The sequence below is a fragment of the Ictalurus furcatus genome, chromosome 12, assembly GCF_023375685.1.
Source record: "Ictalurus furcatus strain D&B chromosome 12, Billie_1.0, whole genome shotgun sequence".
In the NCBI taxonomy this organism is placed as follows: Eukaryota; Metazoa; Chordata; class Actinopteri; order Siluriformes; family Ictaluridae; genus Ictalurus; species Ictalurus furcatus.
Genome location: NC_071266.1, coordinates 21,795,382 through 21,939,560, shown reverse-complemented (window position 1 = coordinate 21,939,560; position 144,179 = coordinate 21,795,382). Strand labels below are relative to the sequence as shown.

The following is a 144,179-nucleotide window of genomic DNA, read 5'->3' as shown; positions in this document are numbered from 1 at the left end:
CAAAAATGAAGCTTTGTTGAGGTCTTTTTAGTTTTGAAACACAGGTCTAGAGGCTCTGTCTGCAAATTAGCCTGGTTTTGCATAGAAAGACTATGAATGTTTTATAGACTACCTTTTGAGGAATAACCCATAAAACTGTCTGGGGAAAAATATGCACCCCAAAGCATTTGACAGGTAGCAAACAGGCCCTGAAGCCAAGAGTGGAGGGGAAAATAAAAATAAGAAAGAAACCAAAAGAGAGGCAGAGAAAATGTTCCACAATTTTTTTTTTTTTTTCAAAAAGTTGGCGAACAAATTTGTGAATTATTGTCTGTCATCACCTACTGTCGTGAATATTATGAAGAGGAGCAACAAGATGACATTATCAAAAGCGCACCAGCCAAACACGCACAGACATGGTGAGACTGGAACACAAACTTGCTATGTCATTTATTCCAAAAGTCAGTTTCCATCCATCTTTACTTTTCTCTCTCTCTCTCTCTCTCTCTTCATCCACATGTAGCTTCTTGATCTCAGCCAAGGGGGGAAAAAAACAACAACTTTGTGAGATCTGTAACCTCTTAATTCCATAAGAAGTTCAAAATTCACATGAAAACATAACCCATACGAACAGAATGTACAAAATATGATAAGCACAATATAAAACATTTTATGAATATAGGCTTTATAGAAAACTTTTTTTTATTTAAATAATCCACAGCACACCACAGTATGTGAATCACGGTGTAGATTGTAACAGACTGCTATCAGAAGTGAAGCATGTGCCTTTATAGACGAAGGAACTGAAACATTTTAGCTGCTCAAATTAAAAAATCTTCTCATACAACCTACCAGAATAGTTTCTGCTAACTGCCTTACTAATGTTAGCAGTGAAGATTTGAAACATTTATGATATATATATATATATTTTTAATCCTGTCAGAAAACCTGTCAGGTTAGCTTATGCTAATTTGCTCGCTAATGTCACCAGTGAATATTTAAAGCATTTATGAATACTTAAAGTTAAAATTCCTCTCTATAGTCCTATCGGGCTTAGGTCATGTTAGCCAGCTGAGTAGCTATCATATATCAAATCACAGAGCTGGATAAAGCTGGAAAATGCTAGTAGAAAGATTATCGTTTCTGAATTACTGCTATTAATGCTACATTGTAAACACTTTCTATTTAAGGAAATAGCACAACAGTAAGGCCATTAGAAAATCTCATCCAGATATTGATCAGTTTAGTCAAGTGGTAAGGACGCTAGAAAATAACTTTCCAGCTGGCAAAGACGGTTTAGCAGTTTGACCAGCTTATCCTGTTTTTGGCAGCTGGTAGCTAGTCAGGCCAAGCTGGGTTTTGCAGCAGGGAAGATTATAATCAATTACGAAGATGGCTCAGATAGACATAAATACCACAAATTAAAACAATGTTTACCTCAGACTCAAGAGTACAAAACTGAAAACAATTTTTTTTTAATGTGGCTTTTGAGGCAGGGGCAAGGAGGGGTGGGGTTTTTTTTTTGTTGTTTTTTTTTTTTTTTTCCTGACACGTTCTCTCCCTCTCCTCCTGTTATTTTCTCTCCTTCATGGTGTAACAGTTTGCTAAAATTTCCAAAGACTGGATTTGCTTGCCAGCGGGCACAAAAGGGTTCTTGCCAGCTCTCTAGAACCAAAACAGAGCCAATCAGATGGACTGAACAGGATCTGAGGGAGAGAAAATGAGTGAGAGATACTCGCTTAGAGAAAGGAAGTGGCACTAAGTGCCCTATGTAACAGCAGGACTGAGAGATTGAGTTTCCAGATAAGCAGACCGAAGGCTACAGGACCTGTATTTGTGTGTGTGTGTGTTTGTGTGTGTGTGTGTGTGTGTGTGTGTGTGTGTTGGAACAGTTTTTGGCACAGGCACACACACTACCAGCCCAGATGAGAGCACAGCGGTGTTCTATGATATCAGTGGATGTTGTTCACTCACCAAATCCTACAAGTGCTAAATTATTCAAATCGCACAACCAACTACCCCAAATCAGCCAACTCCCTGCTGGACAATATGAGCTCATTCCACTCTACACACACACACACACACACACACACACAAATCCAAATCCACTCCACTACCTTCCAAACCACGCACTTGATTTTCACCTCTTTAAAGCATATTTATCTAAATAAATAAAAAAAATCTCATTAAGGTTGTACCCTATACACAAACTGATTTTGTTCCCAGAGGATCATTAGTGTTGTCTATTCTGGAGCCGTGTGTGTGTGTGTGTGTGTGTAAAGAGTTTTTCCTTGGTTACCTATGACTCCTGAGTGCGTGAGGAGAGCAAGTCGAGTGCTGTGTGTAGGAGGTGTAGGTAGCTCTTAATTGCTGCCGTTATTTCTGGAGCATTTGTAAATCACATGTGATCCACTCTAATGAGTACTAGCACTCAAAACGTGCCTTCAGCCAAACCTCACAGCTTCACACTCTTAATCACTACATCTTGTTTTCCTGCTTCGAAGCAGGAAGAACGTACCTGCAATTAAACATGTCTGTGGCTGATATCTGAAACGGCTTAATATATGCCATCTCAATTATGAGTGATCTAAACAATATTTATGGATACAAATGCATAAAAAGTCTGTTCCATCTTTGAGGATCTTGATGGCAGGTGTGGGTGTAAATGAGGCATGGAGGGAATGTGATAACCACCGAAAATCCATTTAAAAAAAAAAAAAAAAAAAACAGATTTACAAACACTAGTCACTTGTATTTCACTTTGTGACAGGTTTAAAACGAGCTGGAAATCATGTCTGGAGTATACGTTGTAATATGATTTATAAAAAATAATGTTACATGTTAGTTAGATACATCAATTAAGCACAATCCATTTAAGCCATTTCCCCCCATCTTTGAGTCATGCATTGAGTTCCTTAAGGTTTCAGTATATAGTCAGTGACGCAAAGTTTAAGCGGGTTGTGAGAAGACGAAACTACACAACATTACAAGTTTGCATACTCTTTGTGGTCAGAATTGGGAATGATGGGAAACTACAAATATAAAAGTTAGATCAATTAACCCACATTAACCTAAGTATTAATTATATACAGTGCCCTCCACTAATATTGGCACACTTGGTAAATAAGAGCAAAGAAGGCTGTGGAAAATTGACTTTATTGTTTAACCTTTTGATCTCTTGTTTAAAAATTCACAAAAATTCTCTGCTCTCATGGATATCAAACAACTGCAAAAACAACACAGGTTTATCCAAAAAACAAAAAAAAAATTGTTAAATATAGGTCTGCAGCTATTATTAGCACCACCTATGAATTCATATGAGAAAAATATATTTCAAGTATATTCCCATTGATATTTAAAAAAAATTTAGTACACCTGGGTGACTAGGAACAGGAAATTGTTCAACCATGACTTCCTGTTTCACAGGGGTATAAATATGAGGTAACACATAGACCAAATTCCCTTAGTCATTCATAACAATGGGTAAGACCAAGGAATATAGCTGTGATGTGCAGCAAAAGGTTGTTGAACTTCACAAAATGGGAAGTGGCTGTAAGAAAATAGCACAAGCCTTGAAAATGCCCATTTCCACCATCAGGGCAATAATTAAGAAGTTCCAGTCAACTGGAAATGTTATGACTCAACCTGGAATTGGTGTGTCTATATTGTCTCAATGCACTATGAAGAGGATGGTTCGAGTGGCCAGAAAATCTCCAAAGATCACAGTGATCTTGGGATCAGAAAGTCTCCAGACCTACAATCCGAAGTCACCTACATCACCACAAGTTGTTTGGAAGGGTTTCAAGAAAAAAGCCTCTCCTCTCATCCAAAAACAAACTCCACCATCTTCAGTTTGTCAGACACTACTGGAACTTCAAATGGGATCGGGTTCTATGGTCAGATGAAACCAAAATAGAGCTTTTTGGTAATAAACACCAGAGGTGGTTTTGGTGCACACATATGGAAATAGTAGCCATATGGAAAAGTACCTCATGCCCACGGTTAAATATGGTGGTGGCTCTTTAATGTTTTGGGGCTGTTTTTCTGCCAGAGGACCTGGACATTTTGTTAGGATACTTGGCATCATGGACTCTATCAAATATCAACAGATATTAAATGAAAACCTGATTGCCTCTGCCAGAAAGCTTAAAATGGGCCGTTGTTGGATCTTCCAGCAGGACAATGATCCAAAATATACATCAAAATCAACACAAAAATGGTTTACTGACCACAAAATCAAGGTCCTGCCATGGCCATCTCAGTCCCCGGACTTGAAACCCATAGAAAACCTGTGGGGTGAACTGAAGAGGAGAGTCCACCAGCATGGACCTCGAAATTTGAAGGATCTGGGGAGATTCTGTATGGAGGAATGGTCTCAGATCCCTTGCCAGATATTCTCCAACCTCATCAGGCATTATAGGCCATATTTATTGGCATTATTGCCAAGATAACAGAAGGAGCTGTTATCTTGGCAAAGAGAGGTAGCACAAAGTGTTGAGTAAAAGGGTGCCAATAATTGTTGCACGCCTATATTTAACAAAGATATTTTGAATAAACCAGTGTTGTGTTTGCAATTGTTTGATATCCATGAAAGAACAAAAGATCAAAAGGTTAAACAATATAGATCATTTTTCACAGCCTTCTTTGCTCTTATTTACCAAGGGTGCAAATCTTAGTGGAGGACACTAATATATAGTCTTAATTTTCATGCATCTGGTTTAAATGTGACTCCCAGTCAAATTTCTAAATAGTGCCAGACAAAATCAATCTTCATAGTTTGATATCTATCATATTAATTTGTAAAATAAATAAATAAAACAAAACCTAATTTTTCCAATCAAGTGACCCCCACACTAGTCTGAGAATGCCTGGTGTTCCCAAACATGGCACCTAGTTAAATCATGCACGGCAACTGACAATAACCTACGTAAACATTTCTAAACGTCTGTTCCAACAGGTGTAAGCTGTCCTAAACCTTGTGACAATTTGACATTTTATGTTTTTGTTGACTGAAGGTTGTGTTTTGACATTTTCTGGACTCAGATACATTAGAACATCATGGTATATTACTTTGTTCTTTTAAATATACCAGTCACACTACATTGTCCCGATATTGTCATAAATTGCTGTGTCACCTTAGCATGAAACTGAGTAAAAAGCAGACATTATGATGGCTGACACCTCTTAAAACAAGCCTGTATTCATGTTTCATGAGCATTTAAGCGGCATCTCTCTGTATTTCAACCTCGACATAAACACACTCGGAGCGACTCACTTAAACGTTCACATATTCATAGACGTTTCCTTTAAATAAATTGTTCCTGTCTCATCTCAAGGCTTTACAAATCTCAACAAAACTCCAGTTACAGTTGTGACTGACAGGATTAAATGGAATAAAGATGGAAAACTCATTTTTAGCATTTTTTTTTTTTTCTGGGACAGGAAAGAAAGCAATCCATCGATCAGTGGTGGCATGGCATAGCCTAACACCATGAGTGGGTGGTCTAAAACAAATCATTATCAAGGGAGTCTGATATACACTCTGTACACACTCCACCCCTATACACACACACATGCACCATGTGTGCTCAAGAAATAGAGCATGTAGGAACACTTTCCTCCAGCTGGCCTACACACACACACACGCACACAGAAAAAGAGCTGCGGTTATATCAGTCTCATGTGCTGATAGCACCTACACTCTTCCTGGACTTTCCATCTGCTGACATGATTAATTGAGCCAGGGTTCATGTACTGACTAGGGTGATTTATGTGATGCTTTCTTCACACGAGAAAAAGGCTGACTTGAAAAGCCTGTGTTTCTTACCTATTGGGAAGTGCGCCATTTACCATTTACCATTTACCTATTGCTTTGAATTATAATTATTTTGAGATGGAACCTTCTGGCAAAAGTCCAGCGGCTCAGTAGGTACTGTAGAGACCAGTAGAACACCAGTGTAACACTACATACCACAGAGCCGTTGAATTCTCAATTCTGATTGGTCAGAAGATGATTAATTCCAGCTGCAAGACAAAACAGGTGTGTATGAATGTGTAGGAATATATTTTATATGGTATTTCATTTCTATCATAAAAACTTACACAAGGATTTGTATGGTTGACCCGCTTAACAAACAGACTAAAATGTATATAATAGTCGATATAGTGAAGTTTTACATGAGGAAATGTTTATTTGGGATTTCAAGTCATCAGTGTAAGAAAAAAAGAGGGGATGTTTAGGGTATGTCTGTTTATACCTGCTATAATGTAAGTGATAACAGGAACTAGCTTGTTTGTGGACGTTCCACAACATTAAACATAACTAGAAATGGCTAAACCATAAGTCATACCACTGTTTAATGAATAAATAAATACTGTTGGCAAATTGCTGTGGTATAAGAGGAACCATTCAGGACATGCTGTTATGGGAAAATAAGCAACTTCAAGTGGTCAACTTTATTGAGCCATATCACACCACCAATAATTTATTGTTGCAGTACTGGCATTTTACCCTGTATCCATGTATCTTACTGTAATAACCCAGTAAAAAATACAGTAGCATTAACTTTATTGTAAAACTCATTGGAAATGTGTCTCTCTATCTAAATTTTTTCTAAGGAATAAAGGAGCCTCATCTTGCTAATTTTTTCCATTTCTTCCATTATATTGTCATCTAAAGGTTTGTTTAAAATAATCATAGCTTTAATTATATATGTCTGTTTTCAGGTAGATTAGGTATTATTAACAACATTGGGTTATAATGTGTAGATGGGGACTTAGCACAGGATTATACTACACCAGGTTACGATCATTCCAAATGAGATAATATAGAGATAACATCAGCACAATTGTGTAAATGTAATGAATGTGACTAATTGCAGGATGGGCTGGATTTCTAAATAGCTTGTCAGTCTGTAAGTTATGAATAAAAGTTGGTATAAAAATATACATAGTTTTCATTATCACATTATCAATAAACACCAGTGACCCAGTTCCAGTGCCTAATCTGGCCTTTCTAATCCTTCAGTTGCATCGACACATATTTGGACAGCATATTGAGAGTTCCCATGAACAGCTACCAAATTCAAATTCAACACTTGGAATCAACTCCAAACCTTTAATCTCCTTAATTTGTTATGAAATAACGAGGAAACAAGCCACACCTGGCCGTTAAACTACTTATCGGTCAATTGTCCAATTACTTTTTAGCCTATGAAAATGGATGGACCCTGTAAAATTCTTAAACAATTAATGCAATATTTTTGTTAAACCCCTTGAATTAAAGCTGAAAGTCTACACTTCAATCACATCTTGATTGCTTCATTTCAAATCCAATGTGGTGGTGTACAGAGGCAAAATAATGAAAATTGTGCTGCTGTCCAAATACTTATGGACCTGACTGTATATTTACTTTATTGCATATTAAATGACATGGTTTATTAAATAGCTTGTAGACATCATTGCAGTCAGAATGTCGTCATTGCTGGTTTCTACCACAAAATGGCGGCCCGTACGCCAAGTAACGGAAATGTAATGCAGCGATATAAAGAATTATCCACGCACAGATGCAGTTACTTATATATCCACTAGAGGTCCTCTTGTCAGTGTTCTTAGGCTATGTGTGCCTACTGTTGCTAATGGTTACTTGTAATTTTGGGGTATTTCCAATGTAACGTGAAAATGTGAGTATGAGAAAAATGTCTCTTTCAGAGAAGGTGGATTCTGGATGCCGTTTATTCCAAGACAGAAAATGTTCAGACTAATCAGAGGCCAAACAGCAAAAGGTCAGACCATTAGCAAAGTGGTCGAACAAACAAACACATCATGTCTTACTTTCCTTGTGAGGACCTTCCATACTTATTAATGCCATGCTACACCTTAATCTAACCTTAACCTCATTAACTGAACGGAAACCTTTTGGCACTTTTAGTTTTTAAATAAAAGTTTCCCTTGTGTGGATCAGTCAAATCTCCTCACAAGACCAAAACTCTCAGATATTCGTATCCTTGTGGAGGCATTTGGTCCCCACCAAGATATAAAAACATGCCACACACACACACACACACACACATTTTGAGACAAAACATTCCTTTAAATAAATAAATATTCAGTAAAGTTTAGTCTCGATAGCATTTCAACTTAAAGCGAGACACCCATGTTCCTGTCAGCTCTCACTAGCAGAGGCTGACTTTTTCACCTTCATTGCTCCTCAGAACGGGGGCACACACACTCCCACACTCCATGGAGATTTGGATTAATAGGACAGAAAGCTGATTAGCATGAGGTGAAGAGAGGGTGTGAGGCTTGGCAGATGTTTTATTCACATGCAAAGTTAAAAAGGAATAAGTGTGTTTGATCTCTCTGCATACTCTTGCTCTCAGTGCCTCAGAGTGTGAATGTGATCATAAAATGACTACTAGTTATTTTCATAAATAAGTCTTATTTTTCCCCATTGGTGCAAATAAAAACATGCCTGTGAAGACATTGATGCGGATAGTATATTTTCAAACCCTTCAATTCCATCATTTTGAGATTTATTCCAACACGGTCGTCGCGGTACTTAAAGGAAAAAATCCACCCTAAATGATTTGCATATTAATATTAATGATGATCTGTAATGATGTCCAAAATGTATTTTTAATGAAATTCTGACGACTTTTTTTCAGCTTAAATGTCTTTATATTGCTATATACATGTTGCTCTATTATTTGCAGTTTTCTGCATTACCTACAACGCAGTTTGACTACCTGCGGATAGTGGTGCGGTGAGATTTATCCCTCGTTCATCAACACCTAAAGAGAGTGATGCAGCAGTGCTTTCTATCCAGCTCTCTCACAATCTGTACACTGTGCTCACACAGATATTAATGCTAAACTATCGTGCTAATACCACCACCAATGCCATTGGATTCGTTATAATTTGCTGTGTTTTTTTTTCCAGATCTCTAAATATTAATACCTGAGAGCCCATTTACAGCAGGTTGACTGACTGACTGACTGGTTAGCACATTAGCCTCGCACCTCTGAGGTTGAGGGTTCAAATCCTGCCTTCGCCCTGTGTGCATTGAGTTTGTATTTTCTCCCAGTGCTTCGAGGGTTTCCTCCGGGTACTCCAGTTTCCTCCAGCAGTCCAAAGACATGCATTGTAGGCGGATTGGCATGTCTAAATCGTCCGTGGTGTGTGAGTGTGTGTGTGCGATTGTGCCCTGCGATGGTTTGGCACCCTGTCCAGGGTGTCCTCCGCCTTGTGCCCCAGGTCCCCTGGGATAGCCTCCAGGCTGCCCACGACCCTGTGTAGGATAAGCGGTACAGAAAGTGAATGAATGAATGAAACAGTTGAGGAGATTGAATGTAAGTGCTGTACACAATATTTTTTAACAACAGACAAATGAGAATCTACATCCGTGCAAGTGTTATATTCAAATCCAGGATCTGTACAAAACTCAGAGCAAGCAAAGACATGCATGAATGCAAAACACAATATCTTACAATAGGATTTTGGCATAAATAATAACACTATAGTAACTTTAAAAAAAAATTAAAAACACACATTCTTTACAATTGTTATGAGGGTTCTGCTGTTGTAGCCCATCCAACTCAAGGTTCGTTGTGTGCTCTGAGATGCTTTTCAGTTCACCACGGTTGCAATAGTTGATGACCATCGTATACATCCTGTCAGCTCGAACCACTGTGGCCATTCTCCACTGACCTCTCTCACCAACAAGGCAGTTTTGCCTGCAGAACTGGATGTTTCTTGTTTTTCACACCACTTTCTGTAAACTATAGACTCATGCTTTCACGTGATTGGCTGATTGGACAACCGCATGAATGAGCAGGTGTACAGGTTAAAGTGGCCAGTGAGTGTATGCTGTTCAAATTTTAAACACAGAATTGTTGTAATACATGAACAAAGCAACCCCACATTAATCACTTCTTATACATGATCCTCGGGCCATGGCGCTTAAATCTCCAGCTCATTCTGATATAGTGAATACACGATTACCACTCTAAGGGAAGACTGCATGAAAGTAGAGAATAATTTTAAAATAATGAGCGTATCTATTATTTCAGTACAGTGCTTGCTTGAGAAGAGAGTAAAAAGCCATTAGCAGTTAATGATGCCTTTATAAACCCTCCTAATGTTTAAGCCTCATACCTCAAACCTTAAGCTAGTGCACTTCATACCAGCTTTCTCAAAGCCTGAGGGAATTTGACCACTTACAGTTACAAACCAAATCTTTAACCAGCTCATTCATAACATCCCATGAACATCAAATATCAAATTTTCAAAGAAAAATAAATAAATAAAAAAAAGATGAAAAATAAAAAAAATGAAAGACGTTCGATGTTTTTAATTCACAACTTTTATTTATTAGTTAAAAGCAATCTCTTCCTGTCAAAAGGTCATCTAATAAAGGCAACTGAGAGTGCCAGCCTAGTTTTATTTACATATCTCAGGTCTTGAGTGCTGCTCTAATTAGAGTGCAAACACTGTGTATTAGTTTAAGCCTTAAACAAAGGCTTTAGGGACATAAATCCAAAAAGGACCCTGATGAAATGAGAGGAAAGAGGCAGCACTCTTATCTGCTTCAGCAGCAGTAGGCAGGACAGAAATTCCACCATAGAGTTGGCAGGGTGTTTGTAGCGTTTATTAGCCACTAACCCTGGACCAGCTCATCTTCGAGCCTTTTTCAGCAGTGCTGATAAGAGCAGTGATGAACTATAAACTTCACATAGGAAGGCTTAATAGGCTGAGAATGGATGCTAGCTGCCACAGCAGGCATGGCTGTATGGGAAACACTTGAAAAGCAAAATGAACCTGACACACACACACACACACACACACACACACACACACACACACACACACACACACACACAGGTCTTGTGCATACTGAAGTTTAGAAGCATGAGATGATAAGAAAACTAAATCAGCTTCTTTGGATGGGGCAAAGGAGGAAAGGCTAACAATAATCTGAAATAGAATGGTGGTAAACAATAAATGTGTCCACAGAATATAAAAAAAAAAAAAAACTTTGTTGATCCATAAGGTTTTTCACCGTTGTAAGCGTTACTCCTTTTTTTTTTTTTTCAACCAGATGCCCTATGGAAATTTCCGGCATGCTTTCAAAAAATATTGGTATCTGTATTAGGTGTGAAAACCGTCAGGTCCCACACAATACAATACGACTTTAATTCATAAGGACACAATTGGATATTTGACGATGCCACTGAATCTGCTACGATACAGTATGATATGATTTTAATTCATAAGGCAAGAATTTGTTCACAATCTGGGGTAGGTGTACTTTTATTTGTAGAGAATTAAAAGTAGAGAATCAGTTATGATCAATAACAATTGATTTATGAGCGTTGCCTGTTTAAAATCTGTGCATTGATCCAAATCAACTGATCGTCACACCTCTAATTTGTATCCGTTTAGAACACGTTATCAATTCAATTCAATTCAATTTTATTTGTATAGCGCTTTTTACAATGGACATTGTCTCGAAGCAGCTTTACAGAAACATATAAACACAGGAAACAGATTTTAAGTGCGTGAATTTATCCCTATTGAGCGAGCCGGTGGTGACGGTGGCGAGGAAAAACTCCCTAAGATGATACGAGGAAGAAACCTTGAGAGGAACCAGACTCAGAAGGGAACCCGTCCTCATCTGGGTAACAACAGATAGTGTACAGTAAAGGAAAACTATTAATTCTGAATAATGTACTGTGTTCATATTCGGTTCCATCCCTAATCCACGTATAGCCCAATATTCTGAAAAGCATTCCGAAAAACGTGTTACTAGATAAACTATTAGACTAGTCTAGAAGGCAAGTGACAGGATGGTAAAAAGGAGTCAAACTATGTTAGTTGGCAATGCAATAGCTTTATAAAAGACCACAACATCAGTCAGCACAGTTGTGCCTTATATTGTGGATTGTTGTCTTGTTCCAGATTAATAATTCCAAATACACCATATCAGTTTTTTCCCCATTCAGAAAAAATAGGGGGTGTGAATTTTTTGCCCTCAACTGCAAAAAGCCTTAATTTTGCCTTAATCCATTATTTGCACAGAAAAATGTAATCCAACGGTCTGCAGTGAGGGGACGTTGCAAACAGAGGACCTTCCAAGAGTAATCAATCATGTTGTTCTTGTTCTTATGCAAATGATATGTTGATTGGTTCTGAAACAATTAGCACTGCTCATTAATTAAGGCCAGAACCATTCTGTCAATGTTGGAGGGTCGGAGACCAGGAGGAGAATAACCCCTGTGTGTGATTAATGAGTGTGTAGAGATCAGCTCTCCTGAGAGTATCCTGGTTGAAAAAGTGATGTAACACATGTAGTAAGTGCTTTATTTACAGCAAAGTGAGTCAGAATCATTCTCGGCACTTAATTGCAAGTACTTGAAGTTAAGTTGAGAGTTGAGTGCAAACAGGAAGAGAAAGAAAAAAAAAGGAAGAAAACAATATAAGTCCTTGAGACTCTGTTAACCTCCAGTGACGGTTTCCACACACTCGCACACGTCTGCTGCCTTTTCTCCAGTGGGTTCACACCTCACTTGTGAAAACTCAAGCTACCAACTGCTTTCCTGCCAATCCAGCAAGGCAAATCTGCATTGCCAGACACGGCGCATGAGTCACGCCGTCACATCCGCATGAGCTCCAAACTTCACAGAGAGTGAAACTACATTGTAAATGTTGAAACACGGGGAGGGAAGATTGCGCACTTTCATTTATATGTAGCAATGCACGAACAGAAATATAGCAATGATAGATGAGCAGTTGTTTGCTGTTGATAAGAAGATTGTGCTTTTTAATTCCAGGAATCCAAGAGAGGTTAAAATATTATTTGCATAGCACCTTTGAAATATACAATTAAATATTATTTGTATAGCACTTTTATCAAAAGAGACTGATACCAAGCAGGTCTGCAGAAATGCATGTTTAGTAGTGTAGTAGGGTAGTACATGATTTCGGATGCAGCCCATGTGTTTGTTATTTTCCCTGCTTGATTAGTGCTCTATTTACATTCCCTGGTTTTTCCCCCTCAGTTGCTGGCACACTACATCAAGTCAGGTTATGTTTGTGTTTCTCATTTTATTACAGTTGCTATCGTTCGGTTTATGCGCCGTCTGTTTATATGTCATATTTTCTAGTTTTTCTGAGTTCTGGTTGAGTTCCCTTGCGTTTCCTGTTCTTTGAGTCTGTTTCCCTGTGTTCTGTCCAAAATAAAGACGTTCTGCATGTGCATCCGTCTCCCTGGACTTTCCCTTGTGACACTTCCTGAGAAGAAATGAGGAAGAAACCTTGGGTGGAACAAGATTCAAAAGGGAACCATAAATCTTCTGAAACTGTATACTATAACACCCAACAGTACTAAGTGTGTTGAAAGAATGTTAAGTTTGCGCATCCATCCATTTTCTGTACTGCTTATCCTACACAGGGTTGCAGGGAGCCTGGAGCCTTTCCCAGGGGACTCAGGGCACATGGCAGGAGACACCCTGGATAGGGTGCCAACCCATTGCAGGGCACAATCACACAACTATTCATACACTGCAGACATTTTAAAGATGCCAATCAGCATTGATGTTGCCTTTCCAGATGTGCAAGCTGCATATTCCATAGGTACTAATACAAACCCATACCATCAGAGACACAGGCTTTTGACCTGAGAGCTGATAAAAAGCTGGATGGTTCTGCTCCTCTTTAGTCCTCTTTAGTTTAGAGCACGCGGCGTCCATGGTTTCCAAAAATAATTTCAAATTTCGATTCGTCTGAACACAGAACAGTTTTCCACTTTGCCTCAGTCCATTTGAAATGAGCTTTTGCACAGAGAAGACGCAGTGATCTCCATTATAGAATCAAGCCTGTTTTTAATTCAGTGCCGCCTGACGGTCAGAAGATCACAGGCATGCAATATTGATTTTCTCCAGATTCTCAGAATCTTTTGATGATATTATGTCCTGTAGATGATGAGAGATGCATAGTCTTCTTAATTTGAGGAACATTATTCTGAAATTGTTCCACAAATTGTCGATTGCAGATTGGTGAACCTCTGCCCATCTTTACTTATGAACAACTCTGCCGCTCTTAGATACTCTTTTTATACCCAATTACTGACCTGCTCCAATTAACCTCCAGCTGTTTCATTTTTGTAAAAAAATATTTTGAGACGTGTTGCAGCCATCAAATTCAAAATTACCTTTTGAATTTTTTCCTTCTTAAAACGATACATTTCCTCAGTTTAAACATTTGATATGTTTTCTATGTTCTACTGTGAATAACATATGGGTTTATGAGATTTGCAAATCATTGCATTCTGTTTTTATTTACATTTTACAGTGTCCCAACTTTTTTGGAATCAGGGTTGTATCAGGATGTACATTTACATTTTATGGCATTTGGCAGACGCCCTTATCCAGAGCGACTTACAATTATCTAATATACAACTGAGCATATGAGGGTTAAAGGCCTTACTCGAGGGCCCAGCAGTGGCAGCTTGGCAGATCTGAACTCACGACCTTCCGGTCAGTCGTCCAACCTTCATCATAACCACTGAGCTACCACTGACTGTGAGGACACTCTGTGTGTGTGTGTGTGTGTGTGTGTGTGTGTGTGTGTGTGTGTGTGTGTGTGTGTGTGTGTGTGTGTGTGTGTGTGTGTGTGTGTGTGTGTGTGTATATATATATATATATATATATATATATATATATATATATATATATATATATATATATATATATATATATATATATATATATATCTGGGGAAAACCTGCTGGATGATGCTGTGACTGAATTCTGACTCTGGTTTTGATCAAAATTGTGTCGTTATGTCTACAACATACTTTTACACTGTCGCTTAAAAGAAAAAGAAATATATTTCACCAACAAAATGTGTGAATGTTTTTATTTAGACTGCTTTTTAACCTTGCCTCAACCTTACAACTTCAAAGATCATGTTATGTAAAGTATCTGGTTTATCAAACAAGGTGGTAAAAACAGTCTGCCTAAAGATGTCTAAAACCTTACTAGCAGAGTGTGATTTCCTCACACAGTGAATGTCACGCTTTGATCAAACTTGTAATGTTTAAAATGGCCTAAATATTACATTAATACCAAAAAAAAAAAATAGCCAACAGAATATAAGTGAATGAATCATTGATCATTTCAGTCCTGATCTTAGCATGAACAGAGATCAGGTGACGAGACTGATGTAGATGATGCTGATAATCAAAGTGAGGACTCCTTTCCCATTGCAAACTTACAATTCTTTAAGTTTGTAAATGTTAGTAATGTTGATTTTCTTTAAGTAGATTAGGTTATCCCACCTCCACCCCGTATGCGTGGAGTTTGCATGTTCTCCCTGTGCTTCCGGGGTTTCCTCCCCCTGTCCAAAGACATGCATTGTAGGCTGATTGACATCTCTAAATTGTCCGTAGTGTGTGAATGGGTGTGTGAGTGTGTGTGTGTGTGTGCGATTGTGTCCTGCAATGGGTTGGCACCCCGTCCAGGGTGTCCCCTGCCTTGTGCCCCCTGGGATAGACTGCAGGCTCCCTGCGACCCTGTGTACAGAAAATGGATGGATGGATGGATTGGTTTATAAATGTAAAGGTAAGCAAAACATCTTCAGTGGAATTGGGATGAATTCTTTAAAAGTGATTTTCTCCCTTTTCACTTTTTGGGGGCTCCAGACATTAAAAAGCTAGAACATTATTTGTGATCAAATTTCCACCCTGTGAATATGCGTAGATGAAATTCTGCCTCACTATCAAACCTTAATAAAAAAAAATCAACCTTTCCTGTTTGGCCTTAGAGGAAAAGATCCGAAAGTCATCAAAATCATCCCAGTTTGTTGCACATTGCCTCCTAATTGAGCCCCAAATCATCTTTTTTGATGCAAAACCTATCTGGCAAAATTCAAGTCCCCATCTGCACCGAAATAATTAACCCCCCTTTATTGAAGTCAAATTAACACTCGCCCCCTGCAGATTTCTCTGCTGCTGCCTCTGAGCCCCGCTTATCTCCACAAGTAATAAACATTTCAGGCCCTCGAGCATCCTGTGCAGGCGAGAGACAGAGCGAGGGAGGGAGGGAGGAGAAGGGGGAGTTAATAAAATAAATATAATCCCTGCTCTAAATTTCTTTGCAACACATCAACCTGGACGTTTGCACCAAGGACATTTAAGATCTGCTTAGAAATTAGGCTTTTCAACCACAAGAAAGTGATGAAAACTGGCATGAAGAGAACGGGTGCAATCATGTATTTTTTTTAATTAAAAACACATCTCACACACACACACACACACTGTATGGAGTAAAGTGAAGAATTTCGCTTCTACACATGGCCTTGCAGATGAATGCTGTGCTGATTGTGTTTTCGGAGGAAAAGATGTGTTCCATCCATCGCTCCCCTCCTTTCCCCACTCGTACCGCTTCCAAACATCCGAAGTCTGAAAAGACCACATTATCCAGAGGATTTGTGTCAATTTGCATATTCATTAGAATTAATTAAAATGCATTGCTGCCTGTTTTTATCTTTATTTTTTTTCAATACTTGAGAGGTTGTAGAGACAAAGAGGAAAATGATCAGAATGTGCGATTAGAGTATAAAAGAGAAAGAGAAAGAGAGAGAGAGAGAGAGAGAGAGAACGACGGTATCTCCAGTCGAGTCTAACGTCGGGGAAATGCCATTTTATTCAAAATCTCTTCCTGATGAGTCCTATTCAGCCCCAGACAAACGGGGTCTTTCTATAAGATGGGTGACTCTCTAATTTGGGCGAGTTCAGGTGCCTTTTCACTGGGAAACTTGAATTTTAAAAGGCCCGAGCCACACGACTGCTCCACAAAGCCCCCTGGCTGCTTTTGTGCACAAGCTGTGGAGTGAAGCAGTCAATCTCTCTCTCACACACACACACACACACATACACATACTCACTCGTGCACACACACCGAGCTCATTCAAAAGCATTGCTACTACTCCCTAATTAAGATCACAGAGCAAACATTAATGCATTTTCAAATCCAGATGAAGGCATTCGGTCTGTTATGCAGTGACTGGAGGAGCTGAACAGGAATGAAATAACAGTGCTGTTTGGTAAAAACAAATAATGGTATTAATGTTAACAAATGAAAGACAAATATGCACAAATAAGTTGATTAGGTGTCATGAGGTCAGGGTCGTGCAGGTTAATAGCAGACCTGCATGGCATTTCTCAAGCTTTGGAAAAGGTTAGTAGCATCCTGAGCTTTCTCAACAGCGATAGGATACAAAACAATAATTTTTCCAGCATGTGCTCGGCTCCATTTCTCTAGTTAACTTGAATATCCATTATTAGAAAATTGTAATACAGAGATGAAATTCAGGTCGTCTTAATTTAATAGTGACAAGGTAAAATAACTGTTTGTTTCTTTATTCTTTTTTTGGAAATCAGTCATGCATGAACTAACAAGCTTACCATCCATTCATCTTCTGTACCACTTATCCTACATAGGGTCGCAGGGGAGACTAGAGAGGTATCCCAGGGGCACAGGGCGGGGGACACCCTGAATGGGATGCCACCCCATCATCACAGGGCACAATCACACTACGGACAATATGGAAATACCAATCCGAATACAACGCACGTCTTTGGACTGGGGGAGGAAACCGGAGTACCTGGAGGAAACCTCGGAAGCTCAGAGAGGGCGGAGGCAGGATTCGAATCCCCGACCTCAGAGGGGTTGTTGTGCCTTTCTCGTTTTCCATTTTTGAGAATTAAAATCGCAACTATTTTGATATTAACTAACTATTTTGTCATTCAACTGATGTGTTTTTTCCTCTGTTCTCTTTTTTCCTCTTTAAGTGAATAAGACAAAAAAAAAAAAGACAGCTTGTCTTGTTACCAAAAAAATGCGAAGCCTCCAATCCTTAAGATTTTACTGGAAAACCGTAACATTACAGCTTCACCCAGAGGAGCTATTAATCTCAGAAAACACCATTAATGATAGAAGAGAAGAGTCACAAGTGCAGAAAGAAGTTTAGATATTGCGGCTTTTTAAATATGATTTCGGTGTGGAATAGTATGGAGGCCTAGCTTTGCTCTCAGCATTAGAAGTCTGTCAAAGAAAATGGGTACTTTTCAGTTCTCCACTTGACACCTCCTTGAGGCTACGTCCTTCAGCCTGTGAGCTAGAAATGTCCACCATCATTAAGGACAGATCAGTTATTTGCAGGGTCTTGCAGAGACCTTAAGAAGAGCAGGTGCTCAAGATGGAACAAGATGTTAGAACACCATCTACAGTGTAATTCACAGGTTCCCAACCCTGGTCCTGGAGAAACCCCATGTCCTGCACATTTTAGTGCTTTTCCTGCTCTAACACATTACCACATTCAAGTAATCAGGAAATTAACAGCCCTTCCTGACCTAAAGAGGGTGTGTTACCTGTCAGACTAGCTTTGGGTCAAACAAATACCACAGGCAAGAGCTGTTTTGTATGATACAACATGCTTATTTGTGTTGAGCTTCTTGAAATTGTTATTTCTCTCAAATGCAAAAATATATGGTCTAAAAATGTGACAACATTATGGAATACTTTTTTTTTTTAATCACTAACCACATGCTGTCTGTCACATAATGGAGGATGAGATGGAAGCAAATCCAGGTATGACATTGTAATGATAACAAATCCAAAGGGACAAGCAATAGTCGAAGTACATAAACAGGTAAGGGTCATGCGATTAGGCAAACAACCCAAAACAAAAGAGGCAAGGCAGAGAATCAAGGTCAAGGGAATAAACACCGTCTGACAAGACACAGACACAGTATCAGGGCTTGGTAATGACAGAGATAAGACCATCTGAGCATATACTTCACAAAGCAACTGCGTGTGAACAGTCTCTATAAAGGAGTGGTGTGAGTGGAAGTGTGATTGGGAACAGGTGTGTCTGATTAGTTCTCAGGAGGAGGTCATGTGTCTGTGTGTAGCTTTGGGAGTTGTAGTCTTTGGCCATGTTTGTAGTGTGCAGTGCATTCTCGGATTTTTGCTGACATGACACTGTCCAAACAAGTAACAAGTAGCTAATAATAAAATAAAAATATAATAAAATAATAATAATAATAATAATAATAATAATGTTTACCAGAGTTACCAACACCAGAGACGCGAGGCAACAATGCTAACCACTAAGCCACAGTGCTAACCACTAAGCCACCATGCCCCCCCCCCACCATTCAATATCAATAATACTTAAATATATTGGTTCCGCGTTGCATAGATTATTCAACTAAAGAAATCAAGCTAAACATCCTTTATTACAGATTTGTTGAAGCAAATTGTACAATCATCTGACCAAGACTTTTTGTTGTTGTTGTTGTTGTTGTTGTTGTTGCTTACTGGACTATTAACACTTTGATATAGGTTTGTATGACGTATAGGGTGTTAATCCCACTCCCATCAACTCCCGAAGCAATTCCGCCTCAGATGTTTATGTTGTCCTTCAAAACTAAAAATTTTTCTTTAAGGGACAACATGAACTCCATAGTGACCAGCACTTTCAGAGCCATGGGTTGCACATCACTATCTAATCCCCCTCATCTAGTTTAGAGTCAGATCAGCAACACATGCCAGCTGAAACAAGTCAATCCATACTCGTTTTCTGGCACTACTGAGGATAGATTTAAATATTTTGAAGGAGCTGCTGTATGCATCCATAATTAAGCTATAAAGAGCGCTGCGTTGCCTCGGTTTCAAAATCAATGATTTTAGCTGAGTGGCTCATCCATACAAGTGTGTTTTAAGAATTGGTTCATCTTTAAATAGCATAATATGATACACAGATTTATGTTGGTGCAGATTTATTGCATGGATTTATTTATTTTTGTCATTGACAGTGTAGTGTAAAAAAGCACAGCATCTGGAAATGCAATTTGTAGCCTGTATACGACTGTTAATTCAAATGCAGTTTTGATTCACAAATAAAACAACTTAAAAATATTGAGGTCCGGAAACAAGGAAGACTAGTCAACAAACGTTTCTGAGTTATTGGTACAGATCCTTTATGGCCAATAATACGCCATACAGCTGTACAACAGCTCACCCACAAGTGACACGTCAATGAACAAAATCTGTGTCGCTTGGTAAATACATTTGGAGCCAACTTCTTTCTTCATATCTCAGCTTGTTTCCCTTCCTTGTATCCACAGAGCAAGGAAAGTCAATGAGAAGCACGATTGAAGAAATTAGATCCTGTTTTCCTTTGTACTTGCTCCAGCTGTGCATTACCATGTCCTCCTGATCCATGTTCACACCTCGTGCTTGTGATTAGTTACAGTGTTTCGAACTAGTCTGCCTATTGTTACTTCTTGGTTTGAAACACTTTAAACCCTGTGTTCTGTGATGTGTGGCCCATGCCTTAGCTTTCTTAGTTATTCCACTTCCTGATGCTTCCATAGAAATTGCTTTCTCTGTCTGCCTGTTCTTGGAAACGATCATGGATCTGGTTTCTGTTCTTGGTTTAAGTCTCTGCCTCACTGAGAACCATGTCATTACGGTCCTGCCGATGTTCACCATGTCTGAACGCTCTCTAGCCATGATTCTTGGATAATTCCTAATCAAAACATTCCCCGTTCACATCCAATTACCACTGGAGTGCCTTCAATATAAGATTGTTTTTAGCAACTTCCAAGTGCACAAACACACTAGCTGTGACCTGCTTCATGGAAAAGGATCTGATGCTATTTGCAAGAAGTTTCCTTAAACAATGAGCTTCATTTTGATCAGCTCTAGTAATCTAGGTGCTTGTGGCTGTTATTGTTATGGATGGTTCTACATGGATACCCTAAAGAGATTTGCACTTACCTGCCTAAGACTTACCCTTACATTTCTAAGCATCTCCCCTGGATACTGTAGATTTTTACCTTTGACCTTTCCTGTGCTTATTCTGAACACAGCAGTCTATACCCAGCAAACAGGGGACGTCCCCCGGACGTTGCGAATGTCCACTTAGGTCCGCATTTGGTCCGGTTTATAACGTTCGCTGGCGGACGTTCCGAAGAAGTCAGAGGATATCAAATCATAACATTACTGAATGTATTCATTTCAGCGAAAGTCCTCTAAGCATCCCGAATGGCCGCTGGACGTCCTGTGAACGTCCCCTTGAACATGACATCAAGAGGACCTTACATATGGACGTTCGGGGGACGTTCGTAGAGGCCATTTAAGGGACGTCCTGGGACCCTTTTTTGTCAGCTGGGTATACACACTTAGTACTGTTTGCCTTTACTCTTCTACACATATATACTGCAATGATTTATAATCCTACTATCTGGTGTCACAGTTCCCTTTTAAGTCTCCAGGTTCCTTCCATATGTCTCAAGGGAGTTTTTTCTTGCAACTGTCACCTCTGGTTTTGTGACCATATCTATTGTTAAAAGTGCTATACAAATAACATTTATATTTACTTGAATTGTATTGAATGTGGAGAGCACGGTGGCTTAGTGGTTAACACGTTTGCCTCGCACCTCCAGGGTTGGGGGTTCGATTCCAGCCTCCGCGCTGTATACATGGCGTTTGCGTGTTCTCCCCATGCTTCGGGGTTTCCTCCGGGTACTCTACTTTCCTCCAGAACTGTCAAGAGAAATGAGCTGTAGGCTGATTGGCATTTCCAAATTGTCCATAATGTGTGAATATGTGTAAGATGGGCTGGCACCTCATCCAGGGCGTACCCGGCCTTGTGCCCCGAGTCCGCTGGGATAGGCCCCAGGCTCCCCGTGAACCTCTGCAGGATAAGCGGTAAAGAAAATAGCAGTGAAGAGAAACTGAGAAGAGATGCTGTGCAAAACTGAGATGAAGCAGAAGAAGCTAAAAAAAACAAAAGTATTGGGACAAATTTTGTTTACGTCTCTGCGCTCTTATATTTAAGAACACTTTTATAGCGCTCCAAAATAAGCTGGACTGCAGGCTGGAGAATGAATATGATAAGAATGATATGCTAGTATATATCACAGACTTGTCGTCACAAACAAGGAAAAATAAACATGTTGATCCAAATCAGGTTCAAAAATGGGGCAAATAAAAAAATCTGAAACGAGCGGGAATGCTGACACTCTGTAGACTGCAAGAAGCACCAGAGTGCAAAATGCTTCTGATGTCTGATACAAGCACACGCATCCGAGCTGAAATATAGAGTCGCCTCATGCGATGTGATTCTGACAGGCTGAAAAACACACAATACTCCCATGAGCCACATTACTGGAGGGAAAACGGATTCAATTAAACGATCCTAATTAGATTTCCTTCGACTCCTTTCTCATCTCTGCTTTATCGTGGCTATATTTCCGCCTCCGTATCGACTTTGAGACACACGATGGAGCTTGGAAAAACTCCCTCCTCTTTTCCTGGACATTGAGCAGCAAGTCTCCCGAGGCAGCAAAAGAGCCGATCACGCCACAAACGACTTTAAAATGGACCGAGCAGCCTGCACGTTGTGCTCCAGCTGTGTCCTCATGTGGGTGCCAGCACTGCTGCGGTGGGAAGAGGCAACGCTGCATGTTCACAGGCTGTTTTTTGTTATCGCTTGGGCCGTACAAAGGTCAAAAAGTGTGCATGCGGGCAGAAAGAGAGACAAACCCATAGCACTAACATCGTTTTATATAAGCCACTGTGATGAGCTCAGCATAAACAGAGAGATGATTCATATCTGCGGTCCGACACGGAGGTCGGGTGGCGTTGCATGAATAATTGAGTGGTGGAGAAAATGTTTCAGTGTTATGAATTTTGCCAGTGACCGTTTTCTCACAGCAGAAGCACCGCCAGCATGCAAGCCCTCGCTACAACGAGCCCTTTGACACTGTGTTTATACTCAACACAGCACAGACGCATTCCAAGAAATCCTACATCTGTGGGGTAGGGGGAAGCCCGGAACTAAAACTGTTTAAAACATTACCACTCGTTTCATACTATCGTTTTTTTTTCTTTCTTTCTTTCTCAGTAGGTTTTTTTTTTTTTTTTTTTTTTCCTGGAAGCTTGGTTAGCAGCTCACTGTCAGGAGCCACCCACAGGACGCCCTCTGCCAAAGAGGTCACACACATGGCTGACATTACTGCATTCTGACCAGCTCATCATCTCTCACACACACGTGCCATGCATGCATGGCTATTCAGACAGAAACATGATACAGTAGGGATCACTGTCTCTCTCTCTCTCTCACTCACACACACAGAAATTATGAAGAGCCCATGCCAATGCTGCAAATCAGGTTGGCACAGTGACCGCAAAGGCAAATGGACTAGTCATGCTTTCTCTATCATTAGCACTAGCATCCCTTCATGAGATGTTCAGAATATACATCACCCATAAATGAAAGAAATATACAAATAAGGAATAAAACACTTGGGCATGCTGTCATAGGAAAATAAATCAAACTACAGGATGGTGTGATAAGACCATACATGAAGCAATTATTGTTACCACCCAAAAGTGGATTATTATTGGATTACTGGATTATTTTCCAATAACATATTGTCTCAAAGTGTTTTATTTCTCCTATGCTGCAGCAATTAGCCGATGATAACAATTGTTAACGTTTATTAATGAGACACTCCATACTTTTTATCCAAGTATAGATACATTTAACAGTAAACATTCGCCAGGCTCCATTTTTTAGTAAACAACAAAAAACCTTATACTTGCTACTATTTGTAAAATTACTTTCTTTTGAATATATTTTTTTTATTTCACACTGTAAAGAAGTGATTATTATTATTATTATTGTTATTATTGTTGTTGTTGTTGTTGTTATTATTATTATTATTATTATTATTATTATTATTATTATTATACTGGGATGTGAAAATCAATCAGCACTCTGTGCTGTACAAAATTCCTATAAAAGGTCAAAACAATCCTGTTGGGATTTCATAGAAAATCTTGTAAGAAAAGCAACACACTAATGTTATACAGTATGCATTAGGCTCAGGTCAATTCTTCTGCTGCAACATATACAGAGCCTTGCAGAAGTATTCACCCCCCCCCCCCCCCTGAACTTTTCCACATTTTGTGGTGTTATAACCAGGAACTGAATGTCATGAACCTGTACAAAATAGCTCATAATATTAAAGTGGGATGAAAAATAGTTTGCTAAATCATTCACAAATAAAGATAAATAAAAAACATAAAAGCTGTGATTGCATAAGTTCCTTCCACAATTCCTGCTGTGAAAACCCCAAATTAGTTCTGATGCAACCGTTTGCCATCAGAAGCCACATAATTCTGATTGAGAATGTGTCGCAAGACTTGGAAATTGCTGTTCACGAGTGGACTCTGTGGAATTCGATGGAGTTTGAGCAATTTTTCCAAGAAAAATGGGAAAAAGTGTCAGGATCCAGATGTGTAAAGATGTGTAAAGCTGCAGAAAAAGGTGGTTCTACCAAATATGGACCCAGGGGGTGAAAATGTATGATATTGGTATGTTAAATGCAGCAATCAAGGCTATAATGCCTGAGGTCTTGACCTCTGAGGTGTTTTATATACTGCTGTATAACCCTCTATTATACGTAGTGGATCTTGTGAATCTCTAAGGATTTTTGCTCGTGTGTTTCTTTGGTTTGTTCCAGGGCCTTCTATTTTCTAAAAAAATTTTTTTTTTTTACTTTGAACTTCAGCATGCTAAATTAGAAAATTACTAAAACCTTTATTTATCCCTCCTTTTGGATTCTATTTCTGGCGTGTACTCATTACCGCCATGTTCCTGTTGCCACACTTCAACAATGAATGTGTTGTAGTAAAAAAAAAATAATAAAAAAATACAGCTTGCAATGCCACAGAGACCACAGGGTACAGGGTCTGGCGCACGGCAAGCCTGGGAAAAACCCCTGCGAACCAGCTTACTGGCGACGGCCACTAAAAGCATGCTGTTCACACACATACACGCACAAACACATACAATGTGCGCCCTTAATAACCTTGTAGAGTCAAACCCGGACTGAGTGGTGGAATTCAAGTAGGTTTGGAACAAAAAACAAGGCGAAAAGGATGTCAGGGTGATGTGAAGCTTGCTCCTGAGAACCTGTAGCTGATTTATCCTAATGTGAGTCAGAAAAGCTTTAAAAGAAGCCAGTGTTGTGAGCCACACACAGCTGAACACAGACATAGTAACAACGCTGAGGCAAAATAGCCAGGATGTCCAGGAAAGTGCCACACATGCAAAGAACGTGGCTGAAAATGAGGAAATTAAGACTAAAATTGCCTGCGATGATGGACAAAAATAACCACAAGACACAACAGAAATGAGCGCACTAGTGTGCTTATTTTGTATCTAATTTCCATATCTGTATTCAGATTTAAACCCAGGTTTTTTTGTAAAAACAAACTATATCACTATGGTCCTGGAAACTCTGGAAAAAAAAAAACAAAAAAAAAAAAACAGAGGTAGAGATGCCAGTACTGTCAGCATGTTGTGTGAGTTCTGGCTCTGGTAGTTCCTCAACCTCATCTACATCACTCAAGTTTGTTACCGCTCACATTATATTCCAACACATTTAATCGGTTTCCTAAAACACAAACAAACTAGCAGCCTAATTTAAACCACCACAACCATGCCCAGGCATTTACTAAGGATGAACGAATGAACACTTTACATTCATGTTAAAGAACATGGGCTTTGTTTGTCCCAGAAGCTTCATGTCTAAACGCATGAAAGTAAAAACATCCCGTTCATCCTTTTTTATTGCGTCTCGTGGGATCCCAGTCCTGATGCACATCTCTAGTCTCACCGAGATGCCCTGTTAAACATTCTAGCATGCTTTCCTAATAATAAAATAAACAAGTAGTGCATCTTCTATATTGTATTTATATTATCTGAACATCATCTGTTCATTCTGAATAACATTGATATGCGGTTCCATCCCTAAGACACATAAAAGAAGCAACATACCAGGGGAGAAAGAGAAAGCCCGATATACAGTTTACATGCTGTAAGGAGGGCAGCTGTCATGTCTAACATGGTGTGTATAATCTGGCCTGGGATGACAGAGTTGGTCACACGGAGTTAATGTACACACACATCCCTGTGGGCTGTGACAGCTTGGGTAGCGCTCAAGACGAGTGTGCAGACGGCCTGGTTCCCAACACCCGAGGCTACCCAGTGCTCCACTATAACATATCACAAGGCATCAGTGCAATGAAATTAAACATATATACCATTGTGAGACCATGGCACAAAGGTAACACACTGATTCATTAGGACAAGAGCCCACAGGCTTAAAGTCTGTACTCATTTTGAGTCTCTCAGCAAGCTTCAGCGTCATTATAACTCTTATTATTGTAATCCACCCTTGTGTATATATATATATATATATATATATATATACGTTGTATATCAATCCTTATAATTAATCTGATCTTCATTGGTGTCCAATATTTATTATGCAATTATTTATTTTTTTAGTTTAAATCCTATTTCATCAACATCAGTATATTTTCACTCTGGTTATCAGCATCGTACACTAACAGCAAAGCTGTTCAACTACGTGCTGATAGCGGTACCGGTGGGATTTACCCCCTGGATTATCTCTACCTAAAGAGAGCAATGCAGCAGTGCTTTAATGTAGTCCTTTAGTCTGTCCAGCTCACTCATGTCCTCATCTGTACAATCTGCATAAACAGATCAGCTTCCAAAGCGTCAACTTTCATGCCAACAACACCATAGTGCTTGTCATTTCGTAGATTGCTAACTAGCTGAACCATGCCGCTGTCGTAATTCAAAGCATCGTATAGCCCCACTGCATTCTGTTAATTTGTGGGATTTTTGTTTAACATTAATGGAAAATAGTGAGTGAGAAAAGGAGATTTTGTTTTTAGGACCTGACAATTATCTGTTTATCCGTTATCCTATTAAAAGCCATTGTAACTGTGTTAGTATCAGTAACACAGACAACCACTAACTGGTACTACAGTGCCAACCAAGCAAATTAGCACCAGGATCACCAAACACATCAGAAATATTTCAGTATCAACATATTTAACGTGTTTCAGGGTGGAGATTTCCTTTAACTCCATGTCCTACCTCACTGCTAAGTCGTTTTGACTAAAAGACTGTTCCAAATGCATGAATTTAAATGTAAATCTAAAAAAAAATACTGCCATGTTCACTGGATCCAAGTATCTCACCATTCCATATGCAGACAGATTTCAGGAAATGACCTTGTGTATACTTAATTGATGTATGTTGGACATATGCCTCAATGAGTAGGGATGTCTTATTCATTATATTGTCTTCATCACCATATTGCATTTCTTCTAAAACTTCCTCTTACTTAAACCTAGAATCCCTATAAGCAAAGCTGGCCAAGTCCATACACCACACAGCTGCTTCCAAAGGAACATAAGAGTCTAGAATGAGCCTCCAATAAAGCCAGATTTCTTTACACTGAATAAAAGTCGAGGTTCAGTAGGCTAACCACCACCAACTTTGTTTTTTTTTTTTTTTTTTTTTAAAAATAAATATTAGTTGAGCTTTAATACTATAATTTTATGTGAATGTAAATCACAACATGTTAATTGTGATAACAAAAGAAAGAATGTTGTAATACAGTTTCACATTGCATTATAGAGAAATGATTTCATTTTTAAAATGTTAAAGGTGCATTTCAGTTAGGGCAGTTGTCCTTGTTAGGGATGTGGGCGGAGTCATCCTGGAAGAGACCACTCTCATTGGGTTAAAATTTTTCAATGTAGAATAAAAGTGATCATTAAAGTGATCATTAGTCACCTGACTTGTGTATGTGACCTCACTGTATTGTGTTTCTTTGCCAAAAGTGAATTAAAATCGCAAACCTGACAAACAAGGTGTAGTAGAAAGTTATAGTAAGTTAAATTATTACTATTTTTACCGCATTCCTAAAATACCACCACATTATAAAGTGTGTGAATTGTGAGATAGTCAAAGGCTCAGACCCTCAGCGAATGGGCCACAGAGTGTCTGGTATTGTTATTATTTTATTTAATTTTTTTTTCACTTTTCTGGCCACAACCTTCTGGTTTGCCTTCTGAGTAACTCTGGTTTACAATGGGAAAACATTGGATGCTAATTGATGTGATCACTGAAGTGAAAAAGGTTTAGGATATACTGTCAAAATGTATTAAAGACTACTGCTTGAAGCAGTTAGTGGTGCGTAAATGAGATATTCTGAAATAAAGATTTCTGTGGTTGGGCATCTGCCATGTCAATCTAATTGCCTATTTTTGTTAAAGTAGGCGGTTCTTGGCTGCATTTATCAACGAAATGTTCCAGACACTCTTGCAGCTGCTAGAGATCACTTTGCGAGAATGGAGGTCTCCTGTAGGAATAAAGAATTAGGGAAAATGCCGGTTTTGATAGTAGAGAGTGACAAATTAGACGTGGCCCGGCTCATGCACGAGAAGGATATAATGAAAATGGCATGCCTTAGTAGAAGAACCTGTTCCTCATCAACACCTTTCATCACTATGCTGGCTTTAACACATGAAGGCTTGAGATGGAAGTGTAAAAAAAAAAAAAAAAAAAAAAGTTAATATGAGATTAGTTTGTTATTCAGTGAATACATCACTCATTTCTCTAGACATCTGTTATGAAGATTAGGAAGCTGTTGGTACCAGGGCCTCAATGAGAATAAACTGAAGATGGCTTAAAACTCCATAAAATACTGTATGACCCCTTCCTTTGGTGTTTACAGGTTCAATGTATGAATAAATTGATGCATTAATTAAAACATATAGTGCTCAAAAATGAACATTTACCCAATAAGAAGCACACTTTCACTACTAAAGTCTTCTTTGACTTGCTCTCAGTGTGTTAAAGAGAAGTCTCCATATTAACTAATACCAAAATCCCACTATTCATCAAAGCACTTCTCTGATCTCGCACGTAATGCAATGAATGCGTCACTGTTTCGACTGCTGAGTGAGATTGATCACGCTGATAGGCTCAAGACCCATCAGAGCCAAGCCCAATTTTTCATACTTATGTTATGAAAAGCATGACAGGACATCCACGCTTGCAAAACGTTCCTTGATTGGGAACAGCTTGCGCATCCTGGTCCCAAACGCATGCTAATGTATTCTTCTGGTTATATTGATAATATGCTTAATGAAATTAATTGCAATCAGAGCTTGGCAAGGACGCAGGCAATTAAGGTCACCTATTGGAGCAACCTCTGCAAAACTGTTCTTATGCAAATGCAAACTAAAAAAAACTAGTTAATTTGGCCTCTTGACATTCCCAACTGGCTGAGCTTGGTAGAGAAGAGGAGGGTTGTGTAAGTGTATGCAAATCATATGCAAATAAGATAAACAGACTGTTTTTCTAATATCTGAACTACGGATGCACCAGTTCCTTTTTTTTTTTTCTTTTCATATCGAAGGTCAGAGTATCACCTGATACCCAAAACTAACAATCTCTTATTATCCGATTTGACTCTTTACACGCTTCTCTTGCAGTCTACTGCAAAGGCATTTTCAATCTTTGTGTCAAATTTGAAAATTTGTTTTCATGGTGCCAGTGGATCAAAAGGAACTGGGCTGCTGAACTACTGATCGAAAAGTTCAAAAAAGTTCAAATCCCAGCACCACCAAGCTGCCACTGTTGGGCCTTCAAGCTAGGCCCTTAGCCCTCAACTGCTCAGTTGTATTCTGTAAGTGCAAACTATCTATTTGGCAAATTAAACTTTGCCAATTTAAATCAAAACTTTCATACATTATATGGCCAAAAGTGTATAAATGTATAAACATCCCGTTCAAAAACCATGGGCGTTATGATTGAGCTGTTCACCATTTGTTGCTATAACTGCCTCCACTCTTCTGAGAAGTTTTTGGGATGTGGCTATGGGGATTTGCCCATTCAGCCACAAGAGAACAAGAGGTCGGGCAGTGATGTTGGCCTTCCAATTCATCATCAAGGTGTTCAGTGGGTTTGAGATCAGGGTTCTGTGCAGGCCACTCAAGTACCTTCACACCAACCTCGCAAACCATGTCTTTATAGACCTCATGTTGCACACAGGGGTAGTGTCATGCTAAAACACGTGTGGGTTCAGGTCCTTAGGGCCAGTCAAGGAAAATCTTAATGTTACAGCACACGAAGACATTCGAGACGACTGTCTACCTCAAACTCATTGGGTCTGATTTACAAATGATAAAAGAATGAATCTGTAGACACTTGCACGTGGGTGTAACATGGTTAAAGGACTGGCTAAAGGACTCATGCACGCAGTGCAAGCTTTGATAGACAGGTAGACAGGCAACAGTGTGAGAAAATGACATTGGATGATGGACATGTTATGAGTTATATGATTAGATACAATTAGAAGAAAGTGGTGTGGCAAATAGGTTCTCGCACATTGTTGTTCACTCCTGATTGCTAATCAATTAATTTGATTCAGTTCAGAAAGAACAAACAATTTCTGAGATTGTCCATCACTGGTGTGTAGATGACAACCAGATTGTCTGATGTAGCCATACAAAGTGAGGAACAAAACAGGATTGAACAGATAATGTGTTCTAAACAGGAAAACTGGTATATTACAAATAGAACACACAGGGCATCAGGGACTAGTGGTGAGACTGGGATTCTATGTGATGAACTGTAGCAGTTACCCTGTTACAGGGGTGAAATTTATCATCCTGGCCATTAGGGGCAATAGAGAGAGGAAATGTTTTAAGAAGGTTCCAGTGATAGAGAAGAAAGGAGAGCTTGGTGATGGAGTTTGTTTATCTTATCTAAGTGTTGCAGATGTATAAACAGTCTTGGAAATGTCCCAGCGGTCAGTGAAGCTATGAAGTCCTAAATCCTGGAAACACACCGAACTCTCATTGGTGTAATCCCAACCAGGTTGTATTGCAGTAGGTATCTGCACAAACACTCCTTCTTTTCCTTTAGAGCCCCACAACAGAGTCCTCTGTGAACTTCTAAACAATACAGATTAACATTTGTCAAAGATACATTAAATGTGCATTTGAAATAAAACTCACTTAACTTCCCACACAAGAAGTGCTGTCCGGCCTTCTTCCACCCCACCAACCTCCAAGCCGATGTACGGTTACCGGAAATGTTTAGTTGCAGTTATTGCTGCACAAGGAGGTCAGATACTGAAAGCAAAGATTCACATACTTTTGCCAGTCACAGATATGCAATATCGGATCATGTTCATCAATAAATAAAAGACCAAGTATAATAGTTTTGTCTCATTTGTTTAATTGGGTTCTCTTTATCTACTTTTAGGACTCGTATGAAAATCGGATGTTGTTATAGGTCATATTTATGCAGAAAATATATATATATATATATATATATATATATATATATATATATATATATATATATATATATAAAATATATATATATAGAAAATTCTAAAAGGGTTCACAAACTTTCAAGCAGCTTCGTACAGCCGGTGATCCTTAGTAACTACCCGCTCAGGCTCATGTAGATTACTAATTTCTATATCATTTGGGAAACCAAACCAACCAAATTTGTTTGCAAAAATCATGAGCAGTTAAACAAAATAATAATAATAATAATAATAATAATAATAACCTCGTGAACAGGATTAAAGAAAAAAAATAACTTGTGCACAGTACTGTTTGAGACCTTGAGCTAAAGCTGAGGAACTGTCAGAGCCAGAAGTCACACACTATGGTAGCATTTCCACCTCTACATTTTGTGTGTGTGTGTTTTCTAGCATTTCCATGTTTTCTTTGAAATAATAGAGAAAAAAAGATGAGGAAAAAAAAATCTAATTAAGACCACACCCACTTCAAATCTGAATAATACACACATCTCTTACTTTAGCCTCCCATTAACAGCAGGTGAGCTGAAAGAACTAGGAACCGACCAATGTTCTTTATTTTTTTGCCAACAGCCTGTGAAAAGATCATTGTTGCTCTTCATGAGGATATATACGATCAAACTAGTGATAAAGAGCAGGAAAAAGCTTCAAGCCCAAAAGGCAAATCAGCGGTGTGCCAATTTACACTGTCCTCCGAGCAGCTGCTAGTGAAGCAGGGGGCAGACGTTATCTCATCTATACAGGAACAGGTCACCTGGAGAGAGAGTGAGTATGTGTGATGGAGCAAAAGCACTCGACTGGAGAGGAAGTGTGAGACAAAACTCAGTCAGATCACAGAGTTTAAGCAGTGGACCAGAAGGACATTTGACTTCCTGCTCGAAAAGTCAAACCAGAAACTCCATACAGCGAATTAGCACATTGCCAGATTCAAGAATTTAATAAGAGCTAAATGGCAAATTCATTTGTTTGCCATTAGCATGAGCTGCGTGAGGAATGGGAATCCATTAGAGTCACGCTGTCAACATGATCAGCAAGATCTTTCTGGAAGAATCCTACCATCACTCCCGATAGACATGTTCAATCAAATGGAAATGCAAAAAGACCCATTTAGAAAAGTTGGTTAGTCAGGAACTATTATTATTCAGATTTGATACCAGTAAATATTTGATAAGTTGCCTCTGACAATATGAAGGCAGAAAACTGGCTTACGTGAAGCATTTTCTCCAAAGGTCTTGATGTACTGTAGATCATATTTTCTTTCAGAAACGACTCAATCAATCAAATCCATTTCACAGAGAGATGGGGATGATGCATCAGTCAGACAGATGGCCACCATGTCTGTGCTTTTCAGCAGTTTAATGAGCAAAACAGAGCGGTAAAATAGAAACTATAACACCCGGTAACACTTCACTTAATGTCAGTATTCATAGGGCTACATGACACCTACATAAGCCCTTCATGACAGTTGACATAACACTAAACAAATATTTCCAACGGCTTAATTCAGCTCCTTCTGTCATATTTAATCACAGGATTGTATAACCGCAACACTGATGATCATTAACACATTAATTTGTAATTGTCTCTGGCACATAAAGCGAGTTCCATATTTCTGCTTATAAGATTTATATAAATACTCATGCCACTGTAATGACAGTGTTACGTACAGAAGAGTTCCCCTGACTTTAATTTCGAGGACATTTTGCTTGATCGCGCAAATCGAACATACCAGAAAAGCATCATAAGGCCATCAAATCTATGTCACTTGACTCAGGTGTTATGTCTAATATGTTCTATGCGATTCATAATTATAATGAATTTTCTACATTCGATATGTTCATAAGGCATCATTCATGTTATAATGATTCATGAAAATACATTATACACTGTTATGATATACAGCATCATATCACAGTGTGCTTCCTAGATAATATCTCTGGTATAATTCATTTGTTCATGAAAAAAAAAAATTCAAGACATATCTTGCGATAGACTACATAAAAAGGTCCTCAGATTCGTCGGTATTGGCGTTATAATGAGTTATGAACACTAGTTCTAATACATCATGTTACAATGCATTCATACACATGGTTACAATTATTAACGAGAATGCATTACACTTTATAGCGATGTTTATTATGCATTTATTATTAAACTGTTAGATAAATTATACAGTACGTAGTGCTCATAATGCATTATGACACCGATACCAAAGAAACCAAGTACTTCTCTGTAGAGAAATCTTCGGAAAGAGCTTTCCAGTGTGTCTACGTCTAAACATAATGCACTACATAAACCAGGACTATTCTTCTTTTTTTTTTTTTTCCCCCATAAATAATTATAACAATGTGTATAATACCATACGGATGCATTATAACATGTTATGACGATATTCGTAGGTCATTATACACATTGCCATCATAGAAAGTGTTAACGCAGTTCTTCACTAAGCCATTATAACTATTTATGTAGATTTAGATGTTGATCATGAAGGGCTTATGTACAATGACCTGTAAATATATTCATCACATGTTATAATGCATTCACAAGGCATTATAATGTGTTTTGAATATATTCATTAGGTCACTGTACATATCGCCTTCGTTGAAAGTGTTAACAGTTTTTATGACTTCTGTGACTTGTTGGAATAAGCCCTTACTACCCTTTATGTAGATTTAGATGTCAGTCATCATGAAGGGCTTACGTAGCCTTATGAACACTGAAGTTAAATATCACTTTAATTTCATTTTTATTTATATCTCCTGTAGCCCTTACGTTCATTACTGACTTTGAAAAGCAGATGGGCGCCTTAATAAAAATCTAAAATATAGCCAAGATGGCTTTTAGGAACGACTCCAGCTCCCAACAGTGAAATTAATCTGGCTTAACACGGGCAATGACATAAATAATGTGCTGCCTTGATGCCTGAATTCCCAACACGAATTGAAACGTCTTTAATTGATAGTAAACAGAATCGCACATGCATTCTCCCTAAAGACGTTCATCACTTACACAGGTTTAACACACACGCTTTCACATCTCCTTTGGGTTCGAATCGGGTCAAAGGAAACGCACAGCGGCTTAACATAGATCACGCCTGTTGTCCAGAACATTCCGCTCACCTACACATATATAGTTGTCCATATAAGGCAGGATTTGCGTATGCTACACTCTATTATAGAGCAGGAAGTCAGCAAACTGCTTCCACATCTACTCGACGCAGTCCCCAGAACAGCATTTTGTTCCACATCATCCTCCGTGCTTACATATACACCGCTCACCGCTGCTCAGTATGAACGAGAAGCTTTCCGGACCCCTCTCACTCCCGCAGCCTAAACATACCGAAAGGAGCTCCGGTTTGATTGGCCACGTCTTGCAGCGTAGCTGATCCCTCAGCAAATCAGCTTCCACCAAAATACGGCGAGTGAGTTTTATGAATGGGGGACTAGAGTACGGCAGGCGTGTTCGCGTGCGCTCGGGTTTTACAGCACACGTGCGCATCGCAGCTTTCCTAAACAGTGCTGGTGCAGAACAGTGATCGAGCAATGATTGTGATTTTGAAAAATTTAAACAGGGGGAGGGAAAAAGAAAAAAAAAAGAGCTGCATTAAAAAAATACAAATAAAATATATATATTTTTTAAAAAAGGCAGGACAAAATGGAACGCTTATGATGTATTATAACCGAAATAACCTATAATACAGTGTACAGAATATACATTGTGACTGACGTGCTCGCTCTTATGAAGACAATTTGATTAAGCAATATGATCTACATCAACTTTCCATGGAGCAAAAGTGGGGAACTGGGTTAAGTGTGTTTCCCAGCCTTTCAGTGTATACACAGTGCCACCTATGTGCAGACAGACAGAGTGGTCCAGACACTAAAAGAATTACATCACAGCTTCCACGTCCATTCACTGCTGTGCTCGACCAGACAAAGAGCCGAGGAACATCATTCAGCTACGAGGGGAGATAAGGGGAGGCTGCACCCTACGCCAGTCATCCGGCTCCGTTCTAATTACGCCGTCTGCTCCCGTGCCCTGATTCACAATGAGAAGCCTGGCGCTCAGTGGCCTGTGTTTGAGACGCTGCCCCATGACACGCTCCAGCTGCTAGGAGATGTGGACATGAGAAAATGAATACAGAACATGCACGGGATTAAGGATGAATGATTTAAAAATGGAGAACAATTCACACTTGTTTAAATAGAAACAAAAAGAAAAATCGACAGCATGCAACACCAATTTATTTCCTCGACGTTTAATAGAAGAAAAAGAAATAAGGCAATAGAAACATGCTGCTTTTAAAAGATGTGTTTTTAAAACACATCACAGCATGGGTTCAGGACATTCAATTACGAGTTTCACTCAAGTTAGTTTCATTTGGAGACGCTGCCATCTAGTGTCAGAAAATAGAAGAAGAGGAAAAAGAAGGTCATATATATTTTTTTTTTCTGGATATTATCTCTCAATTTCAAAATGCTGTCATAATGATGAGACAGTCATATTTATAAGTTAGAATCGAGAAATTATACATCCTAATTATGAAAATCACATTTTCAAGATACAGTGCTGTGAAAAAGTATTTGCCCCATCCTGATTTCTTCTGTTTTTGATCTTCAAACGGAATACAACATAAAACAAGGGCAACCTGAGTAAACACACAATACAGTTTCTTCTTATTATTATTTTTATTATTTTAGTATCACCAATGTGAAAAATTAATTGCCCCCTTAAACTTAAAATCTGGTCGTGCCACCTTTAGCAACAATAACCGCAACCAAACGCTTCTGATAACTGGAGATCAGTCTCACTTACTTCTAGGACTAGGATTTACTCCTGTGCTTTGGATCATTGTCTTGCGGCATAATCCAGTTGCGCTTGAGTTTCAGCTTATGGACTGAAGACCGGACATTCTCCTTTAGGATTTTCTGGTAGAGAGCAGAATTCATGTTTCCCTCAATAACTGCAAGTTGCCCAGGCCCTGAAGCAGCAAAGCATCCTCACACCATCACATTTCCACCACCATGCTCGACCTTAAGCATTCTGTGTTTGGTTTACGCCAGAAGTAACAGGACCCCTGTCTTCCAAACAATTCCACTTTCGACTCATCAGTCCACAGAACATTCTCCCAAAAGGTTTGAGGATCATCAAGGTGTGTTTTGGCAAAATTCAGACGAGCCTTAATGTTCTTCTGGTTTAGCAGTGGTTTTCACCTCGCCTCTCTTCCATGATGCCATTTTTGCCCAGTGTCTTTCTGATGGTGGAGTCATGAACAGTGACCTTTATTGATGCAAGAGAGGCCTGTAGGTCCTTTGATGTTGTCCTTGGCTCTCTTGTGACTTCCTGGATGAGTCGTTGCTGTGCTCTTGGAGGAATTTTGGAATTTTGGAAGGAACCTTCCCAGCCACTACTGGGAAGGTTCACTACTGTGCTGAGTTTTTCCATTTGGAGATAATGGGTCTCACTGTGGTCCTTTGGAGTCCCAGGGCCTTTGAAATTGCTTTGTAACCTTCCCAGAATTATGTATTTCAGTCACCTTCTTCCTCATCATTTCTGGAATTTCTTTGGCATAGTGTGTTACTGGGTAAGACCTTTTAACCAACTTATACTGTTAATCAACTCATACTGTTGAAAAAGTTCTATTTAAGTGTTGATTTGATTGAACAGGGTTTGCCGTAATCAGCCCTGGTTGTGTCTAGTCCAGCTGAACCCCATTATGAATGCAGTTTCATAGAATTTGGGAATGAGTAACTACAGGGGCAAATATATTTTCACACAGGCCCAGTTTTTATTGGATAACTTTTTTGCTTTAATAAAGAACATCATTTAAAAACTGTATTTAGTGTTTGCTCAGATTGCCTTTGTTTCATCTTAGATTTTGTTTTAATTTCTGAAACAATTTGGTATGAGATACTCACAAAACTTTTTCACAGCACTGTACTAAATCACAATTATGAGAGAAGTCATAATTTTGAGAAACTGTTGGTCTACCACATAAGACAGCATCACAAAATCAACACACAAGGATGAATTACCGTAATAAATTATGACTTTATATGTAATCATTATGACTTAGTATCTCAGATCTCAGTTACGACTTATGTATCTCAAAAAACTGATTTGATATCTCAGAATAATGACTTGGTATATCATGATTATGACTTAGTATCAAGTTTACTTGATTTTGCGATTATTTCTGCGATCGCAAAATCCCGGAGGGACTGACCGATGGAGAAGAAACCATTATTCCATCACCTACATGGTGCACTCACATAGAAACGTCAAACTGTTAGTATAAGTTTCTCTAATTAGTAAAATTAGACCTACCATCAAACCCATAGGTGCCTCTCAAACGTCAATACAGCACAGCTCATCTCTAGATATCTATAGTGGATTTTCTGCAGTGTAATACGGTATATGACTGAGAATCTGTTCCTTAAAAACAGCCTTGAAAACAAAACTTTTTTTTTTTTTTTTTTTTTTTTTAAATCACCCAGACAAACTCCAGGACTTCATTCCAGTTTACGAAGAGGAACAATGTGGACTATAAACTTTGCATTCAAAATTTTATTAAAAACAGTTTGCAACAATGTACACACATACACATACATACAGCCATGCCACAAATATAAAACTACATTTGAAAAATGGCAGGGGGGGAAGGGAAAAAAAAAAAAAACCCCCGGAGCAGCGGTGGAGCTGGAGAGAATTTGAATCTGACCCTGAATCATCTGGATGTTGCCCTTGAGTTATAAAAGCTTATTGAAAACACTCCAGACTTTAAGGAGGAGAGCGGGGGACGACCCAACCAGACACATTATAGCATTTGTACGCATTTTCAGACCCACAGAAACACTTCCACAGTCATTTATTTTATTATTTATTTTACATCATATTTTGGATTGTAAAGTGCAGGGAAATCATCTGCCAGTGCCAGTCAAATGCAAGACATCCAGAATATTTTCCCCTCTTTTTATGATGGTGGATGTGGTTACTACATGTGATCCACCACAGCACGAGTGACCGCGTGCTCACACACACACACACACACACACACACACACACACACACACACACACGCGCGCACACAAACACATACATACATCAAAACTGAACCGTGAACAATCATCGTTTTAGTCATTTAAACGTGGTGAAAAGGTGTCAAACGTTTCCTTCATATTTAATCAGTAATGAAACTGGCACAAAGATCTCAACTAAGGGAAAGAAAAAAAAAAAAGATGAGCTCAGTTTCAGAAATTCAGGAAGAGGAACTTCACTTTGGTCAGTGTTACATTTTGGTAATGGGATATTTTACATTAAGCACCTGAAAAATCCATAAGTAACCTTAAAATACGTTCATTTGGAAGGGAAAAACCTTTTATTTCTAGACAGAACACGTGAAGTGTAAATCGAAGACTCTTGGTTTGTGCTTCTGAGTGAGCCATTAGCGCTTCTACACTTTCTACAGAGAACCCAAAATCATCCGGAGAACCCTGAAGGAACTCTATCTATTTATTTATTTATTTATTTATTTATTTAAAAACAAGATATAACCAGATCGTCAAATAGTCAAAGCTACGTTCTTAACCTTAAGAAGCACTTGAAGGAAAACTGAACTGAAGTGGACCTGAAACAACGAATTACACAAAATCCACACAAAAATGTAATACAGACGTCGTGGAAACGTAAAGAACGGTATTTTCTATTGAGGTCTTCGTGTAAAGAATGACAAGGAGCGAAACGTCCCTGTAAATAAGGCTCCTCGCATTTCCTAATGCTCTCCAGAACTCTCGAGAACGTTAAAATCATCAATTTACGCTCATTACAAGCTGTACATTTGGTTGGGGGGTGGGGCGGGCGGGGTCTAAGGGGTTACAGGTTGTTGTTAGAACTAGGACGAGTTCAGCTTGAGCGTAAGCAACCTTTCTAATCCTGATGACTGTGCAAAGCTCAGCACCAACATGTGAAGCTCAGGCATCTATTCAGGGAAAGGACCTGTGTATATATACTATATGTGGCTCGATTAAGAACCACGTACTGGAGTACAGGTGTAGGAACTTACCCCAACACCTTAAAATAAAGTGACTAGTAATTTTCCAGAGTGGCGAACGAGTCACGTGTTAACATGAATTTTTCGTACTATTTGGGAGTTACGCAATAAGTGCAGCGTACAATATGTAACGTGTACCTTGTTACTATGCAACAGATTTCGTATCTATGCTATTTAGTTTGGGGGTTTTTTTCCCCCCATTCGTAGATAAATTTTTTTTATTTATTTAAAAAAAAATAAAAAAAATAAAAAAAGACACTTCTCCGTGTTAACTTTGACAAAACAAATTTTCGTTTCGTGTGTATCCTTCAACACAGTCCAGAGTCTGATTTATGATAGGTAGGATTTTACTAGGCAGATTAATCTATGTGTACAAATCACACGCAGCTCACAGCTACCCTTTTTTTTTTTTAAGCAGAGGGCGCAAACATGCTAACATATTACGATGTTTATCAGGAGAGAATAAAGATATGGCTGCACAATCGTCCCTTCGCCAGGAATTCGTACACTTTTTTTTTTCCATTTCCTTTAGTCTGTATTAATGCACTTAACTAGCTAGCTTGCAGTATGTTATAATTTTGCATTAGCTACTACCTTTTAGCCTAGTTAGTTAGGGTTTACGGGTGACGAAAACGGTCATACTGGAACTTCCACTTTCTAAGTGGGCTAGAGAATAAATTTATGATTTCTCCACACCTTACTTATCTCATGGTTTGAAATGTTAACGTGAAAAGACTGGTCAATTTGTTCACTAATTTAAAAAAAAAAAAAAGGTCTTTTGGACAGTTAATGGTTTTATAAAGATACATGATTTCCCTGAACGAAGCTCATCTATTCCTCAATGCCCTTTACCTCACACCATTACTGAAACTTCAGTACAACATTTATTGTAAATGTATCACGTCGTGGATTTGCATAATCCATAATAATATGAGGTACAGGGTCTATAGCTGAGTAATAACTCGAACTGACATCATCGTGTGATGGCCAATTTAAAGATTTAAAGATCCTAAAGGGCTATAATTCATAAATGTATGCCATTTAGCACTAATAGGAATATGAGAAAACCGATAACTGCCCTGAGAGAATCAGTGCTGTGGTAGTCGATGTGATCTGCACGGCATATTGACGTCTGCATAGCGATTCTGCTAGGCGAAATGACCGGAAGACGTTAGCAATTTGTCCGTGATACTCAAATTGAGTATATAAATCCGTGCAGGAAGATCAGCCTCTTCCGACAAGGCACAATTCATGTCCAGAATAAGGACCATGAACTAAAGCAACGTACAAGAGCAAGCAGGTGCACTTCATGAAAAATAACAATAGTTCATAGGCTTTTTAAAAAGTGATTAGCTTTTAAACAAGGAAAAAAAGAAAAAAGAAAGCTCAGCAAGCTGCCAAACTCGAGTAAAGAGCTTACATGTCTGTTCTGGTTTGCAAGGTGATTTACAATACGTTAATTAAAAGGAAGAGTTTGTAAGTAAAATAAAACTGATGCGTTCACACTAGCAAGTGACAATTCGCTCGTATTTTGTCGTTTGTGTTTTTAGTTCTGATGAGAAACGAGAGTAGCTATATATAGCTAGTATTTAGCCCAAAATAATGCACTACTCAGTATGCAAAGTGGTTGATTTACACCGATCAGCCAGAACATTAAAACCACAGACAGGTGAAGGGAATAACATTGATTATTTCATTATGGCACCTGTCAAGGGGTGGGATATATTAGGCAGCAAGTAAGGATCTGAGCGACTCTGACAAGGGCCATATTGTGATGGCTAGACCTGTAAACGCAAACAGTAGGTCTTGTGTGGTGTTCCCAGTATGCAGTGGTTAGTACCTGACAATCGGGGTCCTAGGAAGGGTGATGGGCGGACAAGACACATTTATACATTTAGGGAGTGAAGGCTAGCCCGTCTGGTCCGATCCCACAGAAGAGCTACTTTAAGCACGAATTGCTGTAAAAGTTAATGCTGGCTATGATAAAAAGGTGTCGGAATACACCGCTTGCTGCAGTTGGGGCTGCGGAGTCACAGACCGGTCAAAGTGCCCATGCTGAACCCTGTCCACCGCTGAAAGCACCTACAATGGGCATTGAGCATCAGAATTGGACTATGGAGCGATGGAAGAAGGTGGCCTGGTCTGATGAATCACGTTTTCTTTTACATAGTGTGGATGGCCGTGTGCATGGCTTACCTGGAGAAGACATGGCACCAGGACGCACTATGAGAAGACGATAAGCTGGTGGAGGCAGTGTGATGCTCTGGGCAATGTTCTGCTGGGAAACCTTGGGCCCTAGCACTTATGAGGATGTTACTTTGACACGTACTACCTGACTAAATAATTTATTGCAGACCAAGTACACGCCTTCATGGCAACGGTATTCCCTAATGGCAGTGGGGTCTTTCAGCAGGATAATGCGCCCTGCTACACTGCAAAAATTGTTCAGGAATGGTTTGAGAAACATGACAAGGTTCAAGGTGTTGACTCGGCCTCCAAATTCCCCAGATCTCAATCTGATCAAGCATTTGTGGGATGTGCTGGACAAAAAATTCCCATCTATGGAGGCCCAACATCGCAACTTACAGTACAGGATTTAAAGGATCTGCTGCTAATGTCTTGGTGCCAGATTCCACTGCACACCTTCAGAGGTTTTGTGTAGTCCATGCCTCAATCAGTCAGCTGTTCAGAGCTACACAATATTAGGCAGGTGGTTTTAATGTTACGGCTGATCGATGTATATGTGCGCTAGTTTAGTATTAGCTACGTACACTCACCAAAGACAACAATGATCGCGGCTACTTTCTTCCAAGCTTTGTTTTCAGGATAAGGAGAAACTGTGGTTATATGTGTGTAACATTTTACCTCTGAAGAAATCAAGATCTGAGATAAAAGAAGTTCTTCGCTGTGCAGTTTTGATCTAGTATAGTTATGCGGAATCCGTTTTGTCTGTAAGCGCCAGACAAATCTGCCGAAGCAAACCGAGTCTGCGACGCGAAATAAAACTACCTGGTTACCAGGTTTTAGCTTTTGTGGCTCAACTGCAGACATCGAATCCAAGAAGCTTTCAACATCCACTACGCAATGCAAACATTCCCTCTGGGTTTAAAAAGACAAACCTTCCCACTGGGTTTAAAAAGACAAACATTCCCACTGGGTTTACAGAATGAAAAGCAAAATCAAAAACAAAAAGGTATCAAAACTACCAATCGCGATGGTCGATCCAAAAGTCCAACTGATCCAGACTCGACCAGCGCATCTCATCACGCAAGTCCATTACCCCCCATTTAAAAAAAAAAGAAAGAAAAAAAAGAGAGACATGTAAACCATCTGGTGTTCACCTGCAGGCTCACACCATGAGCAGCTCGTCCAGAGGCAGCATGTCCAGGTCGCAGGAGTCAAACAGGTCGCTGATGCCCTGCTCCTCGTCCATGCCCAGGGGGTATTCGTCTCCCAGCAGTGTAGGCGTGAGCGTCACAAACGGCCCCAGGATGGAGGACAGAGTTGAGCTGAATGGAGACAAGGGTGCCGTGCCCGTCTGCGTCACGCTGCTGTTTGACTGGTGAGATTCGGCCATTTCTGTGTCTTTGGTGTCTTCTGCAAAAGAGAAGGTTCAAGGTTAATTTTTTTTAAAGAATATACACCTCTGAATAGACTAAAGTATGTACAAAATCTACATCTTTTACAACCTCACGATTCGATTTGATCGATTACGATTGAGAGGGTTGTGATGCGATGATTAAATGATTATCGATGCAGACTCCAGATGCATCGACCGTGTGTCTCTGTTACGTGTGTCACGTAATGAAGACTGAGACGGATGCAAGTGCAGATAAGAGCTTTACTGAAGAGAGGTAGAACGTGAAACACGGGTGTGGTCAAAAACAGGCATCGGCACACGGGCATAAACGAGACTAAGTCGAGAATCAAATAACGAGGACGTGAATAGGATCAAAACTGTGGCACGTAAACGAGGAACGAAGGCTTGGGACGGTGCTAACACTCACGCAATACTTCGCACCGCATATAGACACACGAGGGGTTTAAATAACAAACAATCAAGGGTGAACACAAAACAGCTGATACTAATGATGACATGACTGAACAACCAATGCCAATACAGGGGCGGAGACAGGACAGAAATCATAACAAACGCACATGTCAAAAGCAAACAAACGCAGTGTCACTGAAACCCGGAAGCGTGCTTGCGTTTCGAGCTTCAGAGTGCGCTGCGTGCTACAGCGCCAGGGGAAAATCATGCCACAGACTGTCCGGGCGCTGAACTTCTGTGTTCCGCGGAACAAACAAACAAACAAACAAACAAAAAACCACATAGGCAATTCTTCTGATACACGTAGTCAGGTTTATACGCATTCGGACAGTGACAATTTTGGTCATTTTGCTTCTTTTGAGATTTGAAATGAAGCAAACCAGATGTGATTCTGTACTTGAGTGTTCCCAGTGGTTCGCATCTTGTGGTAAACCGTCTGCATTTACATTCAATGATACGCCTACCTCCTCCACAGTAGTCTTGACTTGGCTAGATGTTGTGAAGGGGGTTTTTCCTTCAACAAGGAAAGAATTCTGCATTCGTCCACACTTTAGTTGTCTTCCAGGCGTTTTGGTGTTGTTGAGCTCGCCAAGGCATTCCTTCATGTTCCTTGTTGATGTGGCAACTCCTAAAGTTTCTACCATCTCTCTGATAGGTCTGTTTTGGGTTTTTTTTTTCTTCAGCCTAATAATGGCCTCCTTCACTTCACTTGCATCGACACGTTTGGACCGCATATTGAGAATTCCCATTCCCAAATTCAATGCCTGAAATCAACTCTAAGCCATTTATCTCCTTAATGTTACATGAAATTACGAGTAAACAGGCCACACCTGGGCATGAAACTGCTCATCAGTCAACTGTCTGATTACTTTTCAATCTGTGAAAATGGAGGGACTCTGCAAAAAAAAAAAATGGCTGTAGTTCCTAAACGGTTAATGCAATATTTATGTAAAACCCCTTGCGTTAAAAGCTGAAAGTGCTTCATTTCAAATCCAATCCAATCCAGAGGCAAAAGCACGAAAATTGTGTCACTGTCCAAATACTTATGGACCCGACTGTGTTTAGCAGCATTTGACCAGATGTGGCTCACCTCTGGACATTCGGAGGAAGGCAGTGTCATTTCCATTCACGTCCACACCGTTCCGAAGGGGACTGCTGGACTCGCTGGTGTCCGTGCACAGGAACACATCGATGGGGCCTTTAGAGCTACTCAGATGCACCTGTAAACTCTACACAAGACAAACATAATTGTGTATACATACGCACTCTGTGTATACAGTACTACAGTAGTAGGTGTGCAGAGGGTTTTTAAAAAAAATTTTTTTACCTCCTTTGGGTCAGGAACCTCCAGTTTAGTTTCTGATGGTGCTTTAACGGCAATTACAGTTTGATCCTGCAGGCTTTTGATTCTCCGGATGTCCTGGTACGTGACGTAGGCATATGTGGGAGTAGATAAGGAAAATATGCAGATGGATTCTGCTGGGTTTAAAGTTAGACGGACAAAATTTTAATTTTATGATCAGTAAATTCATCGAAAACAAGCCCCAGTGACCCTTATCATCTTTTCAGAAGTCTCTGCTCTGGCCCAAGACTGATCATTGTGTGCAAGTGCTGATATGGTGAACACGGTCAGTGATTATTTTCCAATAACGGCACGACAACCCAGTTGTATTTTATTCCTGTACAGTTGTAAACATGAATGAGACAGTGCTGCGTTAGAAGCAGTAAAGGATATTTCTGGTTGTGCATCTCCTCAGTCATCTGCTGCACGTTGTTAGTGCAGGCCTGAATGAGCTCGTCCAGTCGTCTCTCCTCGTCTCGCAGGGCCAGCATCTCTCTGCTCAGAGTCTGCAGAGGGCCAAGTGGACACAGAGGCCCTGATTCTGAGGGTAGAGTCGAGCCCCTGGAGCACACAGCAAACATAAGCTGTAAATATCATCCATGTTCTTTTACATCATTATACCCTACTACTAAACATTTCCAGTGACATGGATGACTAAATTCTCCACACACACACACATACACACACTTACAGCCACTGAATGTTGTTCTTCGATTTCTTCTTGATGAGCCGCACGCCCTCCAGCACGTTGGTGATGTCATACAGGCGTCTCTTCTGGACGTTGAGCGCGTCGGCGGCCTGGTTCAGATCCAACACGCCATCTGAAGACTGGGCCAGAAGCTGGCAGAACTTCTTGGTCAGAAGCCCGAGGGACGTGTCATAACGTGACTTCTCGGGTGGGGTTTTAGGAGCTGACGCATAGATAGAAACAAAATGGGAATTAACCTTTAAACAGTCAAACGATAATTAAATGTCTGTAAATCCATCACGCTCACGGATTATTGCCACATCCAAACCTAGGAAGAAATAGTGGTGGTCCTTAATATAATGCAAGTCTCGGGCAATTACAATCACCTCCGAAACTATTAGAACAGCAAGGCCAATTCATTTGTTTGTGCTGTACACCAAAGACATTTGAGTTTGAGATCAAAAGATGGGCGTGAGACGAGAGTTCAGGATTCCAGCTTTTATTTCCTGTGTGTTAAACAAGATAAAACGAAGAACTTTTTGTATCAGCCCACTCAATTTTTAGGCGAGCAAACGTATAGGAAAGGAAAAGCCTTGGAGTAAATGAAAGTAAATATCACTTAATATTGGGTTGCATATCCAAGATGAACCTCTACCCAAGTGATGTAAAGGCCAAAGTGTGGAGAAAGAAAGGATCTGCTCATGATCCAAAATCATACAAGATCCTCTGTGAAACATGGTGGAGGTAGCGTCATGGCTTGGGCTTGCATGGTTGCTTCTGGAACAGGCTCGCTAATCTTTACGGACAAACGTTTTCACGTGGTATACATGTTTAAATGTAACGTACCAGAGCAATGCGTGATGATATAACTATAGAATACGACACTCATTCAAAATACAGTACTAAACTACACACATCATACGAGGTGTGATGTGTCTGAAAGTAGAAGCGAATTAATTAGCGCTCTCCCCTCTCTCACTGGGTCTACACTCGACTCATGACTCGAGTTGAATTTTGAGACTTAGGGGCCAGAAATAAGAGAGACTGACTGGTCACTCTCAACCAATCCTCTTTCTTCTAGCAACAGACCTTTTTCAAGGGTAATATTCCCAAAGAGGGAGAGTAAAGCTCACATGCCTGAGTACTCAGTGCTCGCACATGGAAGCTGCTCTGCTTGCGCGATTCACTGCTTTATAACGTCGAGGGCAAAAACATGTGGTACTACATTAGAACCTTCGTTAGAAAAGGATAATGATAATATATGAAACTGTTTTTCTTAGTCGGAATTAATCCACTTGATTAGCTATCTAGATTGTTGTTATATTAAGTTAGCTACCAGTATTTAGCCTAGTTAATAAGGCTAAAATAGGACTGCCTGAATTTAGGATTTGTTCTCCCCTTACTTTAAACGCTGTATGACTGTACAACCAGAGTGGACCTTTTGTACATTAAGCACACTAGAATGACATACCTTTAGGGCTCTTCATCCGGAGAGCTGCTCTGCGACCCCTTGGCATTCGGGCCGGTTCACTGTACTGGTGGTCTGCGATGTCCAACTCCAAACGCCTTTTGGCCTGAACAGTCAAAAAAGTTGATGGTTAATTAAAACAAATGAAAAAAACGCAGCAAAGCAGCTAGCTGAAGCATGTTATATTCGTCCTGGCACTCGTACTAAAACTGGTTTATGACTCATTTAGCACGGTCAACACTTCAGTGATGAAGTTAGGCGTGAAAAATCAATAGACCGCTAAACAAAACAAAGCTTAGAATACACCGAGTTGATTTAAAGTGGAATACAATGCGACACATGAGGAGGACCACGCTGATAAGACCCCTCGCACCTTCATTAGTCAAGACGTTTCATATGGTATGAGACAATACCAATGGACGAATTCTATGACAAACTATCCGATAACGTGTTCTCCAGGTCAGATTATAATGACGATGATCTCCCCAGGCCTAAACCTGCGATTCTATCTTTACGTCAATCAATGAGATTCTGGCTCGGGCAGAAATAAACAAACATCCGGTGAAGTTTAAAATGGCACAATTATGTAGCGCTTTACGCTGTGTCTCATTCACCCATTCACACACCAATGGTAGCAAAGCTGCCATGCAAGGCGCTAACTTGCCATCGGGAGCAACTTGGGGTTCAGTGTCTCGCCCAAGGACACTTCGGTATGTGGAGTCACGCGGGCTGGGTATCGAACCGCCAACCCTACGATTAGTGGACAACCCGCTCTACCAAATGAGCCACAGCCGCCCCACAACTTACTCTCTCTCTCTTTTTTGTCGAAGAAGAAATCTCAGGCAGTCTTTACCTTGACGGCTATCGATGGTTACATCGGCGTGCTGTTCGTAGATGGTGCGTAGATGAACGACAATCAAAACGAACAGTCCGATGGAGGGGATGTCCAGTGTGCTCCGAGTCCCCAATGCGTCATGTCATACGGACTTGTACGATACACTCAAGCTTAACGGCGACACCATGCGCCATAACACACTGAGGACTCGACTGGTGTACCGAGAGCAACGCAGTTAGAGATGTTACATTGCAGATGTGACCATCGATAGCGACCTCCATGTGGATCTTCCTTTTAAATAAACCCAATTTCTTGCACAGTCTTTTCAACATTCTACTACTACTATTATTATTAATAATAATAATAATAATAATAATAATAATAATAATAAGGTGCTGCTGTGTCAGAAGATTAAGCACGTCTATATTCGTAAAGCGACGCATTTCTTTACTCTCGCCAGGCACAGTGTATGACTTTATTCCTGAAATATTGCGACTTGTCTCGTAATATTGCGACTTTTTCCACGTATTATCACGCATTACTTCGTATCTAAAAAAACCAAACAAAATAAATACGACAATATTATCGAAATACTACGACTTTATTCTCGGACTCTTGCATTTTTATTTCATTTACACAGTGGCCCTAAAACACTGTGATACTTATGACAGTCAGAATTACGAATGTAAAAACGGTAAAAGTGTACAGCAAAACAATAATACTAAAACATCTCAAGACTTTCTTCAAACTGGAAGGCAACAAGCCCCATCCCCCATCTACACAAACCAAGGCCTAGACTGAATCCCCAAATGGCTTCCCTTTTGAGACACTACAGAGACAGAAGCCATAATATATATATAAAGATCTGACAGGGAATAATCTCGAGTCTTTATCAGTCCTTAACATGAACATAAGTTTAGTATTAACAGTTATTGTGTGTATTTGCTTCTTCTTGTCTGGACACAGATGCAAAGCTCAGGGCTTTCACATTTCTCCTCACACACACACACACACACATGCTCTATATAAGCCATGAAATAAAGCTCTCCCTAGTCTATAGAGTGCACTTATATGTAGTAGAGATGAATTTGTTATTAAGACCAAGTCTCTAAAGATGAAGCTTGGGCCTTGTGTATGTGTGTGTTTGTGTGTGTGTGAGAGAGAGAGAGAGAGAGAGAGGAAGAGAGACATGGAGAGAGTGTCTTGTAGCTACATGAAGTAGCACCATAACTTAGCTTTAAAGAGACTCTGAAAACACCTAGCTAGCTATCAAGCTATAAACTATCTTGCACAAAAGTTGCACCTTTACGCCATTAAAAAGAAAAAAAAAAAGATGTGGATAAAATGTCATTCTGGTGTTTTATTTATAGTGCTGCACGGGCTGAGTGTTTACACACCATTAGCGATGAAGCTAGCCATAGTTTGCTAACTTTTCTTTCGGTTTGAAGCTAAACAACATTCAGCCTCGCGCTTTTGAGGCTAAAAGTGGTTTCCAGGACAACGATATCTTGCTGTATGACAAGATTTATTTATTTATTTATTATTATTTTACACCTTTAGAGGGTTAAGTAGCATGACACTTTGGAATTTGAGTAAAGTTAAAAAAAAAAAAAGAAGAAAAGTTTTAGGTCGTGAAATTGGCAGCATCGAGTAACTTCGTGTTTAATAACAATAGTAATAATACTAATAAGTTCACATGGGTCAATAACTAAAGCAGAGTAGTGGCTTTTTTGTGTTTGTTTGTTTGTTTTTTTACACATCATTTATTTCTGTGTAAACGGTCATATCATTAAAGTAAAAACAAGCTCCAGAGCTGTGTGATGGGATCATGGTTAAGGAGACAGAGACAGGCCCATGGTAGTGTAGTTAGGACACCATTTTAAGGCCACCGCCAAAATAAAAACTGGTTTACGATTCAGTTTAAAAACATTGTGCACTTTTATAACCCAAGACGTTATCATCAGAACCAGATCTGGATCGCAGCTCACCACCACATCTCTTACTCATCAACGTCCTACGTGAATATTTAGGAAGTACCCATACAGGCTGCTAATGCATTTAGCTATGGAACCCCAACATCAGAGTTGTTAGTATCTTAAAAGCGTCCAGTAAGTGTTTTCAAAACAAAACAAAAAACAAAACGCCCTAAAATGAAAGAGATGAGTTACCGGAGGTCGTCCTAAAGCAGGTCGTAAGCCGGTGCCGTTTGCAGATCCTTGGAGAGGAGTTGTATACAAGCTGCCAGATGAAGAAGACACCCGGACATGATTGGGTTGTGAAGGCGGTGTGATCATTTGGATGTGTGTGGGATAAACTGCAGAGCGGCGATCCGAGCCCGAAATCAAGCCCATATTCGGCTCAATGAGAGAGGCTGATATGATCGCTCTGTCTGAGACCGAGGAGACCCCCTTTCTCATCTTCAGAGATCTCTCTTTGTACCTCCTCTACTTCCACGAGCTTTTTTCTGAAAATCGCACCAACACACGCACAAAATAATCATAGATATCGAGAAAGGAGAGCCTTATGTGTTCACTTCGATCGGTATGTGCAAAGATCGGTGGCGAAAAAGCAGCAGATGGACGCGAGAAAAGCGAGCGAGCGAGCGAACTTCCCTCGGAGCCGCTTCGGAAAAAATGGCTCCAGGAAGCGGACAATGAATGAAGGGGGATGAGGTTTACGCGCGAAAAGGCGGCTCGCGCGAAACTCGGATTTCCCGGGAAAAATTTGAAATGAATTTGCATGTCGAGCCCCATTGGTCAAGTTTGCGACGGTGTCCGTCGTGATTGGCCGAGTCTTTGCTCCGGCTGAGCCAATGGAAACGAAGAAGGTGGCGACTTCGGTAAAGGGTTTCCACGGCGATGGCGCGCAGGACGATATGAAATACTATGATGCAAACTATTCAGGGGGAAAAAAGCTTAAACCGTGAATATCCTTTAAATTAAACATGAGGACGATCGACTCAAATTTAAATTATAAACAGCTTTGACAAGTGTTTTCAGGGGAAATTCGTCAACGCAAGCCGCCGGATAACGTCATAGACTAATTTGCATATTCAAAGTCTCGTGTTGATTTTTTGCATGAAGAAAGGAGATTTTCTGAAGACACACACAGTTTTATCAGAATAGAAAGTAACATATAGTTTCTTTCATATAGAAAGTCTTTCTATTTATTATATCAAACTATTTAAGAATTTATTTATTTATTTATTTATTTATTTTACAAAATACTATAATTTCTATCAAGATCACAGAAAAAATGGAGCAGTGGTAGTGAGTAGTCAGGAAATAGACATAAAGTAAATAGATGGAATAACTCACTTTTTATACGTATACATTTCCACAGAGAGTTTAAAATAAAGAACAAAAAACTGCAGACAAGAAACAACTGTGATCAGTGATTGGTTGTTGGGGAAAATGCTGTTCAGTGATTGGTTGTTGGGAATAATGCTGTTCATGGATTGGTTGCTGGGAAAAATGCTGTTCAGGGATTGGTTGTCTGGAAAAATGCTGTTCAATGAATGGTGGTCGGGAATAATGCTGTTCAGGGATTGGTTGTGGGTAATAATGCTGTTCAGTTATTGGTTATTGGGAATAATGTGGTTGTTGGTGCCACTTTTGAGCAAACATTAGTGACTGTATAAATTGCAGGACTGTCACTAATGTTTGCTCAAAAGGCTCCATTTGTCACTTGGCTCTTTTTTTCTATTAAAGTCACTAAAGTAAAAATTATAAATCATTTAAAATAGATCATTTTACCAAGCTGTAACTAATTCTTGTTATTTATTCTTTCTAATGGTTAGCAGTTTGTGCTAGAAAGTGTGGCTTGATCATGTATGTTCTCCTTATGGTCATAAAGAGGACTCATAATCCACATATTACACTTTCTTTCTGATTTATTTCTGAAAGGGTTCTTCATCCAGCCATTACTGTCTCTTTCTTATACGCCACCCGGATGTATTGCAAAACTCACCAGGTATACTCTAACATCGTCCTAACTGAGTAGTTCATTTTGTTCTGATGTTTTGACTGTTTTAGCATCATGATATCCTGCTTAACTCTCATTTTCTCATCTTCGTGTTGCGAGACGACAGCATCAAGCAGTCCCTCCAGGATTCTCCCATTTTCTTCGATGACAGAAATTAAGTTAACTCAAAATTAATAATATTTAAAATATTAAAAATTACCACAGTACAGCTAAAAGGTCTCATTTACCAGCACACATCGCTGTGAAAGACCGTGCAATTGCAATTTAGCCAATTCAAGTGGGTTTCTGCAAAATGCACCAAAAAACAGCAGCAAAATCAAGCGTTTTCAGTCACAACAATCACAAAAAAAACAAAAAAAAACTGATCAAGCAAAAATACCACATCTACAATCAGCTCTAGACCTTTAGTTCAAGCTCATGTGCATGAGCCAGTGTCTTATGGAACAGCTGAACAGCATCTTTTCCAGCTCTGTTGCTCACCTGATATGGACATCCATATACACTGTGTTTGTGGTCGGCACATTTGCAAATAAACTCATATGCCAGTGTATTAGGTACACATACCTTGTGTCAACCCTCATCAGCTGTTATATAAAGTACATTAGGTATAGAATTACCCCATCCAGCACTGAGCAAATATTATTTGGATGGTGGCCCGACAATGGACAGTCTAGTGTGTATTGTGATGGTCCGAGTGTATGACACAGAAGAGGTAGTGTGGCTACCATGTCACACACACGCACACTACCATGTCAGTGTGACTGCTGTGTGGAGAATAATCCACCATAGGGCACCTTTAGACTGCAAATTTGCAGAAAATAATCCTTTTTAATGTTGAATTCCTTTCCAAACTGCACAATTCAGCTCTGTTAAAATCTCAAATCTGATGGATCAAGTGTTGACTAATTTCCTATAAGAGCAGCTTTGACAGTTGTTCTGGTTGTAATTGAAATAACACGTTTATATGTTTCTGTAGTAACAGCTCTTAATTTGGCATAAGCTCAACATAATCTAAGGTTAGTTATAACTGGATTAAAATGTGTCGTTATATAAAAAAAAAAATTAAAATAAACAACAATGTCTAATAGTTGATATGGTGAAGTTTTCTGCAAGGACATATTTATTTAACATTTGTGGAAGGAGTTTCCAATGTCAGCATTTTCTAACAGTTTTCCACCATTATCAGGACAAAGGACATTTAAAATCGTTATTCCAAGGCATAAAATTCAAGAGAGAGGCTTATAAGGGAATGACTGTCTGATAACAGGAACTAACTCGTCTCATGGACATTATAAATGGCTATAAAGCATGAGGTGTTGTTCATTAAAAAAACAAAAATTGAAATCATGGGCAAATTGCTGTAGTATAAAAGGAATAAAACACTTCAGGCCATACTGTTCAGTGTAAGAAAAAGAACTCCAATAACAATCTCATCATTGATTATTTTCCTATAATGACATGCCCTGAAGTGTTTTATTCCTTAATAGGTTCCAGTAATAAAATGATCATGAGAGAGAAATGTTAAAGTCATACTAATTTTCAATTACCTTCATCAAGAAAAGTTCTAGGATGAAAACACATATTTACATTTTATTCAGGATTTACACATACTGCTATAAAAAGTTCTTAAACCATGCCAACATGTCAACATGAATGAATGAACTTTGATTTAAAACAAATATGACATATCTTATGACACTGAATGTAAATGTCAGTGTAAATGTCTTAACGCATAAAGAATGATCCTGAAATATGTTAATCATCATCATCATCAAATCTGATCTTTTTCCCCTGGAAGGCTGTGATCTGAGCCTGCTGCTCCTTCCTCTTCTTGCTGGCTTCCCATGACGGATGCAGGGCCTGCTGGGAATGCGTCCCTGCTTTATTAAACGGAGTGTTTTTCCGCTCGAATGCAGGTTTACCAGTTTGATCTCCTCCTGGACCTTTCTGCTTTGAACTCTCTCTGGATCCAGGCATCTGATTTTTAAATCCCGGAGGCCTTTTTTCCCTTCCAGAACCTTGGCTTTTAACCCACGATGGTTTTTTGTCACCTTGTGAACGTTTCTGGTTCTGGAAACGCGGTGGCTTTGGACCACCCTTCTGAGAGGAACTGCTGGATTTGGACAGGGTGGAGCAGAAGACTGACTGCATTTGGAACTGAGGTGTCTGGCTAGCTTTGTTAGGGTCGTTTGTTTTTTCTTTTCTGGGCGCAGTGTCGCTTTTCTTCTTCTTCAGCTTGCTCACTTTGCCGAGGAAGAAGTCATCGTCATCGCTCTGCTCTGAATAGGAAGACTGCTTGTGGAAACGTTCTTCAGTGCTGTCGTCAAAATACTCTTTCTCTTCATCAGACTCAGACATGTCCGACTCTTCTTTGTCCTTTCTGTTTTCTGGTTTCTTGGTGTCAGGTTTGGAGACTTGTCCCAGTGGTGGTGCTGCTTCTTTGGTCTTGGATGGCAGACTCTGGACTGCTTTGACTGGTGGTTTGGAACTAGATTTTGGATTTGCAGGGCTTCTCACAGCTTTTTTCAGCTCTGCTCCTTTTGATTTCTCTTTTGCAGAAGCCAACTTGGTGTCCTCTGGTGGCTTTTCAACGTTAGACTTTGGAATTACTGTCAAGGTCGGATGCATCTCCTTTACTTTCTCCTTCTCCTCCTCCTCCTCCTCCTCCTCCTTATCATCATCATCATCATCATCATCTTCATCACTAGCCACCTCCTCCTCCTCCTCCTCTTCTTCTTCTTCAACTTCACCATCACTATCTTCAGCATTCATCATTTCACTAACACCCTTATTCTCCCCTCCAACCTTATTCTCCTCTCCAGCCTTGTTCTCCTCTCCAACCTTATTCTCCTCTCCAGCCTTGTTCTCCTCTCCAGCCTTATTCTCCTCTCCAGCCTTATTCTCCTCTCCAGCCTTGTTCTCCTCTCCAGCCTTGTTCTCCTCTCCAGCCTTTGCAGCCTTCGTCTTCTCTTCTTCAATGGCTTTTCTTACATCTTGAAGCTTCTTCACGAAGCATGGGTGTGTTGCGATCCGTGCTGTCGCTCTCTCTGTCGCACTAGACTCTGGATCCTGGAACACTTTCTCCATATCAATGCTCCCCTCGAGGGCTCTGGAGGTAACGTGGTCAGGTAGAAGCGTCCTCAAGACCTGTACTTCTTCTTGCAGCCGTGCCACACATTCCACGTTCCCTTTTAGCTCGGTCTCTTCAGGCTTTGCCTTCTTGAGACCGGTGAGCTGCTGGGTGAGGTTCCGGATAATCAGCACCCGGAGTTTCTTCACCTCCTTCCTCATCCTCACCACCTCAACTGGAGTGCTAACTGTTCCTGAGGAACTCTGGGAAGAAGGAAAAAAAACAACAACAACATAAATTCCTAGTTATGACAGACAGGATATAATCCACTAACATGAAACAATCTAGTAAGTGTGGATGTGTTACACCACAGCGCTGCTGAATTCTGTAATCTGATTGGTCAGATGGTGTTAATTAACCGAAAGATTAATCGTAAAATAGGAATAAATGAATGTTTTTATATGTGGAAGGAGTCTCCAGTGAGGGGTTTTTAACAGTCAGAAGTATAGCTCTTCCTTTAAGTTTTCTGACATGAGAAACCTCCTGCAACATTAAATGCAACTATAAACGGATAAAAACAATGACATTGTATTATTCTATTATTAACAAATATAATGACTGCTGAGGTATAAGGGGAATAAAACACTTCAGGAATTGCTTTTATTGGAAAATAATCTACTTTAGGGTGGTAATGGCATCACACACACCATCACACCCTGTCGTTGATCATTTTCCTATAACAACACATCTTCAATATAATCATTAGAGAATTGATATGATATATTTGAATTTCTTGTTCATGTATTCTAATGCACAACTCTAGAAACCTGTGATACACTGTGGCCTGCATTTGAGTAGTCATACGAGCCAGAGAGTATCAGACTCGCTAAAGAGTCTGATACTTTTCATCAATAAACACAGCCAAGATTCGCCTACATTCACAGCAAACAGCTGTTTGACTAAAACTGTGAAACATTATGGTGCTTTTGACTTAACCGCGAAGTGGGAATTACGTCACTTCCAAGCTACAAAGTGGGGAAAAACACATGGACGACTCTACGTTCGTCTTTTGTTAGCAGAAATCTAGCCAGCTAACTTTGATGAGTGATGTCTGTATTTTCCTTCTCAACACAGTCAGCGTGTTATAGATGTGATGACTGAATATGTCTATTTGCTTTGATCTGATGCAAATACTGGTATACAGCCACGTCCATAAGAGAATTGATACAATTTTCGTAATTTTGCCTCTGTACACCACCACAATACTGTAGATTTGAAATGCAGCAATCAAGATGTGATTAAAGTGTAGACTTTCAGCTTTAATTCAAGGGGTTTAATAAAAATATTACATTAACTGTTTAGGAATTACAGCCATTTTTTTTTTTTTTTTTTTTACAGATTCCCGCCATTTTCACAGGCTCAAAAGTAAATGGACAATTCACTGATAAGTAGTTTCAAGGCCAGGTGTGGCCTGTTTGCTCGTATTTCATGACAAATTAAAATGATCAAATGTCTGGAGTTGATTTAAAGCATTGAATTTGCATTTGGTAGCTGTTCATGGGAACTCTCAATATGCGGTCCAGATATGTTTTACTGCAAGTGAAGGAGTCCATCATTAGGTTGAAGAAACAAAACAGACATGAAAGTGGATGACTGCAGAATTCCTTCCTTGTTGACGAAAAACCCCTTCACACCATCTAGCCAAGTCAAGTACACTCTGGAGGAGGTAGGTGTATCATTGTCAAAGCCTATAATCAAGAGATGTCTTCATGAATGTAAATACAAACAGTTTACCACAAGATGCAAACTACTGGGAACACTCAAGAACAGAAAGCCCAGATTAGACTTTGCTTTTAAAAAAAAAAAAAAAAACCCTGATCAGTTGTGATGCAAGATTAAATTGTACCAGAATGATGGGAAGAGAAGAGTATGAAGAAGGAAAGGAAGGGCTCATGATCCGAAGCATACCCCCAAACCACGATACCATCATCTGCCAAACATGGTGGAGGGAGTGTTATGGCATGGGCATGTATGCCACTGGAACTGGGTTGCTGGTGTTTATTGATGATGTGACTGCTAATAGAAGTAGCAGGATGAATTCTGAAGTGTATAGAGGTTTACTTGCTGCTCAGATTCAGTCAAATGTTGTAAAACTGACAGGACGGCACTTCACAGTACAGATGGATAATGACCCAAAACATACCACGAAAGCAACCCAAGAGCTCCATAAGGCAAATAAATTAAATGTTCTTAAATGTCTAATGATCTCAACCCTATTGACAGTGTTTCTCACTTACTGAAGACAAAACTCAAGTAAAGGCCTGGAAAACCATCTCAAGGGAGGAAACTCAGCATTTGGTGATGGTCCATGGGTCCATGGGTTTTTAGACCTCAGGCAGTTATTGACTGCAAAGGATTTGCATTCAAGTATTAAAAATAGTCCTAATATTTATGATTATGCTAGTTTGTCCAATTACTTTTGAGCCTGTGAAAATGGAGGTACTCTGTAAAAAAATGGCTGTAATTCCTAAACAGTTAATGCAATATTTTTGTTAAACCCCTTGAATTAAAGCTGAAAGTCTACACTTCAATCATACCGTGATTGTTCATTTCAAATCCATTGTGGTGGTGTACAGAGGCAAAATTACAAAAATGTTGCCATTGTCCAAATACTTATGGACCTGACTGTATACAGCATAACTCATTTACTGTTGATGCTGTGAACAGCCATGTTGATTTGACATGACCTTTCAGACTTTTCAAGAAGGAATTCTGAGTTCTTTGGTTTTTCCTAGTCGGAGAGGTTGGGTTTTTTTTTTGTTTGTTTTTTCCGAGTTTTAATCGAGCACAGCATAACTTACTAATTCAAACAAAACTTTCTAATACTTTTTAAAAGATGTTATGCTGAGGATATTTTTTTAAGAATCCATTTATTATGTTGCTCCAAAAAGCCAGAAATGTGTATGCACAGAAATGCACAAAGCCAATCAAATTGCAATCTTCAAGATTTTGATACGTATGCCTAGTTAAGAGTACAAAAGGTATGAATGATTCATGATGGGTAAATTTAGCACATCTAATAGTAAATTACCAATTTTCCACCATAGTAATCAAGGTAGGTTTGAGAAATAGCTAGATTAGCCAGCAAACCTCTTTTGCTGTGACTGGATCCTTATTCTGCTTCATTGGTTCCTGTACATTCTCTTCATCTGCTTTCTGGACCTTTTGAGAGGAACCATCATCATCGCCGTCATCATCGTCTTCGACAACATCATCGTCATCCTCTGAGCCCTCTTCGTCATCACTATCTAGTTTTGGTTCTCTCTCTTGTTGGTCGACGTCTTTAGATTTTTTTTCTTTCTTCTTTTCAGCTCTCTCAGCACTTGTCCTCTCTGCTTTAAAGGCTTCTATGGCATTTTTGATGCTCTGGATTCTCTTGCTGAACTCGGGGTGTGTGGCAATGCGGGCTGTGGCGCGTTCTGAAAGGGTGGAGTCTTTATTCTGGCAGACTTTCTCAAAGCTGATGTCACTCTGCAGGGCAGCCTTGGTGACACTGTCTGGTGCGAGTGCCTTCAGTTCGTGGATCTCCTCCAGCAACCTTGCCGCTCTCCTCTGGTTCCTCTCCAGGTCGGCTTCGGTCCCTTTCTTCTTCTTCAGAGCGAAGATCTGGCGGGTGAGCTTGCGAATGATGAGGACCTTCACCCGCTTCACCTCGGCTCTCATTTTCACCACCTCATTGCCGAGGTTTAGTGCTGCTGGCATCTTTCTCCTGTCTTTATGTAGATCACTGGAGAAAGAACAGCAGAATGTTACAGCCATGCAGATTTAAGATGACAGATGACGGGACACAAATGCTCAATGTGTCCAGTAATAATACAGTTTCAAACTAGAATATCAACCACAAGACAAACACCAACATCTTCCAGTTGTTAACAGTGGTAACGGATATATGTAAAGTGTTTATAGTCCGTTAATGCCTGAATCCCAGTAGCGATTATCTTACATTACAATGGGGCGGCTGTGGCTCAGGTGGTAGAGCGGGTTATCCACTAATCGTAGGGTTGGCGGTTCGATTCCCGGCCCACGTGACTCCACATGCCAAAGTGTCCTTGGGCAAGACACTGAACCCCAAGTTGCTCCCAATGGCAAGTTAGCGCCTTGCATGGCAGCTCTGCTACCATTGGTGAGTGAGTGTGTGTGTGAATGGGTGAATGAGACACAGTGTAAAGCGCTTTGGATAAAAGCGCTATATAAGTGCACACCATTTACAATGACTCCTGGAGATGCATTTAAGTGTTTAGAGCACATAGTGAGCATTTAATTCTGAAATTGCCCAAGGGCCCAGTAGTGGTAGCTTGGCAGTGCTGGGGTTTGAACTCCTGACCTTCTGATCAGAAACCCAGAGCCTTTAACCACAGAGCCACCACTGCCCATGCTGAAGGAGGACAGCATCAGAAGTACACGTTGAAGAAGGCAGCATCTTAACATGAGACACGGGATAAAGTTATGAACGCTTAACGTGAGCTGTAAGCATAGCAGAGGAGTGCTCGGTCAGCTTATTCTTCAATCCACATGTGTGTTCTCTTTACAGGAAAGTGCATGGAATCAGCAAGATCATTGGTAGTGGTTTATAAATTTGACATCTCAAAACCCTAACCCTAGCTCTACTTAAGAAATATCTCACAGGTATGAACTACACGCAGGTAATCTTATAAAGCTGAATGGGCCGCATTTAAAAAAACTGGTGCGTAACCAGACTCTGATTACAAGCAACCTTCCTGTGTAAATATCGACATTACTTTTGGACTTACGTCAACGACTTTTAATGCGGCCCGATCTGAACCTGTGTTAACGAGATTCTCAAGCAGAACACATTCATTTCGCATACCCAAATCCCATAAGATTTATTTTGCTCCGATTGTTTCATCGGTATCCTCCTGCCAGATTAAAGCAGGATAGCTCAATGAGCTGATCACATGATCATGATGTGCGCTCAGATTCTTCCTGTTAAATGATTACTTTTGTAAAGTTTGAATGAATAGATAGGTAGATGGATGGAAGGATGGAAGGATGGATGGATGGAACCTATAAAACAGATATTGTGATACCTGCCGAGGTTCCTCGCCAAAGCCATAGCTGGGCTAATCAAAAGACTCATGAATAAATTAATTCCTAGTCATTTTTCTAATTTTGGCCTTTTCTCTACTCTCTTATTATAACCTCATTTTCTATTCGTTAATCGTGATTAGCTCTAGGAAAAGTGGAGCACCAGTTTCTGACAGATAATTACGGCAGATTTCTGATGACCTTCACGCACCTGAAAAATAATCATCACATTTATCATTCCAATTGCACAAATGCTGCAATCTAACAAACCGAAAGAAACCTGCGAGGAATATTTCCAGTGTACATTGTTTACCAGCATGGCTGATGGGAAAGGCATGGCAGTCTAGACTTCATCAGCTCAGTTAACATTTACTGCTAGACATCCACGGAACAGTTCATAAATATAACCGCTATTTATATATCATTTACATATCACTACTTAATCAGTACTGTTATTCACATACCTTTAAAACTACAAGCACTTCATTTACGCATGGAAGTTTCTCGCTTAGGGCGCCGCCATGATCGTTGACGTAGAGAAGGCGTGGCCAATATGACGCCATCACGTCCGCGGACACGTTGCACTAAAGAGGCGGGGCTTAGCTCTTTATTTCTCTCTCTTTCTCTTGCTGGAGTTGTTTTTATTTATTGCTTTGTGGCTCTTTGAGTTTAAATGCTGACCAGCTTGTGCTCATGGCGTGACTCTACTTGATTCTACTCAACATAACGGTTGAGGGGGGAAATCAATAGTACACGTATATATTAAATATACATATATAAATATATATATACATATACATTATATATACAATATATATATATATTCCAGTCGGAACGGGAGGGGAGAATGAAGCGGCGCAATGCGGACTGCAGCAAACTCCGTCGCCCGTTAAAGCGGAGCCGTATCGCCGAGGGAATTCACGGCAGGTACGCGGGAGGAGGCGCACCTCAGCCCGGCTACTCTGGCACACCGCGCCGGCTCTTTTCGCAAAATAAAGCTGTACACTTCCAAACCGCTCAGTCAGCTCCAGCTGGGAGGAGAAACCAGGCTAAGTTAACCGAGCCACTGTGATAACGGCCTAGCTTTAGCTAAAACAGTCTGTTATTGAACGTTTTATTTATATATATTTATATAGACTTTTTTATGTGTATATATATATATATGGACATGTGTATATATATTTGCGCTCGTGCTCCTTGCACAGTGCATATAACTGTAATAAAGCAGTGGCGCATGTGTGGTAGGACATCTTTAGCTCAGAGGCTGGTTTGTAACCTGGACCAACAGTGTAGAAACGTCTCCAGATCTACTTTCTTCTTTAACTGAAACTGTAACTTAATTGCAAAAGGAAATTAGACCTTTCAGGTGTCGGATATGAATGAATGAATTAGTTAGTTAATTAATTGATGAGCTCCTATCTCACCTGTAATACAAGGATTACAACATGTCTTGACTTCCACCTGAAGATCTCACTGAGAACAATTAGTTGTGATGAACTTTTTTTTTTTTGTCGTGTAGTCATGTAGTGAATAAAAAGTTTGTAATAATCAAAATAAATAAATAAATAAATACATAATCGTCAAGTTCAAGCTCAAAGTTCATGTGCCAGTTAATGAGCTGGCTACATGTTTACTTCTGGTCTTATCTCATCATGATAACAGCGACAGTTTGTTCCTGGCCTGCTGAAAATGTATAAACTTCTGCCAAGTGAATACCAGAAATAATATCGCGGTATGCGTTTCTGTGAAAGATCTTCTAACGTGGTTTGTGTGTGTGTGTGTGTGTGTGTGTGTGTTTACGTTCACTCGTGCATTGTTTGTCTGGGAGACGAGCTGATCTGTAACGTAAAGCGGTAGTTGGTTATTGTTATGAATACCTGCTTCTGATCTGTGTCCTATATCTCGTGTCTCGCAGCACCTTCCTGTACCTGAAGTTCCTGCTCGTGTGGGCCCTGGTGCTGCTGGCAGACTTTGTCCTGGAGTTTCGCTTCGAGTACTTGTGGCCTTTCTGGCTCTTTATCAGGAGTGTGTATGACTCCTTTAGGTACCAGGGTCTGGTGAGTGGCATCTTCTTGTCAAAGGATTTCACCATCTGTAGCTACGCCATATTTACAGACGTAGGAATAAAACACCCCTGTCGTTATATGATGTAATAGAGAAATAATCAGCGACAATGTGGCGTGTTGCCTTTACCATCCAGAAGATGAGTGTTTTCCAATAACAGCACGGCTTGCAGCATTTTATTTGTCTTATACCACAGCAATTTTCCATTAAAAATGGCGAGTCACATATATATGTATATATATGTATATGTGTGTGTGTGTGTATGTATATTGTATATTTTTAAATCTGTTTATAGTTACGTTTAACAATGTAGAACGTCTATGAAACAAGTTAGTTTATGTTATCACTTCTCTCAAAACAGCTATAAACAGGAGTTCCCTCACCAGCCTCTTGTTTGTTTGTTTGTTTGTTTGTGGGGGTTTTTTGGGGTCTCTTTAGTTATTAAAGTCCCCATGAAATTAAAACTGAAGTTTTGTGACTTTTAGCATGAATATGTTCGCCTAAAGTTTTTCTATAAGAAGACTCCTTATATATAAGGAGACTCCTTCTCCAAATACTAAATAAACACCTCCTCTCAGAAGGCTTCACCGTATCAACGTTTTTAATTTGCTTTCATGGAGAGTCCTTGTGTAAGTCGTTTTAGAAATGATGACGTATTAGAACGAGCACATTAATATCAAACTGAATTGAATTACAGCAGGAACTACTGTCAGAGCAGTTTTTTTAGGAAATTAATCAACACCCTTTGACCAGTTGCTGCTGTGGTAAAATGGTTAATAATGCACTGCCGTGTTTTGTTGCCCTAAACGGCTTTATACTCTCAGTATGATGAATGTATTAACGGTGTACTGGCTCCAGACCACTTGAGTGATAAAATTAAGTGGCATATTTATGAATAAATGATCGTAGGAACTAAAATGAATTGTAGTTCATGGAGAACTACATCACCCCTAAACTGATGTGACAATTAGAAATGAGCCCTAAATATTCTGCTTGAACCTCCCTGTGGTTATTCAGGAACGCCATGTATTTATAGCGAACACTGAGAAATGGAAAACAGCTATATCAAGTAAGCAACTCTGCTTTTTTTTTTTGTGCGTGTTTGTTTGTGTTTTTTTTCCCCCTCCATTATATCTGCATAATTCTCCCAGTGTGGGAAGTTAATTACGTTTCCGATGGGAATTCTATCTCTCAGAGACTGCAGAACAGAGTTTGTTTACAATCACCAAAATTGCTTCTTATTATGCTGCTGAAAGGATCTGATCTCAATGTCCATGAACTTTTCCTCCGTTCCCTTTTTGTCTTCTAGGCGTTCTCGGTGTTTTTCGTTTGCGTTACATTCACGTCAGACATCATCTGCCTGCTGTTCATCCCTATGCAATGGCTCTTTTTCGCCGCCAGCACTTACGTTTGGGTACAATACGTATGGCACACGGGTACGTATCAGAATATATATATATATATATTAAATCTATAATAATTGTCAGGCTTTATTATATAGTTGATTTATTACAGGAGGATAAGTTGCAAAAATATATATATATTTACATCACTGTAAATGTTCTCACTTCATTTTTATTGTTTGTGTGTGATGTTTAAAAATAATCAAAAATATGCAATTTCTGCCTCCCAAAATTAATTAATGAATCCATGAATTAATTCATTCATTGTTATTTATTTGATTGATTAATTTGCCTCACTTCTTTTCCAAGTATATTTGATCACCTCTGCTTGAAACAGAAGCTATTTCACTGCTTTTATTTCTGTTCTGCCTCCACCCCCGTCATTAAACATTTAGCACACATGCATATTTAACCTCACATTAAAAGAATTACAAGAATTCCTCTCCTAATTCTCTAACAGCCAGTAATGGAATGGTGAGGGGTATTTAAAAAAAAAAAAAAAAAAAAATCTCAATCCTTTTAAAATCCTCAAGAATAAATGTTTAAAGTGGCTCTCAGAGGGTCGAGGAATTCAAAGAAACAAGAAAGCTTAATTAAAGAAATGAAAAGCCATATAGTTTGATATTTCTTGAAGTGTTATCAAGGATTTTGCCAACTGTGTGTGTGTGTGTGTGTGTGTGTGTGTGTGTGTGTGTGTGTGTGTTGCTGGTTGTTGCTTGCCTGAAATGGAAAGCTGGAAAATGGAAATCTTTCCATTGTGGTTCAGGAGATTGAGTTTGTCTGATGGCCTCGTGTGTGTGTGTGTGTGTGTGTGTGTGTGTGTGGTTGTGTGTCCTCAGAGCGAGGTGTATGTCTACCCACGGTCTCTCTCTGGATTCTCTTCGTCTATATCGAAGCAGCCATCCGATTCAAAGACCTGAAAAATTTCCACGTGGGCCTGTGCCGTCCTTTCGCCGCTCACTGGTAAGGCCGTCCAATGCGGCTCTGTTTAAACCGACGTAGACATTTCATGTGAACGTGAATCCTACAACGTGCAGTCAAGTGCCAGTATTCATTGTATGTTTTATTTCCCCATATAGACCTTCTTATATACTTAAACCTACCTAGGGTTGGGTGAGATATCGATTATAATATCGATATCGTGATAAATGATTACACGATACACTTTTCTGAGAGATTGTTGGTATGGTCATGTATTTTTTAATAATTACAGGAGAAATTAAATGGTACTGAATGGATTTTAATCTTCTTTATCCGTGTAGGCATTAAAGGGAAGTATCATCAAATTCAGTTTAACGGTTTTTGTTTATTTTATTACTGTTTCTGAAGTATCGTGGTAGTGGTTGGGGTGTTATAGTATCATGATTCGTCATGGTGTATGATCAGATTGTTACCTCAGTGCTGATTATTTATTTATTTATTTATTTATTTATTTATTTTCAAAATATCAATTCGAATACATTCGTCTATTACCGTCTGCCCGCTTTTTTTTTCCTTCTTCGATCAAGTTCCTTATACTAGTGCGCTCACACCATCTGCACTTCCCAAAAGCCTGATTGTCCTGTCTACTGTGCTTTACGATCGACAGTAGCCTGTTGAGAATTGGGCGTAGAAAAATGCTGTTTGTTCTTTGACGTCTGACCGTGAGGGGGAAAAAAAAGATAACGACGAGTCAGGAGGGGATGATGAAGTGTGCGGCATTTACTAACAGCCATTTGCTTCCAACAAACAAAACAAGGGGGGAAAAAACCCCCAAAGATGATGTGAAGTGGAGCGGCATCACGATCTTTGTGTACTGCATACAAAACAAACAATACCCATAATGCAGTGCACCTAAACTGAGAGCCATTATCTTTCCGCGCAGCCAGTCTCTTGCGCTTTCATCTCAGACAAATATTGGCATTGTAAGAGATCTGATGGATGAGTTGTTTCCCTTTCAATATGAAAGCGGATTTGATTAGAGGAGCATTAGAGGATTTGATATTTTTGTTTCTGCTTGTTTTTATTTATTTATTTATTTATTTATATGCGCACAAAGATGCGCAAAAATACTTTTGTACAAAGTTTTCATAACAAATATTTCCATTCATCATTATTATTATTATTATTATTATTTTTTACCATCAGCTTGTTCGCTTTTAAATGCTTGATTCATGCAGTGATACCGATGAAGCCATAATACTAGGACTAGGTTATCACACTGAAAATCTCCGACGGACACACCTCAACGTCTAGAGGCTGCTATTTTGAAACACCTTGGTGTCAGCGCTTCATTCAGAGCTGTAAGCCAGCTAAAAATACCCAACCCACAGCCAATCAGAAACAGTCACAGCTAAAGGGCTAGAGGTTGATTAACACACACAAACACACACACACACACACACACACAGTGCATGGGGGAAATGAGCTCTAACTGTAGCTAGAAGGTGCAAGGTAGGTGTGTGTAAAACGGCTGGTAAGAATACAGTGTTTAAAAATGCTGCCATCACTTCTAAGCCTCATGCACTAATGTCAAAAGTGCGAGAGAAAGAGAGAAGTGTTGGGGAAGGAACAGTGGTTTATAGCTGCTGTAATGTAAGTGATAACAGGAACGAACTTCTTTTTGGAACGCTCCACAACATTAACTATAAATGTATCAGTAAACTGATACAAATTGTGATGCAACAGAATAATATGTTTTATTCCTCTTATGGTACAGAAATTTGTAATAATCACGGGAGTTAGGCCTGTCACGATAACTACATTTGGTGGACGATGTATTGTCCCAGAAATAATTATTATTGTCATTTTAAGACATTTTATGCCAGGGATATAATGATAATATAAATAGCATGATAATACAAGTACAAACTTTCAAAGAGCAACGGACTTCTAATTCTTTTTGTTCATCCACTGTTCAGCTTCAGCTCACGCAGCTTAAGCGGGTCAGTCCCCGACATTATTGAGTACGACCGGGTTAGATCTTCAAAAAAAAAACAACACAATCTTTAGTGCATTGTTAATATCTTGCGTGTCGTTTTTTTTTTTTTGTCAACGGGCGATGTCGAGGTCTGCAAAAACGATCCGTATATCGTACGCTAAGTCGGTAACGTAATTATCGCGACCTGCCTAATGGGAGTAGTTCTACTATTGCTTCGTCTCGCTTTGCTTTCTTGACAGCATCGGCTACCCGGTGGTGACGCTGGGCTTCGGCTTTAAGAGCTACGTGAGCTATAAGATGCGCCTGCGGAAGCAGAAGGAGGTGCAGAAGGAGAACGAGTTCTACATGCAGCTCCTGCAGCAAGCTCTGCCTCTAGAACAGCAGATGCTCCAGAGGCAGGAGAGGGAGGCTGAGGAAGGTAAGCAACACGTGATTCGACGAGTGAACCTTGTGACGTTTTTTAACCTCGGAAACATGTCCGTGTCGCTGGCATTGGATAAAGATGTTTGGATTACACAAGTAAATTGTACAGACTTTCTTGGAAACTGGAGGATGAAATGCAGAAGGTCTGCTGTTAGTTTCAACAAGCACTTTCCCCCATAGTCCTCCATGCATGGGGAAAATCATGTAGTTGGTTCCTCAGTGTGCATAAAATATTGACTGCAGTCAGTAAAACCATCACTGATGCACCGTGTAATGTTTTCCTTTCTCCTTCGTGTAATGTTTTCCTTTCTCCTTGTAAGCATTTTCCACTCTATAATGCACATCTACATTCTTATTTTGGTCACCAAATGCTGCCATGTTTACTGCTGCTGGGCATTTTAATGATGTCTCTATAGACCTGTTTATGGCAAATTGTTATGCAAATGAGTATGGCGGACACGCTGCGTTTAATATTCTGCTTCCCTTCAGCTTGGAAGTGGAAATGTAGCAGCATCAGGCTGCCTCAACTTTGCTTCTGATCTTATGATGTGGTTGCCAAAATCTCCACATTATTCCTCTGTAATTGTCCCCCCCCCCCATCTAGGCGCGTCTAAATCAATGATGGAAGCAGAGCCGACGCTTTTGGCTCAGAACGGCACCAAGAAGCTGCCCATCTCTTTCCCCGAGCTGGAGCAGCGGGCCAAGAAACAGCACCAGCACAGCATAGGAATAAACAACAACATCCTACACACTGTGGAGTCGAAGCTGCAGGACATTGAGTACATGGAGAACTATCCGAGCAGCAAGAGACTGAACAACGAGCTGAACGGCTGCGCGGAGGACGCGGGTGGCACAGACGCGAGCTCCGCCTCCTCCTCCAGACATTACAAAAATTCCTCCCCACGCAGCCACAGCTCCACCAATGGCAGTGTGCCATCCTCGTCCAATAGAAGCGAGAGGAAGCAGAAGGGCATAGGAAAGAACGCCCATCGAGAGCTGATGGAGAACTGTATACCCAACAACCAGCTCAGTAAACCGGACGCTTTAGTGCGGTAAGAAGCTTCCTGATGGTTGGCCATTAATAAGTCATCTATTTAGTATGTTTATGTTTTATATCACACAGCTGGTGGGTCCTTGATTCTGATTGGTCGATGAATTTCCTATAACAGCGAATTGCAAATACTCCTTATAGTGTATCTATTTACCTTTGCATTTATTTATTTAGCAGACGCTTTTATCCAAAGCGACTTACAAATGAGGAAATACAAGCAAAGCGATATATCAAGCGGAGAACAATACAAGTAGTGCTACTATACGAGATTTCTAATTGAGTTCTAGAAGAAGCAACGTGCACAGAGTAGGGTTTTTTCATGTTTTTAGGATACTGTGTGATTGGCGTTTTAGGGGTTAGTTAGGTGTTCACGGAAGAGGTGGGTCTTTAGCTGTTTTTGAAGGTGGTGACAGATTCTGCGGACCGGATTGAGGTTGGAAGTTCATTCCACCACTGAGGAACAGATAGTGTGAAGGTTCTGGAAAGGGACCGTGAGCCACACAGTAGGCACTGCTAAGCGTCGGTCGTTAATCGATCGCAGATTGCGTGAAGGAACTTAGGCCTTCAGGAGAGTGTTGAGGTAGTGCGGTGCTGTTCCAGACAAGGTGATTGTTGTCGGTGGAGACGTTCAAATGACCACGTATTGGATCCGGTGGCATATTGTATATAACAAATTACTGGTGCATGCCACTGATTTACCAAAACAAAGCTGCACCTGATGGTGTGTTTTTCAGTTTGTGAGCGAAACGTGTTGTGATCGTGTGTGCAGTCTGGAACAGGACGTAAAGAAGCTGAAGGCGGATCTGCAGGCGAGCCGCCAGCTGGAGCAGGAGCTGCGCTCTCAGATCAGCTCTCTGAACAGCGCCGAGAGGACCACTCGCTCAGAGCTCAGCCAGCTCCGCCACGAAAACGAGCTGCTCCAGAACAAGTGAGAATTCAATATGCACCGAAAACCCCCCTTTCTTTTTTTCTTCACTTTTCCGATTTATTGTGGAGAAAAAAAAAAAGAAGCAACTCTGTGTATTCAAAATGTGAATTGGAGCCATAGCAGTTCCATCTCAATAGAAATTCAAACATGTATTAATATTGCAAAAAAATGTTTTTATACTGGGCTGCAGGAGATGCTCCAGTCTCTCCATGGCTATCTAACAACTCCGCAGTCTGGTGTACTAAAAGCTAAAGTGACGTTGTACACAATCTATGGTAATATATGAAGGTAAACCATTTAGACTTTTCGTGCTTATTCACCGAACAGTACAGCTCGGAGGAGTAGGAGTTAATGATTTTAAAACAAAACCAGGCATGCCTCCTTTCGATATTAAAATCCGCGCGGAGCTTTTTTCTTTCGTAGATTGAAAGGAACCACAGCGCTGCACGTTAGTTTGGCGACGCGAACACCCAAACACGAGCGTGACAATAGTTTAACTATTCGAAATTTCACTTAATGGCCGCCCGCACTCCCAAACACAGCCCAGTGTGCCAAAAATGTCATTTTTAGGAGCACAAAGACAATGTTAAGAAAACACACCCGGTAGGGCGGTTAAGCGCCATTATGTTACATCCTATCCAGGGTGCAAGCAAAATGAATAGGAAGCAATTTGGGATTTGCCCCAATTACAAGATGGCGGATCACAGGGAAGAAATGGAAATAGCAATAGGAAAACATTACTGTGGGTAATTAAATGAAAGTAAATCTGGAACATAAAATTGTTGTTGAAATTGCTGACAAGTTAAAACCACCAGATTAACTTTAGCAGACACTTGATCTGGTACTAAATTTTTTTTCCCCCTGCTAGAGAGCAACTCCAGCCAGAATCTTTAATCAGAACAATTATGTGATGTCAGTGGTTTGATGGTCTGCACTATTATGGGCTCACTTGCTGGTGGAAATACTGGTGACAAGTACTGGTCAAATACTAATTGGTTAAATAATGTCATCGCCTGGTTGCTATTCTTTAAAGTTTTGGCCATTGGTATCAAAACATCAGCATTTGCTTTCATTAATGGTGCTTTGTGTCTCTGCATCAGGCTTCATAACGCAGTGCAGTCCAAGCAGAAGGAAAAGCAGACCATCACTCAGCTGGAGAAGCGGCTGAAGTCCGAGCAAGACGCACGGTCCGTGGCTGAGAAACAGCTAAACGAGGAGAAAAAGAGGAAAAAGGTGGAGGAGGCGATGGCTGCACGGGCTGTCGCTCTCACTGCTGCGTCCAGGTAAAGCCTGAAGAGTCGGCCGCTGTACAGCATCTCGAATAGCAACAACATACCTGTTATTCTTTACGTATGTGCAGATCTACGAAGAATTGAATGTAGCAGAGAAGGAATAGGGACAAGCATGGGTCTTTTTATATGCATGTACGTAACTAGTGAAGATAGTTCACGTTTGTATGTCCTAATATAAGGGTTCTTTCCTCTTTCTCCAAATCATTCAACCCATAATTCTTAGTATTATGTAACCAGTTAAAGACTGCTCTTATTTATCAAAAGCGTGCGTAATTTTTATTCTACAGCTTTTATTCTTAAGCAATCATATTAGATTGTAACTTGAGTAAATTTATCACATTCAATTTGGTTACAAAGTGGTTATGGTGCACGGAGTTGAACCTACATTTTCATTGTCCCTGACTTTGATATGATATCAGTGACTGTTTGATGGTCTCCCCTCCGCCTCCTCCCTCACTTTCTCTTGATGCTGTAGAGGCGAGTGCACAGACTCCCTGAGGAGTCGAATTCGAGAGCTGGAATCCGAATGTAAGAAGCTCTCCCACGACCTGACGTTTAAAGAGGAGCAGATCCAAGAGCTGGAGGGCAAAGTGCAGGTGAGCCACAAGCTTTTCACCAATAAAAACCTAAAACAATAAATACAAGTGGGATTTGCATAACCTGAGGTTTATGCAGAGTCACAGTGCCACACTGTTTTTTTTTGCTGACTGCACCATCTTTAAGAATTCAAGGCTTCTTATGAAGCAAAATGCTTTAGACTAAAAAACTCCTGTTTAGACGAGCGAGGATAAGTTTATGAGCCTCCAGAGAGTTGCCAGCCACGGTGTTAATGCAGACCAGCTTTCACCTAAGGGCATACAGGCTCTTCTGTTTAAGTGCTTGCCAGACTGCTAGATTGCAGCCTTCAGTTCATGATTCATTCCAAGGGGACAAGCACACAGGCACAGGTCACATGGTTGAGAGTAGCAAATCTCTCTGCTGAGTCGAGATAGCAGATCTGCTCAGGGATGAACCCAGCAGCTTTTGACCACCAGGAAGAGCAGCAGTGAAAACTAAGTTCTTGCTTGCCATCTTGGGGCCACAGTGTAACTCTGTGTCTTAGTTGCTGAATTCTGTGCAACATGGAGTATCGGCACATCTTCTGTGGCTCTGCCAGGGAGAACCACAATTGATGATATCCCAGAATCCTCACCAGAAACCATAGCGATCTGCACATAGTAACCTGGCTATATTAATAATATACGGTATTTCACAACATACAGCCATTAATGTCTAAACCGCTGGCAACAAAAGTGAGTACACCCCGAAGTGAAAATGTCAAAATTGGGCCCAAAGTGTCAATATTTTGTGTGGCCACCATTATTTTCCAGCACTGCCTTAATCCTCTTGGGCATGGAGTTCACCAGAGCTTCACAGGTTGCCACTGGAGTCCTCTTCCACTCCTCCATGACGACATCACAGAGCTGGTGGATGTTAGAGACCTTGTGCTCCTCCACCTTCCATTTGAGGATGCCCCACAGATGCTCAATAGGGTTTAGGTCTGGAGACATGCTTGGCCAGTCCGTCACCTTCACCCTCAGCTTCTTTAGCAAGGTAGTGGTCGTCTTGGAGGTGTATTTGGGGTCATTATCATGCTGGAATACTGCCCTGCAGCCCAGTCTCCAAAGGGAGGGGATCATGCTCTGCTTCAGTATGTCACAGTACATGTTGGCATTCATGGTTCCCTCGATGAACTGTAGCTCCCCGGTGCCGGCAGCACTCATGCAGCCCCAGACCATGACACTCCCACTACCATGCTTGACTGTAGGCAAGACACACTTGTCTTTGTACTCCTCACCTGGTTGCCGCCACACACACTTGACACCATCTGAACCAAATAAGTTTATCTTGGTCTCATCAGACCACAGGACATGGTTCCAGTAATCCATGTCCTTAGTCTGCTTGTCTTCAGCAAACTGTTTACGGGCTTTCTTGTGCATCATCTTTAGAAGAGGCTTCCTTCTGGGACGACAGCCATGCAGACCAATTTGATGCAGTGTGCGGCGTATGGTCTGAGCACTGACAGGCTGACCCCCCACCCTTTCAACCTCTGCAGCAATGCTGGCAGCACTCATACGTCTATTTCCCAAAGACAGCCTCTGGATATGACGCTGAGCACGTGCACTCAACTTCTTTGGTCGACCATGGCGAGGCCTGTTCTGAGTGGAACCTGTCCTGTTAAACCGCTGTATGGTCTTGGCCACCGTGCTGCAGCTCAGTGTCAGGGTCTTGACAATCTTCTTATAGCCTAGGCCATATTTATGTAGAGCAACAATTCTTTTTTTCAGATCCTCAGAGTTCTTTGCCATGAGGTGCCATGTTGAACTTCGAGTGACCAGTATGAGGGAGTGTGAGAGCGATGACACCAAATTTAACACATCTGCTCCCCATTCACACCTGAGACCTTGTAACACTAACAAGTCACATGACACCGGGGAGGGGAAAATGGCTAATTGGGCCCAATTTGGACATTTTCACTGAGGGGTGTACTCACTTTTGTTGCCAGTGGTTTAGACATTAATGGCTGTGTGTTGAGTTATTTTGAGGGGACAGCAAATTCACACTGTTACACAAGCTGTACACTCACTACTTTACATTGTAGCAAAGTGTAATTTCTTCAGTGTTGTCACATGAAAAGATATAATCAAATATTTACAAAACTGTGAGGGGTGTACTCACTTTTGTGAGATACTGTATGTCACACATTGGAAGAAAGTTGATGTGTCCCAAATGACATGCTCCTTGGTAGGGGGGCATTTGAGCCAGTCATCTCAAAACAGCAGTCTCTGGCCAGCATGGGAGACAGGGTCACTCTCATATATCTTGAAGGGGTCCTGACATGATTTTTAATGCTTTCCTTCTGTTTGGGAATGTATTACGTATGCAGAGTTGATTCCGCTTGATCATCCACATTTTCCAAATCTGACTCGGGCTCAAACTGATACGGTAAAACTGCTTAGAATTGCTTTAGAAGCCTTAAAGGCTGAAACTAAGCCAAGTGGTGTTACATTTCTGACACACGCTTGAGGTTTTTGGGGCAATCACAATGCAACGGGTCAACTGGCCAATCAGAGCACTCTAGGCTTTTCAGAAGGAGGGGTTTTGGAGAAATCGGGCGTTTCTGGCAGCCTGGAATAGCGGTACTGCAATAATGTACAGTATGTGACAAATAATGTGTTTGTTTGTTTTGTTTTTTTTTTAATATTAAAGCATGGTAACATATTTTTATTACACCCAATAAACAAAATAATGAAGTTTAAAAATCATGATATGACTTCTTTAAATGATATGAATTCTAATAAGAATATAGAAAGGGAGGATCTTTAGAAACCAGTTCAGTCCCCTCAAATCTAAAATCCAGTGGAAACCACCAACCTTCTTCTGAACAATAAACCAGGGTTACTATTTCAATGATTCCTCTGTCCAAGAGGGAATGAACTGGGTCAGAGCAACAATCTTGTTGGGGTTTGATATCAACAAGCCCCTGGGAACGTCGGGGGCCGACAGCGAAACTCGAGTTTGTATTCCAGGTGCTGTTGGGATGGATGGAGAAGTCCATTTGGTCACGCCAGTTCTTCAATTTGGAACACTTTCCAGGGCCTTTTTGTAGACGGGCCCAATGAGCGATCCTCTTCTGGGCAAATAAACACAGCAAGTTTGCGCACTGAGTGAGGGAATACCAACTCAAACCTAGCAGGTGTCAGAGTTCCATAGTGTTGCACCAAAGATGGCCCAAAATGTATTTAAACAATAAAAAATGAAAATACATTCACTGTGGCAGAAGAGATGGGACAAGGTTATTGGCAGTTTTGGAAGACTCCAACCATGGGCTTATACAAGGTGAGGAGAAGAAAGGAAAAGATGACTGACTGCGATATTTATCGCATGCGCTACTTCGTGACTTTGCTGAAAACGTGTTTTTTGTACACGTGTTTTTTGAATTGTGCGTGACTTAGCTTTTGGTTGAACACCGTACAGAGTATTAAAAGGTTATGCAATTGTTGGGATAAAATTATCTACTGGGTCATGCCTCTCCAGCATTCACAGCAGGTATTGTATAGTTATTAGGACGCTTCATGAAGGATTGGTGGTGTTAATAACAGAGAATAGGTGGAAGAAGTGAATACACAAATTTACAGTATAATATGGCAACACTCATGGCTCCACTTTCTGCTCTGTTTTGTCAGGAACTGCACAAGTACAAAGAGAACGAGAAGGACACGGAGGTCCTCATGTTGGCACTGTCGGCCATGCAGGATAAAACGCAGCACCTGGAGAACAGCTTGAGTGCCGAGACCAGGATCAAGCTGGATCTCTTCTCAGCATTAGGAGATGCCAAAAGGCAGCTCGAGATTGCACAAGGTGATTTATTATTTTTTTTTTTCCCTCCTCGTCAGTTTAGTCAGTTTTTGCTCTCATCATTTGTCACACCCACACCGATGCTTATATTTGACCGGATCTATGCGCAGGTCAAATCTTACAGAAGGAGCAGGAGATCAAGGAGCTGAAGCAAAAGATAGCCGAGGTCATGGCTGTCATGCCCAGCATCGCGTATTCGTCCGACTCCAACAGCATGCCTCCTATTTCACCTCACTACTCGTCGAAGTTTATGGACACGAGTCCATCCAGCCTGGACCCCAATGCATCCGTCTACCAGCCGCTTAAAAAATGACCCCCGGTTTTGTTTATTATTATTTTTTTCGTTTTTCTGAATTGACCAGGATCAGTATGCATACCTCCTTAAGAGTGTTGTTGTTTTTTGTTGATTTAAAAATCCCCATGTCCTTTCAGTAATTTGTAATGTGGTGTTGATTAAACTACAGGAGAGAAAGGAAAGGTTCTAGATTAAGAGCACTTGGTTTGGATTTTATGATTGTTCAGTTAAGGTACTATGGCCTACTTTTAATGCAGTTTTGTCTTGCTGCGTTTTTGTGTTAAATATAAATGCCAGCACGAATGGCACGGTTTTGTGTTAGAAAACAATGAATACTTCACATTGAATCATTTGACCATAAAAGAAGAGTTAGTATTCATGAGGCGTTGCCTGAAACATGTTTCCATTTAATGATAACCATGGTGTTACCATTTCTCTTGGAACCAAGGTGCTGTAATTGGTCGTTTCTGGTTTTCCTTGGGGAAAATTTCAATACTTTTATTCTTTCCCGAAGCATCCTGAATGTTTTCATTCGCCCCTGTTGAGGACGAGGTTCAGAGGAGACTGATTTTTGATGGATTTGTTAATTATATGCTGCATAAACATTTTGCGAATACATATTGTATTTTGCCATCAAAGCAACTCCTCTTTGTAACTGGACCAAAACTGAAATTTAGCTTGTATGCAGAAACATATACAAGGTAGGGATAGCTGATCAATTTCCAGTCATTGTTTTAATGCAGTGCCTTGAATTATTATTATTATTATTATTATTATTATTTTTTAATATTTTTTTTTCAGTTTGAAGTAATTACGTTTAATTCATGACCTGGACTGGTTCTTCCTCGCTCAACCTGATGATCCTATATCACATGATCATCCAGCCCCCCCCCCCCCCCCCACACACACACACACACAGCAACGGTACTTCTATTCAGTCATCTTCATGTTGCTTTGGATTTTATTTGTCCAACAGTTCCAGATGTCACAGAGTTATCACTGAAAACAAGCAACCCCGTTTTGTCAGTTACAAAACGCCCTCTCGTTTTAGATTCCCTTCCCCTAGGAAGCGGTACTGACTTGTTTTTACGACATTGGAATGGTGTAAACTTTGTGCTGAATGTTTCCATTTTAAACATAAGTGCCAAGTATTTTCCCCATATAGAGTTTACCATAACAAATGTGCACAGTATGTGTATTCTCTCAGCAGCCCTAATTTCTTATGTGACTGTTCTGAAGTTTTCCTCCTGCAACAGACTTGTTTTGAGGGTTTGATCTCATTTTGCAACAGGGATGATTTATAAAATGATATCTTGGTTATATATATATAATATATATATAATCAGGCATCTTCACCCACATAAGAACATTATAAAACTAGGGTCACAAAATATTCAAATTTAATTGTTCCCTTGTCCATTTTATTTACTTTTTTTTAAAGTATTTCTGTGGATTGTAATGGAATTGTACCTTCTGTTTTTTTGTGTTTTTTTTTTTGTGTGTCTTTTTTTTTGTTTTTTGTTTTTTGGGGGGCGTGTAGGGGACTTTGTGTTGAGTAAAGACTATAGCACTTGTATCTCTTTTGCTCTCTGTTTCTTTGGTAAGTCATAATTTAAATGCAAGAACAAAACAAAAAAAATGAATGAATCATTCATTTGAGCAAGTTGTTGTGGATGCTTCAGCTATAGATCAATATAAACTCCAAATACATATATGTAGAAATATGTAGAATTTTCCCCAATAGCCACATGAGGGCGCTTTGGACGACGTGTAAAAAAAAAAAAAAAAAAAAAAAAAAAAAAAGGAGGACAGACAATGCAAGCATATTTTCACATCTTTAAGTATGACTTGAAGTTAACATCTCTTGTGGTTTATTTGGAAAGCACTGCAATTCAATAATGTATGTGTATATGTATAAGTATGTGGCTGCACATACTTATTCAATAAGTATGTGTGTGTGTATATATATATATATATATATATATATATATATATATATATATATATATATACACACACACATACATACATACATACATACACACACATACATACATACACACACAAGCATAAGTACAAAGAATTTCAGATGTAGGCAAACAGTTAAGGAGGAAAAATTGTTGTTTGGGAAAAACTGAAATATTTTAATTAAAACTGTATACAGTGCTTATAGACAATGTAGCGTTGCTAAGGCACGTGCGGGGTTTTTTTATGATTGACACTCATAACTCCGCCCACTCGGACCCTGAGCTGAAAATGAGTGCAGCTGGATAACAGCATCAAAACAGAGAGGAGAAAGTCCACGGATCGGATGAGGCGCTTATAGACAGCGAATGTTTGGGTTTGTTTAGGGATTTTGAATATAAATATATTACCTGAGGTTCAGTATGGACGTGCTGAAATCAGCCAGAAGGGTTATGCAGAGTCCGAGTGTCTCCAAGCAACCGTGGCACGCCGCTAAACATAAAAGTGAGTAAAGATTTTATGGACATTTCTGTTAACTCTCAGACTCAATTAACACCATTTCACTCATTTTTGGTCTATATTAGTTCTCTCTCTCTCTCTCTCTCTCTGTGTGTGAGTGAGTGTAACGTTCTCCATCCACAGGTGACTTGCACTATTTGGGCATACTATTTAGTGCAGTAGTGCGTGGTTTGGGACGCAGCCACGAATTGGCTGCCTGGTAACAGGGAAGACGAGCTAATAGTTTCCCATTGTTTATGGAAGACATTGTTTAAGATTCTTTCAGCTTTAAAATGTCTTATGTTCTTATGTCCTTTCTTAATTCACAATAACCACTTTTTATATACTTTTTTCTTTCTTTCTTTCTTTCTTTCTTTTAATATACGTATACACGGATCAGCCATAACATTAAAACCTAATAGTAGTGTAGGTCCCCCTTGTTCTGCCAGAACAGCTCTGACCCATTGAGGCATGGACTCCACAAGACCTCTGAAGGTGTGCTGTGGAATCTGGCACTAAGAGGTTAGCAGCAGATCCTTTAAATCCTGTAAATTGCGAGATTGGCCCTCCATGGATCGGACTTGTTTGTCCAGCACATCCCACAGCTGCTTGATCGGATTGAGATCTGGGGAATTTGGAGGCCAAGTCAACACCTTGAATGCTTTGTCATGTTCCTCAAACCGTTCCTGAACAATATTTATAGTGTGGCAGGGCGCATTATCCTGCTGAATGAGGCCACTGCCACTGGGGAATACTGTTGGGTGTACTTGGTCTGAAACAGTGTTTACGTAGGTGGTACGTATCAAAGTAACATCCACATGAATGCCAGGACCCAAAGTTTCCCAGCAGAATCTATCTATCTATCTATCTTTCTCTCTCAGAGCACATGAAGCAAGCTGCTATGCACTGTGTGTTCTAACAACTTTCTATCATAACCAGCATGAACTTTTTTAGCAATTTGTGATACAGTCGCTCTTCTGTGAGATTGGACCAGATGGGCTAGCCTTCACTCCCCACGTGTATCAATGAGCCTTGGGCACCCATGACCCTGTTGCCTGTGTACTGGTTGTCCTTCCTTGAACCAGTTTTGGTAGGACCACTGCACACCAGGAACAACCCTCAAGACCTGCCATTTTGGAGATGCTCTGACCCAGTCACAAAATCACAATATGGCCCTTGTCAAAGTTGCTCAAATCTTTATGATTGCCTATTTTCCTGCTTCCAACACATCAACTTTGAGAACTGACTGTTCACGTGCTTCCTACGATAATCAATGTTATTCACATCACTTGTCAGAGGCTTTCATGTTATAGCTGATCAGTTTTATATAATATATAATATATGAAGTCAGGATTGAGCTGGGAATGCTGGAGCTGTGAGGCTTCACACTGTGCAACCAGGGGCAGTACGCAGTTTAGCACATACACAGGCCCTGTATTGTGTGCTACTGAATAGAAGCAGCTTGATTTATAGCTCCTTCATTATATTTTGCTCACTTGAGGTCAAGGAACTTTGCAGTCTCTACAGAACAGCTACTTCCACTGGGAAAGGGCTTACAGAGCTGCTGAGGTGACCTGTAGTCCACCTATTAATATGTGGTGCAACATCATCCTTAAGTCGTGGGCTCAAATGTACACAATTTGTGGCCATGACTTTGGCAACTCGTGGCCACAATGTAATATTTTCTGGGTATGAGACCATCATGTCACCTCATCAGCTCCAAAGCTTTCTATGGTTAGTCGTAATCATTTTTTTTAAAGACATTTCAACGATACAATCTTGGAAAAGCATACAATGTTCTATTTTCTTATGACAATAACCAGTCCATACAGGTTTTTTTTTTTTTTGTAGTTGTTGCGGGCAGAAATGCTTGATTGTGCTGTGGCTTTTTTATTTATTTATTTATTTATTTATTTATTTATTTATTTATTTAATTTTTTTGTGGAAAACTACTTAAATTAGCGAAATTGCAAGTGCACGAAATTCTTTTGCACGGCCTTTTTTCAGTGATGTTTGTTAGCTGTAAATGAGCCCTTTTAGCTTTACTCATGTTTGACGCACTTGAATCAAAGGGGGCTTTGGCTGACTGCGCGTTGTGATGATGTCACATGACGCGTCTTGGCCCAAATTTGAAAACTTGCAAGCTCCTGCAAATATTGTGGAGCTTCCTTGATTTTGTGTTCATTTCTTCCAGCTCAAAATCCTAACATCTTTACAGCTTGCAAACCCCATGACCCTACCTGTTTCTAAAATGGAAACTTCAGCAGTGTCTTGACCCCATAGGAGCTACTTAGTGCTTAAGGACTACTTAATACCATGAGCGCAGGCTTAAAATTCCTAGAATTCAAGCACGTTGCACGAGGGAAAATAATCATATTACTTAGTAAAATGCTCTTTAAAAGCTGTTTACTTGGCATTCTAACCACTGCAGAGGTTTGTGTGTGTGTGTGTGTGTGTGTGTGTGTGTGTGTGTGTGTGTGTGTTTGCCTACAGTAAAAATGCTCCATATCTCTCAAAAAAAACACCAAATGACAATAAATGATTCAAGAATATGGACCACAAATATAAGATTCATAATCTTATTTCACTAATCAGTGGGTACGAATAAAATCGTTGCATAAAAGAGGGAAAAGTGAGGTGACATGCTATAATGTTTTAATTAAGAATAATTTAGTGTATAATCACTGTTCTGTAGGTCGATGGAAACGTCATCCATAAATAAACTGACTAAAGTCTGCACTTTAAAGTGATGCGTCAGGGAGCAAGGACGATTTATTTGGAAAACGATTCCTCCTGTCTCGATGGCTTCCTCCATTGCACCTTTTTCTGAACGTCCTTGAGTTAAGAAGAGAGGAAGGGAAGCAAAGGAAATGAGGCACAATTAAAGAAATGAGAAACATCCAATATAAGTGTTACTATGATAAAGCTTTGCCTCAGAGAAGTACCAAATTAAATTCTTTTACCAACGGCAGTGATCTTTTAACGAACAAGCCTGTTCCATCACTCTCACTTGCACTTGAAGTCAAACCCCCAATCTAAATCCGTGATATGAAAAACAAGTCCAAATAATGCTTCTTGCTTCGTTGATGCCGATTTCAATTTTCAATAATAAAAAAATCTCCCTCCATTTTATGTGCCGTGTTACAGAAATCATTTCTTGTTAAAGCAGTGGTGGCCTTGGTGCCCTTCCAAAGCTCCAAAGTCACACACTTCCAATGAGAAATTGCACCACTTGGCGCAAAACGGCTGCTTTGTAATGAAGAGTGTTTCAAATGGCCTTTTACGGAGCTACGATTTATAGCCAGGTGTTTTGCGTGTCCATGTCCTGCTCATACTAGGGAGGTAGACTAACTGGGGGAATGAAGTATGACTAAATGGAATGAAGGGAATGACGGTAGATTAAATGTAAAACATTTAATTGAACCCTTTATTACTATGCAAATTTTCGAAGAACTCTAGAATGTTAACAGGTTAACCACTGAGCTGCCACTGGCCTGCCCAAGTTTATAAAATGCCATCCAGTTCAACAGTTGGAAGCAGTGCGTGTTATGAAGGGAATTGTTAGGTTTTTTCAAAAGCTCAGCCTGCAGTATAGGACTGGAGTATAGCAACAACTGGGCTTTAAAAGGAAGCGTCCATGGTAGATGGAAATTAGGGTCTGTTCAGCAAAATGTCCTGCAGCGACAAAAAAAAAAATTGAACGGATTGGCAGTTCACCGCTTCAACACAGTGCGCCGTTTTTATTTTAAAAACATGACCAAGGCCAGAGGCACTTCATGCCTGTCAGTTGAGTAGGCGAACTGGGTTGAGATCTCTCCTAAAATCACTCCTTGACTGACTTGATCACTGTTTACTATATAGACTGCATGATAAAAGTTTGTGCACACTTGACCATCACACTCCTAAGTGGTTCTGCCCCAAACTGTTCCCACAAAGCTGTCTTGGATGTCTCTTTATACTGTAACATTAAGATTGTCCTAAACCTGTTCCAGCATGATAATGCTCCAATGAAGACATGGTGTGTTAAGGTAGGAGTGAAAGAACTCGAGTGTCCTGCACAGAGCCCTGATGGCAACCCCACTGAACACCTTTGGGATGAACTGGAACACTCTCACCCTCTTGCTCTCTCTCTCTCTCTCTTGCATGCTCTCTCTCTCTCTCTCTCTCTCTTGCTCTCTCTCCCTCTGTTTCTCTCTCTCTCTCACTCTCTCTTGCACTCTCTCTCTCTCTCGCACTCTCTCTCTCTCTCTCTTGCACTCTCTCTCTTGCGCTCTCTCTCTCTGTCTCTCTCTCTCTCTCTCTCTTGCTCTCTCCTTCTCTCTTGCACTCTCTCGCTCTCTCTCTCTTGCTCTCTCTCTCCTGCTCTCTCGCTCTCTCTTTTGCTCTCGTTCTCCCTCTCTCTATCTTGCTGTCTCTGTCTCTTGCTCATGTTTTCTTTTTCTCTCTCTCTTGCTCTCTCTCTCGTGCGAAAGAAATATAATCTTATCACACTACTTAATCTCTGTGTATGATTTAGAAATCTAATGACCTATATATAAAATAAATAATGCAAATTAAACATTATTTTTTATCCTTTCAGCCAAATGACAGCTTTAACGTGTTCTTTAAGGCGGTTCTTTGCCTTCAAGTCATGCGTTAAAATCATGTAACACACACCTAGCCATGGAATGTCTTTTACTTAAACAACAGTTTTATTGACATTTATTTAGTAAAGTTTGGCAGCACCAGAAGCCAACCTGACATTCATTTTGAGCTGAAAGAAACTGCCATGCCTTGTGGTACTTGGTATGAAAGTAGTGTATGTGAGAGGCTTCTGAGGTAACGATTGTTTATAGCTGCTATAACATAGGTGATAGACCTTGTTTCATGGAAGTTTCATTGTTGATAGACCTACCTTGTTTCGTGGAAGATCCACAACATTAAATGTAACTACAAGCATAAAAATCATGACACGTTATTCTCTGATTGATTAAAAATTGTAATCCAATGAAACACTTTGGGAATGGCTGTTTTGGAAAATAATAAATGTTCATGTGGTAACAATAACTTAATGCTGGGCTGCATCACACCACCGTGTTGTTGATTATTTTCCTATAACAACACAGTACCAAGTGATTTATTCTTTACATGACCCCGGGTTCTTGTCACAAACATTGTAAATCTGTCTATCTTCTGTTTAACTAAGATATCTCTCCCGATGATATCATACTTCTTTTCCTTTCTTTGCTTATTTTATAATATTTAGGGAGTTTTATTAACTGGAGTAATTTCCTGTTTATTTCAAAGGGGTCATTGTATGCACAGCACTGTTAGTTTCCATTAAAAAATAAGATTTGTTCTGATGTCCTTGATGAACTTTTCGTTTCTGGACAAAAGTGTTTGGTGTACTCTTGCTTTCTTCTCAGTGAGCATTATTCAGATAAAATAAAGGTTTCCACAGTAAGTAAGGCCTCCTGGGTGTCCTGCACATTCTTAGAGATCACTTTGGCTGTGTTATTGATCTCCTCTAAGAGTGCCTGAGGATAATCATCAGTAATGTGCACTAGATGTCTTGGTTCCAGAAATGTAGGTTAGAAGCTTTTACAGCAGAGTCTCCTTTAGATTGCATTAAATCACTATAAGAAGTTTAATTACAGGACCACCAGTTAAGCCTGAAAGGGTTTTTTTTCTCCCATACCAACAAGACTAAACAAGTCACAGAAGCCATATGTTTAAAGCATAGTCAATATTATCCTAAAGATGAAATCCATTGAGTGCTTTTTAAAGATCATGTTTATAATGACACTACTCAACAGCATTCCATGTACCTACTTTTTTTCTCTTCTTGCTCTACTGACTAAGGCGTAAAGCTCTGGTTTGCTACCCCGGCAGAAGTTAAGTTTCCTTTCAGAAAAGCTCTTCTCCTGAACTCATGCACGTGCTCTAACTAAAGACCGAACAAGCAGCAAGTGCAAACATTATAACTAGGGCTGCAAATAACGATAGTTTTCATAATCTCGGGGGTGGGGGGGGGGGGTGGGGGGGGTTGGGGATGTTACAAATATAAACTTAAGACTAAAACTCTTTGTCCAATTATATAAGACTGAAAAGAACCCAATACACACACCAGAATATATATTACTAATTTAGGACTGTAGTTTAATTCCGTACTTTTTTTTAATTTTGTATCTATAAAAAGTAAATTTAAAATAAATCCATTAATGAACGACTGTCAGCTCAGCCAACGTGACATTTGTGAATGTACGCGAATAACCAAATTGATTAATTTTAAAACATCTCGTTTGAAGATATTTTGATACATTTAACAATATATATATATATATATATATATATATATATATATATATATATATATATAAAATATTATTTAAACATTTTTAAAACTTTCCTATGGACCCCCTGCAATTACACCACTGACCACTAGAGTTCCGCAGAAACACTGCACTAGACAGTAGAGTACATAGTGCATAGTGTAAGTGTATAGTACTTCATTTGGGACACAACTTTAGTATTTACTCTCTGAAGCGTGTTTTCGGAACAGAAGTAAGGTAATGAGTAAATGTGCCGCGCGCAGACCAATTAATCGATAATGAGATTCGTTGACAACGATTTAATCGATTAGTTGTTGCAGCTCTAATTATAACCAAACATTTGTAACACAAATGAAAGGCTGTGAGATGTGTTGGAAAACTGTTAAAAATGCAGTACGAACAATTAATACTAGTATATATTTTGACCTCGGAGGTGTGAATGTGTGGAGAATATCTGAAATTAAATCGACTTTGCTGCTGTAATGTTAAGTCATCATTTTAAGAAACATTCTGATGATTTTGAGGAACTGAATTATCATCTAATAAAGGATTTTTTTTTCTCATTCTTTTTTTCTCAAATGGCCTTTCATAATGGCTTTTCGGCCGTATTCGTTTGAGCACGCAATCTCTGTTCCTAAAGTCGCTTTCAGATATACAGTCCCCTCTGAAATGATTGGAACAGCAAGGCTAATTCATTTGTTTGTGCTGTACACCAGAGACAGAGCAAAAGATGGATTTTTATTTCCTGGTATTTACATCTAGATGTGTTAAACAACATAAAACACATACCCTTTTGTATCAAACCGCCCAATTTTTATATGAGCGAAAGTATAGGAACAGATACGTCTTGAAGTAAATTAAAGTTAATAACACTTATAATAATAATAATAATAATAATAATAATAATAATAATAATAATAATAATTGGTGGCATATCCCTTGTTTGCAATAATTGCATCAAGCCTGTGACTCACTGACATCACCAAATAGTTGTGATGCTTTTCCAGGGTTTTACTGCAGCCTCTTTCAGTTGTTTGTTTCGGGAGGTTTCTCCCTTCAGTCTTCTCTTCCAGAGGTGAAATGTTGCTCAATTGGGTAAAGGTCTGGTGATTGACTTGGCCAGTCTAAAACCTTCCACTTTTTTCCCCCCTGATAAAGACCTTTGTTGAATTGGCAGTGTGTTTTGTATCACTGTCTTACTGCATGATAGGCAAAAGTCTCTTTAAAAGTTTCTTAGTGAAACCACTCCACGTCCTGTTGTCTAATTATTTGTGTCAAGTTAATGAAACTTAAACTTGAGTCTCCTGAACCAGTTCACTTTCATTGAGTTAGTTACTGTGTGTTTACTGTCAAACATATCATGTCTAGAGTCTAGTGTAGAGGAAATGAAGTGCAGGTCCATCTGCATGTTCCATAGATCATAAACACAGTGACTCAGATTTGCCATAGACGTCCTTCTTTGGAGATCTGATCTTTGGAGATGTTTGTCTTTATCACGCTGTATTTTAAGCCTCTGCTTTGCAAGAAGAGATCACCATATTTTCTGGGAGTCTTAGTTACCTAGCATTCTTCACATATTGACCTTTTATTCTGCAGCATTTTCCCACTGCACCATATGTATACCTAAACCCCATATACGTTGTATAGCGTTCCATTGCTTTTGTGGACTCCTTTGCAAAATTATTGTTCTGTTTGACCTTAAAGCTTTTACCTCATTCCTTTTCCCCAGAGCTTCCAGAGAACTGGACAGACACAAGGGATACCCTTGTGGATGGCATGACCTTTAACCTCAGGCACATGGGAATGACTCTTGTTGACCAGCCCAAAGGTGAAGATGTGTCAGCCGCTGCCATCAAAAGGATCGTTTCAACGGTGATCATCTTCACATCTGCACTTCCTGCTATTTGCTAACCTGTCATTAGAGGATCTGACATGGAGAACAAGTTCTGACACAGACTGGTAGACAGTAGAATTTGACCAAAACTTTATTGGGATAATCTTGTGTAATGTAATCATAAAGGACCGCTGAAATCAAACAGTATCATCAAAACACCATGTGAGGAATATCGTTTTGAAGAACGGTGTTCGTCGCTTTTCCTGCCGAGTCCATGGCAAGGAAAATTGAAGTTGTTATGGGGGCGTTTTCCCCATTAATTTGTAAACAGTAACATACTCGAAAAGCCACAGATTTACAGAACTGTTTCACTTTGGTACTCTCAGATGAGCTGATCAATCTCTATATACATTTAATGTTGAAAAATAGTTACTCATATTCAAATAGTAACAACTTGAAATGTTTCTTTCATGCTTCTTTGTACTAATTCTCCTTTCCATATGTAAATCTGTTCATTTCTAGACTAAAGCTAGTGGCAAGAAGCTCCTTAAGGTGACGCTTACAGTCTTTCCTCAGGAAATGCTTATTTACGACCGTGTCTCCAATCAGCTTATAGAGCGCATCTCTATATACAGGTGAATGTCTCTGATTCTCCATCCACAGCACAATCAGTAGACTTACTATGGAATTCAGAAATCAAAAAGATTTATGGGTGAGCTTGGAATTCTTTGTTAATGAATTTTTTTTAATATACAATTGAAGTTTTTGGGGTTAAATATGCACAAATTCATGCTCCAAGTAATTCAGATACATTTGGTTAAAAGCGACCCATTTAGACATCATCATTATGAGACAGACTCCAAAACACACCAATCATCATGAGATAAGTCTCACAGCTGCTATTCCTGCTCTCATGCATAATGCACAAAGAAATGGTAGGAATAGTAATTGCTCTAATACTATACAGTCTACACTTGCGCTGCAAAATACATCTCTTTAGGGTTGATCTAACACTTGAAAAGCTCAGTCGTGACCTTTTTATCACTTTGTTCCATCCAGAATATCGTATTGCACAGCCGACAAAACGCATGACAAAGTGTTTGCCTACATCGCTCAGAACCAGCGAAACGAGACGCTGGAGTGCCACGCATTCCTCTGTGCCAAGAAGAAACTGGTGAAATTTTTTTTTTTTTTTTTTTTTTTTTATTAAACCAATACATCATTTCAGGCTCAGTGAGAGCCAAGATCATAATGCAGAGACTGAAGATGGGAAAGATGCAGTACTTTCTTTTAACAAGTAATAGTAGCAGCTGTATTGGCCTTGTGGGGATTTATTTTTATTTAGTCCATTGCATGAGCTAGCCTGCGAACAAAGACAAACAATGTCTGTCAGGTACAATCTTAGTGCAAATCACACATGAATAGATAACAAAACAAGAAAAGTGAGTGATCCTAAAACCATAACCCACAGGTCACAGGATCTAAGACGCACAAAGCAATAATTCTAGTGTTACCCAGTACACAAGTACAAGTCAGAGACTCCTTAACCCATTCAGAGCAAGGTGATGTGTGTAATGTCACAATAAAACCTGATTGTGTATTCACAGTGGGCATGGAAAGTGCCCTGTTGGTGGTGTCACACTAAACTATGTTGTATCCATTGGAATGGACAGATAATTTAATAATTTAATATCTTATCGTTTTCTATTTTTGTAAAGGTTTTATAAACAGTTTCAGTATTGCAGTATTATATGTATATATTTTAAATGCATGTTTTCTCATAAAGAACTCTCATCCCTAACCCCCCCCCCCCCACCTATCCCCCCCCACCTATCCCCCCCCCAGGCTCAGGCTGTGACACTCACCGTAGCTCAAGCCTTCAACGTGGCCTTCGAGTCCTGGCAGCTCGACAGAGAAGGTTCATCACTAAGAGATAAACTGTCCACACCAGCTTGTTTTTTTTTTTTTTTTTTTTAAAGTTCTGAGAGCATCTTAGATCAACCCATGTATACCACATAATTTCTCTTTTGTAATTTTATGATGAATGATTATTGATTAATCTCTCTCTTCTCTCATATTTCCAGAGAAAGAGCAAAAGTCTGGCTTGGTTTTAGAGACAGGTAATAACACACAACCTGATATATCTGTCTCTCTTCTCAGCCCGACAGGACCTGGTACTGAACACATTGTCATATATATACACACACACACACACACAACTTATTTTAACTCACATTTTGTAATGTGTTCTGTTGTCGAAATATCATAGTCTTCCATAGACATCATCACATACCAGTTTTAAGGAACAAAAAAAAAGCATTGAGATTAGAGTTCCTAGCAAACATTTCTCTCAAGACCTCCAAATATTGTTCGTCACATTATTTCTACAATGAGCTGAAGTTCACGGGAGATTCTGTGATTCTTTATTATATTGCCCTAACATTTTATGAGAGAATGTCTCATCTTCAAGGTTACGAAGTGCACTAAAAAGTTATTAAATTCAGGACAAAGAATTTATGCAAATTTTTTTGCTACTTTAAGATGTACTTCCTATAGATGCAGTTAAAGAGAACATTTTGGACTTTGAGGATTGCCCCAAAGTTCACATGGAAGAAACGGAGAACCTGGAGAACCATCTGGAGAAGTTCAAGAAGACTGAAAACAACATCAACAACATCAGCTTGGTAAGAACATCATTTGCCCACTGTGCACTCACTGATCACATTGCACCTGACTATCGACCTTATACACAAAGGACAACATGGTTGCATCTAAATTTAATTCACTTTCTTCACAGGAGGTAAATGATGGTCTGGATGAAGAGTTTTCAAGGTGAGACACTTATCCTGCCTCATAAACCCTCACTTCAGTTTCCTTTATAGTGTCCCTTCCCTAATGCGGGCTAAAAGGACACATCCTGGAGATAGTAGAATAGAATGAAAAAAGAACATGCTTATATACTCTGACATACTGGATCCCATTGACTTCTATCTTTACTATTTCAGTCATGCACTTTATAGGGTGAGATAAAGCTTAGGTAAAGCTTACTGGAGTAAAAGAAAACGCTGGAAGAAAACAAAAGAACAAGGAGAAAACAGAATGTTTCTTAGCTGAATTAAATGGAAACCAAAACGAAATGGAACCATTAGGAGGAAACTGAGTACAAGCCTTAATCAGAAATAACAAATGGTTTCCCAATCTTTTATCTCAGCTATTTGACGTCCCCGCTTCTTACAATTGGGGGGGGGGGGGGGGGATAAGAGAATATGTTAATGGGCAGATTTAAGAGAACATAGTACGTATAGTTTACATAAAAATGTTTAGTTTATCACTAAAACGTGATTCAATCACTTTTACTAAATTTAATTTAAGCATGTTTCTAATGACTTTTTTTTTGGTATTATGTAAAGTGAGCGTGATCAATTCACGTTGTACTGACAGGATAAATGTTGTTAGACGTTATAAAATCTCACGAGGGTGTCGGCGTTGCTGGGATGAAATAAATGTAGTATTAAATTAACGTGATTAAATCATATGTGGCATGATAGTGATGCAGGTGTCATTCCACCTCACAAGGCAACCCAGGTTCAATCCTGATGATGATGAGTTAAATAATTGTGAATAGTCATAAGGCAAGCTATCATATATCTGATCATATAACCGACCATATATCTGAAAACCCGTCCAAATAGGACTTTAGACTGGTGGAATTTATTTTCATGCAGTAAGAATGTTTTATAAGCTTGCTGACATATGGGGTTTTACAGCATCAGAAATACTGGAAATGTACTCTAATGGGACAATCAGAGAATTCCCTTAATTCTTTAGTCTGTCATTTGTTTTGTTTTTGTTTTTTTTAATAATGTTGGGAGCTGGAATTGGGAATACAGGCAGTAAACGCTGCATTTCTACAGGCCTTGATTATTTTCTCTCTCTGTCCGTAGCTACAGTTTGGATAGCTTTGAGTATTCTGCAGGTAATAAATGGTGGTTTAGTCTAAACATAATCTAATTTCATTATCTTCCCCCATGACATAACCTTCCCTGTTGTATTGATCATGTTCATCAATCTGTATGTCTTTCTCCATCCCAGCTTTTCTCGCATTCCATAAGCACTGTGCAGAGATACTGTAAAACCTTGCAGCTTCCTTTAGTTTCTACAACAGCTCATTTAGATCTTTATCTATCCATATCTTTATTCATCAGGTCACACGCATGCTCACTCTCTCATCAGTCAACCAGGGAACTAATGTCTGACTTGCGCTTCTTTTTCATCTCTCAGATGTTTTATTTACCCATTTTTGTGTTAAGCTTTGACTGTAAAGTAAAATGCTATCAGGCTGCAGCTACTATTGCAGTCAAAATGATTCAAGCCCCATTGCATATCAGGTTTATTGTCAAAATTTACAGACTTTCAGCTGTTTGCAATGAACAGCTCACACAAAAGCATTTGAAATAGTTCAACCCAGTGAATGCTTCAAGTGGTTTCCCCAAATTCAACTGAAAATGCAACTTATAATGACTTCTCCAGTCTCAAAATTGTTCAACCCCCTGAACAGAAACAGCATAAATATGCAAAACAGGTGTTGTCTCAAGCACACCTGGTGTAACTAATGAAGCCCTTGATTAGTTGCATCAGGTGTGCTTGAGCTAGAACACATGAAATACCTGAACTGGCTAGGGGTTTGTTGAGTGTACACTACCTGGATGGGGCAGAAAAAGGAAGCTATGAACGACTGCAAGCAGATTTCTGAGAAGGCAGGTTGTGAAAAACCCTCGAGTGACTGCAGAAGACCTGCAGCAAGACTTGGTGGTAACAGGTACGGAGGTTTCAGTGAGCGCAGTAAGACATGTACTAAACGCAGAAGGTTTCCATGTCAGAACTCCAAGACGTACACCACTACTGACCCAAAAGCACAAGAAAAGTCGCCTCGAAATCATATAAATAAGCCACAGAAGTTTTGGGATTCTGTTCTGTGAAGCGATGAAACAAAATTGGAACTTTTCAGCATGATGGATCAGCGGTATGTCTGGAGGAAGAAGAATGAAGAAAGTACACTCTGTCCACAGTCAAGCGTGTTGGTGGCTCGGTGATGCTCTGGGGCTGCTTTGCATCCTCTGGCACTTGAAACCTGCAGCGTGTGGAAGGCAAGATGGATTCATTGAAGTATCAGGAAATCCTAGTAAACAATATCATGCCATCTGGAAGGAAGCTGAAGCTTGGGTGTCACTGGACCTTCCAACAGGACAATAATCCCAAGCATACCTCAAATTCCACCAAAGGCTTAGTTGCAGAAGATGTTCTGGAAGATTCTACAGGTCCATCACAGTCACCTGACTTGAACCTCAGAAAATCTCTGGTGGGATTTGAAGACAACAGTTGCAGCACACAAACCCAAGAATATTACTGAACTGGAGGCCATTGCTCATGAGGAATGGGTTACGATTCCTCATAAACGCTGCCAAAAGCGATGCATCTCATTTGCAGCAGGTCATTACAGCAAAAGCATGCTCTACTAAGTACTAAAGATGCTTGCTATGAAGGGGTTGAATAATTTAGAGACTGGAGAAATCATTATAAGTTGTATTTTCAGTTGAATTTGGGGAAACCACTTGAAGCATCCACTGTGTTGAACTATTTCAATCGCTTTCGTTTGATTTCTTCATTAGGACGTTTTTCAGTACTTTTATGAAAAAGTTATGAAAACTTCATTCTATTTTACTTTATGGCAAAGAATTAGGATATTACAGTCATTATATTCATTACATACACCGCATACATTTATACCACAGCGCCTTGAATTCTTGAATCTTATTGGTCAGATGGTGTCGATAAATTTTCCATAACAGCATAGCTCTGAAGGCTTTATGTTAATTAATGTATCCTTCTAATAATGTTTCTATAGTAACTGTTATTCCATGGAGACTTGAATCATTCTTGGATTATGCAATGGTTTACAAAAATATGTAGTTTCTGTGAGGATGGGACTTATTTAACACGCAAAGAGTCTCCAGTGTCATAAAGCTGTTCCTTTATTATTATTTTTTTTATCACTGTAAACTCTTTGTGGTTTTTTGGTAACATGACAATTTTTGAGAGAGAGAGAGAGAGAGAGAGAGAGAGAGAGAGAGAGAGAGAATAGTTTATAGTTGCTATAATGTAAGGGATAACTTGTTTCATGGACTTCCAAAACATTAAATGGAACAATACATGGGTAAAAAGTGTGATTTTCTTTAATTTATGTAAAAAAATATAAGAGCAGTTAAAGACTTTGGAACATGATGTTAGGAAAATGTCCACCAGTCTTCTGTATGTCTCCTTTACTCACAAAGATATCTCGCCTTTCATGAAAGGCCTCAGTCACAAATAAGTCTGTTTCTTTTTGCTCATTCCTTCCACGTAACTTCATCTCACATAATCATCAGTGCACTCAAGGGTGTGTATTAATAGTGATGTGGTCATGTGACATAACATAGCAGTTAATATGATTTACATATAGACATACAGTTTGGTCCAGAAGTCTGAGCTACGTGGTTTGTGGAAAAACAAACTTCGTTTTGTCAGGTTATATTACTCATATTATTCATTATTCATATTTAATATGAATCAACGCAGTTGGGTAAATATTGCACGCTGATCAGAGGACTGTATTTAAGGTGATGACAACAGTTAACTCCATATTGCATCACAGTTTTAGAAAATGAAGCAAATAATGTGTGAATAACATGGTCACATACAGTATATTTCCCATTCTCATAAGAGTTTCACACAGCTACAGTGGTTTCAAGGATAAGCAGTTGATAAATAATTCGTAAACAGTTCTTTTGGGCCCTACTGTAGCAATTGCAATAACGATCTAGCTGTAGCCCTTAACCTTTCTCTTGATAATACTTCTCCCTTTAACACTCCAATTCAACCTCCTCAGTAAAAGGTGACTTTTTATTTATTTATTTTAACGTTTCTGTCTGTCTCGCTCCCTCTAGACTTGCCAAGTCCTGTACTAACTCCCAGATCCTGGACACTGGGCTAAATGAGCCACACAGCAGTGACAACCTTTTTTGCCTTTGAGACCAGATTGTAGAGATTTGGAGTTGGTGCTGTTTTCCTCCAGGTACTGCAAAAAGATTGAAGATTACAGTGAGCAGAGTGATCCAATGCAGTCATCCAGACCGAGACAATCTCCGTCACACCAAAGCAATATAGTCTGTTTTTTCAGTACTGAATCTATGATGTGCTACACTACCATATCTTTTTAAATTCAGATTTCCTCTTGTAAAGCTTTCAGAATCAGTATTAGAATAGTTCCTTGTTAACCAAGAACAGTATTTTTTTTATTTTTATTTGAAGCTTAGAAATAGATCGCATTGCCAGTTTATTAGATACACCCACTTTGTACCTACCGTCATACAGTAGGCTATGTTATTAAATACCATACACTGGAGTGACCCAGAGAATCTCTCTCCTGCCAAAGCAATATAGTTGAATTTCAGTATCCACTACCGCCTTTTTATTTAGTTTCCTCTGGTATGTATTTCATTTAGAGCCTTTCAAATAACATCAGGTCAGCAGTAGTATTATTCTGGATCCTTCCCATTGACCTCATTAATGACCTCATTAAATGGCAACTCAGTACATTGTAGTTAGTTTGTTATTATGCATAGAACGAACTGATGTGAATATATAAATTAAGCTCTTGACTCTGTATAAAGGAAAATGATCTGTTTAGGTAGATGCAGATGCAGTGTAGGTGCTGTTAAGCACCTAAGAAGGAATCACACAAAGTTTTCAACTGAATCTCGGTACATGTGCAAATGCAATCAAGAATCATGACGCGTTTCCCTGTACTGAGAAAAGACCCAAAAACCTGTTTACTCTACACTTGCATATAATGCACGTCTATAGGCAGTTGCTGAAGCAGTCAGTAAACATCGTGACCAAAAGCTTGATTTTTTTAATTATTTTTTTTGTTAAAAAATGATTCACAAATCTAATTGGTCAGAAGGTGTTGATGAAGTTTCTATAACAGCAGTTCCAGTAGAAGTTCCAGCTGTAAGGCAAATCACAGGTTTATATTAATGTGCTCATTCTAAAATGTTATCGTTTCTATAGTAACAGATCGTTCACAGGGACTTGCATGGCAGACACTCCACATAATGTATGCCTAAGAATAAACATCATAGCTATCTTTCTGCAAGAAACTATGGAAGCAGTCTCCAGTGTCAATGTACTGAATTAACAGCAGAAAGTTACTGTAAGTTTTTCCACCATGTCTAAGAACTGAAGATATCATGCTTTGTGGTTTCCCGGTAGCAGATTTTCCTCAAGAGGAAGTGAGGAAATGTGCTGTTATAGGAAAATTATTTACTTCGCTTTGCACTGAGCTGCATCATACCACAACGGTGCTGATTAGTTTCCTCTAACCTTATTCTTTAAACCTTATTCTGGTTTAAAAATCACTGCAGCATATCTTTAGCTCAGTTCTGAAATGCTCTTTCTATCTGGTATACACTGCAGATTTTATATTTTAACATGATCAGTAAATGTATTTTCACCTCCAGAGTAATATTTGTATATAAAACTGAATAAATAGAGTAAGTATGCACAGTCATGATCTGGGATGCTGTTTTTTTTTAGACCAGGAGAGGGCAGTAGCTCAGTAGATTCATTTTCATGTCATCTGTTTCTCACACACACACACACACACACACACACACACACACACACACACACACACACACACACACACACACACAGTGCTACAGTGCCCTCCACTAATATTGGCACCCTTGGTAAATATGAGCAAAGAAGGCTGTGAAAATTTGTCTTTATTGTTTAACCATTTGATCTTTTGTTAAAATAAATTCACTAAAATACTCTGCTCTCATGGATATTAAACAATTGCAAACAAAAAACAGGTTTATCCAAAAAAAAAAAATCTTTGTTAAATATAGGTGTGCAACAATTATTGGCAGCCATTTAGTCAATACTTTGTGCTACCTCTCTTTGCCAAGATAACAGCTCTGAGTCTTCTATAATGCCTGATGAGATTGGAGAATACACGGCAAGGGATCTGAGACCATTCCTCCATACAGAATCTCTCCAGATCCTTCACATTTCGAGGTCCATGCTGGTAGACTCTCCTCTTCAGTTCACCCCACAGGTTTTATATGGGTTTCAAGTCAGGGCACTGGGATGGCCATGGCAGGACCTTGATTTTGTGGTCAGTAAACCATTTTTTGTGTTGATTTTGATGTATATTTTGGATCATTGTCCTGCTGGAAGATCCAACCATGGCCCATTTTAAGCTTTCTGGCAGAGTCAGTCAGATACATGCCATGTATCCTAACAAAATGTCCAGGTCGTCTGGCAGAAAATAACAGCCACAAAAACATTAAACTTTAAAGGAGATTTTTTGGCCACTCGCACCATCCTCTTCACAATTGTTGAAACGATATAGACACACGTCCAATTCCAGGTTGATTCATAACATTTCCAATTGACTGGAACTTCTTAATTATTGCCCTGATGGCGGAAATGGGCATTTTCAATGCTTGTGCTATTTTCTTATAGCCACTTCCCATTTTGTGAAGTTCAACAACCTTTTGCCGCACATCACAGCTATATTCCTTGGTTTTACCCATTGTTATGAATGACTAAGGGAATTTGGCCTATGTGTTACCTCATATTTATACCCCTGTGAAACAAGAAGTCATGGTTGAACAATTTCCTGTTCCTAGTCACCCAGGTGTACTAAAATTTTTTAAAATATCACTGGGAATATACTTCAAATATATTTTTCTCACATGAATTCATAACGGTGCCAATCATTATTGCACACATATATTTAACAAATATATATATATATATATATATATATATGTATATATATATATATATATATATATATATATATATATATATATATATATATATGTATGATAAACCTGTGTTGTGTTTGCAATTGTTTGCTATCCATGAGCGCAGAGTATTTTTGTGAATTTTTTGAACAAAAGATTAAAAAGTTCAACAAAAAAAGACCATGTTTCACAGCCTTCTTTGCTCATATTTACCAAGGAAGCTAATATTTATGGAGGGAACTGTGGTATGTTTGCATGCGTAGGTTCATGCATGTGGATGCCTGTGTGACCATGAACACAAGTGTGTGCATATGTATTACTATGCTATCCAAAGGTAAGACTATGACCCATGGACCTGTGTGTTACTCTGTTTGTCTTACATGTGTATTGTGTTTATCTGCCTCTCCGTGCTTCTTTATGGGAATGAAGAGATCTCTGCATGTCCTCTCCGTCTCCTGAATTGCAGCCTTCCTCTGTGCAGCAGACACATTAAATAATGCAGGCAGTCTAAGCTGTTGAGGTGAAGCTCAAAGCTCACCAGTCAACAAACTGTGTGTGTTTGTGTGTGTGTATGTGTGTATGTGTGTGAGTGAGTGCAGGTGTGTGTGGGTTGAACCAAGTGATGCACGGTCCTCTAGAGGACTCACACAATCAAACATCTGAAAATGTGTGGGAGGCAGAGAAGCTTGGCACGTTTATCGTCTCCCTGCCATGCACAAGCACATACACACACTTGCCATGCCTCCAGCATTCTCATCATAGCTGTCAATAGAAACTTTCGCTCATTGGTCATAAAAATTTTGCCTCACACCCAATAGAATTTACTCAGTTCCTCTCGTAAATGCAAAAATGATAGTTTTATTGTTGTGCCTTCATACACAGTGTTGGTTAAACAGACAGGTCCCAGTCAATGGGTGTATAAAGCAGAAAACATAATCACACCTGGTGAGAAAACTGTGTATGTGTGTGTGTGTGTGTGTAGACTTACCATGGTCTGCTTTTATAACATGCATCTATTCAGAATTAAGGCATACGTGCAGGCACAAGCGGGGTGAAAGTACCTCTGGTAAAAGTCAAATTCTTCACTCAAGTTAAAGCAGAAAAAGAATAATCTCAAGTTTACATAAAGTATGAAAGTAAAAGTAGAAAGTTCCATAATAGGAAAAGACGTACACCTCATATCACACTCTGATTTCTGTTACTAATGGTCAATCTGTGCCTCTTTCACCAAGCAACCAAGGAGCAGAGGAATATTTTAGCTAAGACTGAGCGAGCCATTATTCCTATTACTATATCAGCTTTATTCCTATTATCTCAAATGATATCTAGCATGATAATAACTCAGATGTTACAGAGTTGTTCGTTAGCTGAAATATAAACACAAGTACAAATACTTGTAAAAAAAAAAAAAAAAATACAGTAGGCTTATTCCATCTCAAGAAGTCCAATGCAGGTTGCTTTTTAATGACATTTTTTATGTTTCCTAATTTTTTTTTGTTGTTGTTATTAAGTGATTACCTGTATGTATTGGCATTGCAAAACCACCAATATTTATTTATTTATTTATTACTTGGTTTAACTACGGTGGCCATCTTTGTGTCATGACACGCAACAAATTTTGGTTATACAGCTGTTTACAGAAACCTCAGTATCTCGGCTCAGGATGATCCGAGCTCCTTGGTACTAAAACTGATCTGTAGAGCACATTTACAAGGTACATGATCAGATCATATATAAACATTTTGCACATTCATGTTCTTTAGACTTAGAACACAATTCCAAATGTAATGCTCGAGATTGCTCACAGTTCCACTTTTAGGGTAAATTTATAATGGGAAGGGCTTGAGTTTCAGTCTTAGTTTTTTTTAGGGGGTACCTGGGTAAGAATCATGTGCAAGCAGAACATTTCAGGTTTGAGACTTTTTTTTGATGGGGCGAGAAAGTGCCGTTTTTAAAATTTCCTTCACTTTCAGGTTGATTATCTCTGGTGGGGGACCAGATACAAACCCGATTTTTTTATTTTTTTTTGACAGATTAAGTCCTCTATAGAAGCATTCTGCTGTTAAAAAAACAACAACAACAACAAAAAAAGGGTGAGTTTGAGATTGGAGGTAAACTCTCCAGGACAGTAGAACTTGAGGGTCTGATTTGTTGATAAATCAGGCTGGTTCTTCAAATCTGGCATGCCACCATGAACAACATAACAGATTCAAAACATCTGACTGTCTCTTAGAGAGGAACTGGAGATTCGTCAACTGATTTGTTTCTAGCCATTTTATTGCAAAAACCATGACTATTGTTAAAGGATATTGACCCCACAGTGCTGCTGAATTCTTGAATCTGGTTGGTCAGAAGGATTTCTGTAACAGCAGCTCTGACAGTAGTCCTGGCTGTAATTCAAATCGCAGGTGCTAATATCTTATTGTTTCTATAGTAACTACTATTTTCCAACAAACTATGGGCTGAAAAATGATACGTCTTACATGCAGTAATATCACTCGCACTGCAGAGCATTACATTTCCAAATATAGCAGCGGAAAATACTACAATAATGACAAGCCACTTGTAAAAGTAGCCTACCGAATAAACTCCCCCCCCCCCCGCCCCACTTTACCTCGTGCAGTAGTATCTCATTGTCTGTAAGTAACTTCACTGTCATCTCCTTAGACCTTTTGACATTCTCTACGCCATCCGCAGCAAAGCATTGCCATGAGCTACTGGGCTTTTTAAAGGAAAAGTGTTTGCTATAAATAGCAATTTCATTATGCAAATGAGAGTAGCTGTGCACGAGCACATCATTTTACAATGTTTTGAATTCATCAACATAAATTTGCGTACAGCTGAACATATGTACAAGTGATAAATGCCAATTTTGTCTGTGTGTGTGTGTGTGTGTGTGTGTGTTCTGAGGGATCTTATGCACAAATTTAGACTTGTTCTGTTCCTGCTTTGAAAAATGAGATGTCTGGTCTTTGTCATCTTCAACTGTCCAGTCTCGTTGCCTCTGTGCCCACTGTAGGATCTTGGTTGATTGGAACCAATGTGGTGTCCTGCTGATGTACAGTAGCCCATCCACCTTAAGGTTGGGCATGTTATGCTTTCTGAGATACTTTTCTGCTCATCATAGTTGTAAAGAGTGGTAATTTGAGTTCCTGTAACCTTCCTATCGACTCAAACCAGCCTGGCCATTCTCCTCTGAACTCTTTCACCAACAAGGCATTTCCACCCACAAAGCTGCTGCTCACTGGATGTTTTTTGTACCATTCCGTGTAAACTCTAGAGACTGTTGTGTGTGAGATCAGCAGTTTCTGGAATTCTCAAACCAGTCCATCTGGCACCAACAACCATGCCATGCTTAAAGTCATTGAGCATTTTGATGTTTGATGTGAACAATAACTGAAGCGCTTGACCTGTATCTGCATGATTTTATTCATTGCATTGCTGCCACATGATTGGCTGATTGCATATGTGCATGAACGTGGAGGTGTTCCTAATAAAGTGGCCACTGAGGGTATATCTCCCTATATTTCTGCTTATTCCTGTGTGACCCATCATTTTAAATGTCGTGCTTAAAGGGCACTCTCCACACTCGTTTGCTTCACAGAGAGTCCTATTTTTCATTGTGACAGTAAAACTCATAATAGTCAGAGGCTACAAATCTAATAGAACCGCGTGCCTTTTGTGTGTGTCCCACTCAGATGGATGGCTTTGATCCTGAAGCTGCTACAGCTGAAGGGCAGATTTTATTGACGCTTCAAGGATGATGATGTAAGCACATGCGCATGCAAGGACTATGTGGTGTAACATCTAATATGTTTGCGAATCTCTTATTGGTGGCATTTGAGAGATGAATGAATGTGACGGTGCAGCACTCCAAAGCCTCGTGTTCCACTATAGCAGCATGTGAAAAGATTCCTAACCCTTTGTGTATTGATAATTAATCATTATAAGTGTGTTATTATAGGCTGAAGTATCAAGCTATGTTTTCAATTCACAGTTTAATAGTGCATTCGTCAAGATTAAAGCGGTTAAGTAGGAGAATTACAACGATGATTTGTTTTTTAATCCCATTCCTGCCCATGTATCAATAGATAGATCAATCCATCCATCCATCCATTTTCTGTACCGCTTATCCTACACAGGGTCGCAGGGGAGCCTGGAGCCTATCCCAGGTCGCACCCTGGACTGGGTCCCAACACATCGCAGGGCACAATCACACACCACGGCCAATTTGGAAATGCCAATCAGCCTACAATGCATGTCTTTGGACTGGGGGAGGAAACCGGAGTACCCGGAGGAAAAAGCATGGTGAGAACATGCGAGCTACACACAGAGGGCAGAGGTGGGAATCAAACCCCCCCAACCACAGAGGTTCAAGGCAGACATGCCTACCACTATGCCACCATGTACACAAATTACCCCCCCCCAAAATGTCAGAATTAACATCATTCATTCTGGGTCCAACTTAACCACTAATAAATCGATCCATCTTGGAAAAAAGCTACCAACACATATTTATTTTTTTTACTTTTAATACATTTCCTATCTTACTAAATTTTTCTGAATTTTTTTTTTATGTTTTTTTTTTTGCTCACAGTAAAAGTATTGGCTGTGCCAGGTGCTTACCAGATTCCTTCATGTTTTCCTTTCCAAACAGACTGAGACGGGGGCGGAGTGAAAGGCCGTGTCTATGAGAAGTCAACAGGAGGCCCATATAAACACAGACAAGCACCCTGGCACTGGCTACAGTTTTCTAAACAGGGTTTTTCATCCACGTAATATGCGTGTGCAGATATCATTGCTTAAACATGTGTGTCAAGTTTCTCAAAACTGGACTGGACAAACATGGCCTGGTCATTTTTTTCAATCTTCAGCTCTTCAGGTGAGCCTGTGCCTGCTGTAGTTTCAAATTCTTGTTCTTGGCTGACAGGACAGAAGTGGACCCTGATGTGGTCTCCTGCTGTTGTAGCCAATCTGCCTCATGGTTTGACATATTATGCTTTCTGAGATGCTTTTCAGCTCACTACTGTTGTAAAGAGTGGTTATTTTAGTTACCCTAAACTTCCTGTCAGCTCAAACCAATCTGGCCATTCTTCTCTGACCTTTCACCTCAACAAGATGTTTCCACCTGAAGAACCGATGCCCATTGGGCAATTTTTTTTTTAATTTTTTTTTTTTTTTTTGCACCATTTAAGTGACTGTTGTGTGTGAAAATACAAAATTTTGCTCAATCAGTACTAATTTTAGGTCCATTCTGTACCATAGCAGAGGTTGTACATGGGTGCATTTCTAAACTGTGAACATTATTTACTAGATATTTATAGTGCATGTTTGTATAGTATATTAAATAAATAAATAAATAAATAAATAAAACCTAGCCCGTATGAAAATATTTAATACTTTATTATTTTTGTGGCAGTACATAAGTAGACATGTAATTTTTAATCCATATAAATTGTATAATTTTGTATAGAACAGCAGAAACATGCTAGCCCTCATGAAGCATTGTTTTATGAACATCAAGTAACACAGACTCTTGTGGTTTACACTGGACGTTCATCCTCTTTTGAAGCCCATGCGTCAGAGTAAATATGTTGGACAATGATATCAATGACCATCTCGGTTCTGCTTAATTACAACACAATATAATGTCAATTCCACCTTTATGTTATTAGCATCTCTCTCTCTCTTTTAAGTGCTTTAAGGCTTGGGCTCTGATCTCACAGTTGGGAATGCTATAGAAGTAGCCACAACACGAATATATGTACAAGAACTGTAGCTTTAAATCATTAACATCTTAAAGGCATGATCAGGGATTTCAACAAATGTACTGTAGTCTACATTCAGCTTACATAAGATAACACCTATTAGACCTTTTTACCAACAACTTTACCATAGTTTTCCGTTCACTCAGATCTATTAGTTACAAACAGCTTACAATCCAAGCACAGGGATGAGCAGATGAGGGTTAATGACCTTGCTCAAGTGTCCATCAGTGTCTCACTGGGAGTCAGGGGATGTGATCTCATAACCTTCTTGTTACTAGTAATAAAAAACAAACCAAAAAACACATGCACGATGAACACTAGTATAACAACGATAATTTTTTTTTTTTTTTTCCAAATTTAAGCGCAATATGTATTTTATACTAAACATAAAACCTTTCTCACATATATGGGTGTAGTAAATTGTTACAGGCCTATGGCATCTTTACATTTGGCCGTGCTGCTTTATAGGCACTGCTGTAACTACAGTTTGGTTGTACGAGCAAAAAATAAAACACAATGTGGCATGCTGGTATATGAAAATAATCAGGCGATGAGGGTGTGTGATCTGTTACCTTTACAGAGATGATTTCTTTCAAATAAAAGCATATGCCGAAGTGTTTTATTTCTCTTATAACACAGCAAAGAACTTATTAAAGGATGGTACTTTTTAACCATTTCTAGTAACAGTTAATGTTGTGGAATACAAAACAGGTTAGCTCCTGTTATTATGTACATTATAGAAGCAACTATAAATAGTAATATAAATAGTAAAATAAGACAGACAAAACAATGCAGCTTTTCTTGTTTCTGAGAAATTCCCAAATAGTAACAAATAGTCCTCTGTCCTGAAGACTCGCTCATGTGAGATGATTGAAAATGCAGCAGCATGCCTCGTCTTCAACCAGCCCAACAGAACCCATATCACACCCCTTTTCATCCCCCTCCGCTGGCTTCCTGTAGCCGCCCGCATCAAATTCAATGCCTCGATGCTCACGTACAAGACCTTGTCTGGAAGAGCACCCTCCTACCTCAACACTCTCCTTGAGGTTTATGTTCCCTCACACAACCTGAGATCAGTTAACGACCGATGCTTAGTAGTGTCTACTCAGCGTGGCACGAGGTCCGTTTCCAGAACCTTCAAACTGACTGTTACTCAGTGGTGGAATGAACTTCCAACCTCAATCCGGACCACAGAATCTCTCACTTCTTCAAAAAAAAAGGCTAAAGACCCACCTCTTCTGTGAAGCCCCTATTATTAAAAAATAAATAAATAAATACTTACTCTTACTCCTCTACTCTGTGTACTTTGCTCCTCTAGAACTCAATTAAAAATTTTGCAGGGTAGCACTATTTGTATTGTTCTCTGCTTCAAAAAAAGGTTAGTTGGGACATTGTGTAAAATGTAAATATAAACAGAATGCCATGATTTGCAAATCTCATAAACTCGTATGTTATTCACAGTAGAACATAGAAAACATATCAAATGTTTAAACTGAGGAAATGTACAGTTTTAAGGAAAAAATAGGGTAATTTTGAATTTCATGGCCGCAACACGTCTCAAAAAAATTGAGACAGGGGCAACAAAAGGCTGGAAAAGTAAGTGTTACTAAAAAGAACCAACTGGAGGAACATTTCGCAACTAATTAGGTTAATTGGCAACAGGTCAGTAACATGACTGGGTATAAAAAGTGTATCTTAGAGAGGCAGAGTCTGTCAGAAGTAAAGATGGGATGGAATCTAGATGGAAGCATGTGTTGCTCTAAAACCTTTATATACCTTACAGCATTGATGCTGCCTTTCCAGATGTGCAAGCTGCCCATTCTATATATTTATGAGATTTGTATTCTGTTTTTATTGACATTTTACACAGTGTCCCACCTTTTTTGGAATTGGACTTGTATGTATATATCTATACTTGGCAAAAAAAGAAACGTTTTTCAGGAGATTATATTTTAAAGATGATTTTGTAAAATCCAAATAATAATACAGATATTTATTGGAAAGGGTTTAAATGATGTTTTTCATGCTTGTTCAATGAACCATAAACAATTATTGCACATAAACCTGTGGAACAGTCCTTAAGACACGGACAGTTTAAAGGCGGTAGTTGATTAAGGTCACAGATACAATAAGTTAGGACACTAAAGAGACCTTTCTACTGACTCTGAAAAACACCAGAAGAAAGATGCCTAGGGTTCCTGCTCACCTGCGTGAACATGCTATAGTCCTGCTGCAGGGAGGCATGAGGACTGCAGATGTGTCCAGAGCAATAAACTGTAATGTCAGTACTGTAAGACATCTAAGACAGTGCTACAGGGAGACAGGAAGGACAGCTGATGGTCCTTGCAGTGTAACCATGTGTCCCACCCAGACGTGATCGAGAACTTGTAAATGCCTTGGTGGAAGAGTGGAGTAACATCTCACAGCAAGAACTGACAAATCTGGAGCAGTCCATGAGGATGAGATGCACTGTAGTACTTAAAACAGCTGGAGGCCACCACATACTGACTGTTACTTTTAATATTGACCCCCCCCTTTGTTCAGGGATTCATTATTCCATTTCTGTTCATCAAACGTCTGTGAAACTTGTTCAGTTTATGTCTCAGTTGTTGAATTTTTTATGTTAATAAAAATATTTACACATGTTAAGAAATTTGCTGGAACTAAAAGCAGTTGAATGTGAGATGTGAGAGGACGTTTCTTTTTTTGCTGAGTATATATATACTTCAAAAAGTGTTTGAGATCAAAAGATGAATATTAGATGATAAATCAGAATTTCAATTTTCAGTTCTCATTTCCTGATATTTACAGTGAGATGTGTTAAACAACTTAAAACACGCAACCGTTTGTTTGAACCCACCTATTTTGTCATAAAAAAAAAAAAAATAGTGGAACACATGACTAATAGGTGTTCCTTACTACCCAGGTGTGCCCTGTTAAATTGATTGTTTAAAGAATTAATAGCTCTGAATATCTACTCTTGGTCTGGCCCTAGGTTTCACCTGTGAAGACTGCATTTGTTGTTAAAAAGGATAAACCAACATGAAGTCCAGAGAGCTGTCTATGGTAGAACAGCAAGCCATTTGGCTCTTAGGAGTGGCAAAAAAAACAAACAAACAAAAAAAAAAAACAACCAAATAATAAAATTGACCTTACTGTTCCAATACTTTTGGATACTTTCCAAAACGTAATAATCTTATATTTGTTTTATTGTACTTTTATAATAGGAAATACGAGATCCATTTGCCTATATTTCCCTTCATAAGATGTACATTTTTTGTTGTTGTGTGTGATTAGAACAGCCAAAAATGTTTCCTCTCTTTTCTCATAATTAAATTGTAACGTTTCATTAATCAGCCTAAATGAAAAACACTTGCTTGTTGTATTTTTATTACATTTTGTCACTGCATATAGGTCGGTTCAATTGCAGTACCAATCAAAAGCACACATGATTGAATTGTAGTTGGTCATCGTCTTCATCTAAAGACCTGTTACTCCCAAGGTCTATCAGACTTGTATGACTCTTGTATGACAGCATTAGAGATAATAATATTTTGGAACAACCATCTTCACTCATTTATTCATCTTATGTAATTGCGTTATCCTGGTCAGGGTCATACTGGATTGTTTTTTTCTGCATGTTTTTGGAAGGTGGGAGGAAACTGGTGAACGCAGAGGAAACGAATACAGGGACAACATGTGAAACTACACAAAGGCGGTAACCCAAGCTCAGGATCGAACCAGGGACCCTGGAGCTGTGAGTTAGTGTGTTCAAACTTCTGACTTGTACTGTACATAAATCTTTCAATAAGGTTATTCTGGTAACTCTTTCTGTGAAGTCCATGTGAATAATGACCCATGGATACATTCATAACATGTTCTAATGTTAACTACATTGCAAACAGTGTTATAATTATTTATATAAAAAAAAAAGGCATTACAGTTCATAGCAATGTCTATAAAGAATTTATAAATTCAGTAGAATGCATTATAAGCAGGGTTTACGACACATTATACAACCAATACCAAGGAAACTCAGCTGCAGTGTGCTTAATGCATTATGGTCACACTGAATTTATAGACATTTGATTTGTGAGTGTAGACTTTAGACTGGCATGTGATATTATAACTTAATTATAATACCTTATAACTTGTACTTGTGAGCTCTAAGTAAAATGAGGTCTATTTAACACAAAACCATTTATTAAATCAATGTCGCAGAGCCCAACAACTACACTGCACATACAGTATTCTTTCAGAAGTTGTAAAGTTTTGTAATATGGTTTGCTGATAAATTCATGTATTATAGAGAAAAAAAAAAAAAAATCAAGACAGGTCTCCAAAGCACTTGGCAAGACAGTTTGTATTATGTTATGAACACTGCTTATAATGCATCATGTTAACAATTCTTAATGCATATATAGATAAGTATACAAATCTGTATAATGCCTTATGAATGTATAACATGATATGAAGGTGATCATATCGTTAATTATAGATATGACCTTCATAGAAAGTTTTTCTTTTTATGCCTAGAGTAAAACAGGATTTTGGGGGGAAAAAAAAAAAATGAAAATTTGAGAATTTACAAAAGAATTACTAAGAGTCAGAGATTTCACATTCTTACTTGCAGACTCTTATTATGGAAGTGATTTAAATCCAAACCGTTTTCAAGGCTAGAAGTGTTAATGCCTATACAAAAAAAAAAAAAAAAAAAAAAAAAAAAAAAAAAAGGCCATTACTGATTGTGGGAGTGAGAAGAACATTTGCCTCTCTGATTATTTTGTGGGTTACGAGTGGGACATCGTCTCTGGTCAATACAGCAGAACATTGGTTAGGAACACCGTGGTCTCGTTCTCATTCGGTGTCTCTCACTGTATCTTCTTGAGCAGGAACGAGCAGGAGGAAAGTGATGATCTGTGGAGGGGAAAATATAATCCTCTGTGCCTTATGTAAGCTGCCCAGTCAGTATATTGATGTCTGCCATTTTTCACCCGGCGGCCCTCCTGCTTTCTCCCTGTGGCCAAGGTTAATTAGCAGTCATTAGATGAGAAGTATTGAGTTTCTTCCGCTGGCAGTGGGAGGGATGGCATGAAAAATGAAGGAACAGACGAGAGGCCGGTCTGTTAGGCTGCCGCCATGACAATGTAATGGCCGTATGTCTGGACGGGGGTGGGGGGGAGTGTTTAAATGCAGTGAGACTCCTTCAAGTACCCTTCAACCCACATGATTAACACTGCCATCAATCAGTTACGGCGCTGAATACCAATCGTTGCCGAGAAAAGCTGCATGACATGCTGTTTCCTTAAACGCTATCTCGATATTGGAAATTGTAATACTGATATCTCTGACAGCTGAAATATGTAATAAATACATAGATGAGCCCTTAAGTATGTCACCAAGTGGCTTATCATGTGCTGTTATCCTGATTAATACAAATTCAAAGTAAAGTCTTTAACCAGGGTTCAACACTGGGTGTTAAAATATCACAGGGAATATCACAGTCGCAGTATGGTGCAATATTATTATTGCTAATATGCACATCATGCAGCCAAATTATAGTAATTATAATGATTAGGGATGCTACCTGATACTGGTATACCATGCTCATTTATTCCTAATCATAATCTATCATAAATTACTCTAATACCAACATCCGATTATACGCGATATTATGCGCGAATGAACAAGCAAGGCGAAATGACTATCTGGATGTACATCACGATTAACAACAGCAATCAAAGCAGACGGCAAACTGTGCTCTGTGAAAATATCAAGAGGAGGAACTACAGCATATTCCTATAATAACCTGATCAAAAAAATCTGGTTACTTGAACAGAAAAGCCAGCCTGAGGAGTTCAGTGCTAGCAGCAAACATTGGGTAGGTGAGAAAAGATGTCTCCAGACAATGCTAGGTGAGTGAAAATAACTTACCCAGCATGTTGTTCTTGAGGATCAGCCATTATCGGTTATTTTCAACAAATTATTCGTACTTTAATTACAGCTCTACCTAATGTAGCTAGCTAATGCACTTCATTTAAAATCAGCTCGCTAGCGAATGTTAACTTATGTTTAACCAATGTTAAAGAACAAGCCTAGTGGTGAAAGTGCATGAACACGCATCTGTGTGCTTTTCAGGGCCGCGATATGAACAGGAAACATAAACAGAGCTAAATACAATATTCCCTGACATCCCTGATTGATGAATACTAAGTAGGTTATGTATTTCGTTATCGGTATTGACGTGTAAAAAAACAAAACACAAATACGTACTCAAACTGAGTCTGAAAAATAGTATCGACCAGCTGGCATCCCTAATAATTATAGACTCCCAGTTAGTCAACATGAATTTATAAGTAGCACACATTGCGAAAAAGCATCTTATTTAAGTAATAATTTGGTCCTTATTCTAGAGCATACAAACTAACTCATGGGTCTAAATGTTAAAGAAATCACCATTAATGTTAGTGTGATGCTACAGATGCATTATTATGTTTGTATAGCAAAACTGGACTCCATCTGCTCTTTTGGACATACAGTATTCTCCATATTTGCACGTCCTGTCAGGGTACAAATCAATTCTTTCTAGACATCTGACCTGCATTAAGCATGTTCTTATTGCGTCCAGCAAACTGATGACTTGTTGAGTTTGTCCCAGGAGGACGACGTCCATGTCAGCGACTGCGCTGTAAGTGACAAGTCCATCTGTCCTGACACTCCAGTAGCGCGCTGTCAAGCCGTTCCCTCATCTCACATACTTCACTTAAACTGTCAAACGGAAAATTTATTACACAAGAATGAGACAAGAGGGCGTTGAAGGTCTTGAAGGAGACGGGACACTGGCAAGGAAATGTTTTGGAGGAAAGGCACCAGAATCTCTAATGGAGCCATACGTCACTGCAGAAGCATAATTATAGCAGTACTCATAAAACATGACCATTACCAGGTAATGAGGAGCAAAATAACTTACTCTACATTTATATACTCATCATCAACGGCAAGCTGTTGAGTTACTCAAGACACACGAGTGGTTAAATATATTCTCCATCACTGTATTAATATAATGTACGAATATATCGTCTATATATTGCGATGGGACTGGCATGGATGGTGTGATGGATGAAGTTCAGCATGAGCCACTGTATTATTCATCCTCTGGATTTTAACTCGGATGCCCTGAGAGCGAGAGAGTGCTTATGGAGAGAGAGATCGCACTGCACCAATATACATTATCACATTTACAGCGGTGACTCCTTTTCAGGGTGAAAAAGAAAACCTCAAGCAAGGAAAAAATGAATGGAAAGAAAAGGAAAAGTATGATGAAAATTGCAACCAAATGGCATAGAACGAGATTAAAAAAAAAAATCTATAAGAGAGAATATGCAGCGAGAAAGACGGAGAGATATGTGAAATAGCTTCAGTTTATCCCCTTCCTCGTATGATCCTGTTTCAGCATTGATAAGAAGAGAAAGCTTGGGGGGAAAGAATTGTTCCCCTTCATTCATAGCACGATTCTGGTTTATTATCATCTTCCCTCAAAGGTGATGACACATTTTGCTTATCTGTGCGAGGTGGCGCTGGAGGCAGAGTGTCCTGGGATTTCTAGCTCTTCTCAGAGCTTAGGGAACGTCTCTGTTCGGAGCCTGACCCGAGGGAACACCCGGTCATGCAGTTTTCAATTCTCAGGTCTTCACTTCAGTTTTCAGATGTGCTCAAGTATTCTTGTCAAATGTGCTCGAGTGTATCATTGTCTTTGTGCACTTCATAGACAAGCACCAAGGGGTCCGTATCTGTTTATAGGATGTGATATTAAAGAGTCCTTTCAAATGAAGATGGGCACTCTTGTTTCACAATAATGTCACATGATGGCTTTCCGGTATGTCTCGACTCTGTGGGAGGGACACATTGACAATAAGGAGCCAAGAGATAACCAATGTATCTCAGAGCATTGTAGACAGAATTTGAATCAGAACTGATCTGGATCGGTTAAAGCCCCTGGCAACAACAACAACAAAAAAACAACAACTGAGGATCAATACAATAACTGGATGTGACCTGTCCTGTGTTCACTCAATGTTCAGCAAGTATATGAGGAAAAGAGCTATAAAAACCACCTGCACCCCCTACCATTCTTCATACATCACTTTCCAACCGCATCCCTCTGGCAACGGAGTTCGTCCGTCGATTTCGACGAAGACCGAAAGTTTCCATTTCTGCCTCCATTATGGATAACACAAACTGGGAATCGACTTGTGCCTGAATTGGATTATAGTGAGGAAGACTTGCGCAGCATCGGCCTCACTCTCACTTCCCGGTGACCACCATGATCCAGCGGTAAGACTAAGTCAAGACGACTGATGATGGCCCAGTGGCGCAGTGGGCAGTGATTCATGCACCCATTCATACACTTCGGACACTTTGGAAATGTCAATCAGCCTATCATGCATGTCTTTGGACTGGGGGAGGAAACCGGAGTACCCGGAGGAAACCCCCGCAGCACGGGGAGAACATGCAAACTCCGCACACACAGGGTCACGGTGGGAATCGAACCCCCAACCCTGGAGGTGTGAGGCGAACGTGCTAATCCACCGTGTGCCCCTCTGGCAACGATTCACACTCCCATTCACCAAGCCAACGTACTTCAGCAACTGATTCTTTCCCTGAAAGAACTCAAAACTGTTTTCCAGTCACTCATGTGTTCTGTCATTAACAGTTTATGCCCAAATCTTACCCTTTCTTCAGTAGATAATCACACCTGGATACTGTAAATTGGTACCTAAGAGCTGCTGCTGTAATCATAAAGACCTGTGCTCATCCCAGGATTCATTCACACCATATTCATACTGAACATCCTTTCAACACACTTAGTACTGTTTGTCTGTCTTTACTCTTCTACACCTGTATACTGTAATAATTTATAATCCCACTATCCGGTGTCACCTGGAAGTCTGGTTCCGTCCTCATGTCATCTCAGCGAGTTTTTTCCTTGCCATTGTTGCCTTTGGTTTGCTCGATAGAGATCTAAATCTACACCCAGATTTCTGGGTAAAGTTGCTTCATGACAATGTCCATTGTTGAAAGCGCTACACAATTAAAACTGAAATTAATTGAATCGCATCGCAGTCATGCAGAAGAGGTGTACTTATCATGTCTGGTTTAAAATGGTTTAAAATATGCTTTAATATGCTGTCATTTAGCTTCTTACAATCATATGTTACTAGGGATATTTATGAGTTGCAAGCTAATCAAAATCAGATTAGGGCGGTCATATGTTTTTTGTTTGTAATGTCATGACATTTTACCATGCCCATGCCTAAATAATTTGACTAAAGCAATACCACATTTATTAGACAAAAAATAAAGCGTGCCTACCTGAATTGTTGTGTAGCCATTCTAGTAATTCTTAAAAAAAAACCAAACAAATACAAAAACAGGGAGGTACTGTAGATCTGCTTGCCTGTCAGGAAAACGCCAGAATCGAAAAACAGACTATAATTCCCATAATGCACCACTGCCAACAAACATGGCTGCCACAGACTCCAATTCCCATCACACACAGTCTATCCCTGCATCCCATTTGGCATATTTATACTATGTACTAAAAGTATGTACTCCTTTGTAAAGAAAAAGTACTATACCTTTGAGTGTGTGGCAGAAGTACTGGGTCATACTAACACATCGTGTAACGAAAGAGAACGTTGTTACCTGGAAGAGAACGCTGTCACCATAAATAAACTCCTCATTGCACTTCAGCTTATCTTCATTCATTATTCCTTAATATTATAATTTATACTATAGAATACAATTCCCTTGATTTATTAATTTTTCCACATTTCATTTACACCTCTCTGAAATGTGCCCTTGAATTTGGCGAAGCAAACCATCGCAAGGCAATATTGTAGGCAGTATTACCTGAAGTGTGATCCATGGATCCACAATTCAAAAATCTACCAGAAATAGTAGACCATCCGGGTACTTTAGGGATACTCATTTCAACATACTACGATTTGAGACATACGAATTCTCCTCTCGGATACTATTTAGTTTGGATAGTATGTCAAGTGGGACGCAGGGACAGACACTGTCACGCTCACAGTCACCAAACTTCTGATTAGAGACACCTGGACTTAATCACCACACAACCCTATGTATACTCACTCCAAACATACACACGATACGAAGTATCGTTCAGTTACCTGTTTCCTGACATATCAAGTCTTTGTTAATTCTTGTTGCTTTACCGGTATTTTGACCTCACTATCGTTCCTAGTTTTGTGATTTTTGGATATCCCTTGTTACACTGTTTGCTGATCGCCAGACCTTTTTCTGTCTCCATCTCATGTTCTTGGAACTGTCTGCCACTCTGCCTTCTAATAAACTTCTATTGGAAATGTCTGCCACTCTGACTTCTAATAAACTTCTGCCGCATGACATCGCCAAATTCACACATAAACTGTTACGTTATGATTCTGTATATAAAATGCAGTTTCACTTAGACAGTAAACAGATGGTATACAGATGGATTCTAATTGATTTAGTCCCACTTAACTCAAATTGGCTGGATAAAAGCACCAGAAAAAAAAAGAAACTCAGAAAACTCTCAACTGAAAAAAAACCCAACATTTTTTTTTTCTTTTGCATTCAATGTTACATTCACTATATCTAATAATAAAAAGCTAATTATAAAAATATGTTGACAGGGGCTTTAAACATTTCTTGAAAAGCTCTTGGGCTACATAAATGTATGGAATATACCATATGAGTATAAATAGACATACGTGTCCTGAGGCTGAAGCCTGTTATTGCCTGTGGTTGGTTAGACCTTGCTGCGCAATAGGCCCCCTGTAGGGTGCTCGGGGGTGCTGCACTCCGATGAGTTCTTGGCTTTATCCTTGTTGTTGTTGGGCTCGTTGTCTTTAATGATATCATACTGACGGCAGAAGAGAGCTATTACGCCTGTAAAGAGAAAGTTCAAATTTAAAGCAGTCCCAAATCCAGTCATGGCCTCAGTGACTTCAATTCAGCATGTCTATTGTTGTCTATAGCAGTTGTTCTTAGGGTTTCCATATCCTTGTTTGTTTGATAACACCATGAGGCACATCCTACTCCTTGGGCACTGTTCTGAACAATTTTTTTATTTTTATGTATTTGTCATTGTCATTTAAAGTCAATGTTTCTTTTTTTAAAGAGCATTACTTCTAGTCTGCCCTTATTTTAATGTGACACACTAATATCATTTTGGGTATTTTACATGCAGCGGTTTCCTTCAAGGTCATATTGTGCTAACTAGCTAGTCTGCTAACTAGCCAACGTTAACCAAGCTTAACCAACTAAACCTACTAAGATGTACAGATGGCATCATAAAACCAAAGTTCAATATAGAAAAAAAACCCAAATGTTGTCCATATATTTTTAAATATTAAATTTATGACTATGATTACAATAAGAGAGAATATTAAGAGGTGTTTTGCAAAGAAAATTGCATAAGACTACACTGGTTTCTGGGTAAGTTCTGCTAACACTCATCTAGCAAAATTCATTCACGCTAATCACGATGGCGATTAGAAGTTTCCTCAAGAGGAAATGGCTAGAGCGTGTTATTGGAAAGCTGGGCTTCAGAGAAAGGCTGAAGTGGAGAGAGGTAGTCAGGGATAGTGATGGATGGGGGATGTCTAGAGGGGAAAGGAGATAATAGAAAAGCTGAAGATGGATCTCTGTACACTTGGGCAAACATTACAAACCAGTTATAAATGAGCTCTAGAAGTGTGGAGTGTGATGTGTGGCTTTTGATTTTCTTAGTTGTACCACAAATGTCAATTTTGAGTATTCATTTAGCAAAATTTCATGCTTTCTCTGTGTTAACACACAAATTTCAACCTAACAAAGGGCTTGTTAATTAGCCATAGTTGAGTCAGGTGGTAGAGCAGGGAAAACACTAACACACCAACACGCTGCACAACAGGGGCTTATTCCCTTTCCGTGCCGGGGAAACTCTAATCCGGTTCTGTTTTCCTGTCTGATATGGACTAAACAGAGAATGGAAAACCCCAGTGGTCTAATTAGACCAAAGAAATTCAGAAACTCCTTTCTCTCTCTCTGTCTCTTTCTATCTATCACTTTTTTCTCTCTCTTGTACACCGTTCAGCCTGGACACATTTGGGTAAGTGGGCCTATTTATTAATTGCATCCTTATGAAAGCTCAGCAATACAAATGGCAATATTGCGATAATGATTTATAAATAATATATTGCACAGCCTTAAAGAAGACTATCTAATCAATCTCAGAATACACATCAGGAGTCTTACCACATTGGTAGGTTTTCTTCCCAATTGATCTTTGTAAATCACATTTGGATTGAAAAACAAAATGCCCTTGGGATGTTGGATAGAAATTATGAGTCACAATCGAAAGCAGGGTATAAACTGTGATTAGGCTTGAAACAATCAGGCCAATATAATGTCTAACCTCACATAAAATATTATCTAATAACAGTTATGCCTCAGACAGCGGGTTAAAAAAAAAAAGCTTGGTTTTGTTTTGATATATTTGAGACACTATAGTTTGGAAAGGAGTTGTTTCTGCATTAAGTTGAATAAATGCAGGGTAAATTTTGTTTTTACTTTTAAAAGCAGTTGATACCAGTGCAACATCAACCACAACAACAACAATTACTACTACTACTACTACTACTAATAATAATAATAATATAATAACAATACTACTACTACTACTACTACTACTACTACTACTAATAATAATATAATAACAATACTACTACTACTACTAATAATAATAATAATAATACACAAGTAATAGTAGTATAAGTAATAATAATAATAATAATAATAATAATAATAATAATAGTAACAACAACAACAACAACAACTATCACTAATGCTAATACTAATACAACTACTATTAAACGTATAACTACTACTACTACTACTACTACTACTACTACTACTACAACAAGAATAACTGCAACTACTTGGGAAGAGCTGGCACATTTCTAACATGTTTGTTTTCTTTAAATTGACTCATGTAACTGTGACTTCATTACAGCCATATACAGAACATTACTTCTCCGTGTCACTTTGAGAAAACAGTGGAGAAAAAAGTGGCACTGATCCACTCTTACTTGAGATATCTGGGAAAACCCCATTTTAAAACCATGTATATATATATATATATATATATATATATATATATATATATATATATATATTCATTTTTTTTTATCTGTGTGGTTGTGTAGACTTAGGAATACAGTAATGACTAGCATAGTTTTCATAGTTTGTGCATGCTTCTGTTTGCAAGAAGGTGAGAAAGCATGGGTGTGACCTGCTGTAGTATTATGACACTTATATAAATATACAAAATCTTGCCTCAAAGAGTCTCAGACTGCTAAGAGTAGTGAAAGGTGGCAGCACTGAGACTACTATTACTTACTACTACTAGTACTACTACTACTACTACTACTAATAATAATAATAAATATGAATGTTAATTAGAACTCTTGGTGTAAATCTGTTACCTGCCCACATGATTAGGACCACTACTATGATGATCAGCTCTCCGGCCCTCAGCTGGGCAGCCTGGCCAACCTCCTTCATAGTCACCTCATCTGACAAGATACACAAACACATACACATGCTTACGAAGACAAAGCGAAAGAAAACACCATTGGTACTGACACATAATAAGTTCTGGATGTTACCTAAGAATAGATTTTGGCTTGTACAGTAAGTTTTAAAAGGGAGTTTTGATGTGAAGTGAGTGGTAGCTATACTGCGTTGACTAATGAGAAGCTGAAGACTTTGATCAGGAGCTATGATCAGCCACTGGAAATTGAAGGTGTCTCTCAGGACATGCTTCTCCCCTTCCTGTCTTTAAAGTCCTGTCTCATATCAGGAGATCATCCTTCTTGGCAGCAGTTGTAAAGCGGCTGGTGGTAATTAAGATCATTTGTGAATTCCCTATTTGTGTTAGCCTCTGATGAGCCCTGGTGGACAGGCCAGCTGGATTGATAGAACAGCTCGCAATGAAGGAACTCGCTTATCTCTTTCTGCTAAAGCTGAAAAGCTATCATTTTCTCCATGCTTCTGAAGCTGTGCATTTTTTTTTTCTGCTTGTCAATGCGGATGCATGTCATAAGCCCAGAACAAAAAAAAAAGCAACATGATGCCACTTCACCTTGAAACAGGAGGCGTATGGTGAAAAAGATTAACTGTCCGCGCTCATTAGCCACCCTCAAGCTATTTGGAATGAAGTGAAGCAGAAGACTGCTTGCTCGATTAACTGGAGAGCAACTCAAGTGCTAATGGCTGATTATGGAACAGTGTTTTTAGTAAATGCCTGCATGTCACCATTGACATATTGCATCAAAAGTGTGTAAACTCGCTGTAAATGATCTCAGTTTGCTATCGTTCCTGTCTAATTTTATGCACATTTCCGCTTCAGTCAAGAAAAGCAACAGTTTTCGGCAACTTTAAAATCGTTTCCATCAACTATCACATATGCAAATGCTAACGACTTAACTCATTACGATCAACAAAACACAGCTGCTTATGTACACAGTCAATGTTGTAATTAATTTTGAAAGGAGCAATCAACATGTCACTTGTTCATCTATTATGCTGCCTAAAGAAAGTGTTCTATAATCATTTTTTTTTTTTGCCTGTTCACTTTGACTTGAGAAGTTTTCCTGAAGCCTTTACCCCTTTTGCATGACTCATAGTAAATGGCTGTAAGAAAATAACATCGGATCATTCTCAGAAATGGATGCGAGAGTCGTTGAAACGTCGCACATTCTCAGACATTTCATGGTAAAAAAAAAGGTGCTGGCAACATATCATAATTTGAGCATGTCTACCTTACTATAATGGTTTTGCACTGTTCTCCGGCACAGTGTGAATCGTACTTCACCTCTACCTGAAACATCAGCACCAATGAATAATTAAATGGTCGCCACAAGTTTATATGAATACGTGGGTCACTAAATGGATTTTAAAACATAAACCTGGAAATGTTATGGGTTGTGTAGATATGGCAGTCTGTCCTGCAATAAAGGCTGACATTTTCACTTTGAATTAGAGTGTATTTTTAGATTAGCCGTATAATGGCCACCCTGCTGTGTTTATGCATGAATCAATGTTAATGATCTGGTTGCAAACCATTTTCAAGCCCGCTTTTCATCATATGCTGACCTGAACCTCAGTTTTTAATGCATCTGGTCAATATCTTATGTCTGTGCATCTATGGAGAGTAATGGAGTAGGAGTACTTAAGTATCTGTTTGGAGTATTTGTACTTGACTTGATTATTTTTAGTCTTCAGCTTTAAAGGACATCACTAACTGTGTATATGTATATGTAAGTCAACTGCAAGAAAAAGCATCAATCATTTACTTTTAGATTTTATATGTAAGCAAATTTAAGTGTAAATATATATCGCTGGAATTTAGTGCCGTGCTAGCTCAGTCGGTAGAGCACGAGACTTTGATGCTGCATCCCAATTCACCTACTTATACCATGCACTAAATGTATTTACTCTTTTTGTGAAGAAAAAGTGCATACATTTGAGTGTGTAGCAAAAGAGTATGGAAGCATTGGGACAAACTTACACATCATGTAATGGGAGAGACTTCTCGTTGCATTTCAGCTTTCCTTCGTTCATTATTCCTTATATAATCTATACTATTGTTCCACATTTCATTTACACCTCTCTAAAATGGTTAAGCCATTGTTGAACTCACACAGTCGCTGTATCGGCCAATCAGGAGGAAACGTTACCTGCGTCACAAAACTCCTCCTACATCGTGCAAGGAGTTGTGGGCAATCTTATCTGAAAAAGTATCCACAGATCGACACTTTTGAAAATCTACTGGAAATAGTAGATCACCTTTGGGATACTCATTTCGATATACGATGATTTGGGTAACACTAATTCTAATCTCAGATACTGTTTAGAATGGATAGTAGGCGAATTGGGACACAGCATTAATCTCAGCGTGGTGGGTTTGAGCACCAAACCCGGCCACAGGGGTTGCACAAGCTAGTGCACTCTCAATGTCTGTCCCAACCTGGGTAAAATGGGAGGGTTGCATCAGGAAGGGCATCCAGCGTAAAATCTGTGCCAAATCAAATAGGCGAATTGTAAACTGGATTTCCAAATGGAGATGGGGGATCTGCTGTGGTGACCCTTAACGGGAGCAGCTGAAAGTAGAAGAAGGAGGATGTGGCAGAAGTTTGGGATATTACATTTACTTATCCCAATTTATACAGTATGTCTGCCACATATAAACCTGCTGCTTTAAGAAATATACCTCCTCACATGGGGCACCAGAAATGCAGGTGCTAGATGAATGATATGGATTTTGCACTGTAAATCTACTGCATGTTTTTGGGAGATGGGAGCAAACCATAGACTCTGAAGAAAACCCATATTATACATATAACATTTATATTTACTTTTAAACCTTAAACATAAAATAGTGCCAGTCCTTAAGTTCAAGAAGATGTGTAGTTTTTGGACACCCAGCGGAACAGTGTAATAACTGACCAATATATTTATCTTGTCTATGTAATATATATTTCCTCTTTGACCTCAAGTGAAGGGTTTGTGCTTCCTCCAGTACTTTTTCTTTGCCAATAAAGAATTTCTGAAAGTGGAAGGGGTTAAGACATTCTATATGATAAGACTGAGACACTTTATCTTCAACTTACCAGGACTTTTGGATGCCATTTTCTCAGACTCTTTTGGTGTGCGGAAGAGGACAGGGTCACTGGGAGGGCTTGTGCCACTCATGCTGATGGATTGTACATGGACAATATACTCTGTATCAGCCTCCAAATCCCATAATGCACAGGACCGAGTGGTAGTGTTCACTTCCTGGATGAAGCGCATCATGCGCACATCCTTCTTCTAAAATAAACAAAACAGGCAGAGAGAAATGTGAGGGGTCCAGGCACTGCAAAAAATACGTCGCAAGATTGTGACAAAACGATGTTTATCAGTACCAAATTATAGTTTTAAATAGTGGTCTTACTCAAATATTCCTTTTGAAAATCACTATAGGTCTGCACAGGTCATGTGTTAATTTCAAACGGTACAGTAAATTATAGGTACTTTGTTATGATATTTGGACATAACCTACTGCAGTGCATTGTGGAGTTTCATGAATGTGCTGTATATTTTCCACTATGCTCAGACACAGACCCAAAATAGTGCACTATACAGTGGAGTGGAATCAATTACACATTGGGATAACTCTTCAGATCACTCGCTGCATAGATAACATATAATCTACTAACATTTTTGACATGGGATACCCTTCACAACTAGGAAAAGTGTATAACCTTTAACAAAAAGTGGCCATATGAAGGAAAACAGGAACAGAGTTTTCAAAAGCCCTTGGTAATTAGTATTGCAGTGCATTGCATAAGTCAGTCCTTCCAGGATTTCACTATCACAGAAATGAACATAAAATAAAGCAAACCCTGATATTCGGAAGAGCTTGGAAATTTTCAAAATTACCGGAGACTTTCCGCAGATTTGGGCCAGGATGCGTCATGTGACATCATCGCAACGTGCATTCAGCCAAAGCCGTCTTCGATTCACATGCATCGACCATAAGTACAGCTAAAAGGTCTCACTTACCAACAAACATCACTGTGAAAGGCCGCACAAAACAATTTTGTGCAATTACAATTTTGCCAATTTCGCCATTACCCCCCCCCCCCCAAACACACACACACACACAAAATCCTGTAAGGACTGATAAATATTCACCCTCTTAAACTTTTCCACATCTTGTAGTGTTACAACCTGCAACTGAATTGTACTTAATTGGGATTATATATCATGAATCTACACATCAAGTAGTTTTGGTGCAGTCAAAACAAGTCCAGTATAAGGTCCTGGAAAAGTATTAATCAGCATATATATATATATATATATATATATATATATATATATATATATATATATATTTAACATCCTGCCAAGCACCACAAAATCCATTATTAAGAAATGAAATTGAATTTAACCATAACAATAGGATTACAGCTTTATACTCAGCCATTTCATTCCACGTCCTCAACCAAATTGAGAATGGGAAAGAGGACGAGTGTGACATAGAAAAGGCCTTTAATAGGCTGCATACATGTGGTCATGGTCACAAGGTGATGACTTTGCTGTTAGTACTCAGCAAAGTAATGAGCAAAGAGGGAAAACTCCACTACTTCATAAGGAAACCGCCCTGGCAATCCAGGATGAAAGGAAGTAGAACAGGCCATTGTTGGCTTGTTATTGAAACTCAGGGATAGTGTTTGGTCTGGGACTTTGGTGACAAGCTGTAATGACTTTGTGCTCCAACAGATGGTGATTCTGCTCTTCATTACTTACTGGAGCACACTGCGTACTGGCACATCTCCCCAGTCCACACACACACACACACACACATGCGCACACAAGCCCGCTAAATTCTCAGCATAAATTTTCAGTATGTATATATATATATATATATATATATATATATATATATATATATATATATATACTGTACATGTTCATACTGTATCTACATAATATACTTAAATAAACACAGGGACAAAAAAAAAATGAATGGCCTATGATACTTTTGAACACATTTGACACTGTACATCGGTACCTGCTGTGTGATGGCAAACCCGATGACCGGATCTCCCTCGAAGATTTCCCATGTGACCACAGCCGCATTGCCATCTAAGGTCTTGATGGTTACATTCAGTGGGGCGGATAGGCTGTCTGAAGACAAAAGTCACAAAAGCAGAGACAGAAAAGTGTTGAGAGAGAGCATCCTATTGCACTTTTCCACTGCTTTGACTGACAACACACAGAAAAATCTCAAAAGTAAAAGCTGGAAATATCCTAGACTGTTTTTTGTTGTTTTTTTTTTTGCACTACTTTTTCTTTCCTCATTTCTAACACCAAATAGGATGGTGTGTACACTTCAGATTGTGGAAACACTCCACTGCTCAACCTGGTCTAAGGTCAGACTCAATCGATAATAGCATTACACTCCATTTTTATTTACTCATGTGGGTGCTCTTAGATTCGTATCTCAACGCGCCTTAGCGTGTTAAATACTCTGCAAATCAAAAAGCATGCAGCCATCTTTTCTTTGGCGGTAGTTTTTTGTCATAAAATAGGCATCATGCAGAGAAAAGGCTTTGCGATGTTATGACTGGGTATGTCATTTATCTATAATAATAGTGTCACGTTATCCACTTAATGGAGGTTAGGACAGATGCAAGTGCAGATAAGAGCTTTTAATAAAGAGAGGCAGGCAGACAAATCCAAATCATGAGACGACAGCGTGGTCAAAAACAGGCAATGGGTCAGGCGATCTGCAAACAGGCAGAAACGAGGCAAGGCGAGAATCGAGAACGAGAAACAAGAAACAAGATCAAAGAACATGAAACGAAACGAGGAACGGAATACAAACGCTTGGTACGGTGATAACACTCAATACTTCTCAAAGTCATTGTGTTCAAACAATCTCTTTATACTGTTGTTGTGAGTGCTGTGAATTGGATGCAGGTGTGCGTGATTAGAATGAATGTGAGTGTTCTGGGAATTGCGGTCCATGGCGGCCATGTTTGTAGGCCGCAGTGCAGGATGGGAAATGTAGTCACTGGTTTGCTGTGATGTGACAAATAGTCAGCACTGCATTATTTGTAAAAACATCCCAAATTTACAGCCATTAAAAATACGGACAATATTGAAAGAAAAAAACAACAACAAAAAAAAAACCAGGTCGGTCAAAAAAAAATTGGTCCTCCAAATTCTGCACACACACACACACACACACACACACACACACACACACACTTTACTGACATTATGATATCATACTGGGGAGAATGCATATGCTATTTCCGTAACAGAATCAGAATCTTTCATTTGCCAAGTGCAAGATTGTACAAATATTTTTCTTGGTGCAAATCTCAATAGTCCAGTAATATAATGGCTAAAAGCTAAATTGAGTAATACAGTATTATTAGGTGGATTTATGCACCTGGAAACACTGGTGTTTGAGTTCTGGCTCTGACTGTTCCTCAACCTCAGCTACATCACTCGAGTTCATAACTGTTCTCAACTATAGATCTGCACAAGTCTTTTCAAATTTACATTTTATTCATTGATCAGACGCTTTTATCCAAAGAGACTAACAAATGAGGAAATACAAGCAAAGCGAGAACCATACAAGTAGTGCTACCACATATTGAGTGCTAGAGGAGCAAAGTGCACCGAGTAGAGGTGTAAGAGCAGGGAGAAAGTGATTATTTTTCTGAGTGGAGACAAGTAATGGGTTAGTTAAGTGTTCACAGGAGAGGCTGAACTTTAGCCATTTTTTGAAGATGGTGACTGATTCTCTTGTCCAGATTGAGGTTAGAAGTTCATTCCACCTCTGAGGGACAGCCAGTTTGAAGGTTCAGGAAAGGGACCTCATGCCTCACTGAGAAGACACTATCAGGCATCGGTCAATAACTCATCACAGGTTTCTGGAGGGAACATAAACCTTAATGTTGAGTGTTTGTTTTTTTTTTGCTGTTGTTGTTGTTATTGTTTTTTTTACTTAACTCATGCAGTTATTAGTTTTGTTTGTACCTGCTTGCATATTTTCTAACAAATTTAGTTGGTTTTATTTCACAAAATATAAACAAACTAGTAGTTTAATTTAAACCACAATATAAACAAATCTAAACAACCAGACAAACAATATACAACACACACCGGTCAGCCATAACATTAAATCCACAGACAGGTGAAGAGGTTAACATTGATTATCTCATTACAATAACACCTGTCAAGGGGTGCGATATATTAGGCAGCAAGTGAAGAGTCAGTTCTCGAAATTGATGTGTTGGAAGCAGGAAAAATGGGCAAGTGTAAGGATTTGAGTGACTTTGACAAGGGCCAAATTGTGATGGCTAGAGGACTGGGTCAGAGCATCTCCAAAACAGCAGGTCTTGTGGGGTGTTCCTGGTGTGCAATGGTTAGTGCCTACCAAAAGTGGTCCAAGGAAGGACAACCAATGAACTGGCGACAGGGTCCTGGGCACCCAAGGCTCATCGGTGCACATGTGGAGTGAAGGCTAACCACAATGGACACGTGAGCATCAGAACTGGACCATGGAGTCATGGAAGAAGGTGGCCTGGTCTGATGAATTACATTTTCTTTTACATCATGTGGCTGGCCAGGTGCGTGTACATCACTTACCTGGGGAAGAGATGGCACCAGGACGCACTATGGTCAAGCCGGCGGAGGAAGCGTGATGCTCTGGGCAATCTTCTTCTGGGAAACCTTGGCTCCTGGTATCCATGTTGATGTTTCTTTGACACGTACCACCTAAATAAACACTGTTTCAGACCAAGTACACCCCTTCATGGCAATGGTATTCCCTAATTGTAGTGGCCTGCCACACTGCAAAAACTGTTCAGGGATGATTCGAGGAGCATGACAAAAAATTAAAGTTCTCCAGATCTCAATCCATCATCTGTGGGATGTGCTGGCAAACCAGTCTGCTGATCCATGGAGGCCCCACGTCGCAACTTACAGGACTTAAAGGATCCGCTGCTAATGTCTGCTAAACACCACAGCACACCTTCAGAGGTCTTGTGGAGTCCATGCCTTTACGTGTCAGAGCTGTATTGGTGGCACAAGGGTGACCTACACAATATTAGGTTTTAATTTTATGGCTGATCGGTGTGTGTGTGTAAAAGCCAGTGTTATATAGTGTGGAAAAGCTCGAAAAATAAACATACAAGTATGTAGTATTGAAGGTGTTGAGTATATTAACAGCATACGTCTTAGTTGTGTGTACAATAAAATGCTATTTAATAACACGTCTCAGAGGTGGGTTATTGAAAGGGTCCTTATTTGTGAGACTTACAGCCTGAGGACAGAAGCTGTGCAGATGACAATGAATCCCAGTCTTTATGGCTGTAACTCTTGACCTTTAATTGTGGGCTGTTGCCTGCTTTGTATCTTGTACCAGCTCTTCAGGACAACGGGAGATACAGAGATCTAAATGTGTTCATCAAAGAGTTTTTAAGATTACAACAATGATGCACAGTACAGTTTCACTGTGAAACCTAAAACTGTGCAAAGCAATTAATCCTAGTTCCTTACGACTATATGATTGGTTGATTTACTAGAAATAAAGGCTGCCCCGTATGTGAAACATAGCCATTTCTACAAAAGAGATTACTGCTTGGCAATCAAAGTTTATGATACAGTAATAAAGTTGTGCGATGACATTTCCCATGCAGTGCTTTGTTAAGACTAGAATAATGTCCAAGTGCATTCAATTAGTTTAACACATTTCATTGCCTCACTGGATGTTCACGGGTGATCTGTATTCACCCTGAACACATTGTACTTAAACAAACTGTAACCCAAGACTAATGTGTTTTGAATGTATTGATTGACTGCTAGTCTACCAATAATTGTACCCCATACTTTTAATCTTCTCCTATTCTTAAAATGGTATTACTGAGTCTTTGTTGGTAGGAAGTCAAATACACAGATGGATAATGAAGAAATTAACATCTCTTGTCTATCTCTTGCATGTTCCTCTGCTCAATGTGGTTTTTGTACATTTGAGTCATGTATCCTTATGATGATAGGGAACAATGGCAGCTTCATGGTTAGAATTAGCGACCAGAAGGTTGTAAATACTAGTCCTTAAACTACCTGAAAGCCATATTATCATTTTGTAGTGTGGATACATATACAAAATAATCTGATAGCGGCAAACAAACAAACAAACAAACAAATAAATAAATAAATTTGTATTTTGGGAATAATTTGATGACTGCATTTAGATATTCGGACAATCCTCAGTCTTACATCTCCATACATTTCCTATTGGTTTCTAAATGTTGGATACTGAATATTTCCTAGTAGTTTCCTGAATAATGTGCATTAAAATAGTCAATTATAATGCGATATATCAGGATAAATAAAGACATCGTGTTTTTCCTTTTTAAATTAAAGTGACTTGTACGTAGCAATTATTTTAGTGAGTGAGCAGTGGAGAGGCACTGATAAACCCTACAACATTTAATTTCCTTAACATACACAATATGTACGGAATAATAACCCTTGGGCGCATGATGTTGCAGTCAAATAATCAGTGACATGGTGGTGTGATGTGGACGAATGTGGATGCAAACCCCCTTTTTATACCACAAAATACAACGTACTTTTTAAAAAAAAAAAAATCCATTTATACTGTAGTTACATTTACTATTCTGCAGTCTTCGCAAAACGGGACTTACCAGTCTCTCATTTGAACTCCCTCCTGATCTTGATTTAAAAAATGGAGCTTGTCACGTTACTGAGAAACCATAAAGCTGAAAAAAATAATACAATAACTCCTGAAGACCTTTCTGTGAAATATAACTGGTGTGTTAATATAAACCTGTCAGAGCTGTGCTGTTAAAGAAAATCAATCACCTTCTGACCAATCAGAATCAAGAACTCAGAACTGCTGTGGTATAAATAGCTTTAATCCATCATGTTCTTTGTTTTTCTTGGTTGCTTAGAAGCACAGTTAGTTTCACATTACTGGGTTCTAATAAGTTCTCTCTTGATTTACTTTGAGTTATTCTGGTTGCCAATCTCTCATAATGCTTTCTCTTCAAGCTGTCCTGTACATGAGAGACCAGATTTTTCTTCTCTGGGTATTGTTACATAGAAAATAACTACAATTAGTATATATATATCTATGTATATGGATATGGACTGAGTAATCTGATTAATGGGTGTATGGTGTGGGTTTTTAGGTCACGCAGGTGCTCGTTATTTCGCAGCACCACAAGTGTACAATGTCCTCAGGATTTAGATGACTGCACCAATGCCAAAAAACAAATCTATGCTCTAAATATTTACCATGCAACTATATAAGAGCAGAAGCACCATCACGAGTATCCAGCACAAACATTAAAATGCTGTAAATATTATAAATATTCACACTAATTTAATTTCTGGCATTAATTATGCACTCATATAGTGACCTCCTGGAATTTTTACAGGGTACGCATTGTCCATTTTCACACTAGAAGCCACACACATGGTCAGTTCTAAACCACGCCAAGACCTTTCATCCACAGTTTCACACAGTTTCATCTCCTTCTGTTTCCTTTTGCCAGTTTCTCAGTGGTGGTGTGTGTGATTGGGTGATGATACATGGCCAGGTCACCACTTCACCACCTGAGCCTGCTGCAGTGATTTATTCTGCCAGGACTGAAAGCTCAGCTTCCTGGCATGGATCGACTTCCTCCTGAGCCCTTGGCCAATGCCAGGTCTCGTAAATATGTATGCGCCCAACATCTATCTCTGGCCTGGGCAGCCTAAAGGAAGTATTTACTGTTGCAGTCCAAAACCTACAAAACATACAACATGTCGAGCTGTTATGGCTATTTTGCAAGGCTCTTGAATAGCATAAACGTAGCACGTCAAAGTTTTATGAAGCTCACAGACGCAGCGTGTCAGCATAGACATTCATAACTGCACAATGTCGCATTGTTCGTGTGTCAAAAATCTGATTGCAGACTGCTTTTCAGGATGCTTCTGAAAAATCAGCCACAAGAGGGTGAAGAAAGATGGACCGGACCTGTCTGATTACAGGGTTGCCAACTTTGGCTTCCTGGCTAGAGTGAGATTTATGAATCAAATGACCTTTTTTGCTGTGTGGAAATGAGAATTACTGGGTAAAATGTGTGTAATGTCATACATCACTTTTTTCTGTTTGATTGTTTCTATTTCTACGTCACCATGCCCTTGTCTTTGCAGGCTTTTAGTATGAATATGTTTGCCTTAAGTTTACCTATAAACAAGTGTGTACTTAGAAGATACATGCATTTAAAATTTACAGTCTCTCTCTACCACCAATACGGACCAACGATTTTGATGGCATCATTCTAATCAGATTTTCTGTGCAATTAAATGCTCTCTAGAATCTGAAGTGTCCCGCCCCCAACATTATGAAAATCCATGGTATTGACTGTCAAGTACGGCTTAGCATGGCTATCACAAACAACATTACTGTACTGGTCAGGTCTGTACATGCACAATTTCTCTCCCAGTAGATGTTTTATCTGGAACAATGATAATTGTAAATGAGCCTATTGTACAAGAATGAATTATACATTTGTACACAAGAATTATACATTTGTACATGAAAAAGAATTTTTTATATATATATATATATATATATATATATATATATATATATATATATATATATTTTAAGTGTATCCCCAGTGGCATACCAATTTTAACCAAATCTTCAGCTGTAGATATTAATGATTCAACCTTACAAAGTCCTCAACTTTTATTAAATTGTCTTTCCATTGTTGATAAACATTTTAATAATAATTTTATAAGAATCTTCATTATTATTGGATCCAATCCTCCATGCAAATCAAGATGGCTTAAACCTTACCATTTATAATCTGGACAGTACCTTTTAAATATAAATCTGTTACCTCTACCTCATTTAGGGTTGACTTTAAAATGGACATGACAACAAAATTTAACAAAACCTTACATTTAAAACCATATGATATGTAAACCACTTTGTCTACAAAACCCATATTTTCTCTGGAGCACAAAATTACGTTATTAATCTTTTAATGATTTTAGTTTTACATTCACAAGATGAAAGGAACTAAAAAAAGCAGAATATGATTGGAGAGATGGAAAAGGAAATTACATTAGAACCATAACTACTATTTGTATATGAGTATGTTAGGCTTTTTTGTTTGTTGTTTGTTATAACCTGTAATAATTGTGGGAGAGCAAAATACGCTACAGCATCGATATTATTGTGAGGCTTTGAGTAGACAGTATCAGTGCATTGGGGAAAATAGCGACCATAAATAAAAAATAAAAAATTATAAAAAAATGAAGTCACTTTTCCTAACAAGCAACATATTTTTTTGAAAGAAGCCAAAAAAAAACCCCCGCAACCCGTGATTTTTATTTCAAGCGACTTCAGAAAAAAAAGTCACGTATTATAAGTGGACTTGGCAACTCTCCGGCGTGGGAGGAATGTGATTGGTACAGGACCCATCCACTTCAGACTGGTCCAATCAAGAAGTTGCAGTGCTTCGTTAAACCCCACACTTCATTGATACTGACAGAAAACTATCATATGAGCAGATTTGTGACTATGTTGTATATTTTTTTTAACGTTGGCTTGATATTTAATTTGGCGTGAGACTTATTTAGGCAGTGTGAGAGTTGGCAACCCTGGATATGCAGCTGTAGCAGTAGTTATCTGCAGCCCAATCACAGCTGGTAAACTCAACCTCACTGTGATTTGCTTACACAATGCTGCACTCGTGTAAATGTGAAACATGTAAATTTAGATGTTATAAGTGGGTGCATCAGTCAAGTATTACATGGATCATACTGATAAAAACTAATTCACTCATTCACTAATATCATCTGCTCTACACATCAAATCTATATATAGTGTAGAATTTAAAGGGCGAAAAAATATGTGCATGAAATCTGGTAATAATTGCTGCCAGTTATGTTTCACAAAAGATCAGCCATTACATATTACAGAGTAATAACAAAGGTCAGATCCATAAAAGTTGTGCAGTGAAAGTGAATTATCTTCACAGAGACGGACATTGTCCCAAGTTTCTTGAGAATATTCGAACACCAATTACTTTTACACAGCGAATGTGCCCAAAATGGAGTCTCTGAGAGTGAAATGTAATTATGGACCTTTTCAAAGTGTCTGTATCTGCCCTGATATATCTCAGCTATTGTGGAGCGAGCGCTCAGAATAGGCAAATATCCAACTTTGACAATTTCAGCGACTGTACGAGATTTTGCTGAGCATGTGACATGCTGAGAATAACCTGGTTCCTGATTCAGACTCAGAAAGACATTTAGGTATTTTTAAGGAAAAACAAGGTTCTTTCCATGTTGCTGGGGCGGTACCATCAAGGGTGTATGATTTGTACCTTTAGTATGTATCTTTTCTCAATAAAAAAATGTATATGGTGTACCTTTAATTGGCTTTTAGAGTGGCTTTTATGGTGTACCTTTAATCGGCTTTCATTCATTCGTTCATTTTCTGCACCGCTTATCCAACACAGGGACAAGGCGGGGGACACCATGGATGGGGTGCCAACCCATCGCAGGGCATAATTGCACACACATTCAATTTAGAGGTGCCAATCAGCTTGCAACGCATGTCTTTGGACTTGGAGAGGAAACCGGAGTACCCAGAGGAAACCCCTGAAGCACGGGGGAGAACATGCAAACTCCACACACACAGGGAGGAGGCTGAAATCAAACCCCCAACCCCCAAATGTGTAATTATGTACCTTAAATCATTTTAAAGGTTCCCTTGATTCTCCCACCGCAGTGACTCCCAGTAACCCTAGTTTGATACCTTTATTTACACAGTATGTACACTGAAGCAATGATTTACTTCATAACACCAACCAAAATGTAGAAACAGATGTCCTATCAGGATCTACAGAGGAATGCGTCTTTCAAATATGCAACAGCTAGTCCATTTGGCGTGTTGGCCTTAATAAATATCCAATGAATATTTGCACATTTCTTCCTATAAGAGCAAATGCATGGTGTCTATGCAACAATATTAATTTAACACATGCAGTGTGATGTACTGCAGCCTAAATGTCACTTGGATGAGCAAATCAATACCACCAACGGGCAGATATTAAATCTGCACAAAGCCGTTTTGCCATTATAAGACAAAATAAAACCATTATTTATTTACTATTTCCAAAAACATTTTCTTAGTATCTGAATATAATGAGAAAACATCTTGAAATAATTACTACCAGGAACACAGTGAAGTTCGATTAAATATTTGACATGTTTACACCTCCGTTGCCACAGGCACAACTCATGTCTACTCTCTCTTTTGCGGACAGTTTTTTACACGTTTAATCAGCAGTTGTACTTGACAGCTAATTACATACATGTGACAGGTTTCTGGGGGAATCTCTAAGAGCCGAACTCTATCGTGCAAGAACCTCATTTAAATATTGTTTCCTTCTCTCCTATTTTGCATATGAAATCAGTCACGCAATTGTAAATCTCATGCAAAACATCCACTAACAAGCAATTTATAAGACTGCACATGCAAATTAGCTCATCATGGCATCTTAGTAAATCAGGGCCTCTATATCTAGTTGAAACCCCGTTCCAAATTTAAACTCCATTATCTAGGTAAGGAATAAAATACCAATGAGCTGTGCCATTATAGGAAAGTAATTGTTGACGAGGTGGTGTGATGCACCCCGATTTGAAGTAGAGTTACTGTTACTACTTCAAAGTTGATTATTTTCCTAACAGCATGTTTCCAATCATTTTATTCCACTTATACTGCAGCAATATTTATTAAAGTTTGGTATACTTTATATCCATTTATAGTTATATTTAGTGTTTCAGAACTTTCACAAAACAAAACAAAAGTAAACGTTTGAGCTTTACCTCTGGCTGTAACAAAGCACTGACACTGGAGACTCCTTCCAAAAATGCTACATAATTATTTTTAATAATGACACGTTTTTAACCTGTTTACGTCAAGCATCCAAAAAGTCCCTGTGTAAGCTGTTACTATAGAAACAATAATGTATTAGAACGAGCCCTTTGATATAAACCTGTGATTTGTATATCAGATTTGTATTAATCAACAAACTTCTGACCAAACGGAATCGAGCATGCAGTAACAGTACTGTGTTATTACATGAAATAATACCTACAGTGCTGTGAAAAAGTATTTGCCCCATCCTGAGTTCTTCTGTTTTTGTGTATATCTCATACTAAATTGTTTCAGAAATTAAAACAAACTCTAAGATACAACAAAGGCAATCTGAGTGAACACAACATACAGTTTGAAAAGGATAATGTTATTTATTGAAGCAAAAAAGTTATTCAATACCAACTGGGCGTGTGTGAAAATGTATTTGCCGTCAAAGTTACTAATTCCCCAAATCTATGAAACTACATTCAAAACGAGGTTCAGCTGGAGTAGATGCAACCAGGCCTGATTACTGCAAACCCTGCTCAATCAAATCAACACTTAAATAGAACTTTTTCAACAGCATGAAATTGGCTAAAAGGTCTTATACTAATACACTATGCCAAAGTTGAAAGAAAGGTGATTGAAATATGTCAGTCTGGGAAGGGCTACAAAACTATTTCAAAGGCTCTGGGACTCCAAAGAACCACAGTGAGAGCCATTATCTCCAAATGGAAAAACTCGGCACAGTAGTAAACCTTCCCAGAAGTGTCTGACCTTCCAAAATTCCTCCAAGAGCACTGTTTGGAAGACAGGTGTCCCGTTACGTCTGGTCTAGACCAAACACAGAATTTCACAAAAAGAACATCATACCTACGGTCAAGCATGGTGGTGGAAGTGTGATGGTGTGGGGCTGCTTCAGGACCTGGGCAACTTGCAGTAATTGAGGGAAACATGAACTATACTCTCTACCAGAAAATCCTAAAGGAGAATGTCCGGTCTTCAGTCTGTAAGTTGAAACTCAAGCGCAACTGGATTATGCAGCAAGACAATGATCCAAAGCATAGGAGTAAATCCTAGTCCTAGAAGTAAGTGAAAGACTTACTCGTGAAAGACTGATCTCCAGTTATCGGAAGTGTTTGGTTGCAGTTATTGCTGCTCAAGGTGGCACAACCAGATTTTAAGTTTATGTGGACACTTAGTTTTTCACATTGGTGACAGGTGTTGGATAACTTTTTTTGCTTCAATAAAAAAAAAAGACTGTATCATGTGTTTACTCAGGCTGCCTTTGTTTTATGTTGTATTTCGTTTGAACATCTAAAACTATTTAGTATGAGATATACATAAAAACAGAAGAAATCACATGGTCCCGCAATGTGCTATTAAATATTTTACCACCTGTCTGCCTCACCACTGTGAAGTGTCTGAAACATTATTACTGAAGGAGACTAGAATGACAACTGAGCAATTTCACTCATATTGTCATGCTTCTGTGAAAACAAAGTAGAAGAAAAAGTGCTTACCGTGGATTTCTAAATGCCTTTCAGTGCATTTCCAATGCCATTTTTCCCCCCTCGTATCGTGCTGTATATATTCTGAGTGTCGGCTGCACTTCAGACTGACTGCGAGTGTTGAGGCTGAGCGGATTAAGTCTCTGATCTCCGAACTTAAAATCTCAGCCAAATGCGTCACTTTCTCTTCAAGACTGACACGATGACTCCGTCAGCAAAGACATTCTGGAGTTTAACCCCGTAAAATCCAAGGCCCTGTCACCAGGTCTACATGAAATACCTCACCCTACACACATTTCCAATTAGTTTCACTGTAGTTACCGAAGAAAACCTGGGTGGTGATGATGTCTGTGTAATTTGTGTTCTTGGTTATGGTATGGCTTACTGTACAACTAGATATTGATTACAAAAAAAAAAAAAACAACAACAACAACAAAAGAGCAATGCATCCTAAATGACAATAAATAAATCAAATAAAGTATAACTAACCTAGATTACTTTTCATAAAATCAATGACCCTCTCCAAAATAAGCACACCCCAAAATAGTATAAAAAGACCGATTTTTAAATATGTGGAAAGAAGCTTTATTGTTGTATATATTGTACATTTGTTCTTGAAATTTCAAACTGTCTTGAATCGTCTCCACGTCACAATAAATCCAGAGACAGAAGTATGTCTATACATTTTAACAACACGTTAAATAGCGATTCTGCTTCAGTTCTCCAAACATTTCCACTAATTTCCTGTTTGACATACATACATAAATTCTTCTGTGATTGGAAGGAATGAAACCATACAAATGATCTCATAGCCATATCAATATCGCTTAAAATCCACAGTGTCCTCTTAGTGTCATTTGGTGTTTCAAAGCAACAACCTGAGCGCTTCATGCCTCTGTTTTTCATCATCACATAACATCTCAATGGGTGAGCAGCTAAAGTCTAACACCTCCGGAGTTAATCAGCCTTCAAGTACATTTGCTGCCTGTTGGCGTCACCCGCTGCGTTTGTTGTGGCTCTTTGTTATGCAGGTTGCCTGTAAACTGGATGGTTTTTTTTGTTTGTTTGTTTTTTTTTTTCCCTCCCCACGGTGGATAAAGTGAAGGCGTGAAAGTGATGGAGTGAATGTACGAGAGAACGGGCCTTCTTTTGTTCCCTTCCTGTACATGTACATCAGCTCCGTTCTCTGCTGCATCACCTGATGAAAGCGATGATGTGGGCTGATGGAGTCTCTCCACTTCACATGAAAGAGAAATGCAGACTGTTTGTGTTTGCTGTCACGACCCAAGAGGTTCAAAAGGTTACTTTGAAAACATATTCTGTTTTTTGGCATTTTTTATTTATTTTTTTTTTTAAATGTCTTTCTCAGTGCACTTCTCGTTCACCCCCCTCCCCTTCCCCAGTTAATCTAGGTTTAAAAACGTGTGTATTTCTTTTCCACATAAATACATCTCCATCAACTGACATGGAAATTCCAAAGATTTATGCATTTGTACATTTATTACATATGTTGGTTGGCATTTTAATCATATAATCTGGATTCTACTGGTGACTGTTCCACAGAAATATACATGCCTCTTGCAATTTGTACTAATACTAATGAGCTGTAAGGTTGGAATAAGTAACACAGTATAAGATTAAATCATTAGCTATTTTTTTGTTGTTGTTGTTGTTGTTGTTGTTTTTTAAGTGCATGATAATATAGTAAACAGTAATGATGCTGGTTCTCTTGTAGGTTGTAAAGGGTACGGGGTTTTGTATTGTTGTTGTTGCTCACAGATTATAGGAAGGATGTCATGTTATCATCCATCCTCACCATCAGGGCATCTTTCACACAGGAATCGAGAGCAGTCAACACAACTGCACATTCATTTTGCTAATGTGAATAACTCACAGGTGATTGTCTACTGATCTGAGGAACGTTGTGTTCTTAAGACACAGTTTTAGAGCGTAATGGTTGTGCATGCAGCAGTGTGCTTGAGGCTACACAGCTCTTTACAGGGTACATTTAATCAGTCAGATCAGCTGAATAAAACTAAGCTCGATTTCATCCTGATTTAAGACTTGCTCCCTGCAAACTTCCTTCCTTTGCATTTGCCACCTAGTGACTCTAGCCTTAGTCAATCACTAGATGGAAAGATGAATCAATGCAAACACACACAGGCTGCAGGACTGAGGTTCAAATGGCATTTCCCCCGTCTCATGTTTAGGATTAAACACCGTTACTGTCCTTTATGCACGGATGTGATGAACAGGTTGTAGTGCAGCATTTACTCTGCCCGCATCCTCAACATGTCCGGTTGCATTTAATGCAACAGCCACGCATTAGTTTCGGAGCCAAACGCATGCACTGCAGCAGACGTGGTAGCCGGTTAAAACACGCCAGACTTACCGGCGCGGACCGGAGACGCGAACATGCAGGCGAGCAGCAGCAGCAGCAGCGGCGGCAGCGGTGGCGGCGGCAGGAACGCAGCAGCAGAAGAGGAGCTTTTTCCTCCCATCCTTCACGGGATCCTTTACATTCCGCCCGGTCAACCTCCAAGCCCATTTACTCACGCGGGAATGTCCGCAGCTCACAGGTTCACTTAACGCGCGCGATACCGCGGTCCCCGCTCAGCGCCTTCGGTCTGCTCATGGCGGCGAACGGAGAGAGGATGAGAAACTCTCCACTGCGCGGGGAGAGAGAGACAGAGAGAGAGAGAGAGAGAGACAGAGAGAGAGAGAGAGAGAGAGAGATGCTACGCGTCTGATATGCGCGCGGGCCGTTTTTACGCACCACAGGGTTTTAGAGTGACGTGGAGTCTCACATAACAGAAAAGCCCTATCTATCTATCTATCTATCTATCTATCTATCTATCTATCTATCTATCTGTCTGTCTGTCTGTCCGTTCATCTATCTATCTATGTATCTATCTATCTATCTATCTGTCTGTCCGTTCATCTATCTATCTATCTATCTATCTATCTATCTATCTATCTATCTATCTATCTGTCTGTCTGTCTGTCTGTCTGTCCGTTCATCTATCTATCTATCTATCTATCTATCTATCTATCTATCTATCTATCTATCTATCTCTCTGTCTGTCTGTCTGTCTACTTTGTAATCCTTCTATCCTTCCATTAATCTCTCTAAGTATCTGCCTGTCTATCTGTCTGTTTGTCCATCCATCTATTCACCAATTAATCTATCTATCTATCGAGCTATGATCTATCTATCTATCTATCTATCTATCTATCTATCTATCTATCTAAGTATCTGTCTGTCTGTCCGTTCATCTGTCCACCCATCAATCAGTCTATCTATCTATCTATCTATCTATCTATCTATCTTCCCCTCTATGACTGTCTATTGTCCATCCATCTGTCTGTCAGTCAGTCTGTCCATCCATCCATCAAACCTGTCTATCTTTTTTCCTTCTATCTATCTATCTATCTATCTACTTGTCTGTCTGTCTGTTCATCTATCTATCTATCTATCTATCTATCTATCTATCTATCTATCTGTCTGTCTGTCTGTCTGTCTGTCTGTCTGTCCATTCATCTATCTATCTATCTATCTATCTATCTAAGTATCTGTCTGTCCGTCCATTCATCTGTCCACCCATCAATCAGTCTATCTATCTATCTATCTATCTATCTATCTATCTATCTATCTATCTACATTTACCCAGAGTGACAAATATCTATAAAAATAAAAAAAAAAATTAAAAAAAATAATAATAAAAAAAAGTATACAAATGAGCAGTTAAGGGTTGAGGGCCTTGCTCAAGGGCCCAGCAGTGGCAGCTTGGCGGTGTTGGGATTTGAACTCACAGCCGACCAGAAGTCCAATGTGCTGACCACTGAGCTATCACTTCTATCTATGTATATGCCCATCTGTCGACTGTCTATTGTCCACAGATCTGTCTGTCAGTCAGCCTGTCCATCTGTCCATCCAACCATCCATCCATCTATCTATCTATCTATCTATCTATCTACTTTGGCATCCATCTATCCTTCCATTAATCTCTAAGTATCTGTATGTCTATCTGTCTGCTTGTCCATTCACCTGTTCGCCTATCTATCTATCTATGTATCTATCTATCTATCTATCTATCTCTTTGTGCAACACTATAGCTTCAAACTGACCCTTCTCTCTCCTTCATTATCCTTCTCTGTTTCTCTTCATCTCTTTGTTTCTGTCTAGGACTGCATATATTTAGCCTTTTGTCTTGTTCGCTCTCGTTCTTTCTCTCTGCTTTATGACTAATGGGGAGTGTTGAGGACGAACACCACACTGCAGTTCCACACGCTGCACAAATTTACTCTCATATAACACTCACTTCACAGCTTAATGGATTTGAATGGTTTTTGTGGCGACTGAGGTGAGTGACAAAAATATCTTGACTCTTGAATGCTAGTCTAACAGCACATGTGACATCTTCCTGGCTGAATGGTTGAAAAAAGTAATCTAGGTGACACCAGAGAGTGGAATCATAAATCATTAAAGACAAACAGCACTAAGTGTGTCCAGGATGTTCAGCCTGAGCAGATTTTGAATAAGAGTCCTGTGATCAGCATTGGGCAAGTCCAAATCTTTTGGGGGATCCATGTGGGGCTTTTCACAGGAGCAGAAAATGAGCAACAGCAATGCTAATATTGTGGAAGAAGTTCATTATCAACTACTTTAAGAACTTTGCTGATAATTCTCAATGTGCTTTTGATGCATACAGGAAACCATAATGAGAAAATCGAAGTGCTTGTGGTTATGATAAATTGGTTTGGCCGAAGATGCCAGCTAAGGATTGTATAATTTAAAGTTTCAACCCCGTCCACACATTGTTAATAAGAGGAAATTAAATGGCATTCCACCAAAAGACATCAAGTGTGTTTAGTGCTGGAGTTTGAAATAATGCATCTCAGAACTAAAGATCTTAAAGGGTCATGATCCCAGAGTTAAACTGCATGAGTTAAGCACTTTAGATAATGAAGACTTACAATGATAAATTTTTATAGCATGGACTGTTTCCCAAATATTAACTTTTCTCATTACTGTCCTCAAAGGTTTTCAGCCATCCAGGTCAACAGATAAGTCTCTGGGTTGCTTGATCAGAAGGTTTCCATGCTAGCACTATCAAAATTCTTGACCAAGGTTCTAAACTAGGTGTGATGTAATGTGGAGGAAGGTTGGGAAGTTTCTAAGAACCATGAGTAAGGGGTCCAAGCACAACTATCTAGAGCAGTGTGCGCCGTATGATGGCTGTATTACACCCTGACCCCAACTTCCCTACATGCTGAAATATGTAAAGAAAAACATTTCATGACTGACAATAAGGCCATCCATTTCATTCCATTCTGTCATCAGATAGTGATTTTATTACATCAAGGTGTGAGCTGGTGTAACACTGCAGGGTGAAGGTGCTATAACACAATTGTAAGTTGCTGATGTGTGCCAAAAAGCTGCTTAGAGGTCTGTCATATCATCTTTTCCCTGATGAGTGGTGAAATATCTTTGACACATCCAGTAGACTGTTGAACTACTACTACTACTAAACAGTCATTATTAGTGTTAGGTTTGGCACCAAATGTTCTCCTCTCATTTCTGAGAAAATTCACATATGCATAGTACAGTATGTAAGGCTTTGAGAGGGGTGGGTTAAACTGCTGATCTTGTCATTCCAGCATTTTCACATATTGTGATGTGTAGCACAGATTGTTGTGCGTATTTAAAAAGATACTGTTTACTCACGCAGTACAGATTTCACAACTTATTACAATTTTTTTTTTTAATTGTTACCCCAATGTTCTGTCAATTTAGTAATTTGCCAATTCCCACGACACGACAGCTAAGAACCAAGGAGGGTGAATGCTAACACGTGTAGCTCCGAGACACGTGAAGTCAGCCAACCACATCTTTTCAAACTGCAATTTTGTCATTTTTATCAGCAATTACTGAATTTAAAAATGTCGACACAAGGTAAAGTACTTGCTTTAGCCCTTGCTTTGGATGAAGGGACGGCTGAAGCATGTAGAAAGAAAGGACGGTCCCACCGCTCTATGTGGGTTCATGAGATATTGTGGTCGGTGTGGTATTTGTCCCTCCTCCACTGTGATTGGACAACTGGGTAAAAAGTGACAGTGACGAGCGCAGCGTTTTACTCAAAGTTGAACATTTTTCAACTATTGCCGACCAGAAAAAAATGGCAAGCACAAAGCCCTCAGTGTGGAATAGAAACTCAGCATCTTGTTACGCTTCTGGATTTTTTAAGTATGCAGGGCTCCCATTGCAAACAATTGAAAAAAATATATATATATGCTGGCCTTAGTGCTGGAATCGGTACAGAACTACAATACCCATCAGCACCAGCACATCACATGACTTTGTCACATGCACCACTAATCATGTGCACCTGTTCTCTATTGCACCTAACAAGCACCACTATTTAAGTTCTGGTTTTACCCCTGTGTGGTTCGGCCAGTGTTTACTGAGTGTTACCTGTTGTTACTATGTGCTCATTTTATGTTCCTTTTGTTTATTTTGCAATTCTTAAAAAAATGGCTTGCACTTGCATCCACCTTTGCCTCAAATAACTGACAAATTATTGCATTCAACCAAAACAGACAGTGTTTTTCTGCCTATAAAACTTTGATACATCCAATTTAAAAAACAAAACAAAAAAACACACACACATATATTTCATGAAAGCAGCAAAAGTGGAAATGTTTTTATTCCCTTTTTAAACTTTCTTCCTGCAAACTATTTATTTCCAGAACTATATCTAATAGAATCTTAAAAGCTTTCCCTGGTTCAGTTCTCTTTATTTGGCCACCTAGCTATTGTAGCTTTGCTAGTGTTTTGTTTTCATTCCTGGCTATATGAATGGAAAGGTTTGCAATTGCAAGGGAGTGGTTTAAATATTACACAAATCAGCTCAGTGATGGACACTTTCACCGTTATTACACGTTAGTCTGGTTAAAATCCCAAAACACCCACTAACCAAGCATTAATCTGTTACACTACTTGAAAGTGAAGGTAAATCTACGACACAGCTCTTCTTGCAGTTGAGGAATTTTTGCATAATTGATGTGGGACTTCAAGTCTCGTGGCAAAGACAACCTGCAGCTGATCATCTGCTTTTTATGGCACGCATGTCCAGTCAATATCGTACCTCTCCAACAATGCTGAAAACTTTCTAATATATAATTTACTATAAGCCATGCATCAGTCTTGTGTTTTTTGGTTTTTTTTGTTTTTTTTTTTGTCAGTCTGGTTTTCATTCTCAGTACAAACAAATGGATTGTGGTAGAATAAATTGAAAACAAGTGCATGTGTAATGAGTTATCCAGAGGGGAACAAGTCCTTATGAATAATCAGATCAATGTGCAATTAGTGTTAATATATCTTTTTTTATTGTAAAACAAATAAACGAACAAATGCATGACATTTGCAGGGTGGGCACTTTGAAGGTGAAGAGCAAAGTCTCCTCTGGGGATTGGAAGTATTGCTGCTTGTAGTGCAGTTGAGCTTTAGCAAATAGATCAGTGTGTCTGTGGGGGGTGGATTAGAAATTGGTGTGAAGTTTAATTTGTCTCTTCCTGATGCTCAGGCAGGTCCAGAGAGAATTCCTGGTTCTTTTGTTCCCCCCCAAAGCACCACCTCAATGCACACAAACTCTAACTACAATATGGTCAGTTATTTTGCAACAGAAAATGAGAAGGCAATTTTTTCCAGCGCCTCTTAAGATGCTTGAAGGAAAAGTCCACCTTAAAACACTTTAAACAGTTTGTATTGAAATATCTGTGACGTGATTAATGATTCTGATTAGAATTTTTCCGAATCTGCATTTTGGTGAAACATTATTTCATGTGGTGCACTGATGTCACAGAAGGACATTGCCAGCTCAGTTACAATGGCATTTAATGAGTCCCTCCAGGATTTCGTGATTTCGCGATCGCAGAAATGAACGCAAAATCAAGCAAACTCTGAAATAGTCATAGGAGCTTACCATTTTTCAAAATTATCGCAGATTTTCCGTAGATTTGGACCAAGACTTGTCATGTGGCATCGTCACGATGCACCATGTGACGCCATCACAACGCTCATTCAGTCAAAGCCTTCTCAGATTCATGTGCTTCGAACACGAGTACAGCTAAAAGGTCTCATCTACCAACAAACGTCACTGCGAAAGACTGTGCAAAACAATTTCATGCAATCGCAATTTGCCAGTTCAAGTTGTTTTCTACAAAAAAGCACAAAAAACTCCAAGTTGCATAGCAAATTTTGAAAAACGCCGCAGCAAAATCACGCATTTTTGGCCACAACAAACACGAAATATCCAGCAAAATCCCGTACAGACTGTTTAATAGTAGAAAAAAATGAAACAATCTCAGACATAAATTTGACAGGTTTCACTGTTAGCTTCTAAAAAAGAAAAACAAGTCTTTTCTCATTCACCATTTTCCAGCAACATTTTATGTCATATTAATGAGAAATCCAAAGCAGATGTAGTAGAGACAGCAAACACTACACTCAAAGTCCCAGAATGCAATGCAGCTATATAACTCAGTTGTGTTTACAGCAATTCTGAGTTACAGCAAAGGCTCTGCTTGGCTAATTAAGGATATACAAGATGATGAGCGTGATGGTTTTGATGGCAGTATTATCATGAAAATTGAAGTTTTGGAAGGAGAGTGTTCAGGCATATTCACACCGGGACGTTTTTTCACCGCCCTTTGTCTAAATCACTGGCTGTCAACGGGAGTGTTCACACCCACACGTAATCTCTGGGTTTGTTCGGGGTTTTTTTTACGCGCCGCATTAAAAACTGGCCGTCCAATGAGATTCGAGCTTTTTTTCACATGCCCGGAGCCGCTCAATTGACATAAAAACCACGACTCGGTGGCACTCGAGCAGAAATCCGTCTTGCCGAACACATGTCGATACCTGAAGAAGAAGAAGAAGAAGAAGAAGAAGAAGATGCAAACAAGAAGCAAGATGAACATGGAGCTGCTGGTGTCTTTATGACTTTATGATAAACGCCACAGCAACTACAAAAATATTGATAAGAGGGAGTTGTTGTGGCAAGGAATTAGCGATCAAATAGGATTCGAAAGTGGATTCTGTTAGAAAAGTCCATTTTCTGTTAGCCAGTTCGCGAAAAGTGCGTGAACAGCTTTTTGCAAACACGTAAACACTGTCTCTCTTCTGCTTCTCAGTGATAAGCGACTGTCAGAAACGGAAAGTTGTGCAGCGCCACCTTGTGTACCGGGGTATTTCTGCTTTTCAATAAGCGTCATCTACTGTCAGGGAGTGGATTTGCACTTTCATTCAGCGCGTCGCCCGTGTTTAACGCGTCGAAAAACGGACCGCTGAAAAAAAATGTTCTGGCGTGAAAGAGGCCTTACAGATGAGAAGGTCAGAGAGCTGGACACACTAAAGGACGAAAGCACCCCTGCGTCGCTCTCTTTAGGTAGAGATGAAGCGGGCACCACTCTCAGCAGGTAGTCAGATGGCATTGTGGATAATATTGGAAACTGTTAAGCAAAGAGAAAACAGACCAACAAAAAAAGTCTCGACTAAAATAAATCAACTCAGAATTTCATTCCAAAATAAATCATGGATGCCAGTGAAGATCACATGTTAATTATAATGATTAGTATGCAAGACATTGAGGGAGGCACAGAAATGGCTCTCTGGCAGTCCTTTTCAGTCCTTCATACAGAGCCTTAACTGCTGAGCTACAGTATCATTTCTTCTTCTTCTTCTTCTTCTTTTAACATTAAATACTGTGACTTCTTGCTTTATTTAGTTTTGTATTTCTTCGGCTCCATCTTTTTACATTGTGGGTGGAAGAAAAGGGAGAAACTAGGGCAGTAAACGCTGTGCACCTTGCAGCACAGTCGAGTTTTGGGAAGTAGATCAGGACAAGGTGAGCGGAAAGTGTGAGGGAGAGTTTACAACCTGGTGTGAAGGTGAATGTTTGTGCAGAGTGATAGTGTTCAGTTCAGCATTCGGCTGCTGTTCCCTGTCAGAGTGATATGTCTTGCGTATGACTTATGAAAGTGACTCACAGAAGTGCTAGTAGCACAGTGTGTGTGAATTGTTGACCTTGTTTTTTTTTAGCATCCTGTGAGTTGCCTTATTTAGCATATAATACACAGTACATATGCTAATGAAATGAAGTGTATTCTGTTATTATATGCAAGTTCCTATTTCCCCTGTTTCATCATGTCTCGCCCTGTCGTTAATGGTTTGTCTCTACTCCATTTCATACTAATTTGCATTTTATTTTGTTTTGTTTGAATTTACTTAGTCTCAAGGGCAGCACTTTGGATGACACTGACTGTGTCTGAATGGGTAAAATGAATTTTACTTGACAGCCTCTGAGGAGATTTTCTGTTTAAACTGTCCTTTCTTTATATAGAACTTGCTGAGGAACGCCAAAACTACAGCACCTGGTTTATGGATACATGCTGTAGTTACTATTACCATGAGCTTATTTTCCAAGTACATGTCCTCAAGTGCTTTTATTTCTTTTTATTCAAATATTTGTCAGAGATCGCAATTTTTTTTTATTTATTAAAGAATTATTCATTCTTTAAAAGCTACATTCTCCATTAAACCCTCATGAAAAATCTCTCTTTCCATTTAAGAAATTATAGATATAGGCAGAAAATGTGAGTTTTTTTATTTTTAATGAATATGAAAAAAATTTACATTTTTTTTTTTGCTAAAAACCTTCACCTGTTATTAGATGGGTGTAACCTATGATCCTTGTTTCCCATATGTTTAATTAATCAGATTAATCTAATCATGATGCTTACTTTACCCAGATGATTATTTATTTTCCTACACTTTCCAACCATCACCTTAAATCTTCAATCATGGAGAGTCACTCTGAGTCCATGGCCAGTTGGAAGCCATTGCCATTCACTAATATCAATATACTATATAGCATCCATCCATCCATTTTATGTACCATGCATTCTACACAGGGTCGCAGGGAGCCTGGAGACTACCCCAGGGGACTCGTGGGACAAGGCAGGGCATCGCAGGGCAATTTAGAGATGCCAATCAACCTACAGCGCATGTCTTTGGACTGGGGAGGAAACTGGAGTACCTAAAAGAAGAAAAACCCCAAAGCACAAGGAGAACACACAAACTCCACTCACACAAGGTGGAGGTGGGAATCGAAGCCATCTCATTCTGTACCTCATACTGCATAGCATGTTATATATATATATATATATATATATATATATATATATATATATATATATATATATATATATATATATCACTGATTGACTGAATGATTGCATGATTGTGACATGAATAAACAGCTCTCACAATCACAGAAGATAGTGAAGTGTGTAACAAACCATTCAAATACATTTTTATTCATTGAGAGAAACTAGACTCAAAAGTAAGTATCATTGGAGGGTTGAGATGCTGGCACTATTTTTTTTTTTTTTTTTTAATATTATTGAAATAATCCATATTCTTCCTGCTCTCATTTATCTCAGTAAATGACTCCCAAGTTTCTCCTGGAGGTATTTCAGATGATTCATGCACTTTAGAGAAATTCACACATTCTAGAGGAATTAATTGAAACCACTAAAGTACCACCATGAATATTGAATGCTAGTCTGAAGCCCATTATATTTTATAGTTAATCATTATATCAGACATGTCCTACAGCTGTTTCATGTCCCTTACTATAGAATGATTACTAAAGAATTTCCTTTATTTATCATCGCTTTTAAAGGCGACATCAGGGGTTTCTGAAACTTTTCTGCTTCCATAGTTCATTTTCATGGCTCTTTATGTCAGTCCAGAGCACAGCATCTTAAAACATATGTCAAGACCATATTTAATTGTTTAATAAATCAATATCACTTGTACAAACACATAACTTGTTTAAACACATAAGCATTTTAATGTATATAAATGTCTAGTCCACATTTACTACACTTTAAAAAAAAAAAAATTACGAAAAAAAAAAATCTAGGGAGAATGCAAGTGCTGAAACTCAGCATGTTGTTTATTAGGACAAATTCAGTCATCATAATCTGTGTCCATGGCAGGGGTCAAAACACCGGCAGACAGCAAAAAAAACTGGGATAACTGGGTCAAAACTATGAAGTACAAAGAAAAGAGTAGTGAAGAAACAAGGTTTGGACTTAACACTGTAAGAATGCATGCTAAGACTTCACAACTACTCAAAGACACAACAGTATAGACAAACTAATCTAGAGCTAAACAAAGAACAGGTGATCTCAATCAGTTAACAAACCAATGACAGGACAGCAGTGGAGACAGGACTGGAACCAATACAAAAGAATGACGTGAACTCAAAACAGATCTTAAGAGCAGCACTCGTTGTGTTGAGAGGTAGAATTTGTGACACGTTTTAGCCTGCATGAATCTACAGTTTGGTCTAGAACAAAATCAGCCCCAGTCTCTACTTCATGACCAATGGTGGTGCGATTTATTAACAACAAAAATGCTGCTGATTAAGAAACCTTATTTTTATGTAATTGTTGTACTAGCCCATTTATACCAGTCAGTCCTGATAATAGTGAATATATGGATAGCTACTGTCCACACTATCCACAATATGCTCCCTCTACGGTTTCCTTTTAAATCATTTAAAAAAATCCTCCAACCCATCCAAATTCTATCACGATTTCCGTGGCCTATGAACTTCCAGATGGCATTTGAGGATGCTCAATTGACTGATGCTCTTCCCACCGTGCAAGCAGCAGTCAAGCTTTTCTCCAATCGGAGTTCTTTCATGGTTTATTTTCAGCAGCCCATACTGGAAAGCGCTCTTCCCACAGAGGCTCCACTGGTAAGGCTTTTATCTCGTGTCAATCCTTTGGTACTCTTTAACTGACTGGCATTCGAAAAGCTCTTCCCACGCTGAAAGCAACATACAAGCCCACACTTTCAGTGCCTGTGTGAGTAAGTGTTCCTACAATGGAAGCATGAGGAGAGCTTATAGCACTTCTCACTTGTGTGAACACTCAAGTGATTTGACTTTCTTTAAATTTGTGTAGCTGCTTAGGTTTTTCGTGAGGAAAGAAACTTTTCTCTCGCAGAACAAAATCAAAGGCCTTTCTTCAAAGTCAGTGATCATGCGGGATTATGATATATAGGCTTATGAGACTGAGAACAGTCCTGAGCTTTCACTGCCAACATACAATATATCTGTTGATACAGCTTTT

General features: G+C 39.2%; 5 protein-coding genes across 7 annotated transcripts; 2 read left to right on the top strand and 3 right to left on the bottom strand.

Annotated features, from left to right (window-relative positions):
* Nucleotides 1-39,918: 39,918 nt before the first annotated feature.
* e2f3 (E2F transcription factor 3) lies at nucleotides 39,919-50,304 on the bottom strand. The gene is made up of 7 exons (XM_053638608.1): nucleotides 49,891-50,304; nucleotides 46,891-46,993; nucleotides 45,423-45,642; nucleotides 45,125-45,292; nucleotides 44,717-44,831; nucleotides 44,480-44,618; nucleotides 39,919-42,935 (listed from the first exon to the last, which is right to left on the bottom strand). The coding sequence occupies exons 1-7, from the start codon at nucleotides 50,137-50,139 to the stop codon at nucleotides 42,688-42,690; spliced, it is 1,242 nt and encodes a 413-aa protein (XP_053494583.1). The 5' UTR covers nucleotides 50,140-50,304; the 3' UTR covers nucleotides 39,919-42,687.
* A 2,494-nt stretch (nucleotides 50,305-52,798) lies between these two features.
* srfbp1 (serum response factor binding protein 1) lies at nucleotides 52,799-60,419 on the bottom strand. The gene is made up of 3 exons (XM_053638203.1): nucleotides 60,347-60,419; nucleotides 57,927-58,563; nucleotides 52,799-55,039 (listed from the first exon to the last, which is right to left on the bottom strand). Exons 2-3 carry the CDS (start codon nucleotides 58,536-58,538, stop codon nucleotides 53,462-53,464), a joined length of 2,190 nt encoding a protein of 729 aa, XP_053494178.1. The 5' UTR covers nucleotides 58,539-58,563; nucleotides 60,347-60,419; the 3' UTR covers nucleotides 52,799-53,461.
* A 52-nt stretch (nucleotides 60,420-60,471) lies between these two features.
* maco1a (macoilin 1a) lies at nucleotides 60,472-76,595 on the top strand. Of its 2 annotated transcripts, none has more exons than XM_053638205.1 (12): nucleotides 60,472-60,611; nucleotides 60,712-60,809; nucleotides 61,798-61,939; nucleotides 63,256-63,382; nucleotides 64,189-64,312; nucleotides 66,509-66,687; nucleotides 67,297-67,744; nucleotides 68,513-68,671; nucleotides 69,772-69,954; nucleotides 70,439-70,559; nucleotides 74,190-74,364; nucleotides 74,472-76,595. In XM_053638205.1, exons 2-12 carry the CDS (start codon nucleotides 60,730-60,732, stop codon nucleotides 74,672-74,674), a joined length of 1,941 nt encoding a protein of 646 aa, XP_053494180.1. In that variant the 5' UTR covers nucleotides 60,472-60,611; nucleotides 60,712-60,729; the 3' UTR covers nucleotides 74,675-76,595. The 2 variants fall into 2 exon arrangements, with proteins under 2 accessions (XP_053494180.1, XP_053494179.1); XM_053638204.1 differs by having other exon boundaries at nucleotides 60,472-60,631.
* Nucleotides 76,596-76,649: 54 nt separating this feature from the next.
* ldlrap1a (low density lipoprotein receptor adaptor protein 1a) lies at nucleotides 76,650-88,100 on the top strand. Its single transcript, XM_053638849.1, has 7 exons — nucleotides 76,650-77,125; nucleotides 85,160-85,302; nucleotides 85,787-85,899; nucleotides 86,324-86,438; nucleotides 87,110-87,182; nucleotides 87,821-87,948; nucleotides 88,062-88,100. The coding sequence occupies exons 1-7, from the start codon at nucleotides 77,044-77,046 to the stop codon at nucleotides 88,098-88,100; spliced, it is 693 nt and encodes a 230-aa protein (XP_053494824.1). The 5' UTR covers nucleotides 76,650-77,043.
* A 20,384-nt stretch (nucleotides 88,101-108,484) lies between these two features.
* fndc5b (fibronectin type III domain containing 5b) lies at nucleotides 108,485-119,628 on the bottom strand. 2 transcript variants are annotated; one of them, XM_053638829.1, is made up of 5 exons: nucleotides 118,425-118,668; nucleotides 117,614-117,812; nucleotides 114,425-114,514; nucleotides 111,668-111,845; nucleotides 108,485-108,778 (listed from the first exon to the last, which is right to left on the bottom strand). In XM_053638829.1, exons 2-4 carry the CDS (start codon nucleotides 117,795-117,797, stop codon nucleotides 111,706-111,708), a joined length of 414 nt encoding a protein of 137 aa, XP_053494804.1. In that variant the 5' UTR covers nucleotides 117,798-117,812; nucleotides 118,425-118,668; the 3' UTR covers nucleotides 108,485-108,778; nucleotides 111,668-111,705. The 2 variants fall into 2 exon arrangements, with proteins under 2 accessions (XP_053494804.1, XP_053494803.1); XM_053638828.1 differs by lacking the exons at nucleotides 108,485-108,778; nucleotides 118,425-118,668 and adding an exon at nucleotides 119,560-119,628 and having other exon boundaries at nucleotides 111,589-111,845.
* Nucleotides 119,629-144,179: the final 24,551 nt, after the last annotated feature.

What these genes read in the sequence shown, in the direction of transcription:
- e2f3 (XM_053638608.1), bottom strand. Translation starts at nt 50,139, where the DNA reads ATGAGAAAGGGGGTCTCCTCGGTCTCAGACAGAGCGATCATATCAGCC. An exon ending in AGGTTCCTGACCCAAAGGAG is followed by an intron (nt 44,619 to 44,716) that starts GTAAAAAAATTT and finishes TGTCTTGTGTAG; the next exon opens with AGTTTACAGGTGCATCTGAG. An exon ending in CTTCCTCCGAATGTCCAGAG is followed by an intron (nt 42,936 to 44,479) that starts GTGAGCCACATC and finishes TCTCTTTTGCAG; the next exon opens with AAGACACCAAAGACACAGAA.
- srfbp1 (XM_053638203.1), bottom strand. Translation starts at nt 58,538, where the DNA reads ATGCCAGCAGCACTAAACCTCGGCAATGAGGTGGTGAAAATGAGAGCC. An exon ending in ATCCAGTCACAGCAAAAGAG is followed by an intron (nt 55,040 to 57,926) that starts GTTTGCTGGCTA and finishes CCTTCTTCCCAG; the next exon opens with AGTTCCTCAGGAACAGTTAG.
- maco1a (XM_053638205.1), top strand. Translation starts at nt 60,730, where the DNA reads ATGAAGCGGCGCAATGCGGACTGCAGCAAACTCCGTCGCCCGTTAAAG. An exon ending in AAACCGGACGCTTTAGTGCG is followed by an intron (nt 67,745 to 68,512) that starts GTAAGAAGCTTC and finishes TCGTGTGTGCAG; the next exon opens with TCTGGAACAGGACGTAAAGA. An exon ending in AGCTGGAGGGCAAAGTGCAG is followed by an intron (nt 70,560 to 74,189) that starts GTGAGCCACAAG and finishes CTGTTTTGTCAG; the next exon opens with GAACTGCACAAGTACAAAGA.
- ldlrap1a (XM_053638849.1), top strand. Translation starts at nt 77,044, where the DNA reads ATGGACGTGCTGAAATCAGCCAGAAGGGTTATGCAGAGTCCGAGTGTC. An exon ending in TCTGTGCCAAGAAGAAACTG is followed by an intron (nt 86,439 to 87,109) that starts GTGAAATTTTTT and finishes TCCCCCCCCCAG; the next exon opens with GCTCAGGCTGTGACACTCAC. An exon ending in ACATCAACAACATCAGCTTG is followed by an intron (nt 87,949 to 88,061) that starts GTAAGAACATCA and finishes CTTTCTTCACAG; the next exon opens with GAGGTAAATGATGGTCTGGA.
- fndc5b (XM_053638828.1), bottom strand. Translation starts at nt 117,797, where the DNA reads ATGATGCGCTTCATCCAGGAAGTGAACACTACCACTCGGTCCTGTGCA. An exon ending in AATGGCATCCAAAAGTCCTG is followed by an intron (nt 114,515 to 117,613) that starts GTAAGTTGAAGA and finishes GTATCTTGTCAG; the next exon opens with ATGAGGTGACTATGAAGGAG. An exon ending in GGTCCTAATCATGTGGGCAG is followed by an intron (nt 111,846 to 114,424) that starts GTAACAGATTTA and finishes TTCTCTTTACAG; the next exon opens with GCGTAATAGCTCTCTTCTGC.